This window comes from Mchenga conophoros, linkage group LG16 (assembly GCF_057382185.1).
Source record: "Mchenga conophoros isolate Kocher_MC1m ecotype Shallow Benthic linkage group LG16, M_conophoros_male_GT1.1, whole genome shotgun sequence".
NCBI classification, from domain to species: Eukaryota; Metazoa; Chordata; class Actinopteri; order Cichliformes; family Cichlidae; genus Mchenga; species Mchenga conophoros.
Window position 1 is genome coordinate 15,192,162 of NC_140541.1, and position 144,179 is coordinate 15,336,340.

The 144,179-nt window shown below is 40.8% G+C and overlaps 4 protein-coding genes and 2 pseudogenes across 7 annotated transcripts; 3 read left to right on the forward strand and 3 right to left on the reverse strand.

Moving 5' to 3' along the window:
- Positions 1-10,710: 10,710 nt before the first annotated feature.
- LOC146556457 (axonemal central pair apparatus protein HYDIN-like) lies at positions 10,711-65,767 on the reverse strand. Its single transcript, XM_085250435.1, has 92 exons — positions 65,690-65,767; positions 64,334-64,459; positions 63,519-63,638; positions 63,103-63,237; positions 62,038-62,237; positions 61,657-61,781; positions 60,915-61,116; positions 60,577-60,751; positions 59,843-59,942; positions 59,451-59,569; positions 58,883-59,106; positions 58,648-58,715; positions 58,291-58,532; positions 57,800-57,900; positions 57,012-57,147; positions 55,717-55,881; positions 55,469-55,621; positions 54,620-54,858; positions 54,207-54,504; positions 53,955-54,098; positions 53,345-53,488; positions 52,733-52,825; positions 52,254-52,468; positions 51,369-51,543; positions 50,575-50,784; positions 49,445-49,627; positions 49,120-49,294; positions 48,548-48,678; positions 48,153-48,280; positions 47,682-47,818; positions 46,954-47,081; positions 46,733-46,846; positions 42,973-43,053; positions 42,690-42,839; positions 42,306-42,545; positions 41,844-41,973; positions 41,609-41,731; positions 41,224-41,394; positions 40,914-41,087; positions 40,028-40,200; positions 39,692-39,766; positions 39,348-39,531; positions 39,096-39,237; positions 37,964-38,090; positions 37,798-37,885; positions 37,582-37,673; positions 37,155-37,274; positions 36,703-36,864; positions 36,345-36,539; positions 36,012-36,212; positions 35,614-35,846; positions 35,339-35,521; positions 35,048-35,167; positions 34,804-34,963; positions 34,553-34,725; positions 34,162-34,360; positions 33,954-34,047; positions 33,444-33,537; positions 33,187-33,352; positions 33,022-33,104; positions 32,666-32,812; positions 32,412-32,502; positions 31,705-31,909; positions 31,290-31,522; positions 31,042-31,190; positions 30,685-30,880; positions 30,428-30,524; positions 29,714-29,953; positions 29,473-29,615; positions 28,737-28,961; positions 28,482-28,642; positions 28,111-28,205; positions 27,734-27,953; positions 27,405-27,605; positions 27,200-27,326; positions 26,615-26,780; positions 25,950-26,097; positions 25,630-25,837; positions 25,312-25,533; positions 24,233-24,402; positions 22,813-23,011; positions 16,503-16,655; positions 16,251-16,421; positions 15,915-16,024; positions 15,561-15,783; positions 14,545-14,754; positions 14,261-14,424; positions 12,780-12,930; positions 12,469-12,699; positions 12,126-12,350; positions 11,633-11,914; positions 10,711-11,217 (listed from the first exon to the last, which is right to left on the reverse strand). Exons 1-92 carry the CDS (start codon positions 65,765-65,767, stop codon positions 11,008-11,010), a joined length of 14,889 nt encoding a protein of 4,962 aa, XP_085106561.1. The 3' UTR covers positions 10,711-11,007.
- Positions 65,768-66,820: 1,053 nt separating this feature from the next.
- LOC146556458 (C-type lectin domain family 4 member E-like) lies at positions 66,821-98,202 on the forward strand. Of its 4 annotated transcripts, XM_085250429.1 has the most exons (8): positions 66,821-66,867; positions 73,858-73,953; positions 74,145-74,207; positions 74,351-74,435; positions 86,402-86,506; positions 87,096-87,238; positions 97,266-97,369; positions 97,738-98,202. In XM_085250429.1, exons 3-8 carry the CDS (start codon positions 74,145-74,147, stop codon positions 97,889-97,891), a joined length of 654 nt encoding a protein of 217 aa, XP_085106555.1. In that variant the 5' UTR covers positions 66,821-66,867; positions 73,858-73,953; the 3' UTR covers positions 97,892-98,202. The 4 variants fall into 4 exon arrangements, with proteins under 4 accessions (XP_085106555.1, XP_085106557.1, XP_085106558.1 ...); XM_085250431.1 differs by lacking the exon at positions 74,145-74,207; XM_085250432.1 differs by lacking the exons at positions 66,821-66,867; positions 74,145-74,207 and adding an exon at positions 86,202-86,303 and having other exon boundaries at positions 73,908-73,953.
- Positions 67,776-70,241, forward strand: LOC146556459 (uncharacterized). Its single transcript, XM_085250416.1, has 3 exons — positions 67,776-68,223; positions 68,540-68,675; positions 68,921-70,241. The coding sequence occupies exons 2-3, from the start codon at positions 68,562-68,564 to the stop codon at positions 69,671-69,673; spliced, it is 867 nt and encodes a 288-aa protein (XP_085106542.1). The 5' UTR covers positions 67,776-68,223; positions 68,540-68,561; the 3' UTR covers positions 69,674-70,241.
- On the reverse strand, positions 70,671-72,873 carry LOC146556460 (uncharacterized; annotated as a pseudogene).
- A 3,490-nt stretch (positions 98,203-101,692) lies between the features above and the next one.
- Positions 101,693-103,120, reverse strand: LOC146556461 (general transcription factor II-I repeat domain-containing protein 2B-like; annotated as a pseudogene).
- Positions 103,121-136,610: 33,490 nt separating this feature from the next.
- Positions 136,611-138,827, forward strand: LOC146556462 (C-type lectin domain family 4 member E-like). The gene is made up of 6 exons (XM_085250526.1): positions 136,611-136,680; positions 136,782-136,868; positions 137,040-137,246; positions 137,580-137,722; positions 138,108-138,211; positions 138,695-138,827. Exons 1-6 carry the CDS (start codon positions 136,611-136,613, stop codon positions 138,825-138,827), a joined length of 744 nt encoding a protein of 247 aa, XP_085106652.1.
- The last annotated feature ends 5,352 nt before the right edge of the window (positions 138,828-144,179 follow it).

The following is a 144,179-nucleotide window of genomic DNA, read 5'->3' on the forward strand; positions in this document are numbered from 1 at the left end:
CTGTCACTGGTGCTCTAGTGAGGAACTTCTTATTTTGCCCTTTTAGTTTTGGTCTGCAGTAATTTATTGATTTTCATAATCTAAAAGCCATGACCTGCTTGGTGTTATTTGTTGTTCTGGTGTTATTCCTCAGGACTGTATAGCAGTTGACCTTTACAAATCTGTTTAATGGAGACGATTTGTCCATTTCTGATGATGAATGAACTGGTACTTGTATTGAAACTTTCTACTCAATTTACGCATTCACGGTGCTTTCTAGTACTAATCTCTACAAATAAATTAATCACACACATTTTCATACATTGTTTTACTTACACTTAAGCAAAATTATATTTTTACACAACCATGAAAAGCAGTTTGAGTTCGTATGACTATCACATGTATATACGGCTTAATTAAGAACATATCAAGTTTCAGTGGTTGCATAGCTGCACAAACCACTGAAATATGCGACTTCCTCTGAATTTAAAAGGAGAATCAACTGAAACCAGTGAGACTTTCACACTTCACTCATCCTGTGCTGCAGAGCTGAGCTCTCCAAAACAACCCAAATCCATGTATGCAATGGAGGCAATATATGCAAATGATGAATGCGTTAAACCTGACAACCCAACACCTTCAACAAATTACACAGGTAAAAGGGAAGTGATAGAGCAAGGAGGTTATAACATCTGTTATTACTACTGAACATTTGTTTGGGTAACTTGTTTTTTTTTTTTTTGTTTGTTTGTTTGTTTTTCTTTTTGTCTTCTTTTCAGGTCAGAGGAGCTCTAGCAGAAGTTTCTATTTGGGTGTTATTCTCTCCCTGAGCCTGCTCACTGTTTTATTGCTGGTTGGATGTATCACACTTGGTTTCTTCTGTGAGTTGGATTTTTCATGGATAGTTGTTCTACTGATCATCAGTCACCATGTGAATGATTAAGAGCTATTTTTTAATGTAATTTAATGTATGTAATTTTTAATAAAATTTGGAATGCAATGTGGAATTTTTGATTCTTCCATTTCAAGATCCTCTTGAAATTATCTTGAAGACGACAAGATCACAGCAACAATAACTTGTGCAAGCATAAAACTGGTTTACATAATTAATATGTTTCACAAATTACAGTCAGAATTTTAAAATATTTTTTATTTAGATCTTTTGTGCCTCAATCAATGAAAGCATCAATGTTATTTCCTTTTATTTCAGACCACAATTCAGCTGAACATGTGTCGGCACAGGCTGAGAAGAGAGACCTGCTGACTAAAAACATCTCTGCAGTCAGTAACCAACTTTCTTCCATGACTGAGGAGCGAGATCTGCTGACTAAAAACATCTCTGCAGTCAGTAACCAACTTTCTTCCATGACTGAGGAGCGAGATCTGCTGACTAAAACCATCTCTGCAGTCAGTAACCAACTTTCTTCCATGACTGAGGAGCGAGATCTGCTGACTAAAAAGACTGAAGAGCTTAAAAAGCAGAGTGAGTCCTCGTGTGAGCTGTTGTGTCTCTAAAAGGTTTTTCTCGGAAATGTAGTGATTCATTTTCCAAACAAATTATGTAATCATTTTCTTCTGACTTAACACATTTTTAAAATCAAATTTCAGTCATTAGGAAAATATCATATGAACCATTATCCGTATCACTGCTTGTCACTATAAAGCTGCAGTGCAGCAGTGTACCTTATGCTTGTCACAAATTTACATTTACAAATCTGAATGGTACTAAAATAATTTAAGGGCTGTATTTCATTGACACATATGTGAAATGTATTTAATGGTGTTTAGTGACTTATAAAATGATTGAATCCACAACAAGTATCCTTAATGTATTTTCATTAAGGAAGTTGAAAAGGAAGCTGATAGCCCTTACACTGACACTACATATTCTTATTTTTATCTCAATATCCTTTAAATCTTTTTTTAACTGTTATTTTACTTGTTTCATCTGTGGTCATGTTTGATTCAGTTGTGATGCATCTTTTCACCGAGACATCACTTTCTGATCTACAGGTTTGTTTAGAGATTCACAAATCACTGAGTCTCTAAACACAACCTTCTATCAGTTTCACCCAGTTATTAGAAGTTAGGAGCAGTTACTGTAGCTGCATTTTGCATATTGCGTAAAACTTAGGTAGATTGCAGTTTAATTTTTTTACTTTTACTCTGGGAAAGACAGCAACAATAGTGAGATGTTAACCTGCAGAAGACTGATAATAACAGACCTTCTTCACAGACCTTCATTATTATTATTATTATTATTATTATTAATAATAATAATAATAATAATCTTTTTTCTTTCAAGATATTTGTCTGACATGGAAAACTGTTTTCTTCTGCACACATCAAATTCAATATTTCACCTTCTAATTCTCAGAGAGGCATTTAAAGCACTTTTGGATTGGCCTCACTTTTCAGAGACGTCCCTTCTTTATTTACAGTTTATGGTTGTGCCAAAGTTCTAATTTGGATTTGGAATGATTGATATTGATTGATATTGATATTGACACAGTATAACATTTAACTTTTCAAAATGTGTTTTTTGTGAAACTGTATTTATTGTATTGAGTCATGGGTTGTTGTTGTTGTTTTTGTTTTGTTTTGGTTGCTGTAATACACTGATCACCCAACGTGAGAAATATAATGTAGTGATAATAAATATAAAGATATATAATAGATATATGTAATATATAATCAATATAGAAGAAAAGGAAAAAAGTATTTTTTATATATATTAATACAACTGAATTAATATCTAATTTATTTATATTTGATATTAATCTAAATATGCAAGATAATGCTTGGAAAAACTTGAAATAAATATTTTCTAGTACACCCCATGTCCCCCCCCTCCCACCTTAGATTCACCCTTAGATTAGTAGGATGATTTAAGCAATCTACCTAACCATCCTATCAGGCTAAGCTAGCAGTTCATCTGCATATTTTAACTTTATTACCTTTATTAGCCCGATGTAGCTTTATTGCAGATTTTTGCTGTGTAAACCGAATAAGTCAGATGAGAACAGCTGCAAATAATTTTTTTCATGGTGGAGTTTGTTGAACAGCTGGCTTCATTAAGGACTCCTGGCAGGTTCCCAGTAAAGTTTTAGCCACAAGTGCTGCTGTTTTGGATGCAACAAACCAAGACCAAACATGCTTTCTTCACTCTGCCTGAGCTCACCCTCTTCATTAAGGTGGGGGGAGGCTAACATAAAATCATGTATTTAGCTAACTCTGACGTGAATAGAAGATGCTTTTGTAACGTCATTTTCAGATTTAAAGTCAAATAATATAAAAAAAACTCTGTTCAATTTTTTTTCTTTTGTAGGCTAGTAAAAAAATGCACAAGGCAAATATCAGAACACTGATATGCTCTCTTTTCTTCATTGCAACTCCCACATGCTCCTCTAAAGGCTTACAACAACACATTTACTAGAAAACTAAAGCACACAGACACAGGCACAAAAACACTTACACAAAAACACCTCATCCAGGAGATAAAATACTTTTTGCTTGTTTGTTTTTTGTCTCCTAATAATGTTTAAAACCTTGGAATGATTAGTTTAGGCTGTATTATTTCATTGGGCACTACTGCACTTGACATCATATATTTATTTTTGCATCTAAGAATTTTTTTAATATGGCCTGTAAATACATGAAAGAATTGCAACAGCAATTTCTAAAATATAAACTGATGATGAGTTCATTTTAAAAGACTTGTGATTTTTTTCTTTTGAACATTTATTATTGCCCATTAATAAGAAAAAAGTACTTTTTATCTGATTACTGAATGGAATAACTGATTATTAAAATATTGGTTGCAGCCCTAAAATAGATTAAGTACAAAAACTGTCACCATAGTAAATATACACAGGCAAACAAATATAAAAGTCAGGAGGTGAATAAACTATAGATAAATCTAATTAAACAGATCAAATGAGCATTGTTGTAAGGTTCATTAAATATTTTTCATTAACCTTACTGAAATATTACTTGTTTTTAATTTCTTCTAGTTATACAATGTCCTGCAGGATGGAGTCGTTTCAGCTGTAGCTGCTATCTCCTCTCTGGAAGCTCTGGTTCCTGGGATGCAGCCAGAAGGGACTGCAGAGCCAGAGGAGCAGATCTGGTGGTTATTGATTGCGTTAAAGAACAGGTACAGTTCATATGTATGTGTTTTACTGTGTTTATACATGAATATTCATATTCATACCCCTCATTCATTACTTCTGAGTGTGATGAAACCTGCATTTTTGGAATTTGTGAGATGTCTAGTTTTAGCGGTGTGGTGGTTGTTGAAATGGTTTTGTGAGCTTCCAGCTAAGATTCTGCTGTTCTGCCGCTCAGACACTGAGCAATGGCTCTGTGCCATTCAAAGACACTTTGTATATAGATTATTTTCATTCAATACTAAATTGTAAATGTTGTTTTCAAGGAAGCTATTTTTTATTCAGTGTCCTCATAAATCCCTTATTTTTACGCATTTGCTACTACTAGATTAAACACACATGAGGTTTAAGGCGTGGACAAGTTTGAAACCTTTTGTCCTTAAAAATGGAAAATTGCTGAAAATAAAAACAGCTATCACTTCAGTCTTTTATTTTAGCTCCTAATTTGATCAATTCTGCTCTCAGCTTTGCGGTCTCCTGTATGCTGCGCGTCTCGTTTATGCTCCTTTCTTCACTTTTACTTGACAAGCTTCCATCTAGGCTTTCAGCAGGGCTGAAGATTCAGCTCCCAAATACTGACGGACCTATAATAATTGACATATGAAATTATTTTGCAGCCAGTTATAATTGATTATATAGTAAATTTAATTGTTAACTACAATTGAGCTGTTTTGGCAATACATCTTCAGATGAGAACTAGAGGGTGGGTCAAAGCAGGAGAAAAACTATGAAAAATGACATTTTACAGCAAAGCAAACAAACATACTATACATATTTTTATGTCCCAGCAATTATTAAACCCTGAAACAGCTGTTACTCCATCTCACTCTGGATACTGTGGAAGAAGTCTAGTGTGTGTGTAGTATAATGGTATAGCTTACCACAGACATTAGCGAAAAAAGATAAATATGGAGCCATACAGGCTCGGACGTGACCGGATTAACAAGGCCTGCGTCAGGTGTTGAGGTACCAGAACATTCTGATGAGAAGTGGGCTGCTCCCTGAACTTACCGTAGATGGATGATATCCATCTAAGTCCAGTACTCATCACTGTGATTTAACCATCGCAGTGATTATCACAGACCCTGAACATGGTCTAGTAATCATCACAGTGAAGAGTTAGACAGCACCAGACTTCACCATGGCCACACCTACTGGCTGAAGAGGCTGAGTATTCACTGAATCGATGAGAGACACCTTGAATGGATGACTGAAGGCCGGAGAGTCTTGATCCCCAAAAACCCCAAGAAGGGACTGGTCCTAGCCTTGGTACCAAATGGAAGCTTTTGTCAAGCATCGTAGTGGGTAAGCTATGGTTCATTACATGAGCGGGGCACAGAAAGGAGGCTACTGGTAGACCGAGCAGTTGTCTGAGACAGCAAGACTAGGCTCAGCAACCTGTGTGCTGCCTGGATAGATGCCCCACACCTGGGTTCCTGGAATGCCTAGAACTATACAAAATCAACAGGACCCTAAGAGCCGTCATCAGGAACTCAATGTGTATGTGGCGTACAACACTAGAGCCCATACATTAGAGGCCAACTTCAAGCCCATAGCACAAGTCACCATCAAGTGCAGGTTCTACCTAGGAGATGCACTGTCTCCACTGCTGTTCTGCATAGGCCTGAAACTGCTCAGTGAGATCACTGACAAGATTGGCTACGGATACTGACTACAGAATGGGCCAATCGTCAGCCACCTCCTCTACGTGGATGACATCAAGCTGTATGCCAAGAGTGAATGTGACAGAGATTCGCTGATCCACACCACCAGGATACACAGCAATGACATCGGAATGTTGTTTGGACTGGAGAAGTGTAGTTGGATGATAACGAAGAGAGGGAAAGTAGAACTGAAGGGATCAAACTACAAGAAGGCAACAACAGGTACTTGTAGCTGGGGTACTCAAGGGCAAATGGGAACCATAAGGAGAACACTAGGAAAGTTGCAACCACCAAGTACCAGGCAAGTCCCGAGGAGTCAGCTGAAAGGTAAGAATAAGATCCGGGCTGTCAACACCTACGCCCTGCCTGTGATCAGGTACCCTGCAGGGATAATAAGCTGGCCAAAGGAGGAGATGAATGGCTCACTAGAGCCGGCCAAAACAGCGAACTCCCAGCACATTGTTGTCAAACCCCCTGCGGTCTTTCGCTACTCAGGTTAAACATGATATATAAGTCACTTAGTTAACTTCAAAATGTTATTGTTTGGCTTTTTTCAGTGTTTTGTTTGTGAGTAAATTGGTTTGGCTGAGATTAAAGTTTTCACACAGCTGAATAAACGTCAAACAGATAACTGATTAAACATAAGTGTGAGATGGTAGAGATTTTACTCCAGTGTCCAGTGTTATATTTTAGGGAGCAAAGAGCAGACGGCTGAGTTTATTAAACTCCACCAAGACAATCTGCAAATTTCATTAAAATGTATGTATAAACTAAATAAACTAAATTCCCAAATGGGAATTCATGTTTTTGTTCTTTCTGAACAGGAGTACCTTACTAGGCTCACCAAAACATCGACTTGGATTGGTTTACATGATATAGAAGAAGAGGGAAAATGGAAATGGGTAGACGGAACTCCTCTTAATCTGAAGTAAGCTGTCATTTTGGCAGATTATATTAATTATATTTATAATACATGCTGCTCACAAATAAACTCACTAATAGACTTAGATGTCAATCGCTGAAAATCATAAAAATTGAGTTATTTTGATAGCCTTATGGTGGTCATACATGATATTAACTAAGCATTTTAGAATGAAGAATGTACTTTTAGCTGCTTCCTTATTTCCCATGGGGTTACCACAGCAGGTGAAAACACAGGGTTTTGATTTAGCACAGATTTTAACCTGGTTAATTGTCTCCTGGAATTAAACTGGGGATATTATTTGTGAAAGTCAAATGTGTTAACCACACAGTTAAAAATGAATAACAGAAATAAAACCACATATAGGAGACACCAGCCAACACTACCATCATCTCAGGCACGTGCAGAGGGGGGGGGCTAGAGGGCCTTGAGCACCCGCCCCTTTCCTGATGAGTGCCCAAAGTGCCCTTTTGTTGAGGCAACTTTTCAATTTTTTTTATTTATTTATTTATTTATTTATTATTTTTTTTAATGTGTGTGTGCGTGCGGAGTCCTGTCTTTGCCCCTCAACAATAATATTTAACTATTAATCACAGTTTTGCTAAATAAAAGGATCTGGCTTGCATCAGTCACATGATCACATTTAACCAATGATCGCCCTTGACGGCAGAACGCACTGGTTACGAGCCGGGAACGAGCTCACAAAGAGCACGCGCATTTTTTGCGATCCGGAGCTGTAGGAGAAACACAAGTTAACTCAGAGACACAGACTGATGCGACAAAACCAGTAAGTAGGTGTACAGTGTACACTGTAGTGTATAGCACCCAGGAGTATTAGCTTATTACGTACACGTTGGTAAGCTGTCTTGTTGCAACTGACGAACTGAAACAAACGAGCGTGCTGTGTGTGCAACAGCGCGACAAACATTACCTGTCCTTTTATTAACTGCACAGGTAGTGCTGGTCATAGCTGCTGGCTACCTGTGTAAGGCTGTCATGGGTCTGTAGCTCTGTCCACCGTTTTAGGGAACATATTTAGTTTTAAAGTATTTAGAACATATTTAGTTTTAAAGTAAGTTTCCGGGCTTTTCCTGCCTTTCTGGAGGGATTATATTTCACTAAAAAACGATCTAATATGCATGTCCACATAATAATGATTATAATTATAATATATTAAAAACACACGCTGTATTTTAAAGAACATACATTAAGAAACAGATTATATTAGATTTATATTTTAAATAAGACAAAAGTTGGATTTTACAGCAGTAAAATTATTGTATCTCTACAGTTTAAACATGTAATAAGCTTTGCCCCTGCACAGAGTGGATAGTGAAACAAATGGAATCATCATAATGACATTATTTATTACTTCCCCCTCCTCATTGCTTTATAAATAATAATGTAAGGATTCTGGATCAGCACCATGATGCCCATAGTATATACAGTATTCTGAAGAAGGTCTAAAATGTCCCTGTGTGTGCGTGCATGTGTGTGTTTTATTTAGCTGGATTTAAAAAAATATTACTCATGATATAACATTGTGCAGACATGGCTGGTAAGGACATGAGGAGGAAACAGCAGGAGCTGTATGAGGCTACTAAAGGCAGTGCTATAACATTTTTCTGTCATCATTTTATTATAGATTAAGTGCAAGAGTTGTTAGGTGTGGATAATTAGATTATAGTTTATTGCAATAGCAAGTTGTGCCTTGTTCTCAGATGGACAGCAAGTGGAGAGATATATATGAAATGATGGGAAGGAAGGAAGAAGAGAAGCAAAGAGTGATTCACAGGCAGAGCCGAGTTTATGTCACAGTTTTTTGTTGCCTTATGGTTCCAAGCGCTGTCACCAATCTTTGCATTTTGTTATTATCTCATGACACTTGTTTAATCAGCTACCATCTCTCCTGTGGACTTTTTAATGTCTACAGTCTCAGATCAACACAGCCCTGCCCTCCAGCACTATCAGCAGCAGGAGCAGCAGAAACCCCTCAACAGCAACATTGTACTGTGGCTGTAGCTCAGGTGGCAGAGCAGGTCAGCCACTAATCAGAAGGTCGGTGGTTCGATCCCAGGCTGCCTCCTGGCTGCATGCCAAATATCCTTGGGCAAGATACTAACCCCATGTTTGCCTGCTGGCGGTGGTCAGAGGGCCCGGTGGCGCCAGTGTCCGGCAGCCTCGCCTCTGTCAGTGCGCCCCAGGGTGGCTGTGGCTACAATGTAGCTTGCTATCGCCTGTGTGTGAATGGGTGAATGACTGAATGTAGTGTAAAGCGCTTAGGGGTCCTTAAGGACTAGAAAAGCGCTATACAAATGCAGGCCATTTACCATGTACCCATCAGGTAAAACATTGGCGACGTTTGCTTTGCCTTGTTGCCCATATTAGATTCTTGATGAATGTGTGTTGTTGTTATTCAGCCTGGTTCAATGTGCCCCTTTTTAACTTTGAGCACCCGCCCCTTTAAACCTCTCTGCACGTCCCTGCATCATCTCCTGACAGAGAAAAACAAACAAACAAACAAAAAACACAGAGTAGCTTATTTTTTTCACCAAGTTTTGTTTTGCATTTTGTTGCAATTTGTTCTTAACAGCTACAGAGTTTGTAGATCCATAAATTCAGTGGATTAATCAAGCCAGGAAACTGATTTTATCATCTGTAATCTTTGATGTTATAAAAATCTTTTCATCCTTTGTTGTTTCAGAACTAATTATTTTCTCAAAGATAATAATTGTGCTCACTGATCTGTCAGGTACTGGGCAGATGGCCAACCTAATAATGGCAGTGGAGACCCACAGTATGGTGAACAGGACTGTGCTCATATCAGGATATCTAACAACACTTTGTGGAATGATTATTCATGCAGGAAGTCTCTGCCGTGGGTCTGTGAAAAAATACCATAATACCCACTCCTGATCCTTTATCATTTATTATTTTCTTTTTGTTTTATTCCTCTCTGAATACCTATTTAGCTAAAGCATTGCAGTGCTGAGTTGTAGCTATAGCTATATACTGTTCACTTTTATAAATAGATTTACTTCCTGTTGTAAAAAAAGAAAACATAATTGAGCACATGAACTGAGGTCCAACTGCTGACTGCCTTTTCTGATATATCAGTTAATTTTACATTTTAAGAGAACCAGTGGCCAAAGCAGAACTACAGCAGATTCTCTGGCTCACCGCATATTAGTCATATGTTTATGGATAATCAGAAGTTGTCACAATATGTTAGTAGTTATACTGATGTCAGGACATTGTCCTCAGTCAACAGGTCCTTTTATGGCAGCAATGAAATGCAGTGGAAATGGATTTTTTGGGATTAAGTTCATTTTCATGGCAAAGAAGGACTTTTCAATTCATCTGATCACTCTTCTAAACGTTTTGCATTATAAGCAAATTGCTATCATAAAAACAAAAAGCAGCAAACTTTGTGAAAACCAATATTTGTGTCATTCTCAAAACTTTTTGCTACAACTGTACCATGTGACTTGCTGCAATGCAGGGATATTGCGTTTTTGTTTTGTGTGGGTTTTTTTTTTTCTGGCTTGTTGTTGCAAGCAGTAAAGCTGGGCTGATTGTTTATGATTAATAAATGATTAAGCACAAGTCTGTAAATTACATCTTATGTGCACTTTGGTTTAATTAATTAAGTTTGTTCTTTCCACCATGAAAAGAGGAAGAGTGGGCCACCGGAACAGTCTGACAAAGGTTGTATCAAAGTGTTTTTCCTTAAGAAGTAAAAAGAGTGAATTTTGCATATACACTGCAGCTCCTCAACATGTGTGATGTGATAGCTCTAACTTTGGATAATAAGAAAGTTACTGCTGTATAGCTAGTTTCCCCATAATGTGCCATGAGTCTAACAGCAAACAGGCCAGTTTGGATGAATTCACTTAGGTGAAAAGTTAACATATGGGTCATTATGATACAAAAAGGAAGTCAAGTGATCTAACTGGACCTATCAATGGACCACATATACTGTTCAAATGAACTCATGATTCCCCCCATGTGTGTGCAGTAACAGGCATCTCCGAGTTTTCTTTGCAGAATTTATTCAGTCAGTTGTTAAATATTTATTGACAGGTTTGTCAGCTAATTACTTGAATCACGCACTACACAAGGAGATATTCTGGATTTTGGCAATAAAATCTTAATGAAGCTTCAGATAAGTCACTTGTCAGCATATGCAACTGGACCATCGTACAATCTGGCAATCAATGTCTTTTTCATTGTACTCATGTTGGCATCTCTGTCTTTCTATATTTGCATGTTTCTATAATGACTCGGGGCGGTGGCCCTTCAGGTAATAGACCCATGAGTAGGGCTTCCTGTAGCCCTCAGAGCTCTGACTGGAGATGGTCAAGGTGCCAAACCACGGTCCTGGAGAGCCATCTGGAGGAGCCTCAAAGGACACCTGGATGTTCTGAATCTCTTTGGATTTGATGCTTCCCCCTCCTTTGACTATAAAATGGTGGTTGTCAACCTATAGGCATAAACAGGGTTCAGGTTACATAAAATCAAAATAAGCTGCACTATTAAGTGAAGCACATAAACTGAAGCATTTATCAATGCTAAAAAAAATTGCTAAAGTGAAAGTTGTATCAGAGAGAAGCAGGAGTCAAATCTGTTGAAACATAGGGTTGCACAACAGAGTTGCACAATTCTGCCATCTGTTCCAGGCTAAATTTAATGTTTCATGGTGTCACAGTGAACACAGTGTAAATACTCCGCAGTAAAACATCCCTGTTTTTAATAACATTGACTTTTTTTTGATGTGTTTGAATTAGTATGTTGGAAATCACTTAATGTTATGTCAATAAGATATTTTTAGCTTTACGCCACTGCTTGGTCTGGTTTTCTCACTGTGCCCATTTTCACAAATTCTACTTGGTCTTTACCAGAAAAGAGAAAGCTGTGGTTTGCAGGAACACATTCTTGAAGGGGATGATGATGTTCCCACCAGCTTTAATGCTGAACGGGCCCTGAGACTGGGGGGGCAAGCATAACCCATGTAAGGGAAATATGTATTCTCCACCAACTCCTGAAGACAGGCTGAGCTGGCCTTTCACTTCTCCCAGCTGAGAAGGCTCAAAACAGACGTCCACGCTGGCCTCTGAGCCCACGTGGAAACCCGGAGTTACACTCACACTCTTGTCCACGATAAAGTCTGGGTAATCAGTCTGGAGGAGAGAGACAACACGAGAAAATTTCTGTTTAAAACTGGCAGAAAGATACAGACACTGAGTTGTGTGTTGACAAATTATAAAGAACACATAAAAAGGTGTCTTAAGAAGTGATGAAGGCTGACACTGAATGCATATAAAGTCATCCTAGCATGAATGTATACAAAGACAGAAGAGGGCTATTTCTTCTTCTTTGTTTTGTTTTTACCTTACAGAAGTACGTGGTTTTGAAGCGGGCATAGTTGATAAACTTTACAGTGACGGTGTGGCTACGGCCCAGTAAAGCGTTAAAGTGCACAGTTTTCTCTGGTGCTGGAGGCAGAGCTCTGAGAAGCAGATCATAGTGGAAGTGGCCCAGCTCACTGCTGAACAAAGTTAGCCGTGCTGTAGACTCGCCTGCTTGCAGAGGCTTGTACTCGAAAGGCAAAACACCCTAAAAGGAAAGGCAGACATTCACAGACAGTGCCTATTAGAGTTTGTTTATGGAAACACAGTTAGGGGTTTTGTTTGTTTGTTTTCCAAGTATGATGGAAGACGCATTCAGTATTCACCTTGGACTGGCCTGGCACCGTGTGCTGAGGTGGGACAATGATATCACGGCTTTTACACTCAGTGGTGAGGCAGGAAGCTGTGGTCAGGGGGTTCTCTACTTGAACGGTGGCTGAGGCCGCCCGGCGAACTGGTGTCACTAACTCTATGGTGGACAGGACTCCTGGAGACGTGGCTTTGAAGGTAACGAGGTAGAACAAGTACTCACCTGTCTCATGGTGACGGAATGTCACCTGAAGAAAAAGATTAAAGGATGTCATGATGGGTAACAAATGTCAGTTCAGATCTGGAAATGTGTGATGTTTGATCAAACCTTGGTGTTAAACTGTCCCTCTGTATATGTAAAGAAAGACATTTCATAGTCCCTGTTAGCATGGGCGGGGACATCGATGAACTTGATGCCCCTGAGGGACACTGTAGCATCTGGTTTATCAGGCTTCACTATCTCTAGCTGCACAAGGAACCTGAGAACACAGATGAGAACATTCATGACATGACTGAGATCATTCCCTCCACTTTTTATTAAAGTGCTAGAATATTTAAATTTTCGATTTCCACTTTACCCAGCTACAGTTTTTATCTCTGGGTCAGCATACACATATTTAAAAAAAAAAAATAGCTGGTAAAGACAGTGGTATATTTTGCTGCTAAATATTTAATAACAGATTTTTAACAAATGATTTAAATGAGCTTCCTCCGAAGGGTGGCTGGCCTCTCCCTTAGAGATAGGGTGAGAAGTTCGGCCATCCGGGAGGGGCTCAGAGTAGAGCAGCTGCTGCTCCACATCGAAAGGAGCCAGCTGAGGTGGTTCGGGCATCTGACAAGGATGCCCCCTGGGCGCCTCCTGGGTGAGGTGTTCCAGGCATGTCCCACCGGGAGGAGACCCCGGGGCAGACCCAGGACACGCTGGAGAGATTATATCTCTCGGCTGCCTGGGAACGCCTTGGTGTTCCCCCAGATAAGCTGGAGGAGGTGGCTGGGGAGAGGGAGGTCTGCGCCTCTTTGCTTAGGCTGCTGCCCCCGCGACCCGGCCTCGGATAAAGCGGATGAAGATGGATGGATGGATTTTTAACAATGGCAACATGCAATTTAAAGTAGGAGAAAAAAAACATTATTTTTTACACTTGAATGTGTCAGTTACTGCTGCAGAGATTTAGGAGACGTTTCTGCACTCGTGTCACTTTATTTGGAAATCCAGACAAAGATGTGATAAAAACTTATACCAAGCCACCTGGGACCTCCAAACTAAAGGAGACACACAATATCAGCAGCAACAAAACTTAAATTTCAGTTTTTGGCATTAGGTTCTTTTCAACATTCTGTGGCTTCTGTGGCAGGAATTTCAACAAATATGGCTGAAGAAAAAAGATAATGCAAGGATGATGATGCTGAATTTGGACCTTATCCTGACAGTAATCATGCCTCGAGAAGTTTTAATAGCAGCCCATTTCTTATTTTGATGTTTTGTATTTGTTTGTTAGTTTGAAGCGGTTGTTTGTGGTTGTTCTGATCAATGCAATTACATTATTAACCTGCAAAAACACTTTTTTCCTTAATAAAGTTTTATTACACATAAATAAACAATATTTGGTGGTTCCATTAACAAACTTCTCCTGTTAGTAAATTAGCTGAATATCATCTCTTGACCTTGTGCTAACCTTGCTGATTCAGCATGTCATATTAAAGTGAACTGACTGTGCCTGTGCTTAGAAAACAGTGCAACTTCCCCATAAATATAACCACACCTTTCAGCGTTTTTACCCCGATTAGTAAATGTGGTCTTAAGTGTTTTACCGCTGTTGCCTAGAGAGCCAGTTGTGCACAGGGAGCAGCACAGTGTGGCTAGTTTTTGCCGGCAGCTCGTGCACAATAGTGTCCTCTGCTTTAGGAGGATCAGCAGTTCCCTGCAAGGAGTACAGCATGCCTGTCCCATCGGGAAAAGCAAAAAAGACTGATCCCTGTGCAAAAGGAAGGACAAATGTACAATTTTCAGGGATTAAATCCATTTAATCAATCAATCGTATCTACATGCATTTCATATTTAACTCAGTGCCACTAAAATGGCACTGCTCCTCTACCTGATGTTTCTTTCCAGAAGTAGTCATGGTCATAGGTCGGTAGGTGATCGTGAATGCCGTGTTCTGGTGGGGCTCGAAGTTCACAGAGAGTGCTGCACTCCAGTGCTCACCCTCAATGACAGGTGCGATGCTGTAACCCTGGTTTGTGGGGTTGAGCACAGACAGGGTCTGAGTGTGAGAGCCACGAACTGGGCAAACAAAATTCACCACCTGCACACAGAGAGAGGGCAGCAACAGTTCAGTGACAGATGGCTCAAAGGCGCTGACATTACAAAGAACAGATGACGTATGACTTTTAAACTTCTGATGTCAAAACATAATCTTCCCACATCTGAGCTACATCTGCTGATATGAGAAATTAATTCCTGTGTCATGGTAAAAAATTAGATTACCTTCAACTCAATCTCTAGATAGACTTCTTGTAGACATTAGTGTTACAGAGCTCATTGAAGCCAAGTAATATTTTTTAAAAACTCTTATATATGTTTCACATCGCCTGATGTTGACCTCTAACCATTCCTACAATCTGAAACACTCACAGTCATCTTTACTATTGTGCCATCATCTGGTTTCAAATTTATTGAATTTATTGACTGGTTACTGGAAACACTGTCCCATGTGAGTGAGCAGATTTGTATTAGAAACCTGAAACTATGCCATGCCATGTGGTTATTTAAAATAATTAAATGGAAACAGAATTCGTTAGTTTACTGAATACATAAAGCACTGCTGCTCTGCATGTGAATACTGAAAGGTAAGATCAAAGTCTCTCACTTTTAACTCAATAGCACAAATAATCACTTACACATGTAAGTCAGTGGTTTTTAAAAGTTAGATCACATACATGCATCATGTAAATATGACACATTCTCATCCTCACTGGTCTTCAAAAGCATTCAGTTAACCTGAAATAGCTCTTAACAAGTAACTATCCAATGATCAATCAGATGGTTTTTTTTGTTTGTTTACTATATTACTCAACACTGTATTTGTCTGAAAAGGTGCTTCAGTCAAACCTCTCTGCTGGTGGAGGTGGCGATGCAGGAGCCAGTGACAGTAAAGGTGATGGGTGAGGAGGAACCCTCCACAAAGCAGGACAGATTCTCATATCTTGTGTCGTTACGCAGCTCCACAGGGGCAAACGTCACTTGAAAGGAAACTTCCATCCCTGGGTTGATAAATCCTTTTAATGGCACAATGGACAACTCTGCAGGAAAATCCTCTGTTTTCCAGTTAAACCTGTAAGAAGGTGGATTGAAAAGTAAAAAGCAAATAGGAGGATATAATCCTGTGCATGTGACACCTGATTGCAATAATACAATACTGTGTGTCTGTGTGGAGATTTGTTTGCTGGTAGCGTCTAACCTTACCTGGCACTACTGTCGCCAGTATTCGTCATGACAATCTTCTTCTTGACCTGGCAGTGCTGGACCACAGCTCCAAAGGAAAGGCAGTCCTGGTCCAGCTGAACTTCAACACCCTGGTAGTTTTTTGTGAATTATGTTAACGGTAATCGTTGTTATAAGATCATGGCATTCAGTTTAATTCATATTAGTAATACAGTCTATATTCAGAACTTTTTTAAAGGAAGTCTGAAGGAAAGGTTTATTAAAAAATATTTTATGTGACAATTTACTCCTAGAAGCTGATGCTGATCAAGACACATAAAGAAACAGATTATCTGTTTCACAGTGAAATTTATGTACCTGGCAAGAGCCTTGGATGGTCAGCAGGGGTTGGATCAAGCCTAAACACTTTGCCTGCAGCTCAGCAATGAAGGGACGAATGCGCTGATGAGGTGAGAAATGGATCTGAACATTACATGATCCGCCACTAGACTTCAGCTTCAGCTCACCTTCTGGACTGAAACACAGATCCTGGGAGAGAGGGTGACATGAAGTGCTGCTCGAGTGGACTGCTGTTTATGCATATCTTGCCTGCGTTGTCTGTCTGCATACCTTCTGATCAATTGGTGTATCTGTGCTGAGCATTAGGGTGCAAGAAAGGTCGATACTGCTGCGGTTTACTAGAACCACCTGTTTTTTCATCTTCTGACCCAGTTTCAGAGGTCCCAATTTCACCTTCTTCTGCCTTGGATGCTCAACTTCCAGCTACAAAAAGTCAGGATATGATATTAAAAACATACTGATTTTGATACATTTTATGGTCAAATTATGAAGCCAGTGGACATCAGAGCATCTTCACATTGGATCCAGGTTTTTGAAAATCTAATATCAATAAAATTATTAAATATGTAGCTTGATTTTATAAATCTTACATGTGTTCAAGTTGCTTTTTTCAAACACATAATACAGTTAAATGCTATATTGATATAAGCCTATATTAGATCTAAAAGATGCCTTTTAATCCATCCATAACCACTGTGAGGTGGGTATTCAATCTATGTTCTAGGTGTAGGCTGACAAGCTGCTCCTGGAGGTCAAATCAAATCAAATCAAATCAAATCACTTTTATTGTCACATCACATGTGCAGGCACACTGGCACAGCACATGCGAGTGAAATTCTTGTGTGCGAGCCCCACAAGCAACAGAGATGTGCAAACACAACAACACAAACGAGCAAAATACAAGAATGGCCAACCTGAAACTAATAAATATATGTACAATATATAATAGTGTATGCATTTCTGGATGTGTATACTAAATATTTTCCTACGTGTGTGTGTGTGTGTGTGTGTGTGTGTGTATACACATTTTTACAAATTAAATAGTAAAAAATAAATAAATAAATAATAATAATAATAATAATAATAATAATAATAATAAAATATATAAAATATACAGAGTTGAATATGTGCAAAACAAGTGGCATTTATATACAGTGTGGAGTGCATAATGTTGAAGTTCCAGTAGTGAAGCTGAGGTGTCTATGACGTGTTCAGCAGTCTGATGGCCTGATGGAAAAAGCTCTCTCTCAGTCTGCTGGTTCGGGACCGGATGCTGCAGAACCTCCTTCCTGATGGAAGCAGTCTGAACAGTTTATGGCTGGGGTGACTGGAGTCCTTGATGATCCTCCCCGCTTTCCTCAGGCAGCGCTTCCTGTAGATGTCTTGGAGGGAGGGAAGCTCACCTCCAATTATCCGTTCAGAGCACCGCACTACTCGCTGGAGAGCTTTGCAGTTGTAGGCGGTGCTGTTGCCATACCAGGTGGTGATGCATCCAGTGAGGATGCTCTCAATGGCACAGTGATAGAAGGTCCTGAGGATGCGGGGGCTCATGCCGAATCTTTTCAGTCTCCTGAGAAAGAAGAGGCGCTGCTGCGCCTTCTTCACTGTTTTGTTTGTGTGTACTGACCACGTAAGATCCTCAGCCAGATGTACACCAAGGAACCGGAAGCTGCTCACTCTCTCCACAGCAGCGCCGTTGATGGTGATGGGGGTGTGTACTTCTCTGCACCTCCGGAAGTCCACTATCAACGCCTTTGTCTTTGCGACGTTGAGGGTGAGATGGTTGTCTTGACACCAGTGGGTCAGGGCGCTGACCTCCTCCCTGTAAGCCGTCTCATCACCGTTGGTGATAAGACCCACCACTGTAGTGTCGTCCACAAACTTCACAATGATGTTGGAGCTGTTAGTGGCTGTGCAGTCGTAGGTGTAGAGTGAGTACAGGAGGGGGCTCAGTACACACCCCTGTGGAGCACCAGTGTTCAGTGTGATGGGGGATGAGGTGATGCTGCCCAGTCTGACCACCTGGCGTCTGTCAGACAGGAAGCTAAGGATCCAGCTGCAGAGGGAGCTGCTCAGTCCTAGATCCTGCAGTTTCCTGTCCAGCTTCGAGGGAACGATGGTATTGAATGCTGAGCTGTAATCTACAAACAGCATCCTCACATACGTGTCTCTCTTCTCCAGGTGTGACAGGGCAGTGTGTAGTGTCAGGGCTATGGCATCATCAGTGGACCTGTTGTGGCGGTGTGCGAACTGTAGAGGGTCCAGTGAGTCGGGTAGTGCAGAGCAGATGAAGTCCCTGACCAGCTTCTCGAAGCATTTGCTTACGATGGGGGTCAGGGCTACAGGTCGCCAGTCGTTCAATGAGGAGATGGTGGAGGATTTGGGTACAGGGACGACGGTGGCCATTTTGAAGCAGGCTGGGACTACAGACGGAGAGAGGGAAAGGTTGAAGATGTGCGTGAACACTCCAGCCAGCTGAGCCGCGCATGACCTGAGGACGCGGCCGGGAATCCCGTCCGGACCAGTAGCTTTGCGTGCGTTCACCTTCCTGAAGCACTTCCGCACATCCTCCTCAGACACAGTGTGCGCACTGACGTCATCCGCGGTGCGCACACTGTCCGGTCTCATGGTGTTCGCTGCGTCGAATCTAGCGTAGAATACGTTTAGATCCTCACACAGAGAGGCCGTGGTCTGCGGTGTGCTGGTTTTCCCTCTAAAGTCTGTGATCGTGTTTAGTCCCTGCCACATACTCCGAGGGTTGTCAAACTGTTGCTCCACCCTGTCCCTGTACTCACGTTTGGCTGCTTTGATCGTCTTCCGGAGTTGGTAATGTGCGTGTTTGTAGTCCGATGTGTTCGCGGAGGCAAAGGCGGTGTTCCGTGCCGCGCGAACATCTCCGTTAATCCAGGGTTTTTGATTTGGGAAGGATTTGACTGTTCTGGATGGGACGACATCTTCCACGCATTTCCTGATAAATCCACAGACTGAGTCTGTGTATTCATCAATGTCTCTGGCGGCCACGTGAAACATTTCCCAGTCCGCGTGATCAAAACAGTCCCGCAGCGCAGACTCCGATTGGTCCGTCCAACAGTGCACCGCCCTCCGGGTTGGAGCTTCCTGTTTCAGCTTCTGCCTGTAGGCGGGCAGGAGCAGGATGGAGCAGTGATCTGATTGGCCGAATGGGGCGCGGGGGAGGGCTTTGTACGCATCCCGGAAAGAGGTGTAACAGTGGTCGAGTAGCCGGTTTCCACGTGTGTTAAAAAGGATGTGTTGATGGAGTTTTGGTGAGACTTTCTTCAGGTTTCCCTTATTAAAGTCTCCGGCTGTGATAAACGCTGCCTCTGGGTGTGCGGTTTCCTCGCTGCTGATCGCGCTGTACAGTTCCCTGAGTGCACGGTCAGTGTCGGCTTGTGGGGGAATGTAAACAGCCGTAATAATCACTGCTGTAAATTCCCTCGGTAGCCAGAATGGCCGGCACTTAATCATCAGGTACTCCAGGTCCGGTGAGCAGAAGGATTTGACCGGGTGCACGTTCGCATAATCACACCAGCTGTTGTTGATCATGAAACACACACCACCGCCTCTGCTTTTCCCAGTAAGATCCTGTGACCTGTCCGCGCGGTGCACAGAGAACCCCGGCAGTTGTATTGCGGAGTCCGGTACTTTGTCCGATAGCCAGGTTTCTGTGAGGCAGATCACGCAGCAGTCCCGCATCTCTCGCTGGAATGAGATCCGTGCCCGAATCTCGCACAGCTTGTTCTCCAGAGACTGCATATTAGCCAGTAATAAACTGGGTAACGGTGGTCTGTAAGTGCGCCGTCTCAGTCGAACCAGAACGCCAGATCTTCTCCCTCTGCGTCGGCGTTTGCGGCCTCCAGGGCCAGAGAACAAAGGCGTCTCAGGTGAGATGAATGGGGGGTCTGCAAACGGAGCGTCCGTGTTGCAAAACTTGAACTCCGGAAAGTTATAAGAAAGACCGTCTTTTATGTCCAGTAAGGTTTGTCGGTCGTACACAAGGAGACAGGTGCTGCTCGTGAAAAAATAAAGGAAAAGTAAAATTAAACACAGAAGAAAGCCGTTGCTTGGGGGAGCTCGCGACGAGGTACCCAGGTACAAGAGAAAGCTCAGAAGGGACAGGGCCTTCTCTATTGCTGCTCCTAATCTGTGGAACAATCTGCCCCAGCACATTGGAGAGGCCTCTTCACTGTCCACTTTTAAAACCCATTTTTACTCCTTGGCTTATGACACAGTCTGACCCTGATTTTATTGTTTTTGTCATGAATCGCTATGCGGCAGGCAGGAGTTGGACCCAAAGTGCAGGACTCACAGATAGTGATGGGACGTTCTGTATCGAGGCTTCGGAGCGTGTGTCGAGTAATGGAGGGGGCGTTTCCGCGAAGCGCGTATCGAGGCTTGCTTCATTTATGGGAGGAGCTGAAAATGATGACGTCCGAAGCCTCGCTGCCCGGCTGTACCGCTCTGCTGTACCACGTGACTGGTTCATGAAGTGGTTCGAAATTTGCCACGAGCTATGACAGCGATATAAACCCCTCAGACTTCATTCAAAATGTGGGTGTTTGATGGAGAGTTGCGGTTAGAGAGAGTTTGGAGACCGTTTGGAGGTTTATGAGAGTGAGGAGAGAAAGTCAGGAGAGAATGGAGCCAGCTAAGAAGAGGAGGATGTCCTCCCCTGTGTGGGAACATTTTGATTTTATTCCTCCCAACAAGGTATGTAAATTTCTACAGAAGATGTATTGTCATGATACTGATGGTGCAATACAATTTATGTTGAGCTGTCTTGACTTTTGTACAAGGTGAAGTGTTTGCTATGTGCCAGGGAGCTGGGATATAACAACACCTCATCCATGCTTAGGCACTACAGAGCTTTGCATGAGAATAAGAGGAACACCGATTGTGGAGCAAGACCAGGTGAGCCATCAAATGCAATGATAATATAGGATGCAGTAATGTTACTAAATGATATAACAATATTATACAACTGTTATAAGTTACGTGTGTGATATTTATATTTGTGCTGTGTCTTTATTGTCTTTCCTCAGGAGAACAATCTCAAATAGATGAAGACCTGGTCAGCATGGTGATTGAGGACTCACAGCCATTTAGCATTGTGGAGGACAAAGGATTCAAAAGATTTGTTAAATCATTAAATCCCAGCTATGTTCTCCCCACTAAAAAGGACGTAAAAGCAGTGAAAATTTAGTTTTTACAGAATAAAATGTGAACAGGCAGGAAAGCCTCAGTCTGTAGCTGTCCATACCTCAACGTTACAAAAGCACAACTACTGTCCACACCCCAACCACACCTCACCTCACAGTAAATGATCATTTCCATTTCAAGCATTTCCAAATAATCATTTCCCATACTGCCACTATAAATATACACAGTATACTGCCATCACTACAATATACATGTTTTACACACTCCTTTTGTTGTTGACATTTACAGGCTGTGTGCAAAATGCCACACTCTTCAAATTCATGCCAGCTATTATTTTTACGTCCAGTAGGTGTCCTGCTAGAGCAAATGAAGCTTCATGAAGCTTCGCGTTGGGGTGAACCAATTGGATGAAAAGCTTCAGTGCTTCATGGGGCTTCATCTGCCCATCACTACTCACAGACTCAGGGAGGTGAACTCAAAACTCAGCTTTATTTGCTGGCAGGGAAAAAACATACAAACTAATCTAACCTGGGAACTTGGAAAACTCACAGGGAGATCCACACAGCATGAGGGACGACGTCACACTGACTCAGAGAAACACAGGGTTTAAATACACTGGGGAGTAACGAGGGGAATGAGACACAGAAGGAGGGCACAGCTGGGAGAAATCAGGACTGACGAGACAAGCAAAGCAGGACACATTCACATAAGAAACGGACCTTCAAAGTAAAACAGGAAGGATCACACAGAGACACGAACTTGACAGTGGAGACGGCAACTAAGAAACACAGAGACATAACCTATAAGGCAGAGGACTCTAAGAACCGAGAGACACAGAGGGGAACACAGGTGACACTGATAATCATAACGAGACAGGGCGGGGTGAACTGAACATGACATGTACAGGCGTGAGAGTCACAAAGTAAACAGGAAGTGCACAGAGGTTCAGACAGGAGGAGAGAGAGCACGGGGAAAACACAGACATAACGGGCTGGGGAAACATGAAACAACCACAAAGGGAGACGAGGGCTCATAAATACACAGAGGGCACACAGGGGGTAAAAGCCATGAAGGGAAAACACTTAGGGAACAACACAACAGGGCAACTCAGAAAACATGGCCTAAATAAGGAATAAAATACAAACATACAAGAAAACCAAGAACACTGGGCCAACATGGCCCAGGACCATGACAGTTTTAATCTAATGTGCTGATTTTATTGTATTAAATGTAATTCTAATTATCATTTTATACTCTTTTATTATTATTGTTGCTCTTTGTGCTAATTTTATTATTTTAAATATCATTTTAATTATTATCTTTTTTTTTTACGACAAAATTGTATTTTGACGAAAAACCTAAATATAGTTGTTGAGTCCACCACATGCACAGTGGTTCTCACCTTCATCTCGATGCCCTGCCCCAGTATCTCCACCTGTTTTGTGACACAGCTGTTTAAGATGAAGGTGAGCTTCTCGTGGTACTGACATGGCTTACGAGGATAAAAGGTGAATGGTATCTCTTTTACACCAGCAGGTGACAAAATATCTGCATGGAAGTCCATCTCCAAGAAAGCAGTGTTCTTGAACTGGCACTGGATGCTGAGGAGCAGAAGACAGGAATCTAATTTTAGACTCTCAAAGTCTCATTTATTCTGATTATAGTAACAACTGAGTGGTGGAGAGAAACAGAACTGAGGCATCCTGCTGAAAGCACAAGATTTGAAGGATCAGATTCTGTGAGTCAAATTTTTGTTTATCTACACAGCAACGTGCTGTTCTCAGAGTTACCTGACACAAAAGAACAAAAATCTGAATGATACTAGAGCCTGACTGATATATTGGTGGCGTCACTATCAGCGATATTAGCGATATGCTAGTATTTGTATTTGGGACGAATGATAAACACAAATTAAAAAGTAAAGAAGAGGCAGGAGAAACATCCTTTTACGATGTTCTGAGTGTTGATTTTGCAAAGTTTGTCAAACAGAAATAAACTATGCAACATCAAAATCTGCAGTTTCCCAGTGGCAACATATAAACTGAACAAATACAACAACTGGCTGATTCGAGCAGAATGTAAATGAGTAATCCATGGTTTGCTGCAGCAGTTAAAAAAAGCGTATTTTTAAACTGCGACACTGAAAAAATGCTGAGTAAAAATTTGAAATTGAATTAAAAGCAATTTATCAATCAGGCTCTAAATGATCCTCTTGTTTCTGGACCTTCTGTGTGATGTTACTTCCTGTTGTAGGAAGCCTGGGACAAGATTATGTGACATTGAGCTGCAACCACCATGAAGGGCTGACACAGTCATTAAGTTACTGTAATCAACTGTAAAGTGTTTTGAATGTGCACATGTTTGAGTGTAACTGATATTGTCATGTTGCTGCCCTATATGAAAAGAATTAAAGATCTGCTTCAGGCAAAGTTACAGCAGTGTCTCCCTCTTCTTCCCACGCATCATGCCGAGTTGGCCAGGACAGGACCAGCCAACGAGCCAGATAAGAGTAAAACCAGTAACAGCTTTTGAATGTTTGAAGAACCTTGAATCCTAGAAAAACTGGAATTCAAACTACGACAACAACTGTTTAACATTAAGTTACCATAAATCCAGAAAACTAGTTTAGAGATAAGAAATATCAAATGTCAGTTACCTTACATTTTTAAATAAATCTGTTCTGCTTTGATGATATTTGCAGCAAAACATTATGTGTTAATATAATATTAATATTACATATTATATTATATTAATAAATATGCGAACTCTAATCCAATAGTTCGTAAAAAAATCATGCTTATGGTTCGGAGACTTAAACACACCTGATGTCCCTCTTGCCATTGTTCCTTAACACTAGGGTCTGAGTTGCCGGTTCCATACCAGGACAGTACAAGAAGCACTTCCCAAAGTTAAGCTTGGTAGAGGAGAATTCGAGACTGGGTGATACAGCCTTGCCTTTTATATCAAAGGCAAATGTTGGCCCACGTTTCACCTGATGAGATGAATCAAGAAGAAATTTACATCAGAAAGGGAAATGCCCAGAAAGCAAAACTCAATAATTATTATCTTTCACACCTAGGGCTGGGCCATATCATACCGTTCACGGTAATACCAGTATAGTGTTAGGCAATGATAAGAAAATAAAATGTCGCGATAGAATATGGGTAAAACGCACATGCGCAGTGCCTTTGTTTTCATACGCACATGGCAGAAAAAGCATGGCGGCGACGGAGAATGAGAAGGCGAAAGAGGATCGTCGAATGAAACAGATGAACCAGAATTGGTTTGTAAAAATGGTGCAACTTCAGTGGTGTGGAACTGGTTTGGCTTTCATCCGTCAGATACACACCAAAGCACATTTTTTGGTAGGGCATGCAAGCGGGCCGTCGTTATTACCGTGTTTTTCGGAAAATAAGTCGCTCTTAAAATCCTTTGATTGTCTGAAAAATGGACAGTGCTCCTTATAATCCTGTGCGCCTTATGTATTCTGGTTGTGCTCACAGACCTCAAACCAATTTTATGTAGTACACGGCGCTCGAAAATCTGTCAAAAAATGTTTTAGCACGACCTTGATAAGCTACAAAGCCACATTATACATGGTTATGCTCAGGATATGTCAGCCCATTTCCACTGGAAATGCCTTTTGGTTAAACTGTCAGCAAGGAAACAAAAAAAAACATCACACAATACTCAGATAGACAGACTTAGTTCTAAAAGATGATCTATTTTTATGGTATAACAATAACTGCTAATGAAAATGATAACTTCAGCCAAACTGCCTACATGTACATGAGCTTTTCTTAAAAGAGAACTACAAGCATGATGTTTTCCTTTAGTCTTAAAAGCCTCGATGATCCTTTAAAGCATGTTACTTCTGTAAAAATCCACACCAGCCTATTACCTTGATATTTAGTTTGACGTCTTTGAGGTTGCAAATGCACTGGGGGGAAAAACACAGTGAAGACTGCAGCTGCTTCCCAGCATCGATGGCAGCATTTTGTGTTTTTATGACTAAGTGCTGTTGCAGTGCTTTGGGACCCGTTAGTTCAAAGTTCACTTCCAGGATGAATCTTGACAGATTGGACACCAGAAAAGTAAAAGTGGATTGCTCTGAAATCCCCACCTGTACAGAAAGACACACAGGAAGCTCTAAGTTGTCATGTAAAGGAAGGTGACTGTACATATATACATATGAATATTTTTGTCTGTATCATCTCACCTCCCCAAAGTCCAGAGTTTCTTGGTGGTTGGGGGCAATCATTTTGAGGCCCCCCTCTGGCTTCTCAACTTGTACAGAAGTGCTCAGAGTGAAACAATCAGCCTTAATGATCAGTGTGAGTGGCTCTGACTTCTTCTTCACCCTCAGAACCACTTTGAAACTCACATAACCTTCACAGGAAGGTGTGAACGACACCAATAATGGCAACCTGCACAAAACAGTTTACAATTATCTGATGCAGTTTTCTCTTGGACTTTCTATGACATGCCATTGGGGAGCATATTTCATCGCTATCTCATTAAGATTATAATGTCATTAACCTGTTTTTGGGTGCCACTGTGCCAGTCATGGGCTCCAATATGAGCCTCGATTGCTGGTCTTCACAGAAAAGAGATGAAGGAACCACAGAGAAATGGAAGGGCTCTTCCTCTTCACTCACAAAATTAACTGCCTGTTCCACTTTTTGTCCTTTAAGAGTACATGGAAAAATTCAAAGTAATCTGTATCAGAATGTGATAGATTAATTTATTCTTAGAAACACCTATTGTGGCAACACATCTGCCATTAACACCAAGATATCATTAGAGACAGTATATTTACTAATCTTAAGGCATAAACTGAAAGAGGAGCTGTGTTGGAAGTGGGTTGCAAAGCAGCTTGCAGATGCACATCAACCGTAGGCAGGCTAAAGAAACTTAGGTAGCATGCCCTGTGTGAGAGCTGCCAACTGGATTTGTGGAAGGGCATTGGTAGAGCCATCAGCTGATGCAGGCAGGGACTGAGTTGGCAGAGCAGGACATCATCACACTTGCTGTAAATCTAAGCTCAATTGAATGACATGTATTCTTTGTTGCATTTCATTAGCCAAGCCAGTTAAAGACAAAAAATCATCTAATTTTACCATCAAAAGAAGCAAATACGCACAAAGTATGAGTATAAGGGATTATTTAAACGTTTGCTTTTGTATATATTAAAACTGAATTACCAAGAAGCAGTTCCCCAAAGTCAAAGTGAGGTCTGTCGAGATAGGTGATTGGTTCTCTAGCAGTGCCCACACATAGGAAGGGAACAGATAGCGAGAGAGTGTCAACAATGAAGGTCCAGAAGGACTCCACTGCATCCAGCTGCTCGGCAACATACTCAAAACACACCTACAAACAAAGCAGACAAAGCAGGTTCAGGGGTGGCCAAGACTCATTCATGAAAACATACAAGTTACTGGAGCTCAAATTGCCAAAAACGTTAATGGTGGTTCTGATAGAAAGGTATCAGAATACCCAGTGCATCACAGTTATTTGGTATTTTCATGGCAAAAGAGAGGTGGTGGTGGTGGTGGTGGTGGGGGGGCTAGATATCAGGCAGGTGGTCATAATGCTATATACTGTTAGTTCAAGAAAAACACATGGAGTGAGTGAGATGAATAAAGACAGATAAAGGTAAAAGAAGAGAACCCAAGACTGACTAATGGAGAAAATGAGATCAAGATGGGAATGAGGTAGTACACTCTGTGAGATACTTTACGACGAAAAGACCATCACTGTTATGTGGGGTGCACTCTGTCTATTCTTACTTCTGCTTTGTTCCCAGGGGGAATGACACCAGATGGAACGAGACAGTGGAAATGGCTCCTACTTTTGTCCTCACACCTCCATTTGAATGAGTAGGGCTTACTGGTTGGGTTCACCACACTAAAAGACCTAAAGAGTCAACCGAGAGCATGAAACATCCCGGGTTACACTGACAGAGATAGAAGTTCTAACCTTACTTGCTATTACCTTGTTGATGGTACAGACAAACCAATGGCATGAATCTCCAAAATTCTGGTGTTTGGGTCCAGAGGGCCACTGAATTCAGAGTTACGACGGTTCCCACTGATGTAGTCTGAATCTTCCAGGTCAAAGTGGAATTGGGGCAAAAGGCTGCGGCCACACACTGAGATACACGGGACCTGTTCCCCATCCTGCAAGTTCTGAATACTGGAAGAAAAGTGCATACTCACAAAAAGGAAAGAAAAGCATCCAAACCATTGACGCCATTTTCAAAAAACTTGAAGAAAATACCTAGTTAAACGTTTACCTGCATGGAAATGTTACACTTCCCTTACCTGCAAAACAGCTTTCCCTGAAAAGTGGACACCTGCAGGGGTAAAAAGCGAACAGTGAAGTTCTGCCTGGCACCCGGCTTCATGGTCCTTACGCTGGGTTCAATGCTGAAAGGAGGAAGCTCAGGGTTCAACATTAGAAGTGACAACAAGTTCGCCAGAGGACGGGCTTCAGTCAGCGATCCTGCTGATCTGCTGCCAGGTCGAGAAGTCGAGGTCCCCTCTGTTAAACACCACATGTAGACATTTACACAGAGTCAAGTCCAGGTTTTAAAGTATTCACGTGTAGGTACAGAAAGAAATAGCACTTATTTTCAGGATCAAATCCAACAATGACAAGTTGACCCAATAATATTGATGATATAATATTTCTGTCGTACCTTCTTGGTCACAGCTGACAATATTGCTGCTTGGATCCATGAGAACTTCCCAGGAGAATTCCACCTTCAAACTTCCCTCATTCACAACCTGCAGTCTACGTGCGTGTGTGCAGACAACAAAAAAAGTAACACTCAGAAATACTCAGAAAGAAAGACATATTTTTGAATTTACATTTATGGTGCCCACTGTTGAGCAATGTAATGTTAGATATACATCACATATAAGCCTTTAGTGGCTATCTTTTTGATCTTTAGTATTTTCATTTCTATCTGATGAATAAGAAACCCCAAATAATGTTTCACAAGAATACCATGTTATATATTATTAGGTTTGATGACTTGGAATATGTTGTACACAAAACCTGACTTACTGCTGCAGCCTGGTTTGGAAAAGCATGGTGTTCTCAAAGAGGATGATGTCTGTGCTGCAGCTTAACTTCACATAGTCGCAGACAGCACTGATGCGTAATTCAAGCTCCACCTGAGAGCCGTCGACCACAGAGCAGCAAGGCTCAGGATCTGTTCTTATCACCTGGATAAAAGAATGTGATTTATTAACTTGTCTCCTTATACAGCATTTGACACCACTTGTCTCTCTAACACAATAAGCTAGGGCCCACATGTACCTTGTCCTTTACAGCCTGTTTGGATGCATCTGAAGCTTTCTCTGAAGAACTCAGCCAGTGTACCATCTTGTGTCGGTCATCCCAGTCAGCTACCTCCTCTACAGGCTGCTGGAACTCCACCTGGCAAACTTTACATCTCATTTGCAGCTGAGACAGAGTCACTGCCTTGCTGGAGCTAAATGTGACAATCACTTCCTTAGAGCAACCAGCATGAAGGTGTCCCACCTGTAACAACAAGCAGCTAAATGTTTTCCTGAGCTGGCAGTAAAACAAGCAAGAGAAAATGTAAAATTACTACAATCAGTGTCTTAGGAAAGGAACTGCGTGTGTTCAGAAATAATGTCTATAGCTGTATTTACTATTTGTTGATGCTGGTTTGATTCAAGATTTTTTTTATTGTCATTGTCAGCACTACCTCAAATATTCAACGCAGAACGAAATTATGTTGCACAAGCTCACATAAAAACAAAAAAAACATCAATACAAAGTTTAAAAAAGAGCAAGTATAATAAATGAATGAATATAAAGTCATTGGTACATATTTAAAACCACAAATTATTTAATTATTGCACAAGAGAAATGCTGATTGCACTGAGGCATTATTTTGTTTCAAAAATAATGCCAAACTAACCAGCGACTTTTGACAATGCACATTTTATCACTCCTATGAAAAAGTATTTTTTGGCTCCACCATTTAACAGTTTTGACAGCCTCTGCCACTTTGTTGATATTTTACCTGTGGTGAAAAGCTGACATGAGGTCCACTAGGGGGCCACTCAAACCTCAGCACCTGGCTGCTGCTGTGGTTGGTCATAGTAAAACTTTCTTTGTATGGAACGTTTACATGGCAGTCACCAAAATCCAGCACCTCATAATTACCTATAAATGAGAAATTAGGTCTTTAATAAAAGACTCAAGCTTCTGTTGAACTAAATCACAAGATTAGGAGGTTTTGTAAAAAAAATCTTATGCCATACCTTCTTTTTCATCTTCATGATCTATATCCTGCAACGACCTGCTGATGTGATCTAGAGAGACGATTGGCTGGTAAGCCTCTCCTGTTACTTCTATTGTAGTGTTGCTCTGCTGGTTGTCCTTCACTTGCAGTGACATTTTTTCCTTGACATTCAAGGGTTTATCAGAGCAGAAGCCAACCTCAATCTCCACTGGTTCATTACTCTTCAGCTTTAGGTTTACTCTGTGCACCGATTTGTGCTCTGTGGAGAAGGAAAAATGTCAGAAACCATTGAGGAGTGGGAAGTGTGAATGGTTTAAAGCCTCACCCACTAGTTTTCAGTGCATTTGTTAAACTAAAACAAGATCACACTTGACCTCAAAGAAAAGACAGGGTAAAACCGAGTCATGTCGGTTAGGATCTATAAATCATAAATTGGGACATAAATTGAATGGGAAGTTCTTGCAATAAGGTCACGTTGATGCTCATGGACTATAAAGAACTGCCAGCTAATGCGATGAATAGTTACAACAATATGTAAGACAGTACCCAGCAATGTTAAGATGGCCACTTAGGAGAGAAAGTCACACTACAGCCTTAAGAACTCAGACTTAGATTAAAGAAATGTCAGCTGTATTTTCAGAGTGCCGTGGTAAAACGAGCATTAAAACATTACAGTTAAAATTACAGTGCACTTTTCTGTAGGCGTTGTTTCACAAATACAAGTTTTATTTACCTGAAGCACGCTGTGTGGAGTCCACTGAGGCGTTAATGTTGTCAGACGCAGCTTTTAGGGTGAACACACCATGCTCATCCAGCATGTCAATCTGGACCTATACACATTTTCAGAAAACACATTCATTATTCATGAAATCCTACCTAGACTGTTTGTTATGTTTCTGAATGCATTGTAAATAATAATATTTATATTTTGGTATAATTTGGTTTTACTGAATTTAAAATGGATAAACAGACGAATTTCCTTCTTCTCACCTCAGCTGGAACATTTCCATTATTTAACAGCACCAGGGGTCGGATATGTCTGCGCCCTACTGGTACCCGTCTGAAGTGCAGCACTGGGCTTCCTTTACTGCTCCTCAGACCTGGACGTACCACACAAACACTGGGCAGAGTGCCTTGTCCCAAAAGGTCAAACTCCAGCACGCTGGTCTTAATTGTGGGTGTCACTCTTAATCCAGCAGAGAGAAGAGAGCAGGGTGGGAGAAGTCAGCAGCAGAAAACAACCGGTGCTGTTATTGTTATTATATACAGTAGTAACAGGGATTAAAAAAGGGATAGAAAAACTAAAGACAACACCGCAGTGGCATACACAGTCATTTGCTTCTTTACCTTCCACTTCCCTCCACCTTGGCCTCAAACACAACACTGTAATGCTGCATTGCCTGAGGTGTGAAGGTGACAACAGCAAACGCGTGCGAGAGGCTGGGAATGCTCAGTGTTGTCACAGGCAAGTCAAAGACCTCAATGTGTCGGGATGACTGTAAAACATACATATTTTAGACTCAAACTTCTACCTACATTATGATAGACAGAAACAGTCCGATATACATTTATCCTTGTGACTTTAAACACTTCACCTTAGGCCCAGCACTTCTGATGGCCAAGCTGAGCATGCAGGGGACCTTGCTGCTGTTGGTGAGTTTGAAGCGAGCTCGGCTGGTTTGACCCACCAGGATTTTGTTGAAGATAAACTTATTTTCATCCAGCACAAAAATCCCTTTAGCATTGCAAAACTGCTCTGAAGAAAGCTGGCTACTGCTGCAGCACAGATGGTGTTCCTCAAAGATGGAGGCCATATCCAATACTATGCCTAGAAACCAAAAAAAAGAGCTAGATATAATATGATTTAAGTCAAAGAACGGCTAGCAGTAAGTTTAGAACAGAATTTGATCTTTGATCAAAAATCTTTTTAACATGCCTTTGGTAATTTCAGGACTGTAGAGCTGAGCCTGACCAGCTTTACTGATCAAAAAAGAATCATGCAGCTCTCACCTGGCTTGCAGACTTCAGCCAGCAGTGTGTAGGGTATGCCATCAGGATGGTCTGAGGGGTCACGCCCAATGATGTCAATGTGCAGACCCTGGCTCCACCTGCCCAGCTGTTCAGCTGCACAGTCCACTGTCACCAGCTGCTGAGACCCTGGCTGTAGGCTCCCAATGCAGGGAGACACTGAGAACATACCCACGCTGAGGCGATTCTGAAAGAATTCAGGAAAATCAGAAGAAGCAAGGAGAGGTGATGAGAATACTGAAAGGAGTACTTACAAAAAGAAATCAAATTTAATGTCAAAGAGCAGAATTTAGTTTATTTTGCTTTACAAACTATTAAGCATAAAAATCAAAGACACTAAATTATACACAATTTTATTTCATGACCATCATCACCGTTTTTTGTATTGCTTCCCTGTTAAAATTAAGGGGTTTTATCGTGTTTCTTATTAATTCACTTTATAGACCTTTTCAGTGTCTATGTTGTCTGTTTTACTTTTGTAAATCCATAACAACTCAAAGGAACTGAAAGAAAAAATGTCAGGACTGTTTTGTGATTATTCATGTGTAATTATTAGCTTGACTAATCTCAAAATAAACAGAAAATGTAACTCTAAGAAAATTAATGAAGAGTCCAATGACTGTAAAACCACAAACAGGACCATCTATCAGGCACTGTCACTGGTGTGAAATTCACCAGTGTTCTCTCACCTGAAGAAAACTCTGAAAGGATTCTGGTGGTATTTTGGCAGCATTGGGCCTCCCTGAAAGGGTCTCTCTTGATATAGTCTTACCTGGACCCCTGAGACCAGAATGTAAAGTGAAAAAAAATACACAATTTATTAACAATAAATGTTACAAAATTTTGTTTTGTGAAAACTAAAACTAAAAATGGTGGAGCAAATAAAATATCTTTAAAATAACATGTGCTGGATGTGTTGTTTTTGTGTGTTCTGTTGGCCTACCCTGTCCTCACGGGATCTGTGATCATGCGGCAGATGGTGAAAGAGGCCTCAAAGACCCCATTGTTTTCGATGGTGAAGCTTTGGCTTTTCTTGTTGCCATAGATCAGAGGACCAAAGTTCAAGTCGGATGAAGGTGTGATCTTGTATCTGAAGAGAGACGAACATAAAACACCAAAAACAAAAAAACAACTGCTAAGCTGCTTCATATGAGCAAAATAAGAGGCTGGAAATGAGATGAAAGAAACACAGTTTTTCAAATTCTATACTATAATACGATAATACAATAATGTTTCTGCACTATTAATAAATAATATATTAATAGTGCAGAATTAGTGAGAGCGTGAATCGGCCTTCACCTGGTGAAAACAGATCGGGCTGAAACCCTGATCGCCACGATAGCTACAGTTTCTCCTCCTGTCCCAATGCTCGGTTCAATCACCTGCAAAAGATTAGCTCACTCAGTGTCAGCTATCAATTATTTAAATCTTTTAAATAAAGTTTTTACTTTTTATGGATCGAACCTGGCAAGGCAGGATAGGTTGGTCTTTAATGAACACTTCCACATCAGGTTTGAAGAGGATGTTCACTGTTGCGGGCTTGTTGGGCATCAGACTACCACACTGAGGAGACACTTTGAAAATGGAGTTTAGGTCTGGCTGCACTGGGTCTGTCTGCTCAACATTAAACCTTGTGATAAGAGAACAATAAAATTAAATGACCGTTCCATGAAAACCTTTATATGAATAAAATATTGCAAAAACTATCAGTTTAAACTCACTTGTAAGATACTTCATATTTTCCTTGGTTTTTCAATCTGAGTGACAGTCTGACATCCTCAAAGACTCTGATGGTTCCAAAATTAAGACAGCCATCTGACATAGAAACATGAGCATGTAGTACATTATTGGTGGTTATTATATCCTGCCACCCACTCAGTCAGTCATTTTGCAGTGCTATCTGTTAATGGTCCTTAGCTGCGTTAGATGCCGGTTCTCTGTGACAAAAATATTTCCTCATGATAAAAAGGCAGCTCTACTTAATTTTCATTATTTAAGGAAATATAAATGTATATAACAATGTCTGTATGATGGATTTTCAGTTACTGTAACATCCTTGTTACATTTTTTCAACTTAAATATCATTTTTATGTGACTCCTTCTTTTGCATAAAATGTGGAGAATGGAAGTGCAGGTTCAAAATGGTCAAAATCGGATTGTTTACTGCATTTAAATCAATAAAAGGCCCACATTCACTTTCACATTTAAACGAAAAGCTGTTTCATTTGTACCTGGACTGATTTCCAGGTCCACGTCATAGGCTTCGGCAGTAACCTGAATATTTTCAGTGTATACAACACCTAGGATTTTCTCCACATCGGCTACCTGGAAAAAAACCCACATGATGTACTTCTGTGTGTATAACATGTCTATAATATATTCATTTATTTCATGTTATTTATTAACTACAGCATGAGTACTGCTCTGGTTGTACTCTACCTCCAGACGCAAGATTCTCTTAATATTGAGTGGCCTTCGGGCTCTGAAGCGCAAGCTCAAAGGGAAAGAAGAGTTAGGTGAGATGATGCCCTGATCTTGTGGCACAGTGAACTCATCACCCAACTCTTCCACACCCTGCAATCTCCAGGACACTGGCAGAGCTGTCTTATTATACATCATAATGCTGCGGCTGTCCCTCCTGGGCAGGATAAAAAAGGTTGGGTGAAGAGAGAGAAATCCCAAATTATCCACTGTGGCATATTTTATCATTGAAGCTCCTTTCTTTTGAGAAAATTCTTCATGGTTTTTTTTTTTTCAAATTCACTTTTGAATCTGTAAACTGAGCAATAGTTATCCGTGTTCCCTGAATTACTGCGGTATATGTTGGTACCTGTGCAGCAAAATCCTGTCAAAGTGCAAATGCTTGCTTTCCAACTCCAACTCTGGCCGAACGCCCCAGCACGAAAGCTCAATGACCACAAGCTCAGGATTGTCTTTGATCTGGCAAATCAAGCCGTCCTTCATTTGTCCTACTTTTGTTGGGTACGACCAAAGCGTCAACTCCTTGTAGGGTGGAAAAGTATTTAAATGTAAGTAGAGAAAGTAGAGTAAAATTATCAGACAGCATTAGTGCTATTCTACCTGTTTCTGGTTCGGTTTGAGGGTCATGGCTGGGGGGTCCAACAGATATGTGGTGGCCTGCGTATCATGCTTGAAACTGAATTGGACCTCAGCCTCCAGACATGAGTTATTGTGAATCACCAGCTTCTCTGAGTTCTCGGGGTACCTGTTTTCCTTGTATCTAGAAAACACACACGTGAATCTGTAAATACAAAGAAAGCCACAACCACATGAAACCATTTATAGCCATCGTTCTGCCTCTCACCTGTCTCTGGTCTTGCCACAGAGCAAAGGTCCAAACTCAAAGTATCCAGGTTTAATTACATAGGTCTTCAGAAGCCCCTCTTTGGTTTGAGTGACTTTCTTACTGTGGGGAAACACAGTCCTGTGGAAATCACACACAAAAAGTCAGACTATTAAAAAGCTTCAAACTTAATTCATCTGTGAAAAATAGATCTAGATTTTTACAAAGTGAGGCAGAACACAACACGCCAACTACAACCTCCCCGTTTGCAGTTATTTCACTACATTAGTTCATCACACTACGCAGACTGACATGTAATCACTGCTGATGGAAGGATAAGTAGAAACTCCTCTGCAGATGAGCTGGTTGAGTCTCCGGGTCCCGACTATCTCAAAGTTGAAGGTATGTTTAAAAGTTCCTGGTGACTCTGAGTAGAACCAGATCTTGAGTACCACCTCACCGCCAGCTGGCACAACCCAGCGAAATGCTGTCAGACTAAATGCATACAAGCACACATTCAGACAAGCAGCACCAACAACAAATTAAAAAACACTAATGAACATTAGTGATTCTGCAGTACGTCTTACATATGGCTGCGTTTTTGTTCCAAGCTTGCTTGATGTTCTTCCTGGTCAGTGTCCTCGGGGTGGAAGGAGGCATGCGAACGTGACCCGAGACGCTCTGGTCCCTGTGCTTTTGTTTTGGCGGAAGTCTGTTTCTTGCTCCTGTGAATCTCTCGGCCCGTTTTATCCTTGTCCTTCGCCACTGTGCTGTCCTTAATGGTGGCCTTGCCATGACCTTTAGAGCCTGTTGCCTCTTCCTTTACAAAAACAGCAGACAAACAGTGTTCTGACTTAAAAACCTAAAATTTCATGCTTTTAACACCAAAATAAGCTTGTGTGGGTTAAATGGACATGAGGTCCATGTTGCTTGTGTTTCAGATTTTGCCTCAAATTAAGAATGATTTTTTTTGTTTAGACATTACCGATAACTTTAAAACGGATGCTTGCAGCTCGTCCTCTTTCTTGTCCTTGTCCTTTTCATCCAGCCCTGAAGGAACCAGGAAGGTGAAACAGGTCTGTTCTAGTTTAGCTTGCTCTCGTTTTTTGGGAAAAGGAACGACAGAGAAGGTGACAGAAGGAGGGATTGGAGGGCCACTAGGACCTATCCCTAAATCATCCAACACCTAATGAGACCAAAGCAGAAAAGAAAATAGATTAGGAATTCATCTTAAACTTATGAAAGAATAATTTCATTTTCAACAGAAACATAATTAATAATTTTATAAAAATGAAAGATCTGTGAAATGATGCTATACCTCATCTAGGGCAGGCAAAGAGCTGCTTATGATGCTCATGTAGTCTTTTTCTGTTACATTTAACACAATATATGGAATGTCCAGAGGAGATGCCTTGTCGTCTGCCTTCTCTGCTTCTGACAGTCCTGCTATTTGACTGTGCAAAGGTGATATGAGCTTGTTACTGACTCTCCTGCTCTTCTTATCAGCAGAGGACTGTGTAGATGGAAAAAATATTTTGGATTCAAACAAGGATAAAGAATTATAGCACACCTTTCCAATTTTCCAAGCAGTCTTACATTTAAGTTAAAAAAAAAAAAGGAGGGATTGGAGGGCCACCTGGTGGAGGACCACCAGGTGTGTTGGCCAGCTAACACACCTGCTTCTCTGTTGTAACTTCAGCTGACCCTAAAGCATCTTCAGTGGGGAGTGGGACCAACAACAATCCCCGGCGCCGGTCCCAGTGCTGCAGGATATGCTCCACCAGGGCTTGGCTCTCCTCGTATTGACAGAACTTAGACTGCAGGTTCTCCACCCGGGACTGAATGGGGGTATGGTGAGCAATGGAGAATGAAGGAATGGTGGCACTTGAATGGTTAGTAGGCAATGATGTGAGTCTGTTAACCTCTAATGTAGAACATAATGTGCACCAGAACAGGTTAGGTTTACAGCATAAGTTACCAAGGTGAGTACGAAGCATCTGAATGAGAAGTATGGAAACCCAGGATTGGACCCAAAGTTACTTGGACTAAATCCTGCTTTGTAATACAGGCCTCAGATTTTATGTTATTGACTTAACAAAGAGCCCTTAAATGGCATATTTGTACAAACCTTCCCAGCAGGTAAGCCCTGTCTTCTTGCTCTGTCTTTTTGATTCCTCTCCCCTGCTTGTTTTCCATCTTTCAACTCTTTTTCTTCTCCTGCACTCTTCACATTTACAGTTTCTGTATTCTGGCAACAACACATGATTCATGTTGGATATAAAAGCAAAATTAAATACTTTAATGTAATTAGATCCTGTGCAGAATGCAAGACACTGGATTGCAGAGTAAATCATTAATTCTTCATTGAGTGGTTTTAAAAACTAAAGTAAGAGAAGCTGAAGATTACACAATCTTATGAAATAATGTATCCCAAACATGCAGTATAAAAACTCCAGTAAGTTACAAAGTAGGTAATTAATCTGCTATACATATCTACCATTTTAAATAATGCACTGGGGTTGAGTGTGTTGACATCGTTGCTAAGCTTAATTTACCTTGTCTATCTCCAGTGTGTCTGTGGGTTGAGGAGAACCTGTGGTTCCTTCTGTCTGCTTCTGTGGATCATCGGCCTCTTTGCTATGATGCTCTGTAGGAATAATGACCAGACGTCACTCAGTAACTGATTATGCTGCACTCTATAAACCGTTTCATTTTTTGCTCTATATTACATTTTATAAAATATTACATGTTTTTTTTACACTTGTCTGCACCTTCATTTAGATGACATTGCTCTCTTGTGTCCCCTAATTGCTCTTTGGAGTCGTTAACAGAAGACGCCCTTAGCACATTCAATGTTGACTACAGAGGAAAGGGGAGAAATTAATTCAGTGCTCTAATTTTTCTCTGTATTTGCTGGTCTTCAGACTGGATACAGACCTGCTTTACCCCCAGCAAGCTCTTCTTCCTTGATGGTTCTTTAATGTCCTTCTTTCCACCCACCTCTTTTAACCTTTGGTTCTCTTCCTGTTGCCTCTTTTCTTCCAGCTCTTTCGCCATCTGCTCCCTTACACACAAGTGAATTGTTTTTAGTTACCTTCATTTGAACTTGAATATATTCCTGGTATTTGAGTGAAACTGTGCATGCTCAGCATAAATAAAACTGTGCACAATATTCCTGGATGTAGAAGGAAGCAAGAAGTAGTTTCAAGTCTCTATATTTATGATCCCTATGAGGGCTTTTATTACATGGTAGATATAGTAAATCTAAGTCTATAACTGGTTTAAGAAGAAAATGAATGACATCAAATACCTCAAAATGTGGTTATAGTGGCTTATGCCATATTCTAAACCATTATTGATATAAATGTTAAAGCACATATTATGTATTGATTATTTATTACTGACATACTGACATGAAAGAGATTAAACAGTTGCTGCAGATTTGTCAGCTGCATATCTGATTCGGCTTTCACTCCAAAGCTGCTATATTGGATAGAGACTGTGTGACTAGCAAAGTTATTTGAGTAAAATAAAATGAATTTCATGGAGACCATCAAGAAACCAGTTTGAGACGCTCTATGATCTGTGACATGGTGTGTTATCCTGCTGGAAACAGCCCTCAGCAGATGTGGTCACTGTGGTCATAAAGGGATGGACATGGACAGCTACAGCAATCAGAAAGGCTTGTGTGTGCGTGGTGTTTAAACAATGCTCAGCTGGTACTTAGGGAACAAGAGAAAATACCCCTGATACCATTACACCACCGTCAGCCTGAACTCTTGATACAAGGCAGGACGGACCCGATTTTTCTACATACCTTGGGTTGTAATAAGTGGTTATCTGAATTATTGTTGTCTTCCTATCAGCTTGAAGCAGTTTGGACATTCTCCTCTGACCTCTGGCATCAACAAGGCATTTTCACCCAGAGAACTGAGCCTCACTAGGCATGTTGATCATACCATTGATGACTGTGTCCATTTCATCAAGCTAAAACATCAGTTTTGACTTTGTGCAGTTTGGTAAAACTAGAAATTAAAACCTCACTGAAAAAAATAAATATTGTCAATACCTGAACTTCTGCTGTCGGAATTCCTCTCTGTGTTTTTTGTTGATGCGCTCCTTCACCTCCTGTGGCAGAGCATTATACTCCTCCTCATCCATGTCCTGCAGCCATTGTTCCTCCTTGGCAGCTTTCTCCTTCTGCAGAGCCTCTGAAACACACACACACACAGTTTTGGTCATTTATCCAATTCAATACATAAACGTGACAACTATAAGTTCTGTTCACAGGTATAAGAATTTCTGTCTGTAAATATTTTACCTTCAGCTTCGCTTTGAGCTCTTTCCCGTGCCTTCAGGGCTGTATAAGAGTCAGATAAGTTGACCAAATAGATGTGTTTGCGGTTACTTAAGGCCTTGAGAACAACCTGCAGAGTGCTCGCTGGAACCCGAGTGTACGCTGAGTCCAGGCCATCAATCACTATTCCACGATAACAATCGCTTAACTGTAATCACAACGTAAGCACCAACATTAGAGAGAATTACAAAATAACTAGAGAAACATGAGAGAAAACATTCCTTATTTGTGCCAATTTATTGCACAGCACTGGCTAAGAGTTATTCAGTTTGCACTTTTCTGTATATACACACCATGTAATACCTCACCTGAAATCTTTCTGCTAGGATATCAACCAGTAAATGTTCAGGCAACAGACTCCTCAGTGTGGTCACATCTCCTCCCTGAAGCAAAATCACACTAAATAAATTGGTTTTCTATGAGTAACAATTACTCTGTATTCACAGTTTATACAATAGTTTTGTATAGAGGTGTAAAGGAAATGAAATTTAAATGAATTATTTAACTGCAAAGCAAGGACCAGACCACCAATTCATAGAGAAAAGAAATACATTAAAACAGAAAGAAAAAGTAAAAACAAACAAAATAAAGTCCTGTGAAAAGCTCAAAGACAACAGATACGGAGATACTTTGAGAAAATGTACCAGACAATGGACAATGTGTTGATTTTCAGTCATCAGGGGAGCCTTGGAGTCATTTTCACTACTGTTGTCCTCACAGTTGTTGGCTGTATTTAGTATAAAAGGCGATGAATCTGGATCGGAGGCTTCAAGAGGTGCTGTGGGTCCTGATCCAGACGTTTCCTCAATGACCAGACCTGGTAGCAGGTGGGTAATTTTTAGTTACTCTTCTGCTATGGTATCCAGCCTTACTGTAAAAGATCTGAAATATCTCTAAGGATGGGGGTAAGCTTCATTTAATTTACGGCAGAGGATACAGTAAGTGTAGGTTCTAATGGTTTAGTCCCAAGGAAATTTTCATTTTTAGACCATTTTCTAAATTCTGATGAGTTTTTATACTGCCGTGTACATTTTCTTCATCACTTTGTAGTACAACTATTAATATGTGTTTAGCTAAATGAAAAAACAAACAAAACAGTTTAATAAAAATCAACAATCACATATAGAGAAGGTTTACTCTTCTGTCCTCTTTGTGTTTGCCTGGTTGCAGATGTGAGAGTCAGGCTATAAAGAGTTGGTATTGCTGCCTGATATCAGGCTATTTTTTGTGTCTTTTGTTTTGACCTGTTCACACCAACGATAAATTCATAATTTAATTTCAGTTTTCTAACCATATTAAAACCTTTCTGATTTTAAAACATGTATCTGTGTTTTGGGACGGTTTTTAAAGATGATGCTTTTTTCAGACCATGCAATAAACTGGCAATCTGCCCAGGTCGCACCCTCTTTTCCTTTGACAGCTGAATCACGCTGCAGCCCAGCTCTTAACCGTTTACTTAAAACTGAAAATGACCAGTTAAAGGTGTTATTCATTTTTCCATCACAAGCTGCTTTCTAGCTTCCAGCTTACCAGCTTCCTTAGCATTTTTCTGAGCATGCTCTGTAGCAGCAAAGTCAAAGAGTTGTCTTGCTGTCAGGCTAACTGGTGAAGTGCCATTTAAAAGCATATCTGTAACCACATCATCAACACAGAGGCACGCTGCTCCATACCGAAGTGCCAGAGCAGCTGCTCTGCTGCTCTTATCTGAAAAAAAAAAAGAGACACACACACACATACACACACACACCTTTTATATCAAGTTAACTGACTCTAGCAGGGGATGATTGTTTTATACACTATCATTATTTAAATTCTTTCATTGCAGAATGTGTTTTTAAACCTGTCAGTGGGGCTCCATATACGATAATAGCAATGCCTCTGCAGTTGCGTCCAATCAGAGCCTCAGGTGACAGGTCAACACCCATATGTCGGGCAACTGCTCTGCAGATAGGGGTCATCTCGAACTGTCTTAGACTCTCGCTGCTCGCCAATCTGGTCAATTCTGAGAAAACTGAATTTGAATTTAAATGTTAATTTTATAAGCAAAATAATGTTTGCAAAGAAAATTACACAAGTCTGAAAATTGATGGCATTTTTTTATGAACTGCTAGATGAGAAGTGAAACATCTTAAAGGACATTACAAAGAAGTCCTGTTGCTTTCAACTCAAGGTGATCATAGCCTGGATGACTGAGAACCAACAAAGAAGAAACTTGCTGTACTTACACATTTCAGGTGGTTTCACACCTGTAGTTCTAATTTCTGGGTGGTCTTCATCTAGTTTAGGCTTATTTTTTCCTCCCTGTGTGTCTTCATTTTGATCGTCATGACCCGTACCTGCCTTCAGCTCTGGGGCACACAGATCGATTAAAAGTGACATTATGACAGACATTAAAACAAATATGTGCTGACATAACTGTGTGTATATTATCAATAGCTGCTTAGGTATCTTTAAAGATACCTTCGTCTTTCATCTTGGAGCAATACTCCTTGTAATAGTCCAGCAGTTCTGAGGGAAGCCCTTCTCCCGGGACACGTGGAGGAAGTAGTAACACACTGTTGTCTTTATAATCCTGCATCAAACGCAGAATCTGCATGTGACCATGAGAAGAGAGGGCAGTTAAAAACCCAGAAAAAAATGTCTTATTAGAGACACCACATAATGCAAAAGACAAAAACAGATCATTTAATTCAGGAAAGCTGTGTGAGATTAACTGTAGTGAAAAAATTGCATTGCACAGCATTTCTACTTTGTCTCTTTCTCTGATGCCTTTTTAATCATGCCATATTTTACCAATGAAAGGAAATCACATAATCTCTTCATATTACTACACCACTTGTAGCCTTGCCTTTAAAAATCATGCACTTCATTTTAAAGTAAATTTGCAACAATATTTCTGAGACTTTAGAAAAAAAGTGCTACCTCTTCTTCCTGGAGATACTGTGTGTCAAACTCCAGGGAGTAAAACTCAATGGGGAAAGAACAGGGGTTTTTCACTGTAACCTCAGCTTCAACATCAGTGCTGGCAGGGAGACAAGGGCCCAGCTCGAGTACCGAAGGGCAGAACTCGAGATGTGGATCCTCACCCTGACCCTGAGCTGTGATGAACACCTCCTGGGTGCTGTCAGTGACTCGCACCACTAGCCGTCTGTTGTAAGGACACTGAAAGACAAATAGAGCAAAACAGTAGGTCTTTTGTCATATTTTATATCACGTTCTCTTGCTACTTTTTCATGATTAAGCAGTATGATGTTATGCTACTAATTATATCTAACAGTTATTGTTCTAATATTAAAAGCAGTTCACCCCATCAGCAGGCTTGAACTTTATGTGGACATTGACCCGCTCACCAGGGGACAGCACACCAGAGGAGGGAAACATCTCAAACACCACTGGAGGTGGACGCTGCTCCTGCAAGGCTTTTTTACGCTTGTAGAGGGGCAGGAACTTATCGATCTGAGTGAGAACAAGAACAAATGCAGGCATCACATTTATTGTATTTCTCTCTATCTGATATCTTTCTTGGCACGACACAGATGGCCTGTGGATTCCATTTTTTATATTATCCACAAAATAACAACAGTCATACCTTTTTAAAAGGCTTAACCTCCTCAGCTATGCTCCAGTGACACGGCACAGACTCATGGTTCAGCAGCTGTATTGTCTTCATCTGTTGGGTTATAAAGAAATTCTTACATTTTGCACAACAATATGTCATTAAATATAATGACATCGCATTACTGCAAGTTAAAACTGGTTTCAATTAATGAGATTTACTCATGCCTTTAGAATACCAAAGGTTCGAATGTACAGTATAGGTCTGACAATTCACTGATTTACCGGAACTGTCTGTATGTAATTTTCAAAACGCCCCATAAACTTGAAGCAGTCAAACATATTCCTGGATGGAGTAGAGCTTGAATTAGCTCCAGAATTTAAATATCTTGGGGTCATTCTAGACCCAACATTATCCTTCAAGAGTCACATAAATAAAGAGTCCCAGGTACTTAAATTTAATAATCGAAATTTTAATCATATACGTAATAATTTAAATATGAATGTTGCAAAAACTTATTTTTACTCAATGATCATCTCTCATATCGACTATTGTTTGACGTCCTGGTCACTTGCTTGTCCAACAACACTTAAAACTATTGAAAACATTTATAAAAGAAGTTTAAAACTACTTGACAAAAAACCGACTTCCCACCACCACTGTCATGTGTTAAAAAAACATAAATTACATGAACTTCAATAACTTAGTGAAACTTAAAAGAGTGTGTTTAATATATAAAGTCTTACACTCCCTTGCTCCACCACCACTAAAGCAGTTCATTAGGCATAAAGAAAGCTCAGACAGGACCACTCGAGCTACAATCTGAGGAGACTTGTTTATACCCCACAGACGGACAGCATTTGGGCAGAACGTCCTCTCTGTTAAGGGAGGCCATCTGTGGAACAGTCTTCCTCAACCAGTTAGAGAATGCTCTACACTCAGTTTGTTTAAGGCAAAGGTTAAAAACTGGTTATGGACAAATCAAGTGTGTGATCATGTATGAGTTGTATAGTTTTAATGTTTTGTTGGGAACAGAATGGTGTGTATGTGTGAGTTTGGTGATGGAGTTTTTATTATGAATGAATGATGAATTTTTATGAATTATTATGTCTATTTTTTATGCTTAAGGATAACAGATGGAAATTAGCCCTTGGCTATAATCTGGTATGTTTACATTCATGTCATTTTTTTTTTACATTTATGTTCATTAACATGCACTGTCCTAAATTAAATAAAATTAAAAAATAAATAAATAAATACATTTCTTGGTAACATTATGTAGGAGGGCACCACAGTGAGCCCAGTTAGAGCTCTGTGCTTGACAGCTGTGCCTACCTGCTGTTCAAAACTGTTAATTGTGAGGAACAGCCAATCAGAAGAAACTTAAAGGAAGAACTGGTAAAAAAAAAAAGATGCTCAAGTCCAAGAAAAGAAATATAGAGATGAGAAATTTGCAAATGTGGTTAGCTTTGAATAATAGATTTTACTGTAATTGCATTTTTTTTTTCATCTCAGTGGAACACACTGCAATTCTTTTTTTTTTTTTTTTTTTTTGTGTGTCCCATTTGGATCTTTAGCATCAGAATTGTTGTCTTAAGGCCACAATGTAATTCAAACATGTTTGAACCCATTAATGTTTTCAAAACAAACACTAACAAAAGTAGCAGACCCAGTATATTTGTTAAATACATAAAAATAACCACTTTCATTAACTGTTAATAACTGTTTTATACACACATCATCTACTTACTGTATTTTAGTATCTGTTCTAACTCAGTCAGGATCTATTATCTCTTAGTCAATGTTTTGGAGAAAAATATGCCTTCCTTCGCATTCTTAAGTCAGTCATGCATGTTGTAAATGTTTTCAGGTTTTTCTGTCTGTTTCAGCCAGCCTGAGGATTAAGCACCTGTACCTGGCGGAACCATTTCTGATTTTCACTGATCATTGAAACAAAAAGATTCTTGTCTCGACTGATTTTTTAAGTTGCACATCAGCTCAATTTATGTTCACCTGGTTAAAATGAATTAAGTATTGTTTTTCAAAATGCAATAATTTTAAGCCTAGAAAACTTAAATTACACAAAGATGTTTTTATCACTTAAGAAATATTTCTAGGTTAAGTACCATTGTATCATGCTCTAAACTGGAAATTGTTATCCATGCATTTATTAGTTCTATGTTTGAACCCTATGTTTCTCTATTTAGTTCTTGTCTATTTAGGTTCCTCCCATGTCTGTGTGTCCCCACTACATTGTCCATAGTGTCATGTCTTCGGTGTATGAGTCTGTCGTGTACCCTGTGTTTAGGTCTTCCTCATCCTTTGTGTCTGAGTTATGTTCCTCCTCCCTCTCTCTCGTGTTCCCTCACTCCCTCTCTCTGGCTCTCATGTCTGCCTTACCTCGACCCTTGTGTCAAGCTCGCGTGTCCCAGTCTACGTCTCCCTATGTTTCCTTTTTTGTTTTGACAGTCTCATGTTCCCTGTTCAGTGTGTTTAGTTTTGTTTGTGGGGTCATGTTCATTTCAGCTGTGTTCCCCATGTGTTTCCACTCTCCTCGTCACCTCTCTGTGTATTTAGTGAGTTTTCTGTCATTTGTTGTCAGGTCACCTGCTTTCCATGTTTCATGTTCCAGGTATTCATGTTCCTCGTGTCCAGATTTTTCCATGGCCGTGTTCAGGGTTTTTCCATGTTTAATTCTAGTTTACTCAGTTTAGGTTATTGTTTAGTTTCATACCTTGCCCTTTGTTTAGTATTTTTTCCATCAGCTATATTAAACAGCTCGGTTTTTGTTAAAACCAAATTACGTTCCACGCTTCGTTTTGTCTGCGTTTGGGTCCACTATTCACACTCCACACAGTCAGCAAGCACAGACTGTGACATCTGGTTATGACTTTTAGAGCTCTTAATGGTCAAGCACCAGCTTAAATCATTAAACTTTTGCAGCAATACGTCCCCAAGAGGTCCCTGAGGTCTTCTGATAAGGACACAGTTACTGTACATCATACAAGCTGAAAACTAAAGAACACAGCGCTTTTGCCAGAATGGGCCACAGATGCTGGAGGTCTCTCCCTTTAAGTTTAAGTGTGGACTCAGTGGTCTCTTATAATAAAAAAAAACATCTTTCTGATTTGCATTTAGTTACCTCGTTCTTTATTCTGTTTTTGTTTTTAAATTTTTATTGTTTTTTTGTGAAGCACTTTGTGATCTTTGTCTTGAAAGGTGCTATATTTGAATGAAAGTACCCACTGGTTCTCTGTATCATCTGACTGTGGATGGTTATATGATTCTACCTACATCTTTTAGTCCAATCACAAATGAAGAAAATAAATTCAATTTATACACAAAGTATATAAAAGATGGATTAAAAAGATGAAACATGAGTTAAAGTTGTGAATTTGGTTTTTGTATGCAATGGAATAACAGTAGAGCTTAAAAACAAAAAAAAAACGCAGACAGAGAGTTAATATAAATATTTGAGCCTTATTTATACACTTAGATGGTGAAACTGAATCGCTATTATCGTTTGCTTGATTTTTGTAATAATTTTGTATACACTACAAATATTGTTTGTACTCTTTTTTTTGTATTGTTTTAATAAGCCTAATAAGCCTTTTTGCTTATTATGGTGGAATTAGAAGAAAGAATGGGGGAAATGTGCTGTGCCTTGGAAAATATTTTCAAGGCACAGCAATTTTTGACTTACTAAGTATTTCAAATTAAATATTAGACGAGAAAGGAATAGGAAGAGAAAAGAACTTTCACAGAGTCATCATCCATTGTTATCATGGTGTACCTGACACATGCCACACTGCAGAGTGTCAAATTGAATCGTATCACTGGAAACTGTGACAGCTGGCATGGTTACCACTGCACACAGTCGCACTTGCACCGTTGGACCACCTGCGACCTGTAACAGCAAAGAAAATCCTCTTAGATCCAAAATGACTTATAGAGGGAGAGTGAAAAGACACAAATTTAGTTTGTGGACATGTACAGGTGTAAGCCTGTGTATACCTGGATTGGGAGAATAGCACTCGTATAACCCAAATCCAGGTTGACTCCTTGTGGGTCAAATTTAATTGTGAAACTCTTCGTCTCATCACGGGGTTGGTTCTTCATGCTTTCAAAGTCTACTGTGAAACCTGTGAGGAACCAAAAAGAGTCATAAATTATTTTAAAATCATTTAAATTAAAGAGAAATTTTAAAAAAATGATACTTGAGGTGAATACTTAAATTCACCACTGTGTACAAAAGCTTTAGACATGAAGATGGTTTCAAAACTGCTACAAATCTACATTTTCTATTATCTTCTTTCAGAACATGCTAAGCTAGAAAAAAACAACTATAAGAAATCAATACTTGATGCTGCTTTAAAGCAGCGCCAGTTGTCTTAAATACACTTCCAAACATATCCTTATTCCATCCATCCATCCATCCATCCAACCATCCATCCATACATTCATTCTCTTCTGCTTATCCTTGTCAAGGTTGCAGGGGGGCTGGAGAGCCTATCCCAGCTACCACAGGATGAGAGGCAGGGTACACCCTGGACAGGTTCCCAGCCTGATGCAGGGCTAATGCAGAGAGACAGACAACCATTCACACTCACATTCACACCTACAGACAATTTCGATTCACCAATGAACCTGACCCCACTAATCCTTATTTCAAGCATTTTAAAAAACACAGGTTGTCTTTGCCTGCGATGATGACCTAAAAAAGTAGGAGGACATTATATTACCTGTGTCCCCAAGATGTTTGTTAGTGGGATGGAAAGACACAGGTATTGATCCATTATTGCTGACCTTCACAGCACGACTCACGACTTTGCCAGGAATGACAAAACCAAAATCCAGAATGTACTCTGGGAGTTGGAACCTGGGAAAAAGATTTAAATAATAAGAATAAAACACTGGGCACAAACAAGCATGTTAGCAATATAACTTATTGTTATAGACTAAAGTCTGTAAAAATGTTTAGAATATATGTATTATAATTTTACTAAATATAATTTTGCTTTGTATACTGAACTGAAGTATCTTATACATTATATTATAGATTTGTGGACTTTCAATGAGATATAATGACATCGTATCAAGAGTGCACAAAGTAAAAAAAGCTAAACAGTCACAAATTCCCCAGCACAGTTTGACAAAGTTCTCACTTCAAAACAGAGTCACCAAAATGCATGTGTGTAGTTGTGTTTACATACTTTATTAGCTTGTTCCACTTTCTGAAGGACTCTTGTGGTTCTTCAGTCTCCAGCAAGTTATTAGCCACAGCAAGAGCATTTTTTTTGACCAACAATCGTTCAATTTCCATGTGAAGCAGATCTTCATACTAGAGGTCAAAGAGAGAACAGAGAATAGCAGGGGAGGCAAGAAGTGGTAATAACACTCAAACCTCAACAGAGGAAACACACAAACCTTACCAATCTACAACTGTAAATACCTCTGCAATAAGGGATTTTATTTGTGCTTAATTTTCCCTACAAATCCTCATAAATTCCCTACATGTCCACAATATCAAGTCAGCATACATATTAATAGGTATTTTTTGAACAAAAGTATAGAAAATGTGAGGTGTCACTAATATGAAGTTACTGACTGTGAGTGTGCGCGTCGCCTCTGTTGCTGCTCCTCCCCGAACAGTAAATTCATATATAAGCTTCTCTTTGACTCCATCTTTCTCCACAGCTGTTCTGGCCTGCTGTAACACGTCACTATAACACTCCTCCGCTGTAAGAGAAATCACAGTGCAGAAATAAGAAGTTGAATTTGTGTCTCAAGAACTGTCATCACAATAGAGGTCTATTATGGACCGTTTGAGCTTGATGCTTTTCAACAAAACTGGTTTAAAGAGAAAAAGAGGGAAATATGAGTTCACAAGGATAATTGACAACATCCTTATATAGTTCTATAAGATGGTAACACACTGATGTAATCATATGTATTTATAAGTCCTACTTTCAGCCCTTTTGTCTGATGCAGAATCATTTATTTATTTTGAGCAAAAGCACTATTTTAAAGTAAATTTAAATGAGCGAAATATTCATCTTTTAGCTCATTGATTTTGGATTGAACACATCTCTGTGCGTGTGTGTGCGTGTGTGTGTGTGTGTGTGTGTGTGTGTGTGTGTGTGTGTGTGTGCGTGTGTGTGTGTGTGTGTGTGTGCATACACATGATTCGTGGTAAATTCAGCCTGATCCTGGGGAACACTCCCACACCAGTCAGAGTGATCTCCTCCAGTGGTAGGAAAGCCACCTGCATCTGAAGCTTCTTCTTAAACACTTCAGGAATGCCCGGAAGGTAGAGTACACGGAGAACCTGTACCATGCCTGCATCAAGGTAACCCTGTCTCAAACACACGCACACACACACACACACACACACACACACACGCACACACACACACACCACACATACACACATAGGAAAGCCATCCTTTTCGTGATAAAATAGCTTTGAACATCCACAATTGAAATGGCAAACTCATAAGCTCACCTGAGCAGGAATGACTGTAGGCCAACCAGGTCTGACCTCATGTTCAAAGACCTTCATCTGCCGTGCTTCCTTCTCACCAACCCCTTCATCCTCCTCCTCTCTATGAGGGTGTATACTGTATTTGAAGCCCACCTTGCCCGTATTTGTCAGGGTTACATCAACTTCACCTACACAATGAAAAAGCTAGAAGCAAAGGACAAAGACTAAGAGGAGAGAGGAAACACTGTTTTGCCTTTTAAAGTTAACTGTACCTTTACTTTTATTAATGATCATGTCAAGCCGCTTACTGCAAACAGACAAAGTACTCCACCTAGTGACCGAGTATACTGAATTTGGTAGAGAAAACAATTTGTTTTTCAAAAAAAAAGCATTGACCGTAATGGACATTTTATTTTAATCTCAAGGTTTATGAAAATATGAGAAAGGATAGTTTTACACATAAGGGCCCAAGCAGGGCAAGCAAAAACATGTTACTCTGAATCAAATCCAATCTACTAACAGATGCCATGATGTAAAAAATTTAAAGTGTTATTCATTTCACTTGACAGTGGTCATAATGTTAGGCCTGATTGGTGTATAGAAATATGGTAAATGTAAGTGTTTAACTTTCTAAGTGTTCAAAACTAAGCTGAGAGATGCACATGGTGTCATTTCGAATGTTTCAGCGAATATCATTTGACCCTTCCTCCCTTTCTTAGGCATTCACACAGGTCAACCCAACTCACTTCTTGAAGGGTCTAACAGCAATTTGCAAAGCAATATGCTTTGGATCTGAGCAGTTTTGAATTGTATTCTCATTATTACCTTTAGAAATTTGTACTCTTTGCACCTCAGTTTAAATGTAAACTATTGTGAATTATAAGGCTCTGAGTCAAATGGGAGCACTTTTATCGTTATCTTCATGTTAAAACTGCTCCACACAGTTCTTTCTATATTAATATAAAGGTACTAAAATTAAATCTGAGATTTGGTAACTTAATGTAGATTTCATTATTTTATTTTAAATTGAATGTGTTTAAGCTGAGAGTCCAAGTACTTACACTTTGAACTTTAACCACTGGAGAGATGGAGCTGGCTGGAATAAAGATACCCGTAAGAAACGTAATAATTAAGGTGCCTTGTATACGCACCTGCTGGCCAAAGTCCAAATGGGTGGTGTCAAGGGTGTAGCTGATTTCTGATGCGTGTCCTCTGAGAATGATTTCATATGTAGGCCCGTCCTCTACATGGCACTGCGCGACCACCTGTCTGCTGATATTTTCGTGGCCGTAGAAAGAGAACGTGACTGCCTGCTGATCCCCAGGTTGCAGATGACCATGTGTCGGCAAAATATCAAATACCTACACACACAACGAGAAAACCAGATGTTATTTAGGTTTTACTCTCAGCAATGTTCTGAATCTCAGTTTTGAAAGATGGTGGACAATAAATTTAAAATATTTATAATGTATAGACAAGAATCTAATGAAATTTGATTATAAAAAAATTACTCTATGATTGAATCAGTGAAGAACATAATCGTAGCTGCAACTAGAGTCCAAATGATTTATTCTTTTTTTCAGCTGCTTGCTTTAAGCGTCATCACAGCGGACCATCTCACCAACCCTCTGCATGCCTTCTTTCACTACATCCATGAATCTACTATGAAAATTCATGGATGAACAAAAAGAAGAAAACAGGAGAAATGCCCTTCAACCATTATTCATGTTGCATGGGTTGTCCACCAGAGGGCACTGTTGGTAATCTGCTTGGAACGCCACAACACAACACAACTGGCTTTAAGGGCATTGTTGTATTATTTTAGCAAAGACTCATAAGTAACTGGACATAAATGTTATGTCTAGTTTCTTTTGATAACAAATTGCTTATGTTTCGTGCGCCTGAAAGAAAAGAAGAAATTTCCTACATGGAAATATTTGCTTACCTCCTCCACACGAACAGAAGCTTGTGTGCTGCTCTGTTGATCTGCAGCTAGCAGGGGGGTTTGAGGAGCTGAAAAGGCAGGTGAAAGAGTTGCAGAGGAGAGCCTCCATTCTTCCTGTTGACTTTCTGAAAGTTTCTGCTTCTTTTTCTTTTTTCCTTTCAGCATCTCTGTTTTTCTATAAGAGCAAAATAGTCAAATAAAGCATCCCTAAACTTAAAAATATATTTTTCATAATCACTGCATTGAAATCTTACAATAAATGGAACATATGAAAAATTCTCTGCAAAGAAGGAAAAATATGATACTATCTTTTAGCATCTTGGTGGAAAAAACCCCAAACAAATTCAAGATCTTCTTGAAGTGGACCTGTTATTTCATTTTTTAAAATCAGAATCAGTTGATCGTGCAGTTGTATTTCCTCTCTCTTTAAGAGAACTTTACTCAGATCTGAAGTTAAAATATTTAGGATATTTCCTCACTTTGGCATCTTACAGATCCAAGATTTCTTTTTTTAAAAACAAGTACAGATATTAGAAATTAGTTAACTCACTGAAATGTTTTGATCATGTTTATACAAACACACGATTCTGTTGTGGATTTTCTTTAGCTGTCAGATACTTGATCTCAAACTTGACACTAGACTACTTGGTCAAAATAAATATCCAAATAGGTTCTGTATTAACACAGTAATAGCACTATAATCTCTTTCTTAAGTGATGTGGCTGGCTGTTTCTGACCCACATAACATCTAAAACAGAACAAATCTGGGTTTAAAAGACTTATCACACAATCACTTTACAATTATACAACAGGATACTGCAGTGTCTGGTTTATAAATGTGATACATGTTCTAATACTGTTTGGCCAGATTCTGTGTGACTATACCTGCTGTTAATGTGGTCATCCAGAAAGGTCCAGTAATAGGACACAGGAAGCAGGGAACAGTTTGTGACGGTCATGACTTTGTGAGTCTCGGTGCAGTTTAACACACAGTCAAAATCTACAGTGGTGGAGGGAAAGTCGAGGTTGGGGTAGTGGACCTCTGCATGCAGGTCCACTACATCCTGCTGTGGGTGTCCCAAGTAATTTACCTCAAGATACTGAAAACCATTTCAAGAAAGAGGGAAAAAATTATGTTAGTAAGTGAACATTTATTCAAAGCCAAGGATTATCTGATAGCTTAATTAAGACATTAGTTTTAGATCATTAAATGAGTAAAAAAATAAATAAACAAAAGTAAATGTTACTTCTATCCGGCCTATTTAATTTCAATGTAAATCCAGGTGAATAAGCCACTGCTCAAAAATGCACAACTGAAAGAAGATAACAGCATGATATATCAAAAGAGGCTGTATCGTAGTTACCTCATCCACATTGTGTGACACTCGATCCTTATAGAAAGCTGGATTAAAGCATACCCACAACTCAGCCTCACACTTGTCGCCTAAAACCACAGACTGGAAAAAATACACAAGACTATTATTGGAGTTATAGCACTTCAGTATATTGGGCAAATCAGTGTAAGAGCACTTCTTTCACAGAGCATGGTCTTGCACCTGGAAGAAAGAAATCATTTAATAAAATATTTATTATAATTCTGCCACGGGACCCAAGTTTATCAGAATTATCCTTCTAATCAGGATCATTCAATCACCACTACAGAAAAGTGCAATTCCTCAAATTCAAATTCGAATTGCATATTATGGATGCCCTAATTTGAACTACTATATCTGTATAGTGCACATACAGTGAAGTCCCACTACCACATACAGATATCCATGACACACAATAACAAAAACAAAATAACAACATTAATCTGGAGAAAAGCTCATCTACAAGACAGTAAGAACACAACATGTTTCCACAAAAATGTTCACAAACATTGGTGCATGGCTATATCACAGAACAGTGAGAATCCAGGAAATCTGCTTTCCTGGAACTTAAAACGAAAACAACTAGCAAACAACAATGTGCACCTTAGTGGTGGCTGTACTGTGCTCCCCTGGGGCCTCACACAGAGAGAAAGGTTCTATGAGCGACAACTTCATGGATACAGGCAGAGAGGACACGTTCTTCAAGATCAGCTTCTCATACAGGGGCCGCACACGCTCCCCTTTGACCTGTAACACATATACAAATCCTTAATTAAATGAACCACAATAAAGGACAGGAATGAAGCTGCTGCAGTTTAATCGACAACTAGCTGTTAACTGTGAGCTAATGATGTCTTTAACAAGGTTAAACTATTGTAATTTTCAAAAATTCTGAATGTTAAAATAATCTAAATGCTTTCACTAAACTATACAGAGTTTGGAATATGCTAGACATCCTGTCACAATATCCCTAAACTAAACAACATCTATGTGGCATTTGGTTGTGAATCTCGAAATGCATTAAGGATACCTGTAAGACTGACATAGCTATCTATCAAAGTTGTAGCTTATGGATATTTAACTTTAGCCTTTAACTAGGCTTTAGATAATATTTAAAAATACATGCAACTTACAGAGCATTACAATAGAGAGCATTCAGTATATGCATTTATTCTAGACAAGGCACTGTTTCTAATTTTTGCTCAAGACTAACCTTCTTTATGTAGAAGTTCAGCTGCTTTGAGGAAATGCTGAGCAGCGGAGCCACAAAGCGACAAGCAATGTCTACAGACATGATTTTCTCCTGATACCCTTGCTGGCCAACTATAGCGTAGCACACCAGACGTTCACGTACAACCTGCGTTGTCGAAAAGAAGCATTATTTACATGTTCTATGCTGCTTACTATGCTACATCATGTCATTTAGTGCATGCGCAAACCTTTAACTTGCAACAAACCATTTCACCTTTGAGGAGTCTGCAGAGACTGTCAGCACCATGTCAGCAGAGCCACCTGGAAAAAGTTCCAGACGAGACGGTCTGAGGCTAACCATCGACTTCTCCCTGCTGGAAGGGAGTGAAGATCCACGTCTTGCATCATCTCTCTGTTTAGGAGTGAAGATAGGGGGTAGGAAGCTTTGGTCGGGCAAGGTGCCACCTTTGCAGAGTTTTGCAGTGGGCTGTGAGGTATCGACCTTCCAGTACATCCGGTGTACTCGCTTGCCATGGTTGCAGAGCTTGAAGTGGTACTGGTATGCTTCATGACTTACAAAGTAGAATAAAGACGAAGGATAGTGTCAGTGTCGTATTATCCACATCTACATCGTGAATTAATAACTAGGAAACGCTCCATTTTAGTCTATGAAAATGGGATTTCTACCTGAAGTGGGTGCCCAGGTCAAGGCTGGGACCAAAAGGCCTGTCACTGACAATTGTAGTGCCAGTGCCAGTGGCAGACAGGAGGACAGTGAGTGGCTGACTGTCCTGTATGGAAACCTCTAACTTGCCCTCAAACGGAACTGTATCCTTCAGATGCACCACGACCTTGAGCTCCACCTGGCTCCATGGTGGCACCTCCCCCTCACTGGGCTCAATACGCCAAAAGGGCTTTCTGATGGTCTAAGGAAGCAGAAACAAAAATCTGAGTCTATTCATAGTGTGAACATCATGAGCTGAGGAAAAAACACAAAGCAGCGTAGAAGCTCCAATAGGTCGTTCCAGCACTAAATGTGATGCATGAAAATATCAAGTGGGAGCATTTTCTATAACTGTGCTGCAAAGGTTTGCTATGAATGAACTCTGAGAGATAAGAGATTAAGAGAGAGCAAGAGATGAAAGTTGAAGTCTAGTCAACAGTAAAGGTTAACAGCATTTTTTGTGCATAAATGTTACACCAAACAGTGAGACTACATAATTTTATCATTAGTCTATCTAAATTGGTAAAATGTCACAATTTGGTTTAAAATGACTAGTGCAAAGGAAGCCCCTTATTCTCATTCTCAAATTTAAGCAGCAACTAATTATTTCAAGAGTTACCATAGCAGTAAAATCATTAGCTCATAAATTACATATCCAATTAGACTGATAATTGATCAATCACAGCAATTAAGAAAGTCGGACTGCTAATACGTGAACAGATCTATGGTTGGACAGATATGAAGTAAATAGTATGCGCCTGCCTGTCTAAGTCACAAATGGTATTTTTATTTTCTTGGGTGAGTGTTTGTACCATTGGAGTGGTAAAGTGAGCTGGAATAGGCGAGTGGTTTGACAGGAGCAGGGTTTTGCCAATGTCCATCAGAACTGGGATTTTGCCAAAGTGTAGCTGTGTGGTTTGAATGTGAACTAGTGGCCCGTGCCCAATACATGATAAGGCCACTTCCTGAAACAGAACAGAAGTAGGATTAGAGAATAAGCACCATGCCGGTATTCAGACCTACACACAACTTGCACTCCCACACATGCACTTCCACTGACCAGGGGTGGCTGGGAGCTCCCAAATACAGCAATACGTATCGTGTGATGTAGCATTCCAGGGGCCTTAGCTAGGAGACGCACAGGAAGCTCCTCGGAGCTGCCCGGATGAATCACTCCTCTGGGTGCAGAACTGCCTAAAAGCAGCGAAGAATTATCCTCATATTCCTGAAAACAGGGAAAGCAAAAAGAAAAACTAAATTATAAGTTTTAATGTCAGCATACAGATCTGGTACAAAATGTGTTTAGGTAAGTTGCTTCAGTGCATGTGTAATAACAGATTGCATTTATATAGCGCTTTTCTAGGCACCCAAAGCGCCCCCCTGAACCACGGTCGCCCACAAGTTGCCTCAGTGCATGTGTACACAAAGAATCTATCTCTGCTATATATATATATATATATATATGAAGCACAGTCACTGATTATATAAGGAAAGCTTTTGTTGCCCTTTGTCTCAAAAATCCAAATCAATTCAAAGCAAAATAACACAAATAAAACTTAAACGCTTTCTTAGCAGTTACATGACACAGTTTTGTGGAACCACCTGACATAACTTTCTAAACTTAATCCCAAATAAAAAAATTTTGAGTGAAATACAAGAAACACACGCAGAGTTCCAAAATAAGAAGAGTGAGCTGTTTATTAGGCTGAGAAAACGAAATCAAATCAGACACAATGTTGTTTGTGGGTGATTGTGGCTCAAGAGTTGGGAGGTCGCCTTGTAATCGGAAGGTTGCCGGTCAAGACACTTCACCTGTTGCCTATTGGTGGTGGTCAGAGGTCTTGGTGGCTACAATGTAGCTTGCCATCACCAGTGTGTAAATTGGTGGATGACTGTATGTAGTGTAAAGCGCTTTGGGGTCCTTAGGGACTAGTAAAGTGCTATACAAATACAGGCCTTTTACCATTTGATTATATTTAGACAAAGCCAGTTCTTTTGTTTGCTCATTTCCAATCTTTATGCTCATGGCTCCACAGTGTAACTGTTTACATATTTGCCTAACAAGTGAAAGATCCCAGTTTGTTCTAAGGAAGAGACACAAATCCCTTAGCAGTTGCATCAGGAACAACATCTGATATAGAAATCTGCCAAATCAAATTTGTGCAGCTACCTGTGGTGACCCCTTGTGGCAAGCGACGAACTAAAAGTGGGTATTTCTAATTTTTACGCTAAGCTAACTTTCTCCTGGCTCCAACTTCATATTGATTGAAAAGGAAAGGTACAGTGTAAAACACTTTAGTGGCTGCCAAAACATGTAAACTCTATAATTGTTGTTGCTCCGGTGATCCATCCAACCTGATCAAGCATGCCGTAGCAGGCAGGCAAATTGCTGGGGTTGGTCAACCGCACTTTCTGTTCGAAGGGTTGATTGAGGAAACACCTTTCAAAGTGTAGCACAGGAGTATCCACCAAAATCTGAGGCACAACACACCTATCAACAAAGGGGAAAAAAGCAAGTCAGACAATCAGGAGAAAAACAAGGAAAAGATGAGGAGAATAAAAGATGTGTAATTGCACTTCATCATGCCTAAACTCTATTAATCCTCCAAGTTCAAGTTCAATGGATGCAAACAAACAAAAGTGCAACAGAGACTACCGGAAGAAAAAAAGCTACATTGCTTTAGGAAAAAAGATGACAGAAGAGATTACTTAACACTCACCCTACTAATTGGGATCCTTAAGGGATGCTTGACTTGGTAATGAACATAATATGTTCCATTTAATCTCTAATGACAAATACAGCGTAAAAACTACTATACTTATAGTAAAAAGTAAATGAGAAAAATTATAGTAATGTATGTCATTTCATGGATTTTATGGGTCTCATCCACCAACCAAGACACCACAACAAAGACATTTTATTCTATTTTCCTATATCAGATGGATGGCCATTCATTCTCATTCATCATTTTTTATTACGTTTCCCTTTTCAAAGGGAAAAAGATTTTCAGTCTTAGGCTAATAGAGAATAAAGATCTGTGTAAATGGGCCCAGTATGACATTTAGATTCATTTTGCTGTGACAGAAATGACTTCAATAACTGTTTATTTGAGTACGTCTGGACATTAAGCATGTTTATGTACCTAGCATTTATAGGCAGAGTCAGAATTTCCTCCCCAACACCTTCAACATCCACCACCAGTGACAGCTGGTATGTCCTGACTGTGTTGGAGCACAGTGTGACCTGTACAAACATCGCACAGACATACAACAAGACCACAAATACGCCAATACACAGACAGGACAACAAGTGTCTAAGGTTAAAAAGAAAGGAAAGTTCATTAATGTCACCTTCAGCTTTAAAGACCCCAGTATCGACAGGGTAACCACCATGATGATGACTGCTGGCTAGAGATCTGATTATTTTCTAAACCAGCAAAATATGTCAATGAGATTTACTAATCCTTCAAGATTCCCCAGATATTTTTTATATTATCTAAATAATCTACATAATTTACATGTATATAAAAATAAAAACAGAATATTTGAGGTTTTTTCCTACTATTTCATAACATGAAAACACTGACTGCTGGAATATTTTGTCAGTGGCGGGGATGGTGTTAATAAACTGTACCTTAATGTCAACATCGGACACGCTACGCACTGAGCCTGCTGCCGGGCTGACCGTGAACTCCACAGGGCATGGATGAAGATCTCTAGCAGTATAACCTTGCCAATCTTTCAGTGACTCATCCGAAATCTGTTTGAATGAGCTAACACTAGGAGAGCCCAGCCCGTCCCCCAAGACACGCAGGATGAAGTTCACAGGTACAAAGGAAGGGTTGAAGAGCGTACAACCAACTGTTACTGGAAAACCTATGCAGGGAGATTAAAAGAAGCAAATATGAGAAAATGTGAATATATTAAGATGATGTCTGTCATTATTCTCTGGATATATGTTATAAAAACTAGAAGAGCAAAAGTGATGTACCAAAGGCTACATCCCCAAAATTAAGTTCTGAAACACTGAAGTGGATTGTGGGACAAATGACGGAACCCCTGCAAAGAAGAGACAAAGAAACCTTGAAACCTCGGGAACAATAAGATTTGAAAATATGCAGTGAGAGTGTAATAGACCCACTACTACAGCTGGGTCAGCTTTTATTTGTGCTGTGTTACATGTAAATGTCCTGGCAGAGAACTGGCTTGCTGCTTGCTAACTTTACCCAACAGTGAAGGTCAGTGGTTGAGGTTGTCCTGCTACACTTAGCAGCAACTCCTCAAAGAATGAACCCAGAATGGGACTGCAGAACGATACTTCCACTATCTGGCAGGTGCCAGAGGGAACAACACCTTCCTCGGGATTGAAGGAGAAACAGCGGCCAAAAGTGGTGTCAGGACTTGACCACCTGAAAGGGGCATCAATTGGCCCTTTGTTTGACAACTGCACCTGAAGAATGAATTCTTGTATGAGAACAAATACCCAATATTGATCATCTAAATACAAAATGTGTTTCATGGAGTAGATGAATTGATATAAGGTGGTAGAGTCTTTCAGCATTACATTTGTGCATTAAAACTGTCAAAAGAAAAACTTTGGATTTTGTTTTTATTTTATTTTACAGCTTTGTTAACAATATATGCTGTTTTGTTATCTTGTGGATAAGAACTATAACCTTGCAGTGCATCCACCAAGGCTGAATTCAACTCACACAAAGTTGTAGCTCAAGCATTCTACATTAGAGCCATACTGGCAATAACATAACGTGTTCACACTGGCTTGGTTTTTCTTACCTCTTGACGAAATCTTTCACCTATGAATAAATCTTTTAAGTTCATCCCATCATAGTTAAGCACAAGTTGAGGGCCCGTGCCTTTGCCCTTGACTGTGAGGGGTAACGGTGATTCACATCCTAAGATGACAAACAGCCATGATGAAAGAGTTACAATAGAACTAAAGACAGAGAAAGGAAAATTGTAGGGCCACAGGAAAGAAAACATCACACAGATTTTATGCATGTGACGGTGAAGTTTAAAAGTTGCCTCTGTGTTTCTGTGATTTTGCTCTATTTTTTAACAATGTAAACATGACTAAAATGGACAAAAAGTACTGATTAAACTGATAACATTATGAATTATTATCTTTTGCTGCTGTATGTGTGTGTGTTTGAGAAACCGGAATAAACCTGTGACATCGCAGTATATGGTTTGTTGATAAAGTCTGGCCTCCTCAGGCTTGAAGATGATGGTGAACTTCGCTGTGGTGCTGGGCCATATTTCCCCCTCCTGAAACACATAAAGACAACAATAATTATTTTAGTGAAGCAAAATGCAAACATTACAAAAACGTAAGAAGAAGAAAACAACTGATTTTTTGGTCAGGCTTTACTCTACACATACACACACACACACACGCAGGTGACCTCCCTAACTCTGTGTTGTCTATCTCTTTGTCCAGGGAATGGGGCTGAGTTGGGGACAGAAGACAGAGCAGCTCATACTTTCTAAAGGTCTCTGGACAGAAAGGCCCTAATCTGTGGTTCTAATGTCACAGAAGAATCAGACAGACGTTATATGCAAACAGTCTTGATCACAAAGTCTGTGTGACAGTTTTAACATCAGATCTGATCAACCTTTTCAGAATTCTGTTCTCACAGCAATAATACAGCTCTGAGGGTAGAGCATGCTGCAAGAAATGATTCACGGAAACATCAACAAATTTCAAGTGCTGTTGCTCCTGTTTCTTCTCCCCACTTAAAACTATTACATTATGCAGACATACTATAGGAGGCATTGTTGCCTCTAGAGTTGATGGAAAAGAAACAATGGGCAATGTAATGACATTTAAGTATTCAACTAATCAGTCTGGCAAGAGGAAAATCATGTGAACACACGACAAGACAATGAAACACAAACACACCGGAGGCTCCACAGTTATACAGTGTGAAAGGGCCAAGAGGTAGTCGTTTGCATCCTGACTTCTGTGTTCCTGTGGGGCTCTGGACTGCAGCGGGAGGTAATGGATCCCTGCAGGGTCAGACTTAAGCAACTGTCCTAGCTCGACTTCTTCCTTCTGCTGGAGCACTGAGCCCTCCCTAGAGACAAGTGGGGAGAGACAGTGAATGAGGAGGGTCAGAGAGAAAAAGAGGCCAGTAGAAGGACAAAGATCTACACGACAGAAAGAATGTGATGGGTACCTGAGCTCATTTCTGGCAACACATGCTCTAATAAATACATTTTGTGCTCATGCATAAATACCTCAGTAAGCTCAGGTCCTCTTCTTGTTGGCTGGGCCACACAGTCCAGCAGTACTGAAGAGGGATGCTACTGTGGTTGGTGAGGGACACTGTGCGTGTACTGATCAGGGAGACATAAGTATTCTCCATCCAGATGGAGTCAGGTTCAAGGTGGATGTTCAGTTCCTCACAAGACCCATGCAGGCTAATGTACACATCTTCACCTGAGTAGAAGATATCATGGTGCTTATGACCAAGTAACTGGTTACCACAGGGTAACATAAGTGGTGGAGAATAGGTATCAAGAGACCTTTTTTGTCTATTTTTGTTTTCATTAGTCATTTGCAAAAATATGGAGGAATACTGTCGGGATTTAAGTGAAATTTAACAGGGTTACTCTTGTCTAATTGAAAGACAACAGGAGATTCCTAAATACCAGATTCTGGCAGTATACCAAAGTCACTAAGATGTAATATGTACTATGAGAGGAAATCAGGGAGAAGAGAAAACAACCCCTCTGATCTAGCCATACCAAGCAGGAAATGTGATATAATACAGCCATTATGAGCTGAATTTTCATTCCCTAAAGACTGGCTATATTCTCTTTCATCACCTACAGTATGTCACCTTTACTTCACTGGCCCCCTAACCAACAAACACATACGCACCGCTCTCGCAAGCCCCTTATCAGTGTGTATTTATCTGTTACATCTTGAAGAGTCTTCAACACAAGTCTCATTGGTGTCACAGTTTTGTTTTCTCACCAGTATGGTAGTGCAGCAACAGATCCTGCCTGTGGTTTCCTGTGTTCATTGGGTGGAAAACCACAGTCACCTGCATACTCTCGCCAACATCAAGTGCCCCAAACTCAGGTGTCACTGAAAAAGGCCTGCAATAATAGGTTACTGTTTTAGAAACTGACAGAGGAAAAGCAAACTTTTAACTAGACCCAACAATAAGTACTGTAAAGTCTAGTTAAAGGTATACCCAAGACTCCATTGTGTAATTTTTGATAAGTAGGTAAAAAATGTTTTCTGTTCACTTATGATTCTGAATTTTTTTCTTAAATGTATTTAACAGTTTTCACAAGCTGAACTTTAAAAATAACTATTCACTGGGTACAAGAATGACTGTTTTACTCTCACCTCTCTGTGTGGAGCCTGAATTTGGCTTTGCTGTTTCCTACATTACAAACAAGTTGAGTCTTCTCAGTTGAAGCTTTCACAGGACACACGGGCAAGTCAAGCTTGTCTCGAAAGTCAAGAATGGCACGTGGCCCAATGGCCCGGATTGGAATCTCAAACTTTTCCCTCTCTGTCACACAAACCAGTCTATGGTGGTAGTCCTGTGTAGACAAGGAGAAAAGCCTGTTGCAACCACACAAACTCTATAAACTCAATATACTTTATTATATCAGTTGTTAAATAATTTTGTGCCACTGAATTTGGGCATACAAGCAGTTCAATTTTATCCAGTTTGATTCTTACACTGAATTTTTATAGCATCAATTCACAACAACAGTCACCTCAAGGCAGCAAAGACCCTACAGTAATATAGAGAAATCCCCATCAGCAAGCACTTTGTGACAGTGGGGAGGAAAAATTCCCTTCTAACAGGAAGAAACCACAGACATAATGAAGCTCAGGAAGTGGCAGCCATCTGACGCTGCAGGTTTGGGGTGAGCGAAACAAGCTGTTTATTCCATGAGCTGCTCAGTTATTCAAATGTAAATAACAAACTAACCAAAAATATCATACTTGAGTCCTAACCCTTAAAACAATAAAAAAAAAAAGATTCTTTCCTTAATAAACATGAACCAATAATTAAAAAACATTTTTTAAATTATATATGTGACAAAATCAGAAGGTTATTTGTTGAAATAATTAAACATTAAGGAAAATGTATACAAATCAAGTATATTCTCTTGATTGATTTCATATTGTATTTACGTACCAAAATTACACAGAAAATTTACGTGTAATTAATTTAGTTAAATTCAACATTTAGGACAATTTTTTTTTAGTGGATTCTGATTCTAACTGAGACTTCATGAAACATTTATGCAGAAAGTTTTGTAAAGGCTATACAAGATCATATGAGGTTATCCTCATCCTATATGTGGTTATTGTGACTTTGTGTTTTGTTCTCTCAGTCTAGGCTTCTTTGTTTTTGTGCTGCAAAGTCCAATCAAATGCAAACGTCTCTTGTACCTTGTTTTCGTGTGGGGTGAAGAAGACTGTGAAAGTGGCAGACATTCCTGGTGCAACATTGCTGCGTGCATCACTTGAAGGCAAAACACTGAAATACACGGAGTTCTGCTGCTCCAGCTTCACTTGCCGTGAAACCTGAACAAAAAAATAAACATAAACTGTAGATAAGTGCATAAACCCAGCACAGCAAGAAGGACAAGGGTAGTGATTATTAATCATTGCTTGAAAATGGTATCTTATTCAGATTTCCTCCAGTCAGCAATGACCTTTTCTTCACACTCCCCACATTTTCTCTTTTTCAAATAGTCATGCTGCGGCGGTGTTGTTTCACAAATATTTCTGATTCAAATATAGGCTTGACAGTCATGCTGATTTCAAAATTATTTGATCTTCATTACTCTTATTGATTAATATACCTTGTCATTGTTGAGAAGCAGCAATGGTAACTTGTAGGTCTGTCCAGGAGAGAAATTCTGGAAGACCAACTCAGAAGGGTAGGGCTGAAAAAGCGGCTGATCTATATCTGGAAAAGAACCCTAGCCAAACACACATACAGAGACAATGCTTTAGATTTCAAATTCACCTCATACTTTGCACTAAATACGTATTGAACAGTGCATTTGCTTTGCTGGTTTGTGAGCACAAACACATGATAATATTTGTAAATATTTAAACAAGCTTTTTATTCATATTGATGTAATGATCAGCAGTAAAAAGAAAACATGTTTTTCCTAATTAACAGTGAAAAGATGGACACACAGTATGATGCCAATAATATTAATCATCTCTTTTTTATGCAGTCCTAGCTTTTGTGCAGATGCAATTTTAAAATATACAATCAATTATGGGGAGAAAATATAATGTGGCGACAACTCTACAAATGATGAGCGTGAAAAATCACCAGACTGGTGATCAGGCAAATGTGCTGTGATTGAGTCAAATTCCTGATTATTTCAACCGCGGCCTTTCTACAGTTCTTCACCTGAAGGGTCTGAGCTGTTTCTGCAGCACAAGAGTCTCTACATATTGCTAGGCAATAGGCTAGGCAGGAGTAAGTGATATCAAAGAAAATATTTAAAAATAAGAACTCCCTTTCAATTTGCACCTTTTACGGTAGACTGTTGCCACTGTTATTGTTGGTTCCCAGTTAATGTTATACTGTATCACTGTGTGTAATAGGAAGAAAGTTTTTAAACTAGTGTGATATCACAGAATTATAGCTGGCATTTACTTTGTGATGTGGAGCGGCGCTCAGGTCAAGCAACTCCAGGATGCGAGGTGGGTGCACCTCAGCTGTGTTACTCAGGCGCTCCTCTGTGGACTGCAACATCTCCTGGGAGAAAACTGATGGAGTCACCTGCAAACACAGAGCAACACAGGCCTATTTACGGTCTCCTAATCAGCAGTAATGAGGCGTTGAGCTGTAGGCTATTGCTCTTGAAACAGCTCAGCTTACAGCTCTAATGCTTGCATATACATAAACTCAAACAATGTTAATTTTGTGCATCATTTTTTGGGTATTGTATTTTCTACATAATCCTCTGTCATTGGTGCACCTAAAGCAAAAAAAACAACTAATTGCACTTAGTCTCTCTGAAGGAAAATGATTTTAGCTTAATTCTAAATCTAAATGAATAACATAACTGCAAAACTGCATATGCAATATTTATGCTTTTATCATTAATAATTATAATTATTATTATTCATTTTATTATGCAGTTAGAGAGATAAATGCCACAAGATTGTAAAAACGAGCATCTGCAGCAGATAGAATATTTTTTACAATTTGATTTGATTATCTGTCATTACCTATCTTATATTTCTGAACATGTTATTTTCCATATCTAATGAGGGAGCTTTTATTTTGGAAATCTGACTATTTAAAATCTTGATGGATTCCAATATCTAAACGGAAACAAAGCAAACTGGTGGCTTCTCGTAACAAACTAAGTCTTTTAGTTTCAAAATATCACAGATTGAAGTCTTTATAAAATCTAAAGACTATCTGGATGCACTTATTTTGAAAATATTAAATATTTTAGAGCATGAGATGAAATGACAACTAATGCAGAGTAGAAAATGTTAATCCCTCCACTGCATCCCTGAACATTGTACCTAGTTTCTGTCAAGTGTGTAACAGCGCAGCTCACACTGATGATGAGCCTAATTTTTTCTTTTTAACAATCTTACCAAATAAGTAAGCAAGTATGGACTTCAATATTCCACATTCTGACCTGAGAAAATTTTAAGTGAAGTGGAAGAGAGCTAAAATGGTTAGGCTGAGGTCAATGCAACAAAACACTGTAGTGTAATTCATTTTGTTCCCTATGAGAAGCCAAAGTGATTATTAGGACAACGTGTCATTTTAAGCATTATTTAAAAAAGAATGGGACAGTGTGCAAGAAGTAGGTCACAAGAAAATAGAATGCTGTTTATTTGTCAGAAAATCCCACTTCTGACATCTGCTGTAACATCTTCATTTCCTTGTCACCTGAAAGCTGTCATATGGCTATATTTCACAACATAACTTGCAAGCAGCTTCAAAATTACAGAGATAAAAGGAAAAAAATGCAAGTTAGAACCTCACCCTCCTTGTTTTCCCCTCCTTCACACGCTTATTGTTGCATAGCAGGGACGCCTTTTTTTTCACCTGAGTGACGCTCATTCTGAATATGTTGTATGGCAAAATCACCTGCAAGAATGGAAACAGAAGAACACAAGAGAACACATGGAGTCATAAACTAGACGTAGTTTCAGAAGTAGCATTAGGGTGTGTCTTTAACAACTGAAATCTATATGCTGTATTATCATTATTATTATTATTAATCCTTTATTTATCCAGGTAAAAAATCTCATTGAGATTAAAAATCTCATTTCCAAGAGAGACCTGGCAAACAGTGGACATGGTATACCATGTCCACTTCAGTTTATGTCATACATACTTATGGTACAGTAATTTGAAGATTTAGATTCAATTTCAGAAATCAAGTGCTTTCTCAGCATGGCCGCATGACTGTTTAATGAAATATGGGTTTTTTGAATCAGTAAAAGGAAATTTGTCATTGATGTGACCGTAGAAACATTTGATTAACCAAAAAGAAGAAAAAAATGAGGTATATATATATATATATATATATATATATATATATATATATAGAGAGAGAGAGAGAGAGAGAGAGAGAGAGAGAGAGCGAGACCACGACATCACATTTATTCAGAAGTCGTTGTGTTAGCTGGTAAGTTTAAGAAACCCCTAGACGGAGTGCAGTGCTCCGTGTGAATAAGAACATTTTGGAGCACTGACGAAGAAGAGGAGCATAAACAGTCTCTAAAGCCTAGCTGTTTTATTCGTGTTTGCATTGTTTTTATGCTAACAGTTGTACTGTTCGCTGAGTTTTGCACTTCATTATATTCTCACTCTCTTAAGCACTTCACAATACTTAAACCGTGGATCCCGTAGTTGTACATACAGTATAGGCTGTAAGAACTCTATGCGTTCACTTTAACGTTAATAATGGATCGTTTAACAGACTGCACAAACAAACATCTTAATAAGAACTCACCGTTGTGTCGAAGAACTTTTTACCTTACATGAAGCCCTCTGTCAGCCAGTTACCAGCGCGCAAGTCAGTGTTGTCTTGGTTCGTTGTCGTGGCAACACACTTACCAACGTCTCAGTATAGGGTCTGCTGATTGGCTCGAGCTGTGACAGACAAAAAGCAGGCTTTCTCATACATGGTTGTTTTTGAATACAACAACTATCACGTAAGTTTGTAAAAGCAAGTAAAATGACTAATTGATTAAAAAGTGATTATATTTAATTGTTGTTATTCAGCATTATTATGAGCTTTATTTTTATGTTACTCAAAGTCTCCATAGCTGTAAAGTTTTTGAATCAGTCACAGTGCATATATATGTTTTCACTTTTCTCTTTCCAGGAAGGGAGAAAAGCATATAACTAAGAAAAAACTGACAAAAATGATCAAACACCAGAGTTTTGCAAGTACCTCACAACTAATATTCCAACTTTGTTTGTTGGTTCTGATAGTTGGATTTGCTTAAAAGTACTAAGATGGTAAAAAGTCCGTTTTTACAGCAAACAAAACAGTTGTAAGTAAATGTAAGTAGTTTGTAAGTAATAGTTCCTAAATTATTACGATTATTACTTAATGCTTACTCCCACTCTCCAAAGACATGCAGTTAGTGGGGATAGGACAGGCACGTGCAGGGGGGGCGGAAGGGGCTTGAGCACCCGCCCCTTTCCTGATGGGTGCCCAAAGTACCCTTTCGTTGAGGCAATTGTTTTTTTAATTTTTAATTATTTTTTTATATGTGTGTGTGCGTGCGGAGTCCTGTCTTTGCCCCTCAACAATAATATTTAACTATTAATCACAGTTTTGCTAAATGAAAGGATCTGGCTTGTATAGACTACTTGCACTAGGGCATGTGACGTATTTCCGTTTCCAAATAGTACCGCTTGTGCGTTTCCGGTACGTTTGCGTATCTATCGGTAGCTATGCTAATGTCGCTTCAGAATGAGTATAAAAAGGAAAGTATTTAAAACAGAACATTTTCAAAAACAGGAGAAGAAATACTCCGAGCATTGCTGTGTCCCACTTTGTTCAGCTTCAGCCAAATTTAACGGCATACTAAGTTTTCATGCCTTTCCGACTTGAGAAGACAATGGCTGGTAAATATACGCCGGGATCATTTCACGATTACCTCTCACACCAGGGTCTGCTGCAGACACTTTGCCAGTGATCAACTCATAGAGCCAACAACCCTCGATGGTCGAAGGCGGCTTATTAAAGGTGCTGTACCAACACTTTTTGAGTGGAATGGCTATAAAGTTGAACCACCGCGGCGTAGTGTTTGGGAGAGAACGGAGCGACGCCCTGAACTAGTTCCTCCTGACGATCAAGAAGAGCACAGTCTTACAAGAGATCATGACTACTGCTCAGTCCCTGAGCCATCTGCATTGGACATATCTGCATCAGCTGCAGAAGACCTGTCCAAAGACGTGGAGACTCTGAGGAAGGAAATACAGGAGTTACGTGTCCAGCGAGAATTTGGGTTACAGCGTTTTGCTGGCTCCGACACTGACATCCGATTCTATACCAGGTACATCTAAGTTCTATTCAAGCTAACTGTTTAAAATATACCAAGGTCACCATCAGTTAAATTTCGAAAGTTTTTCCAGTCTTAATGAAAACAAAATAGATATTTACTTTTTCTCTGCTGATTGTATGTTTTATGTAGATGCTTTAGTATTTAAACGATATCCTAATGCTACAGGTAAAATACAACACCAAATACTCTTAATCAGACTATTTTATACAGCATACCATTAGCATATTTGTCACAGTTTATATTATTTTTATGTCAGTGTGTAATGTTAATTAATGATTGACATGATGTATGTCTCTCTCGTGAATAGATTTCCAAGCTATGATCATTTGATGGCATTCTGGGTTTTGATTGAGCCTTGCATCTATAAAATGATCCGGGTTTCAAGAGCCAAGTCAGCTGCCAATCGGAACGAAGAAGCGTTGACACCTGCACGCACATCAACAGTAGGTTATGGGTTTGTTGGTAGTTAGAACTAGAGGTGTAATGTTATTGTATTTATGTACAATAACATTACTTTATGTACAGTATCCTTTACATACATACACCTGTGCACTACAGCACCTCATTGTTTACCCCATGGTACAGTATGGTATGCCTAACCATTACAAAACATTTAGCCAAGAAAAGAATAATTTTACTAGTTCATAGCTTAAGGAGTAACATTTTCCCTTTTGTTTTCACCTTCCAGAGGCAGCTGCTACAGCCAATTGATGAGTTTTTTCTTTTCCTGGTTTTCCTGTCAGTTGGTTTGAAGGAGAGGGACCTGGCACACCGATTTAACATACACCAGTCCACAGTGAGCCGCATTATTGCAACATGGACAAATTTTCTTGCCACTGCACTGGGGTCTCAGTGCATCTGGCTTACACGTGAAGAAGTGCAAGCTTACCTCCCTGAGGAATTCAAAGATTTCTCAGACACCCAGATGATCCTTGACTGTACAGAGCTGAGGTGTCAGACACCATCCTCACCACTTCTCCAAAGTGAAATGTACTCTTCGTACAAATCCCACTGTACGATGAAAGCCCTGGTTGGCATAGCTCCACATGGTCCAGTGACATTCATCTCTAATCTGTATGCTGGTTCGGTTAGTGACAAGGAACTATTCAAACAATCAGGCATTGCTGAGAAGTTGACTGAAGACATGTCAGTGATGGTAGATAAGGGCTTCCTAATCACTGATTGTTGTAAATGCAAAGTGTACTGCCCACCTTTTCTATCTAAGCAGAAGCAGATGCCAGCATACCAGGTTAAGGAGACGCAGGCCATAGCCAGACTCAGGGTACATGTGGAGCGAGTCATTAGGAGGATCAAACAGAACAAACTTTTTGATAGCATCATTACCATGTCACATGTTTATAATATCAACCAACTGTTTGCAGTGGCATGTATGCTGTCAAATTACCAGAACACAGCATTAGTTAAAAAATGGGTTAAGTGAGACAAGATGGATTTTTCCCAAGACACCAGTGCCAGTACAAGTAACTTATGGAAAATGACCTGCAGCTGAGGCCACTACAGTTGAATTTCTTCCTTCTCAGCTGACAATACTTGATTACAGAACTGGTACTTGAGTGCCGATAGTTGAGTTTCAGTTATTGATAATTCAAATTCATTGCAAATGTTTAATGTTAATAATACTGTTTAATTATACTACTATTATTACTATTCAGATTCAACAAAACTATTTATCAAAATTATAAAGTAAATCACTAAATCGTTTTAAAACCATAAGTGACATTGAACTTTTGTAACATCAAAAATACCATTTGTCATTTTCTACAGTTCAGTTATTGTCTAAATGTATATCAGTATGCTAGGCATGGAGTTTTAAATACTTACCATGTAAATAAGTTCTGCACAAATTCAACGTTTTAATGTGTGTTTTTAAAAATTAAATTGATGCCATTGCTTAAATAACAGTTTATTGATGTCACATAAAAGTAACATGTAACAACAAAAGAATTCATGAAATATATTGAAAATAAAACATCAGTTATTTTGTTCCAGCCAGCCTGAAGGATCTGTTTTTCTTTTTGCTGTTTTCACTGTTCATTTTTTCAAACACAGGTATCTTGGCATATATATGTAAAAAAAGAAATAGTCTGCCTTTTCTCTGATTGCATTGTGCACATCTATATCCATGTATATTCTTTGCACTAGGTAGTCCTCTTGTGCCCACACAACAAAGTCACACCACTGCATCCCACTGATGAGCAGTTGTCCTTGCACTTGCCAGTAATATGCGTGGCTCTTTTTTAGTTTAGGGGTACCACATTCCATCTGCACATATTTGCAGTCAATAAAGTTTTGTACATTGGGACATTTGAATTCGACGAAGCCAAACTGGGGGTATTCATTGGGGTCAAAAACAACACCATCAGGAGATGCAGCAAGCCAGGGGGCAATGGGGTGAATGACCAGACCACATGGTGAGTAGTTAACATTCATTAGCCTACTATACTCTGCTGCTATTGCAGGCTCCATCTCAGTTCCTCTCCTCATGTCTGCTGTCTGCCTTGTTCCCTTCAATATACGCTCTGCTAGTGACTCGGCCGAGCTCTGGCCTCTGACGTGACACACCTCCCGAAACCTAGAGGCAGTCACTCTGGGCCTGCGGAGCTGATGCCACTCAGACGAAGAGCTTTGCTCACGTGTAGCTTCCTCTATTTTGTGAGCCATTTCCAGAGTTACAGACAAGCTTTTCAGATGCAGAAGCTCTTCTTCTGAGCACACAAACACACAATCTGATGGCAAGATGTCATACCCCTCCAGAGGCAAGTGCGGTGTTGGTGGTGCATCGCGGTGTAGTGTGATGTACCGGGTTGTCAAAACCGGCTGCTGATATGACAGAACACTGCCCTCCTGCACCAGCCCAAAGGCACTTTCCACAAGGGGCTTGTCAGGTCTCATGTTCATTGTGGTCACAAGTGGCCTGTCCTCAATATTAAATTTTGCATATGCCTCCGTTATTCTGAACAAGCAGGGATCTGGTAACGGACCCACCATGCCTCTGTAGAAGCCACTCCTAAAGAAAACATCAATGACAATAATGTAAGGAAGAAGGTTGTTATACTGAACAACAACTAAACTAAAAACTAAAAGGTGTAAAACAGTGGTGCATAAGTTAGAGACTGGGATGTATATGTACATGACTGAGTTAGCCGTCTTCAGAAAGTGTAATGTTGTATGTAAATTAATACCTATTCTGACACATGTATGTATGTATGAAAAAAATAGCAACATACATTTGTAACACATGAAACCAAATTTTACAAATGTAATTACCGTACTCCAGTCTGGGCCATCCTATTTGGTACTGGCTTAGTGAAGATCATGGAGTTGATGGGTCCTGGCCTCACACCCTAACAGAAGACACATTTACTATGGATGGTGTTGCTGTTCATATGTAAACATGGACTAATTCAAAAACTTTAACCTCATTTAAATTACCACTGTCCGTGGCTTGTGCCATTGCTGTTCAGATTCCGTGCAGCTATGCACAGGGGGGACAACCGGCACTCTGAGTTGTGAGTAGTGTGCTGTTTGGAAGAGCAGTGCCACTGTGTGATTGCACATAACAGCGCCTGCCACACAGGAGCACTGGCTATGTGTCAGTATCACCGGCGATGAATCCAGAAGCTTAATCTAAGAAGAAAGAACGAAAATTAAAAATGTAACATCTTCATGGAAGAGCCGAACAGGAACATAGTTCAGTGTTATGGTTACGTACCCTCCTGAATGCTTAGTGTTTCCTTCTCTCCCTATTAAAACAACTTAACCATCCTTGATAACTGTAATAACTTAGATTGTGTATATTTGCAGTATTAACTTGTTGTCAAATGTTTCTGATCACCCAAACACACGTTGATTTAACTATCTGACTAGTCAAATTAGGAGTGATAAAGCAGGGAGACAAGGAAAACATTCAAGTTGATGGGCCTTTAGGAATGAACTTAACTAATGCTTAAATGAACTGAACCCCACAGAACGGGGATTAACAACTTTACACAGCTTCCTGCCTACACTTAGTCTGTGTGGTGCCTCACTCTTCCTCATCGACCTGTAGCACAGGGCTCTCACACCGACCTCCCCTGACAACCTGTCTTTATTGGACACTGAATAAAGATACAAGTACCATTAGCATTATTTCTGTATTACTCATTTCAGCATGTCTTAAACATATATATTTTACACTTAGCAAGAGTAGCATTAGGTAAATAACTACCTCCATAGTTAGCCAACTACCTAACGCTAATATAACAGTGTCTAACAACAAAAGTGACATTAGTTAAGAAAACCTCAACTATAGTTTAGGACGACATAAAACACCGTTTAAGAAAACATGTAATGTAGAGAACTGACATCAAATGAAGGACATAGCGGAGTAACGTAGTGTTTGCATTTGACGTTAGCTAGCGTTTCTTTGTCGGTTAATTTACGTTTTCTTACCTTCGTAGTTGTGTATATAAGATGCAGCATATAACTTAAATCCTTTATCTAATTTGCTGGCGGGGGTAGTCGTCACTCTGCAAATCCGATGAACATCGGTGATGTTCAATTTTGGGAGCTCTTGTAGGCATCGAGTGTAGAACGTCGCCATGGTTTAACCGCACCGGAAGCACTGGAGCAGGACTACATAGAACGCGGAAGTGTTATTGCAAGTAGTCCATTAGTCACATGATCACATTTAACCAATGATTGCCCTTGACGGCAGAACGCGCTGGTTACGAGCCGGGAACGAGCTCACAAAGAACACGCGCATTTTTTGCGGTCCGGAGCTGTAGGAGAAACACAAGTTAACTCAGAGACACCGACTGATGCGACAAAACCAGTAAGTAGGTGTACAGCGTACACTATAGTGTATAGCACCCAGGAGTATTAGCTTATTACGTACACGTTGGTAAGCTGTCTTGTTGCAACTGACGAACTGAAACAAACGAGCGTGCTGTGTGTGCAACAGCGTGACAAACATTACCTGTCCTTTTATTAACTGCACAAGTAGTGTTGGTCATAGCTGCTGGCTACCTGTGTAAGGCTGTCATGGGTCTGTAGCTCTGTCACCGTTTTAGGGAACATATTTAGTTTTAAAGTATTTAGAACATATTTAGTTTTAAAGTAAGTTTCCGGGCTTTTCCTGCCTTTCTGGAGGGATTATATTTCACTAAAAAACGATCTAATATGCATGTCCACATAATAATGATTATAATTATAATATTTAAAAAAACACGCTGTATTTTAAAGAACATACATTAAGAAACAGATTATATTAGATTTATATTTTAAATAAGACAAAATGCTGATTTTTACAGCAGCAAAATTATTGTATCTCTACAGTTTAAAAATGTAATAAGCTTTCTCCCTGCACAGAGTGGATAGTGAAACAAATGGAATCATCATAAATACATTATTTCATATTTATTACTTTTCCCCCCTCATTGCTTTATTATTGTAGCTCTAGTAATAAATAATAAGGGAAGGATTCTGGATCAGCACCATGATGGAAACTTGTGCCCACAGTATATACAGTATTCTGAAGAAGGTCTAAAATGTCACTGTGTGTGCATGTGTGTGTTTTATGTATATGGATTTTTAAATTATTACTCATGATATATCATTGTCCAGACATGGCTGGTAAGGACATGAGGAGGAAACAGTAGGAGCTGTGTGAGGCTACTAAAGGTAGTGGATCCCTCAGCAGCTGGATTACAAAGAGCACAGGTAACATTAACACATGTACCAGTTGTTGGAGAGGTATTCCAGTATAAACAAAAATAATAAGCACAACTGAAATGTTTTGCTTCTATAACATTTTTCTGTCATCATTTTATTATAGATTAAGTGTAAGAGTTGTTAAGTGTGGATAATTAAATAATAGTTTATTGCAATAGCAAGTTGTGCCTTGTTCTCAGATGGACAGCAAGTGGAGAGTGATATATGAAATGATGGGATGGAAGGAAGAAGAGAAGCAAAGAGTGATTCACAGTCTAGTTTATTTCTCAGTTTTTTGTTGCCTTATGGTTCCAAGTGCTGTCACCAATCTTTGCATTTTGTTATTATCTCATGACACTTGTTTAATCAGCTACCATCTCTCCTATGGACTTTTTAATGTCTACAGTCTCAGATCAGCACAGCCCTGCCCTCCAGCACTATCAGCAGCAGGAGCAGCAGCAACACCTTAACAGCAACATTGTACCCATCAGGTAAAACATAGGCTACGTTTGCTTTGCCTTGTTGCCCATATTAGATTCTTGATGAATGTGTGTTGTTGTTATTCAGCCTGGTTCAATGTGCCCCTTTTTAGCTTTGAGCACTCGCCCCTTTAAACGTCTCTGCATGGCCCTGATAATTGATTAATCTAAATTGCTCATAGGTGTGAATGTGGGAGTGAATGTGAGAGCAATTGGTTGTCTATGGCTGTGTCCCTCCGTGTTAGCCCTGCGACAGACTGGCCACCTGTCCAGGGTGTACCCCGCCTCTCACTCTAAGACAGCTGGGATAGGCTCCAGCACCTGCATCCTCCAGCATCCTGAAAAGGATAAGCAGAAACAAATGGATGGGTGGATGGATTACTTATGGGGCGATCGTGGCTCAAGAGTTGGGAGTTCGCCTTGTAATTGGAAGGTTGCCGGTTCGAGCCCCGGCTTGGACAGTCTTGGTCGTTGTGTCCTTGGGCAAGACACTTCACCCGTTGCCTACTGGTGGTGGTCAGAGGGCCCGGTGGCGCCAGTGTCCGGCAGCCTCGCCTCTGTCAGTGCGCCCCAGGGTGGCTGTGGCTACATTGTAGCTTGCCATCACCAGTGTGTGAATGGGTGGATGACAGGTTGTGTAAAGCGCTTTGGGGTCCTTAGGGACTAGAAAAGCGCTATACAAATACAGGCCATTTACTTAATAATGTAAATATTAAGATGAGATTATGCCCTTTGTAGGAGGCCCCAAGGATGCCCAAATTAGTTTTCTGAGCCATATTGCTTCTTGCCATCCAAGGAGTTAATATACTTTGTGAATTCAGTTTGTTAAAGTTTCCTATTAATTGTTTATCTACAGTACATTTATTGACAGTGTGTTGAAGCACAGAACCAAACAGAATAAATTATGTTTAATTCCTTTTTTTCCCAATCTTGGACATATTTGTTTAAAGAAGAAAAAGTGAGTACAAGTCAAATGAAAGAGTCGATATTTAATTAGAATTTTTTTTTAAATTGATCTGAATCAGTTTATATCTTTTATCTGTTGTAAATTCTTTTTAATTGGTACAATTACCTTTGCAATGGCAGCACAAGGACAGAGAGAGAAAAAACATTCTTAATGAATACAGTATGTTTGTGTAATTGTCAGTGCAAAGAAAGAAGAATGAGGAAGGAGAGGGATAGAGAGAAAGTGTCCAAGACCAGGAAGAACCGGGTGTGAAACAATAACCATTTAGCCAAAACAAAAAAAGAAAAAGAAAAGCTTTTCTTTTTTTCATTTTTAAAGAATACATAAATTCTGGGTATTCTACAGGAAAGGAAACACAACTTGTGGCATAAATAATTTCAAGTACCTCCTTATTGGGAGCCGTGGTTTGTTTGTTTTTTCTCTCACTCTCTCTCTCTCTCTCTTTTCCGCTTTTCGCTGCACATAAGCCTTCTGTTTGCGCTGAGCAGATGGGGAGGGGCAGTAGTTACACTCGCAGTAGCACAGGAACAGAGCAGGAGGGAGAGGGAGAGTGAGAGCCAGGGACAACAATAAGAGACAACATCGTCACATTAGAAAGGTACAGTAAAGAAAATGAGTGACACCATGAAAAGAAGCAAAATGTGGAACCGTTTCAATTTTGTTGACAATACATAGGCAGCGTGTAGAGTCTGCTAGAAAAGGATATCATACAGAGCCGGCTCCATAAACAACCTGCACAGGCACCTGAGAACTCTCCAACCATCAGTGCAATGGGAAGATAAAACACAGTCAGTAGAGTGTGATATTAATGGTGCTAGTGTGTCTACTACAACTGTTGCTGTTGCTGCATCTACAGCATCTTGCAGTATACCACCACAACCACCTAAACCGACCCAGAGCTCTATTAGACAGTTTTTGCAGAAGTCTGTGATGCCAGCAAAACAGAACCCAATTGATAAAGACCTGGCAAAAATGATTGCACTTGATTTCCAACTATTTTCAGTTGTGGATGATAAAGGATTCAGAAAGTTTATTCACTGAATCCTATGTATGCAATTCTAGGCAGGAAAACACTGTCCCAAAAAATCATCCCAGGCCTACATGAAAATATGTTTTGCATATTTTAATTTATATTTTATTGTGTTGTGGTTTGCCGTGTTTTGTTTTGTTTCACTTTAAATTTGTGTAAAAGGAAAACATTTAAAATTTAAATAGTTAAAAGTTGAATTATAAATAGTTGTTTTTTGTATTTTATAATTTATTTTTTACATTAGTAAAATTAGTATTAGTATTACTAATACATTAGTATTAGTAATACTAATACTAATACCTAGAGCTGGGCGATAGAACGATAACGATATGTATCGCGATATAACTTTTTCTCGATAGAAAAATTAAACTATCGCGATAGACCTCGCCGCTCTTGTCCTCTTAAAAAAACAAACAAAAAAAAACAACCAGCCAATCCAAATTAAGTAGCGCAGAGCCGAACCAATCACAGCCGCAGCGTCACGTCACGTGACTTGTTACATACAGCACAAGTGCCAAGCCGCACATGTGTATTTGTTTGGGAAGCAGCCAGCCACCTTACCTCCCGGGTAATGGAGGAAATGAGTGTGCCGACTAGAAAAATCAACCGAGCGTGACCGAAGGTTACCGAAGAGAAAACAGATGATGGTTCCAACGCCGGAGAGATTGTCGAACGGAAGAGCCATAGAAGTTCCGTAGTGTGAAGGTAATTCGGCTATTTCAAGTCTGACAAAAAACAGAGTAGTAATAGTAAATTTTGTAGTAAATTGTGCCGAAAGCAAGTCTGGAAATACAATAAACTGGTGCGTGCGCTACGTCCACAGGTACCCGGGTATTTTTGAAAACGCAGATTTTTCTATGCGTTTGCACCTTTCGTCCACACGTAAACGGCGTTTTTGGTCACTGAAAACAAAGATTTTTAAAAACTCCGGCCAGGGTGGATATTTTTGAAAACTCAGTTTTTGCATTTACGTGTGGACTAGAAAAACTGAGAAAACGCAGTGTCAAATGTGTGCGCATTTTTTGACGTCACACTGTGCGCCACGTTATTGTTTCGGTGAAATGAATTTCTACAATACTGTTAATTCTACTCTCTGCAGTGTTTAAATGCTTACATATACACACAGTTACTGTCCCTCCACACATATGACTCGGTTCTGCTTCTATGCCCCAGCTTTGTTTACTTTTTCCCACCGAGGCTTCTAGACTTCTGATTGGCCAACATTTCTGCACGGTTAGGAATCTAGCGCCACCTGCTGCTTTGGCATGTTCATAGCAGCGTTTTCCTTCATTTCTGCCTTTATGTGTGGACGGGATTATTTTTTAAAACGAAAACAGAAATCTCCGTTTTCAAAAATACCCGTGTACGTGTGGACGTAGCCTCAGTCTCTGACTGGAAGCGCTAATTCGTCATTCGGCTTTTGTCAGACTAAAGTAACTGTTAAAACTGTTTGAAAAGCTAAGCTATACAACAAGGAGAGATTGAGAATTTCCTTTTAGTTCTCAGTTTATTTGATATTGACAAAAGTTAGTCAGTTTTGTCTGTTCTTCTGTAAAACAAACTAAGATTTATTTTTAGAATTAATATTTTGTTTCTAAGTGGAATTGACAATTTAGTCGTCTGTTTCGTTTGTTCTATTTTGAAACTTAAACGCTTTAGCGGCTGCCTTTTGTGTATTTTGCAATATTTGCCTTTATTTATCTGAAAAAGTCTCATGTTCCTTAAGTACATCTACCCTGTTGAACTTATTATGGGAAATAAATATTTAAATAAAAACAAGCTGCTGATTATTTCACATTTCACTTGTGAGCAACGGCACATTTAAATCTTACAAATATAGTTATTTGGCTTATATCGTGATAGATATCGTTATCGCCTGAAATGAAAAAAACATATCGTGATATGAAAAAATCTTATATTGCCCAGCTCTACTAATACCCCCCCCCCCCCCCCCCCGCCCCCCCAACACCACCACCACCTTTTCAGGGTGGGGGGGAAGTGGAATGGATGGATGGATGGATAATAATAATAATAATAATAATAATAACTCTATTTATAAAGCGCTTTCAAACAAAGTGCTGTACAACTAAAGAGATAAATCAAATAAAAGCGATACATAGCAATACAGGTAAAAGACTCAATACAAGTTAAAAACAACAATAAAAATTTAAATGGTTATGTTTCACAGAATTTGTTTTAAAACAATGTAAATAATTTACTTAAACCCTGTGAACCCAAATACAACTGATGAGCAATAAAAATAAAACAAGATAACAAATTAAAACAAGCATATACCAAAACAGGAATGAGGTTAATCAACGACTGAAATGACAGCATGGTTTACAAGGCAGAGACAGAGCATGTCATAAATAGCATTCTACCAATACAAGTCACCACACATCAAAACCACACATTGGCCTATATGTAAGGCATGCAAAACAACATTTTGTGGGCAAAACTGCCTCCTTCAATTAGTAAATTTTAATTTATTTAAATTTATTAACCTTGCCGGTGTAAGGCTTTCAAACAATCAAATCAAAAACAACCCTTAAGGTGAACACGTGTTAAAACCCAACAGTGTTAAGTGCAGAAGATAGGGTAAATAGCTGAAGTTCAGGTCACCTGACACTCGGACCGGCGGCCGGCAGATGTATTTTTATACATCTGCCAGCATCTGGCCAATCGACCACCTTTCATTGTTTATACCGTTACAAAAAATAAAAAATTATTCGCCCATAAAAATGAAAAATCATTTGCCCGGTGGGCTGATGGCCAGTCCAGCTATTGTCGTGCCATGAGTTAACCCTTCACGTGCCAACTGTGGCACGTGTGCCTAGGGTTGCCGACCCCTGGTCTAGACGCTGGTGGTGGCGAAGACAAAGACTGAGGTTTGGAAGTTCTGACTAAGGTGTCTGTGAGGTGAAGATTCGGAAGAGGTGGGCTGCATGAATGAGATTCTGAAAGAGAGAATGATGGAGAGCGCAAATTTAAACTATGAAAATTGGCGGCTGATTAATTCAAAAAAGGCAGGCAAGAAGGTGATTGGGCTAGAAAAATTATGACATTAATGAGATTGCAAATGTTGAAACAAGGTTGTGATGTGGAGAATAGAAACACCCAGGAAAGCCGGAAGATGACATTTACAACTCTTTCTTATTGAACTTGGGCATATGCTTCATTTAAACCCCTGAAAGTGGCAGTGTCCAAGCATTTCACTACATATCGTACTGTGTATGACTGTGTACGTGACAAATAAAATTTGAATTTGAAAGTGGCAGTGTCTCTCCCAGAGCTCCAGTTTGGTGACATCTATGTGTATCTTGTAAAGAACTACTGCCAGAATGGAAGATTTCAAAGTATGGACAGCTACATGTATTTTCTATCTGGATTTGTAAATAATGCTGTCATGTCAGAGATGGAGAACGAGAAACTGTTCACCATTAAAGCAAAGGCAAGTACTACATAACGTCATGTCGCAATGGTAACGTTGACTGAGGTTTTTTTTTTTTTTTTTCCAGTGTCAGGTAAATCATTTCTATAGTGTAAATTAGCATCAAGTTGGCCGGAAGTAAGGGTTAGCAGAGATGTTCACATGTTGGTGCTATACTATATGCCCTTTTGGCAGCTGTAAATAAATGTAAATTACACTGGAGGAGAAAGGACTGCAGTACTGTTTTTTGCATGTCCCAGGAGCTGTGACATCAAATGAAAACTATGAATTGCCATCCCTACTCATTAGGGGTGCAACGATACACAAAATTCACAGTTCGGTTCGATACTTTGGTGTCACGGTTCGATATTTTTTCGATACAAAAAAATGTTTATGCATTTTAATTTGTCATTTATTAAAATTATAAATATATATTTTAACTCAAAAGTACAGTTTTTAAATTTAATGTTGCTGAAACAACAAAATAATAATAAAAAATCTATCTGATCGAGAAATCACTCATCTTTGGGAAAGAGAGTTTATTACAGAGAAATGGCTCTTTCCAAAATAAGAGCTATACTATACGCTTCTTCTGGGCTATATTCTCAGCAGCATATTAAACATATTAGGTCCTCATAAGGAGAATCATGTGCTAACGGTTGTCTAAATGACTCAGGTAAAGTTTGTAGCATGCGTGCTTGTTGTTTTTTTCTGCTTCCACTTGTCTTTGCACGAGGATGATGTCGGCGTAAATGTGCAGTCATATTCGTTGTGTTCCCACTAGTGCTGTCAGCGTTAATCTCGTTAAAATGACATTAACGCCATAACGCAGCAAATCTCTGTTAACGAGTTACCGCGGATCGCCCCGCGCATGGGGCTGGACGGCGTCAACACGTTAACAAGCTAACTGCGCTAACGCACTAGTTCCCACCAATTAAGCATTGCGTGGCACATCCGACATACTGTTTTAATTTTGTCCTTGATGCGCTTACCTTCAGGGTCATACTTCACATGAAAACCAAGATAGTTCCAAACGCCAGATCTGAATGAGGGTGGGGGAGGTTCAATTTCGGGTAGCGTTGAGGCATTTGCCATGTTGCAACGAGCTTAGCTTCTGTCTTGCTAGCTTGCACTGTGCTCAGTGGATCTGCAGTCGACAGTGCAGCCTAGGCGGAGTAGTCGAACGCAGATCCACTGAGCGCTCAACACAGACAGCATCGTCAGAAGAAAAGTTGATAAAATAAATAAAAGATTTTGTATTGTTCGATACATATGCGTACCGAACCAAAAGCACTGTATCGAACGGTTCAATATCGATATGAGTATTGTTGCACCCCTACTACTCATAATGCAGCTTTCAAAAAAGTTAGGGCATTTCTCATGACATAACTAAGAATCACCTGTGCAATAGATGCTAAAACAAAGCAAAGTCTTTTTCACATGTCAAAACATAAACTCAGTCTGTGACCAAAGAATTAAAACCCTTTCACCACCACTTTAAGACACCAAATGGCTTTATAATAATACTGCAAAAAATGTAGAGAAAAAAAACTGTAAGGCACAATAATGAAATGTGAAGGATTTATTTTTAATTTTACAGAATATGATTTCTGAAACAAAGAAAAGAGAAATGATACATAATAAAACATGATTCCAAAAAATGTACAGACTATAGTGAAGTCATACTACATACGCTTGTGTGTAATTATAGCATGCACGACTTGCACCTGTGATACAAGACCAAAAGCATGTCAAAATAAAATAAAGGATCACCATGACATATCTTTGTGGTAGGAACCCCCTTGAAGAATAGCTGTGCTGAGGGAAATTTTGGAGCACTGACAAAGAAAAGAGGAAGTAACTACCAAAAATACTCTGTAAAGCTTTATTTCCTTGTACATGTACATTCACAATAAAGGGCTATTCTATTCTATTCTATTCTGGGCATTAATAACTTAAAATCTTTTTACTGTTATTTTAGTAGTTGTACTATTAATGGGGTTTCTTTCTGAAGTGTGGATTTTGACCAGGCACCCCTAGTACAGGAAGGTCTGGAACCAGCTCTCCTTTTTAAAGCAATTTAGCAGGAGCAGAACTGCAAATAAAATCATAAGAAACCTAATATGTTGTGTAATACTCCTATTCTGAACTAAGTGATTTCTAATGGAATACATAGCATAGAATAACCCTTTATCTGGTCTTTAAGTCTGACGTCATTAGTCTGGGCCCAAACTCTGCTGCAGGTCCACAAGTCAAACGATTACTGTGGCATCACTGAGTTGAAAAACTGTCTAAATTCTTTTATCTGTAATAAAATGATCAGCGTGGCTGCTCTACCAGGTGTAACAATTAAGTTTAACATCCAGGCATCCATGAAAATGGAATTTATGACATTTAACGGAGTTAGAAGTTAGCAGGGTGTTAGCTTGCTAGCGTCCATCTAAATACAATATAGCATGTCCTGACTAAGGGAATTCTGAAACAAATTAAAACCTGCAGCTCTGCTATCACTTCCGACCTAAATGAAGACAGAATACTAAACAGCAGGGACGTTTTGTGGGGTTACTAAAGTTTGGCTAGCTGATATATAACAATATACGTGATCGCTAGCGACACAGCTTTGTTAGCAGCATAATATAAACAGTGAAGCTGGAGGGTGAATGCTAACTTTTTCTCACTCGATAAAAGTTAACGTGAGGATTCTCGATGGTCAGGGACAAATGCAATCGCTTGGCAGGGTGCTGTAAACAGACCAAACTTCAGTCAGAAGAACAACGGAGATAATCCATCCGCAATGCAAGGTTAGTCATTTATATACCGTATTTATGGGACCATAAGGCGCACTGTCGACAAACGGGTCTGTGTTCATACATAAGGAGCACCGCATTATAAAGCGCATTAAACAAAACAAATCAGTCAGAAAAGTCAAACTTTACTCAACTCATTCTTCTTGCTTCCTCCACTTCCATACCATTAATTCATTAATGTTGAATTCTCTGGTAGCTGCTTTATAAACACTGGAACATATGTTATTCCAGTGTTTTTATAATTTTTGCTATGTAACTTTGCACTGTCCACTTTCTGCTGTAACAAATTTCCCACGTGTGAGACTAATAAAGGTTATCTTATCTTACATTAATGACTAACCTCATATTGTGGCTGGACTATCTCAGTTGTTCTCTCCTACTGAAGTTTGGTCCGTTTACAGCAATTTTCCATGCGATTGCATTTGTCAATAAAGTGGAAAAAGGTTATCGTTCATTCTCCAGGTTCACAGTGTTATGCTTTGGTATGCTAACATAGCGGTGTCGATAGCGATCACTAGCACAGCATTATATACTAGGGCTGGGTATCTTCACTGATTTCTAGAATCGATTCATTCCGATTCACAAGGTCCTGAATCAATTCGATCCACGATTCAATTCGATTCAATTCGATTTGAATTTGGGAAATTTTGCCTCAGACAGTCAGAAATATTATAATTCAGATCAGTACATTTACATATTTTTGTATCTATAAAAAGGAAGCTGACACTCGCAAGACTTTATCAAAGGTGTGAGCATCACAGCAGATGCCTTTGTGTCAAAGTAGCTGAAGATAAAACACAAAAACATGAAGGTGATTTTCCTGGCATCGGATTTTATAAAAATATTCTGCAGTACATCAAAAACGAAAGAAAACCATTAATAAACATATGAACATTACCTCTGGTTTTATTAGAGACACAGCTAAACGTTTTGCATTTTGTATAATTTTAAAAAGTTTCAATTTGTTCAGAATCCTATTGAATGGCAGAAATTAGGTTTTTTAAAAGGAAAAAAAAACAGCGGCCGACAGCCTTTAAATAATAGTAGTCTTGTGTGTAACAAGCAAGCACAGATTTCGGGGATAGACTGGAAACTGTTCTTGAAGTACACTGAGAAAGAGTGAGACACAGAGAGAGAGAGCTGTGCATGAAGTGTGGTGGAAGCAAAACAGCAAAAGTCAGAGTGAATTCATGACGATGTTTATGGTTCAGTCAATATTGTTTGGAGAGAGATAAAACCTGCAGCTTCAGAATCAGCGAAAAAAGGGCGTAAACACAAAGCGCGGACCCGCGGATCAGAATCAGCGAGCTGTCAGCTTTCAGCCCCGACCGTGTCCGTGCCATCGGTGAGAAAGGCGACATCTCACTGATTCTGATGCGTTTTGTGTTTACGTCCTTGTGCAGAAGCCGTGTACCTGCTCCCATTTACTGTTTTAAATGTTTGGTGGTTGTCAAAATTTTGTGACGTTTCACCTGAGATTCTGGAATTTTGGGCAAAATACATTTATATTTAAAAAAAAAATCGATTCAGGATTTTAATGAATCAATATCACTTTATTCAAGCCAGAATCGATTTTAATCGATGAATCGATTATTAAAACCCACCCCTATTATGTACAATCTAGCCCAACTTCAGTAATCCTACAAACGTCACTATTGTGTAGTTTTCTCTCTCATTCATGTTGGAAGTGATAGCACAGCTGTACATTTTATTTTTTCTCCAGAAATCTCTCAGTCAGAACATGATATATCATGTTAAGGTAACTAGCGAAACCAGCGATCTAACTATCGACTAACTTCCTGCTAACTTCTAAATTCTGTTTTCATGGATGCCTGGATGTTAAACTTAATTGATACACCTGGTAAAGCAGCAACACTGATCATTTTATTAAAGATGAAAGAATTTACACAGTGTTTGTTTCGGACCTGACGCGGACGGAGTTTTGGACCCAGATTACTATGAGCCGCGAGGCTCCTGACTACAGTAGCCATAACGCTCAGACAATTCATCAAGCGGTGCAGCTTCGTAGCTTAGCAAAGTCCTACTAAAACATTTTTTGACAGATTTTTGAGCGCCGTGTACCACATAAAATCAGCTCTAGGTCAGTAAACAGCCAGAATTCATAGATAAGGCTCACTGCCGATTTTTGAGAAAATTAAAGGATGTTAAGTGCGCCTTATAATGCGGAAAATACGGTACTGCTGCATGGGCTGGGCTCTAGTTACATCGTAAGGGTTTAAAAACTGAGCTTTAAAATGAATAGCGGTAATGAAAACCGAGAGAGGCCGACAGTGATCACTGACTATTTGTAGGGGCTTTTGGAGATTAAATATAACAAGATACAAAGCATTAAAATATGTTAAAAACACAAAAGCCGGATTTGTCACGTCATCACTTAAAGACCGGTGTTGTGCCAAAAAGAGATTTTCTGCCAAAAATTGATTTCCGGTATTTGCCAAAAACTGATTGCTTGTATTTACACTGCTATAAATAACTTGTTGGTCTATAATATGTGAAACATATGTCACATGTATCCTTCATGAATGATATCACGTCATCTTGAGCAACAAACAACATTCCTGTAACAAGGTAGAAGCCGCAATCAGTTTTTGGCAGTGACTTTTGTGTATCCTTTATTTATGCAGTTAAAAAAAATTATTGTTGACTTTAAAAAATGTCTCTTTTAAGAGTAATCTGGCCAAGAGTACAGCTTAAATTGCAACAAATGCAAAAATAGTTCTGTAAACATATTTTAAGTGGACAATAGGGAGCTGATTGATTATAATGTAAGTACAATAACACAGTTACAAAGATACTTGAGAAACAGGTAATTTTTTAAAATTTTATATATAACACCTTTGTAATACCTGTTCACCAAAGTATATTTAGCAGCATACGTAACGATATTACACATAAAAAACACACGAAAACATTGGAAATCACTTTTTGCCAGGCAATCACTTTTTGGCACAACACCGGATTGCCAATGTACATGTACAACAAAATTGTGGGTGCTCCACACCAGCTGGGCTGGAATAAAGTATAAATAGTAAGACAACAGGAATAAATAACAAACATATACAATCAAGAGGGATATAGTATACAAAAAAATAAAAATAGAAAAGGCACACATTGCAGAACAGGTTGGGGTACGCAGGGGCCCCTAGTGAGAACAGGAAGGCTACACGGAAGGTAACTAACAGTGCCCAAAAAATATTTGGCCATCACAAGTTCCAGTGGTAGCATAGCTGCAAAACCACATATTCAATAGGTTACTTCCTCTGATACTAAAAAAAAAAGTATAACTGAAACCTTTGAGGTTTTTTACATTTTACATGTTCTGCACTGCAGAGCTCTCATAAATGATCAACATCCTTTCATGCAATGGAGGAAATTTATGTCAATCTGAAACATGACAACCCAACACATGCAACAAATCGCACAGGTAAGAAAGAAGTGGCAGAAACTGGAAAAAGCAGAGGTGTTTTAACTGTTGCACATTTTATTAGGTTCTCTATTTTGTTTATTTTTCCTTTCTTTTCAGGTCAAAGGAGCTCTAAGAGCAGTTTGTATTTGGTTATTATTCTGTCTCTAAGCCTGCTGAGTGTTTTCCTGTTGGCTGGACTTATTACTCTTGGTTTCCTCTGTGAGTTGTGTTGGTCATTGATATCAGTTCTAATGATCACAAGCTTCTCTTTTTCTTAATGAGTGAGGAGAGAGACCTAAATGCAAATGTTTCTGCAGTGAGTCACAGGCTTTCTTCCATGACTGATGAGAGAGACCTGCTTCAAGCCAATCTCACTGAAAAGACTAAAGAATTGGAGGGACTGCATTTTTTGTTCTACCAAAGTGAGTCATTGTATGAGGTGTTGTGTGTTTTTAAAAAAAACTTACAAACACACATAAACCTTTTTTTTTTTTTTTTTTTAAAGAAAGAAAACAAGAAAAAAGAATCCACAACAAGTAGATCTAGTCTTATATTTTGTTTTGCTTCCCCATTATTTAGATTTAGTTCAGGTGTATTTTCGGTGTTGCTTTTCATATTTTGGCTGCAGTAACATATTGATCTCCCACTTTGCTTTAGACAAGAAGAAAAATTATTTCCGATCAAATATACATAAACGTGTCACTTTAAAGACATTAGTTTGCCTTTATTAGACAGCCTTTTGGTGTGCTTCAGCACTTAAACAGCACTACAAAGAGGCAGGAGAATATGCATCCAAGTATGCAGGCATTATATTTGTGGGAAGTCTCATTTGGCTAATGAAAAAGCACATCAGTGATCAACTATATCTGGTCCAGCTTTCATCAACAAAGTGATCACACAAACAAACAAAGTACAGTGTGTTAAACAGAGATCAAATAAGCATTGTTATAAAGTTCCTAAAAGATAATTCACTAACTTGCTGAAAAATTACTTGTTGGTAATTTCTTCCAGATAAAAAATGTCCTGCGGGATGGACCAGGTTCAACCATAGCTGCTATCTCCTGTCTGAAAGCTCTGGTTCCTGGGATGCAGCCGTAAAGGACTGCAGAGACAGAGGAACATATCTGGTGGTTATTGACTTCCCTGAAGAACAGGTACAGTTTTTATGTATGTGTGAGTTATTGTTTTGTAAATGAATATTGAAGTTAATATTCCTATTATTTTATGTAGATAGCTTTGCCCAGTATTCAATAGAAATTAAGCATTTCTATCAACCTTTCAGTCTTCAACTTAGCACATATCTACACAGGAAACCCTGACACAACTATAATTGTATCTTAGTGTAAAAAAAAATACTTACACTATCATGACACTTACATATAGGTCCTTGGGGGTGGGCACTAGGGCTGGGCCATATCATACCGTTCACGGTAATACCGGTATAATTTTGGGCAACGATAAGAAAATGAAATGGTGCTGGTGCCCACCTCTCAATTTTATCACTGGTGCTGGTGCCCACCTCTCAATTTTACCACTGATGCTAGTGCCCAACTCTCAATTTTACATGTAGACATTGAGGGTTCTCATGCTGACACCAGCTGTAATCTGGCAGAGGATGCCATATTGATGCCATGCCCCTCCCCTGTTTTAAATGTACTTTAGAAAAACACATATCAACACTGGTGCATTGGTGGTTCTCTGTGTCTGGTTGCTTGGGTGTTTACTGGTTCACTCCCGGTGGCTGATTGGCAGGTCCTGGCTCCCCTGGCTTTGTCGGGCTGTGCTGGGTGTGGGGTCTGTTCTGCCATAGCTGGCTGTAGTAAGCTGTTTGTAACACTATCTTCATCCATCAGCGCGAACTATCGCATGTCCGCCATGACCTGCCCGAAACTGGAAGTGACGTCATTTGCGGAAATGTAGTTTTTTATCATCAGGGCCTTATGAGCCTATACACATATTATTAAATTTTGGGTTATAATGGTTGTAGCGAACCCCCCCGAATGAAGGATGACACTTTACTGATGACGTTTTGAAGGTTTAATGACAGTAAACCATCAATCTCACCGTAAGAGCTGGGGATGTATACATAGAAACAGCGTGTAAGCAAAATAATCCACACTCTTACAATCGTAAACCTTATAACATGAAGTTCGTTTCAACGTAACATTTAACAAATGTAGCAACTGTCACAAAAACATCTAAACGTGTCCTCATTTATATCATAACCATACCTTGTGCCTCTATCAAGGGGGCTGCTAATGACAAAAGAAATCTCCATAGGCTCCGTTAAGCCATCACATTTCAAAACTCCCGCGACTGCCGCTGAAAACTGCACCAAAAACAGTTTTACAGGAAATCGTCCCACCAAAGCAAAAGCTTCTACACACGAACAGGAAGTTGGTAGTAGAAAACAGCAATGAGTGCCAAAATAAGGTGCAAGGAAACGCATTCAGGGTTATTTACACTCCCACCAAAATTACGAATAATTGGTTTACATAAGAACCAAAATGAATAATTTTCCCAAACAAAATAACCCATGTAGGAGTTACCTTAGGAACTTTCTAACAACAATACAAGTTTTTGTACTGGACGCTCAACAACTGATAGTTTAGTAGAGCGTTGACCTTTATTATTGAGTCTCTTTTCTCCAAGTGAGATCTTTACCCTTCGCACAAGTCCATCTTTTCCACTGACAGTCTCTACAACTCTTGCAAGTCTCCATTCCCCTCTGGGTGCCAGTTCATCCATTTCCAACACAACATCACCTACTTTTAGATTCCTCTTTGGTGAGTGCCACTTTTGCCTTGAAATGATGTTGTGAATGTATTCTCGTTTCCAGCGGCTCCAGAACTGCTCTGCAAGGAACTTGCTGTACAGGTCCTCATTTGAAAAGGCACCAGGTGGGGGCAACGGTGCATTGGATTTCATGTGCAGCAGATGATTGGGCGTGAGCGGTTCTAGGCTGTTGGGGCTGTTCAAGTTATCTATAGTCAGGGGTCTGCTATTGACTATAGCCATGGCTTCGTAGAATAACGTCCGTAATGAAGCATCATTGAGTCTGTCATGAGCCAGTGACAGAGTGGTATTCAGCACACTTCTGACAGTCTTTATCTGACGTTCCCACACTCCCCCTGCATGACTAGCATGGGGTGCGTTCATCACAAAGTCACATTATTTTTCAGTCAAGTATGTATTTAGTCTCTGAGTGTCTAGCTCATTTAAAGCTGCTTTAAACTCATTCTGAGCACCAACAAAGTTTGTTTCCTGGTCACATTGGATGTGTCGAACTGCACCTCTGATTGAAATGAAACATTTTAATGCATTAATAAATGCATCAGTAGACAAGTCCTCTAAGAACTCAATGTGAATGGCACGAGAACAAAAGCAAGTAAGTAGGAGTCCGTACTATTTGTGTTGTTTTCTTCCCTCTGTTGTCACAAATGGACCAAAACAGTCCATGCCGCAGTGTGTGAAGGGAGGAGAGGGCTCTAAGCGATGTGGAGGTAGGTCACTCATCCTCTGACCCTCTGGAGCTTTGCGGAGTCTGTGGCAGATCACACATTGTCGGATGAATGAGGCAACTGTTTTACTCATTCCAGGAATCCAGTAGCCACTGGATCTGATTTCATTTATGGTGAATCCCTTTCATTGGTGTTTTACTTTGTCATGACAGTGAGATATTATGAGTTTGGCTGCACAATGTTCTTTTGGGATCACGATCGGGTGTTTGAAGGTGTCACTCGTTGCATGCTGGAGTCTCCCTCCCAACTTGAGGAGACCATCTGTATCCATGAAAATGTCCAGTTTAAACAGTTTGTTATGATGTGGGAGCTGTTCTCCTTTCTTCAGCTGTTTTATTTCCTGTTCATACGCTTGACTTTGTACATGTCGAATGGTCACAAGTTCAGCATTTTTCTGCTCACTCACTGTAGCTGATGCATTTGACTTGATGTGTCTAGCCCTTCTTATGAGACGTGCTACAGCCTTAATTGCTTTGGACCAGGAGGAGAACTTACTTAGACATTCAGCAAGACTTACAGTGTCTGTGACTTTAGTTAACATTGGCTGTACTTTTCTGACTTCTGGATCTCCTATGGTCAGATCCAGCTCGACAGGTTGTGCTGTGGGCAGTTCATTTTTGTAGTTCTCATTCTTGTTCAACCTTCTCCTTAAGTGTTCCAGTCTGATCTCTGCAAGCCTTTTGTTGTCTGGTAAGTTTGGCCTTTGCTTGAATGGAAGAGGCATCTCACAGTGTCCTTGTTCGTTTTTCTTTATCCCTTCCTTAAGTTTTTCCAGAAAAACGAGATCCTCTTGTGAGACCGTTTTGTCACGTGCCTTTGTGTCCTTGAAATCCGATTGAAGAACATTGATCATGTCCATTGGTGTTACAACAGGCATTTCCTTTACCATGACCCTACGGCACAGACTTGTTTCAGTTTCATTTGACTCTGATGAGCCACCAACAATGCTCCACCCTAGGTCTGTCTGTATGGCAAATGGCTCATTGTCTTTTCCGAGTAGAACCTGTTTTGGAGCTAGAGTTCTGGGACAGTTAAATCCAATGAGTAGTCCAACATCACAACTCAGGAGAGGGGGTATCTGATCAGCGATCTCTGACAGATGGGGGCATTGCCTTGCAGTTTCATTTGTGGGTATGTTGTCATAGTTAAATGGGCTGTAGTCCTTTGTGTAGGAGGGTGGAAGGTCAATGTGAACATCTGAATTATAACCTCTCACACGTAACCCTGCTACTCTCTGACTTTTGACTGTCATGTGAACTCCCAGCATCGTGGTTAGTTTTAGCTTAACTGGATGGGATGCTGCTTGTAACTGGTTAGTTACCTCCTCACTGACAAATGTGTTGTCACTTTGTGTGTCTAATAAAGCGTACACAAGCTGCTCTTTAGATGGACTCTGAGTAGTGGAAACCCACACAGGAACAATCATGGAGGTACTACCTGATTGACCCACCTTAGTAACATTCAGAGCTGTGGCTGCCATGGTGTCATTTTCTGTGGTTGAAGCGACGTCTGTAGAGCTCTGAGGCCTTTCATTTGCCATGTGACTCTCATTGTGCAAACAGGTGGGGTGTCGTCCTTTGCAAGTGTCACATTTGTGGCAATGACGACAGTCTCTGGCATTGTGGCCCACCTTTAAGCACCCGTAGCACAGTTTATTTTCCTTCACAAATGTCCGTTTGTGGTCTAGTGACTTCTCTGAGAAGCTTGGGCACTTTGACAACTGATGACTTTCATCTTTGCAGAACATGCAGGCCACCTTTAACCGTGTGTCATTTGACTTAGTTTTTTCTCCTTGTACTGTGGCTTGTGTAGTGAAGACTTGAGTCACAGATCTGTTTGGTTTGGTCTCCCTTATGTACCTTTTCTCCAAGGATGAGCTGCATGAATAGAGTGCATATGAAGAAGTCACAGGATTACATGCAATTTCTGCCTCGAGTGCTACAAACTCTGCAAAATCCTTGAAAGAGGGAAAATCTTTGCCTTTCATGAGAGCAACTGTGACTTGACGGTTCCAACGTGTGGCAAGCCATTCTGGAATCTTATGCAATAACTTTTGGTTTTCCTCACAGTCACTTAGTATCTCTAAGCCCTTTACATGTGGTGTTGCTTGCAGACAGGTTGTGAGAAAATCAGAAAAGGTCCGTAGACCTTCTGCATCTTTTGAGTGGATTTTAGGCCACTTTGACAGTTTGTCTCTGAATGCCTTTTGAACAACAAATGGCTCACCGTAGCGTTGGTCAAGTCTTTTCCATGCATCTTTGTATGCCTCTTCATCACTGCGGTAGAACATGCCCTCAAGACACTTAAGAGCAGGACCAGTGATATACCTTTTTAACAAATGCAGTTTTTCAGCTGGAGATATACCTTTGTGGCCCACCAGTGAGATGAAGGAAGCCTTCCATTCTGTACTGTACTAAACTGGTTCAAAACATACGTAGAAAACAGGAAATACTTTGTATCATTAGGTAACTTCACATCTGAGCAGACAAGTATCACATGTGGAGTTCCCCAAGGTTCCATCTTGGGACCCCTTCTGTTTAACATCTACATGCTCCCACTGGCACAGATTATAAACAACAACAAAATAAACTATCACAGCTATGCAGATGACACACAAATATATATCACAATGTCACCAGGAGACCGAGGCCCTGTACAGGCTCTTGGTAAATGCATTGAGGAAATCAATGACTGGTTGTGCCACAATTTTCTCCAGCTAAACAAAAACAAAACTGAGGTAATAGTCTTTGGCGCCAAAGAAAAACGATTACAGGTCACCAGAGAACTTCAATCTATATATCTAAAAACCACAAACCAGGCGAGAAATTTGGGTGTAGTGATGGATGCAGACCTAAACTTAGAAAAACACATTAAGACAATAACAAAGTCAGCTTACTATCACCTCAAGAATATATCAAGGATAAAAGATCTGATGTCTCAACAGGACCTGGAAAAACTAGTCCATGCATTCATCTTTAGTAGGCTTGATTACTGTAACAGCATCTTTACAGGTCTACCTAAAAAATCAGTCAGACAACTACAGCTCATTCAGAACTCTGCTGCTCGAGTCCTCACTAAGACCAAAAAAGTGGACCACATCAGTCCAGCTCTGAGGTCTTTACACTGGCTGCCTGTCCGTCAGAGGATAGACTTTAAAGTTCTAATGCTGGCCTATAAAGCTCTGAATGGTTTAGGACCAAAATACATCAATGACCTCCTGACCCAGTATGAACCATCCAGATCCCTCAGGTCATCTGGATCCGGTCTTTTATCAGTTCCCAGAGTCAGAACCAGACACGGAGAAGCTGCATTCAGCTTTTATGCTCCTTATATCTGGAACAAACTCCCAGAAAGCCTCAGATCAGCTGAAACACTCAGTTTATTTAAATCCAGGTTGAAGACTCACCTGTTCTCAGCTGCATTTGAATAAAGCACCAAATCCACACTTTAAGCTTAAATTTCAAAACTTACATTTACTGATTTTATCTACTGTTCTGATTTTATCTGTTTTGATTTTATATACTGTTTTTTGTTTGTTTGTTTGTTTGTTAATTAGTTAGTTAGTTTATTTGCTTGTTTTAATCGATTTTAAATCATGCTTTTTATTTGTTCTTGTTTCTAATGTCTCTGTAAAGCACTTTGAATCACCTTGTTGTTGAATTGTTTTTTGTTTGTCTTTTTCCCCGATATTTTTATTAAAGTTTTTGCATCGACTTTTACAAAAGACAAATTGAACAATATGCCGTTTTCTTTTTAAAGAACATAAAGCAATATAAGACATACACTCCCACCTCATAATTATAGCAGTACCAGTGGGTGTACAAGCAGAAAAAGGAAAAAATCCAATCTAATAATACTAGTAACAAACCCTAGGGTACAAGACAACAGTTCCTGAGTGTACAAGGGAGATGTGGAGAGTATCCAAAACCCCCACCTCCACACAGACACATAAAAACCAAAACACACACACAAACAAAAAAAAAAACAAAAAAAAACCCACACATGATAAATGGTCAGCTTTGAACAGCTCTCATTGAAATTTGGCCTTCCAAAAAGTCAATTTTTTCGCTATTTACAAATCCGGAGTTTTGTTAAGGAGAAATCCTCTCAGTTCCCATCTAGACCTTCTTATCATGACTTTGATAACCTTCTATTGCCTCCGCCCTCATTACAGGGCCTGATCTCCTGTTTGTATGGGAGAATATGTTCCTTTGGCAACTCTTCAATCTCGGCTATTAAATTGGCATGGGAGCAGGATCTGGGGTGTGTGATTCAGGATGACTCTTGGGATAAAATTCTTTACCGGGTCCATGGCTCCTCATTCTGTGCCAAACATGGGCTGATTCAATGTAAGATTCTGCACCGTGTACATTGGACTAAGGCCAGACTAGCTCAAATATACCCCAATCTTAGCCCTGACTGCGACCGTTGTCATCAAACACCTGCCTCTTTAATGCATATGTTTTGGTCATGTTCATCCCTCAAACAATACTGGATTAATATTTTCTTGATTTTATCTAAGATCATCCAGCTAACCCTCCAACCTGTGCCCTTAACTGCTTTGTTTGGGGTTCTTCCTGATTCAGTTGCCTTGCCGACGCCTCAAGCGGATCTGGTCGCATTTCTCACCTTATTGGCAAGACGCAGAATATTGCTATGTTGGAAGTCCCCTTCTGCCCCATCCTGGGAAATCTGGATCAGAGACGTTCTGCATTTTAGCAAACTCGAAAAGATTAAATTCACCCTGCGCGGGTCTACGGCCAAATTTTTTAAGACCTGGCAACCCTTTTTTGATCATGTTCAGACTTTGCGGTCTCGCAATGCTCCCAATTAGCCAGCTCAGACTCTATCATATTTTATTTTTTCTTATCTTATGTTCAAGTAAGAGGCCTAAGTTTAAGTATATGGATTCTATTGTGCCTGCGTTCTATGATGGTATTTATTTAACTACTTTATACATATTTCTTTTCTCTAACAGAATTGAATTGTGCTATACAAATAAACTTGCCTTGCCTTGCCTTCCATTCGATGTAGGTGATGGGATCTCCGCTGAACACGACAGGCACTGGCACTGGAATTCTGCTTACTGCTATGCTGTCTTGAATAGCTTTAGCCAGCTGCAATACATCTGTGGGAGGCGATGGAGTGACAATTTGTGATTGCAGTTGTTGTAGAGGATTATTGACAGGGATGGATGCATATTGTTCCACATGCGGGTGATATGAACCTGTAGAGAGCTCTGAGGCTGGTTGTTCAAAGCTTTGGTTGATAACAGACATCCCATTGCTCTGTAACATTAACTGACTGTCCATATCAACTTTAAACTCTTTGTCATAAATCTCTAATTTTGCACGTGCTGCTTGCCTTTCCTTTTCTGCTTGTAAACGCTCTAGTTCAGACCTTTGTGCATCCAATTCCCTCCTGTGTTTCTCTTCCATTTCTCTTATTTTTTGTTTTTGTTTTATTTCCTCTTGTGTGATTTTATACTGAGCTTCTTTTGCAGCTAATTCTGCAGCAGCATCGATTCTTTTGGCTGCAATGCTTGCTTCAGATTGGTAACTTGACTGTGATGCAGTACCAAATATGGACTTAGCATGTTCATAAGCTAAGAGCTGATGGAGGCGCTGCCTTTCTCTATCTGCATCATACTCATCTAGAGCTGCTAAACGCTCAGATATGATTTTCATAATGTCCTTTGTCACTGATTCACAAGAGTCCATTTTGCGCCTTATGACATGGGATGGTTCATTACGCTCTCTATATTCACTGTATGCTTTTGTCATATCATTTACTGTCCTTTCAATATCATCAGCCATTTCTGCTAACCGTGAATCTGATAAATCATTTTTCAGGTCTTCTCTGTATACTCTGACCTGGCCTTTCCAATGTTCATAAATGGTTAGCAGTTTCTTCTGTCTTTTATTCTGTTCATCCCTTTGATATAAGAGCATTTTCTCCGTGGGCACACTGGGCCGTTCTGATGGCCTTGGGAATGTTTCATTAGCTGTTTCATCAGCTTCGCATGTTAATTCCTTTCGTTGTTCCTTTTCGTTTTACTGACCTCCCTCTATATTTTCCATTTTGAGAGCAATTGCTTGTTACCGGACCGTTGCTGTAGCTTGCTGCTCCGTGCCGTGCCGTTACCGTTCCGATCGCAGGAAGCTCTCTCTCTCGTTGCTCCCGGAAGCAAGCTCTTACTGCTCCCGGAGGTAAGCTCTTACTGTAGCGAACCCCCCCGAATGAAGGATGACACTTTACTGATGACGTTTTGAAGGTTTAATGGCAGTAAACCATCAATCTCACCGTAAGAGCTGGGGATGTATACATAGAAACAGCGTGTAAGCAAAATAATCCACACTCTTACAATCGTAAACCTTATAACATGAAGTTCGTTTCAACGTAACATTTAACAAATGTAGCGACTGTCACAAAAACATCTAAACGTGTCCTCATTTATATCATAACCATACCTTGTGCCTCTATCAAGGGGGCTGCTAATGACAAAAGAAATCTCCATAGGCTCTGTTAAGCCATCACATTTCAAAACTCCCGCGACTGCCGCTGAAAACTGCGCCAAAAACAGTTTTACAGGAAATCGTCCCATCAAACTAAAAGCTTCTACACACGAACAGGAAGTTGGTAGTAGAAAACAGCAATGAGTGCCAAAATAAGGTGCAAGGAAAGGCATTCAGGGTTATTTACAATGGTTGTATTGCTGTATAACAACTTGAAATGCTCCCAACAATGGCACTACATGTAAAAATATAATATAAGCTCTGGCCCACTTGGTTCTATGGTAGGTCTTAAAGGGTTAAACCCAGCATTTTGTGATTAATATTGGTGTCATCTTATGTTTCGGGTTAATTCTTGTTTTCTTAGTTCCTAGGATTTTGGTTTTTGTGTTTAGTGTTCTGTTATTCGTACCTGTGTCCTCCCCCGGTGTTCTGTTCGTATCTCTGAGTTTGTGTTTGTAAAACAGTCTATGAATTTCCTGTTTTACTTTGAAGGTAAAACAGGAAATCTCGTTATGCCCATTAGTTTTAGCTGTGTCCACCCTGCGTGTCATTTCCTCATTACCTGATGTGTATTTATAGTGTGTTTGCCTCGGCTCGACGTCGCTCCGTCTGTGTTATTCTGTGTATCTCTGCCCTACATTCTCCGTGCTGTTTTCCTGTATTTTGCATGATTTCAGGTTTGTTCACTAGTTTTAGTTTTTTAGTTTTATCCTCACTTCAGTTCATTATCGTTCACCGTAAATAAACTCACTCGCATCACCGCCGTTGTCTGCAACTTGGGTCCTCCTTCACTACATCACACGACTGCTGCCCCAGCCGTGACAATTACATTTTATTTATATAGCACCAAATCACAACAACAGTTGCCTCAAAGAGCTTTATATTGTACTACAATAATACAGATGAAACAGAGATAACCCCAACAGTTATAACTAATATTTTCTTAATATATGAGCTTTTAAGAAAATTGATATTTAGAGCTGAGGAAGAATGTTGCAAGAAACATGTAGCGAGAAAACTCAAAGTTTTAATTATTGCTGGTTTGGCATTTTTAAAAGAGATGCCTGATAAAATTGGAATAAACTACATAGGCTAAAATTGTGGTTCAAGACTAAAATAGCATGTTTTTTCTTCATGTTAAACAGAACTTCCTCTCTACAATCACCATAGAAGAAGCTTGGATTGGTTTGAATGACAAAGAACAGGAGGGAACATGGAAATGGGTAGATGGAACTCCACTAAGTTTGACGTAAGTCTTCACTTTGGTTAAGTTATTACTTTCAGTAAATTTAATCTATTTGATAACCTACACATCAATGCCTCATTGGTGAGTCAACATATTAGTGGGTTGAGCCAAACTACAAGGCCAAATGCTTAAAGCTAAATGATGACTTGTTTTGGCAACCTTAGTCAAAACAAGATATTATATCACACCTGATGTCCTGCTGGGTTTGTCTGCCTGTATACTTTGTAAAGACCTGTTTAACAAATGCTATGTCTTTAAAAGAAAATGGTTGTCATATGAAATTTTCCTATGAAACCCTCCATACCCACACCAAACATCTGAATTTAAACTTGATAAAAAATAAGCTGATGTTATTGTTACTGGTTTGGTAGGTACTGGGCAGAAGCTCAACCTGATGATGGTGGTGGAAAAGAAGACTGTGTACATGTCAGAAAAGAAAAGAAAAAGTCCTGGAATGATCTTTCCTGTTCAACTTCTCTGAAGTGGATATGTGAAAAAACACCAAACCACTGTACAGTTTCTTAAAGATCATCTATTCATAAATGTTTTTGTGTTTAAGCTTTGATTATAAATCTATATTTTAATTTCGGTTAGTTGTATTCTGTAATGATGAGTTGTAGCTGTATGTATTTTGTTGTAGCTGATGTGCATTTTTCCTTTCAGTGGAGACTGTCAGAGGAATATCATTATACAAAACAAGCAGAGCTAAATATAGGTGGTTATGTTTTCTGTTTATTTTTGTATTTTTATTCCAGCTTTGCAGTTCTGAGTTTTGTATTTATTAAAAGAAATCCTGTTTTGATTTCATTGTTATGTCAATAAATTGTTTTATTTTGACACTATTATTGAGTCTTTAAAAAATTTATTTTACTTTATTCTTTCAGTTGTGTCACATTTGTTTCAAATATTGATTTTTATTAGGTAGTTTGAGAGGTAGCTTTATTTCCTGCAGTTTTTCTCTGTTCCTTTCTCCATTTGATTTCTGTGTTATTGAGTGTTTATATTCATGCCTGTGTTACTTCTCGTTTGCATGTTTCCTCTTTTCCATTTGCGTCCGGTATTAGTTTTACTTCTTGATTCTGTTTTCACCTGTTTTTGCGGCTGTTCTCATCTGTGTTACTTTCACCAGTGTCTTGTTTCCCTCCTGTTTGTCACTCCCCAGATCAGCCATCAGTGCATACATAGTTCTGGCAGTCTTGGTTGAATATTCCAAAAAGTTAACTCGTGCCTCCTTTTTAAAAAATTATTGTTCCTTGACATTAGTGGAAACTGTTATGTGGTCAAGGAAAGATGCAAAGGAGTATGTCTCACATATAGATATCTTATATCTGGCCCTTCCATTGATCTATCTACTATCTACTGTTTGTAGTTAAAATATGTGGTGGTATGTATAGTAGAGTGATGAAACCAAATTTAATTCAGGGGAGAGCTACAACAGTGAATGTCTACAGCTATCTGTAAAACATGGTGGAGGCTTTGTCATGAATTGGGGCTACATTTCAGCCAGTGGTGTTGAGGAATTTGTCAACACTGAGGGAAGTGTAAACATGGTAAAGTACCGTCAGATTTCTGTCCACCAGGTAATGCCATTTGGAAAGCATTTGACTGGCAACAAGTTGTTTTTTTGACAGTGACCCCAAACACACTGTTATTGTAGTAACAGCATGCCATATCAGTCACGATTAGCCTCAGAGCACAATACAGTGTGGGATCATCGTTACAGGCAATAGGAAAATCCTTCAAGTAATCTAAACTATTCCTGAAGACTACTTAAATAAATTACATGAAAGTTTAAGAGAGTTTAGGCTGTTTAAAGAGCAGTCATTGCCATACCAAATGTTACTTTTCAACATCATTATAATCAGTCAGATTCTAGTTTTGCTTTACATGGTGTATTACTATGTATGTTTGGACTTGTTTCAGTAAATTAACAGATTTTCCATTTTCCTTTCAAAATATAAAGAAATGTGAGGTCACCCAAGATTTTTGCACAATACTATATGTATGTGTTTATAGTTTAGAATACTTTGATAATGAATCATTTTTTAAAATTTCGGAAAATATTTTAGCATTATCTTGCATCACTTCCTGGAACCTTAATGTCATTTCACACACGCATTAGACCAACACAGCGCACTTCTTAAGTTGAAAGACAAACAAAGAATCCGCAGCAAACCTTTGCTCTTGTAAGGTCTTTACTTTACAATATAAAGTGCCTTGAGGAGATTGTTACTGTGATTTGGCAGTGTATAATTAGAACTGAATTAATCTGATGTTTAGCTCTTACAAAGTTTGAAAAACCACTGGTATAACCAGTATAATAAAATTGATTTAATTAATGGATTTTCTTCCATTTTCTTTTGTTTGTGTGTAAGAATTACAATGAAAAACTGCCAAATGGCAACAGCAATAGACCGCCTGCTCCAAAATGCATGTCTCTCTATTGGAAACAATTAATTGTCATGAATCAAGAAGCAATATATAACTTTCATTTTTGGCATAATATTTAGATATTAAAAAATTTTACTGCAAAAATATTTTTCTGCAAAATATGCTAAAAAAATACCATAACATCACAACCTAGTAATTACTGCAAAATCGTGGTTTTTGTCTAAATAATCTATTTTGCTCGTTTGTACCATCATACCTTAATTTTTACAAGATAGCACACATACTGTTTAATAATTTCGATTTCAAGGTAAACCATATCTGGTTTACCACTGCGCAAAGTAAGGAAGTAAAAGTTTATTTATATAGCACTTTTCACAGACAGATGTCACAAAGTGCTTAACAAGAGAGGCAACAAAAAAAACAATACAATCATAAATACATCATAAAATCCCTGATCTAATTAAAAGCTTTTTGAAATAAAATTGTCTTTAGCTGCTTTTTGAAGGTCTCTACCGAGTCCAGGTGCTGTAGAAATAGAGGAAGTGCATTCCACAGTCTGGGTGCAACAGCTTGGAAAGATCGGTCCCCTCGAGTTCTAAAATGAGTGTGGGGGACAGCTAAAAGATTTTGATTTGATGACTTCAGGCTACTAGAAGGGGTATGTATACAAGTCAGATAAGCAATATAGGGAGTAGCCTGCCCCTGTAGTGCTCTAAAGGTTAAAACTAGAATTTTAAAATGGAACCTAAATCTGATTGGTAGCCAGTGTAGCGACTTTAAAACGGGACTTAAATATGAGCTCCTTTGTTTGAGCGAGTCAGTAGTCTCGCTGCAGAGTTTTGAACAACCAGTAGACAAGCTAGCCTTTTCTTGTTTAGACAGAAACAGACTATTACAATAGTGGAGTCTTGTAGAGACAAAAACATGGATTATCACCTCAAGTTCAGTTGTTGACACCATAGATCTAAGTTTTGAGATGTTCCTCGAATGAAAAAAGCAGGTTCTTACTATCTGATTTAAGTTTCACTCCAGAGAAAAAGCTTCATCAAAAATAACACCTAGATTTGTGAGGTTACACTTCTGTGAGGAACCTAAATCACCCAGTCGCTGTTTAATATTGGACATTGCACTGTGTGGTGGCAGATTTCTTTTCTGATGTATTAATCACATATTTTAATCATATCACTTTAATAATAGTAATACCACTTTTTCAACTTAGTATATCAAGATCACTCCTGACACTAGTTGTATGCATACATGTAGAATCTTATCACAAGTGGGCCTCTGCTATTTTCACTGCTAAATGAACAAATGGGATGAAAACCATAAAATAACAAAAGCTCCTTCTGATGCGAAAAAGGATGTGGTGCTACCTGTGTTATTTTAATTCTTTTATTCATAAAGTAATCTAATTTACTTGTTATAGCGGACGCCCTGGACCACTATCTCTGAAACGTGATTCGGTACTGTTCCCTGGTAATAACGTCCGGTCAGAGACGGGGAATGATGTCAGAGTGGAAGAACTTTATTTGCCACGAGCCCATATCAAACACACTCTCGCTGGCAAGTAAGGATGTGGTTCTGTAATTAATACAAATAAGAAATAACATAAACATCTCTCTTGCTTGTTTAGCATTTCTCATACTTCAGTATTACAGAGAACACCATACCAGATTACAAAAGGACAGAGCTTAGAGCAGGAGTGGGCAAACTTTTTGGCTCAGGGGCCACACTGAATTTTAAAATTTACAAAACGGGCCAGGACAGCACCAGATGCATACATATCAAAGAAAAACATTAAGAAGGCATTATAGTGTTAATACTTACATTCACTTTTAGTGGGAACAGTGTTGTTGATCACCCTTTTTTGTCAGTGCGTCGAAATCTGGTGTTAGATTTGTTGTGGCAATTCTCAGAACAGATCTGAGGTGTTCATCACTCAACTGGGATCTGTGGGGGTGCTTTGTTGTTGTTCATCACACTGAAAGTCTGTTCACATACATACGTGGAGCCAAACAACACCAGCATCCTCTGTGACATCTTCTGGATCTTTGGAAATTTGGCTGCGTTTAATGATGCATAAAACTTATCCAGTTTAAGAGAGTTGAACTTCTCCTTTAAGACAGTGTCACATTGCAGATCAATCAGTTCCAACTGCAACTCCTGTGGCGCTGTTTCAGGGTCTTGTGTGAAGGAACATGACAACAGGTGAAGTGGCTTTCCAATTTTCCCAAAATCAGAGAACCAACGGCAGAATTCCTCATGGAGGTCATCCAGTGATTTCCTGTATTTTTTCACATGTTGAGGTGCCTCTTTCAGCATAGCCAGTGTGGGAAAATGAGCGAACGACTTATGTGACATTTGTTTTGAGAATAAAACCAGCTTGGTTTTAAAGGCCCTGATGTTTGTGTACATTTCATGTACAAACTGGTCTTTCCCTTGCAGCTTCACGTTCAGCTCATTCATGTGTGCCAGTATGTCCACAGCAAAAGCTAAATCACAAAGCCAATCTGTGTCACTCAGCTCAGGAAAAACACCATCTTTCTCAAGTAGCTCCAAAAATTAGACAATCTCCTTTTTGAGCTCCCACACTCGTTGACATGCTTTCCCCAAACTTAACCAACGGACATTGGAGTGGTAAAGCAAGTCCTGGTGATCAGCGTCAATTTCTTCAAGAAACTTAATAAACTGACGATGCTGAAGTCCCCTTGCTCTAATAAAGTTAATGCATCTTACAACTGGCTTCACTATGTGATCAAGGTGCAATACAGATTTGCACAGTGCTTCCTGGTGGATTATGCAGTGTAAAAAAATTACCTCCTGCACAGGGTTGTCCTCTTTTACCCTGTCCTGGATTCTTTTGAGCAACCCAACTTTTTTTCCAGTCAGATTTGGCGATCCATCTGTGGTGACGTTGGCGAGTGTACTCCAAGGTAGGCTGTGCCTCTTGGTGGCCTCCGACACGCTGTGATACAAGTCCTCTCACCTCGTTTTCCCCATTAGGGATTCCATGGCCAAAAACTCCTCCGTTATCTCAAAATTACCATTAATCCCTCTGATAAAAATTAAAAGCTGAGCAGTGTCTTTTATGTCATTACTTTCATCCAGTGCCAAGGAATATAATGTAAATGACTCCGCTTTTTTGTTTAGCTTGCTAGTTAAGTCTTTGTCAATTAGCTCAACACAGCGAGTCACTGTCCTGCGTGATAAGCTAATTTTTTCAAATTTGTTCTTGCTCTCAGGACACAAGACACCTGCTGTCTCTACCATGCACCAGACCAGCTTCACCCCCACCAGAGGCTGGTGCACATCTACCCAGCCGCCTGTGAACTGGGGCTCACGACCGTGCCAGCCGTGGCACATCTACCTGCCACACAGCCGACCTCCAGACAAGCTTCACCGGCGCCGCTGAATTCGGGGACGGCCAAATGAACTCACATCTCCCCGTCGCTTGACCAGGGCCCAGTGGCCGCCAACAGTCCGGGCTGATTCCCTCTCCTCTCCCGCTCGCGGGGGGAGGGGGGGGGGATGGAGTAAGTTCTGCCAGATGGCTCCCAGCCTCAGTCGGGCGATAGGGGTATGTGGTGGGGCTTGGAAGCTGCAGCTCTGTGTGTCCAAATAAATAGATGCTTAAAAGCATGAATGTGTCATCGGGTCTGCCATGGTCACAGAGTACATAATTAGAGTAACTTCACACTGCGTGCCCTGCCCCTCGACTTCATGGCTTGAGACATGGATGAGACACACCAATCGGAATAAAAAGCCCAACGGGCCGTAGTTTGCCCACCCCTGGCTTAGAGTAATAACAAACAGGATTGCATAAAGAATCATAATCAGTTTAGGCCAATTCCCTCATTTGAGGCAACACCACCCTCTAGTTGACACAATCGCTCACTCAAAGGCTGCCATGTGTACGCAGGCTTTATAAACAAGAACTGATTCGTATGCTAACTTAGTAACTCCATCAGGTAAAATCTTTGGGAACATTAACTCTCCACAATAACTGAAACAACTTAGAAATGAGGAATATCCTGTGGAACCAGGCTACTACTTACTTATTCCTACAGCATAGCTGCTAACAGAAGGCAATAGTAACAGATGTCTACATTGGTACATTAACAGTAACAGAAATAAAATACGTTCCCAATGTGACTTACTGGTTCTATGAACGCACACTTGCCTGCCTTAGTCCGATTCAACTCAAGTGCATGACTTGCCTGCAGCAGCGTTACTCTCCGACTACACTTTTAATTGCCACAGCAAGGAGAGAACGGGTGAGCACACTGATTGGCTGTTGGCCCCTGGGAGAATCATGCTCCTCCCATGTAGGTAACACATGCCCTGGCTGGAGGACTTTTTACTTTACTTTTTCTCTTTTTTAAAAGTAACACGTTTTCACTGAAACACATCTTTCTCCACAGGTGTATGACAGACCTCTGCAGTCATTAAAAAAATGGTTTTCTGGTGTCTGTATTTCTGCCTGTGACACGTATATATTTTCCCTTTTCTCCTTAGTCTCAGATTCCTCATCTGTGTGTCAGCCAGTGTCTCAGTGCTTTCTTGTGGCTTTTTAAAAAAATTCTGGCCTGCTAACTCTCTCAGTCAGATTTGGATTACAGTACTTAGCGTTAACTTTAGTTTTGATAACCCCAGTTGGGTCGACTAAACGAAAGCGAATGAACATCCTTTGTTTTGTAGGATTTCCACTTTGTTGATGTTTTTAAGCTCCAGGACAGTCACAATAGTCCTGTGACGGGGTGTGGTTGGCAGCTCAGCTGCAGGGGAGGGGTGGAGTAGCAGGTTCAGGGCATGGTGTTGGAGAGGCTGGTTTGGCACAGCCGTGGAACCTCTTCTAATCATACTGATGGGTCTGTCTGTCACAGACTTCTATTCTTCTACAACAGCAAAAGCATTAAACACCAAGCAGAGCTCTTTGATCTCGTGCACAAGGGAGAGAACTATGACGAGCGCCGTTCCTTCGCTTGACCCCAGTCGCTCTCGTCTGCTCCCTCGTAACACTGCTCTTTATTGCGGTTACATGACTATGCATAAGTTCATTAACATATGACGTCTTACATAGGCATACATGTATACAAAGAATACCTTGTCTGTGTGTCGTGAAGGTATGTGTGTGTGTGTGTGTGTGTGTGTGTGTGTGTGTGTGTGTGTGTGTGTGTGTGTGTGTGTGTAGTGGGTCAAGATGTGACCCTGTGAAGACTCCCCAAAGCTGGTGCCAGGAGTCCAGCGGTCCATCTAAACAAAGGGCTCTTATACTTAGACATATACAGAGTAGGTGTCCTCCCATAGTATAAATCAGTAAAAGAAGGTATGACCTCATGACTCCAAGATGTGTGTGTGCATGCCAGAACTCTGGAAGGCACACAGTCTTTACAGACTGCTAAGGATCAGACATCCTATCAATATGCAATTGATTATAAAACTCTAAGCATATATGAGTAAATATTTCTAAGTATAAATGTATTAACCTTACACATACCTTCCCTATTTCAGTAGCGGCCGCGGTCGGAGAGGGGAGACTGCTACCGAAGGAACACAGAAGCCAGGGCAGCAAGCACTGGAAATTACCATAACAAAGAGTGTGTGTGTGTGTGTGAAAAATAAAAATAAGAAGTAGGGTACAACCTGGACAGGTCACCAGTTTATCACAGGGAGAACACTGAGAGAGTGACACTTTTGAATCAACAGGACCAGAGCGTGGCATGTTTTTAATTCAACGGTGCATTATTTTTAGCGTTGCAGATCTTTTCCTGTCTTTTCTTACATGTCAAAAACTTTCAAACATAAATTTTCACATTTCAAAAAACACTAAAATGCCTCAGTTTAAACAGTTGCTATTGTCACGGTTCTGGGTCCGTTGGACCCAGTATTTTGAGTTTTATTATGTTTTGGTTTTAGTTTGCATCAGGGATTGTTTTCTTGTTCTCTTGTTGTGTTTATGATGATGATCATGATGTTTATTATTTGAGTTTCATGTTTCGGTGGTGTTTAGGATTTGTTCTTCGGTTGTGTCTGCTTAGTATTTGTCTAGTTCCATGTGCCATTTTCTGTCTGTCTCTCTATGTCGAGTCTGCGTCTTAGTGTGATGGTTTCTTGTTCCTGTTTTATTGTGAAGGTCTGCGTCTCATGTGAGTGTGTTCAGTTTTACCTTTGTCTCGTCTTGTTGATTATTCCCAGCTGTGTCCACCACCTGTGTGTAATTCCCCTGTGGTTCTCTGTGTATTTAAGTCATGTCTTCCGTCATTGTAGTTGCTGGTCCGTCTGTGTATCTACCATGTCTCACCCGTGTGTTCTCCCTGCTGTCCATCGTCATTCTCCTCTGCTCGTTCTCATTCAGGTTTGTGCTTTGTAGTTTTAGTTGTTCTCCAGTCTAGTTTAGTTCGAGCTCCGTTTGCTGTTTGTCCCTATTTATTTTCATGTTCAATAAACCACCTTCACACCCGCACGACTGCCTGCGCTTGGATCCTCCTCCATTTCTTCCACACGGCTCATCTCATTCGCCGTGACAGTACGGACCAGCCAGATATGGATCCAGCGGCAGTCACCCCACCCAGGGAGCTTCAGGAGGCCGTTATCCGCTCCGCTTCTAAGTGGATTTACCAGTTGTTAGAGCATGAGGGAGAAGCGTCTCCTCACACTGTGGAAGCTGACCTACAACACCTCATTACCTGTTATCCCTGGCTTTTGGACTCTCTGCATCCGCTCGTGCAGAATTACGTTCTCCACGAGCTTCACCTACACCCCCCTGCTGCTACCACTTGCTTGCTCGCTTCAACGGAGGACATGCCGTCCGAACCGCCGGACGAGGGATTACCCGGCCTGTCGGAGCAGTCTCCGAGAAGAAAGCGTCGTTTGCGCCGCCGCCGTGGCGCCCCACAGCCGGATGTCGGGACATGTAAACAATCGGCTGTGGTGAGTGAGAGGGACACTGTTTCTGCTTTGTCGGATACAAGGCCTATTTTTTCTGGAGCTATTTTTTTGTGTATTTTTCTGTCTCACCCATGGCCACTGCTTCAAAGACTGTTTCTCCTAAGCCCACGCTCTGTGTCAATGACTGTTTCCATTCTGTTCCCAAGCCTGGTATTATGACTCTTGACAATGAAAATGTTTGGGACCCTTTTTCACCTGTACTGGTTCATTCAGGGGAAGTTGTAAACCTCACCGAAACAGTTTTTCCTGATAATGTTCTCCCATCCACACTTTCACCACAGTTTAACGTCGGGTCTGCAGTACAGTTATCAGTTCAGCCAGTAGCCCAGCTGCCCTCAGTTCAATCAGCCACTCCACCACTTATTAGGACTCCACTACAAACCTCTCCGCTACCTGTAGGTCAGTCTGCAGCCGCTTCACTGCCTAGAACTCAGTTGCCACCAGTTCAGCAGCCTACCCACTCGTTCATTCAGCCACCATCCTCACTGTCTCATTCTAAGCAGGGAACACACTCCACCACAACATCTGCTGGATCTCTTACGCTGGCCATGTCTGAGACAGTTGCTCCCTCTAGGGCCTCCCCAGAGGCTGGGTGTCAGTCACCAGCACACTCTGGACCCCTAGAGGTCAAGACGCCAGTGCCAGCAGCCTCACCGGAGAACTCACCTGAACAGTCTCAGCTCTCAGCACCCCCTGAGAGTTCAAGTGAGTTCACCCGTCCGCCTCAGTCCTCTGCTGAGTGTATTGGGGAACACTTTCAGCCCTCTGAGGACTGCTTCCCACTGTTGCTGCCTGAGTCTAGCCACTGTGCTGCTCAGTCCCAGCCAGTGTCCACACTGGCAGAGGTCTCCGTACCTGCTGCTTCAGTGTCTGTTTCCGCTGGAGGGCCCGAGTCGCCCGTCCGGCCTCAAGCCAAGTCAGCTGGAGGGCCCGAGTCGCCCGTCCGGCCTCATGCCACGTCCGCTGGAGGGCCCGAGTCGCCCGTCCGGCCTCATGCCACGTCCGCTGGAGGGCCCGAGTCGCCCGTCCGGCCTCATGCCACGTCCGCTGGAGGGCCCGAGTCGCCCGTCCGGCCTCATGCCACGTCCGCTGGAGGGCCCGAGTCGCCCGTCCGGCCTCATGCCACGTCTGCTGAAGGGTCCGAGGATCCCACCCAGCACCACACCTCGTTAGCTGGGGGTCCTGGAGGACCCAGCCAGCACATCCTCACATCTGCTGGCGGTCCGGGGAAGTTTGTTCAGCTACCATCTGCTGAATCATCCCCTGTGACTCCTACACCGTTGCCTGCATTCACGCCACCGCCTGCAGCATTCACGCCACCGCCTGCAGCATTCACGCCACCGCCTGCAGCATTCACGCCACCGCCTGCAGCATTCACATCATCACCATTCGCATCACCGCCTGCAGCGTCGCTGCCGTCAGGTTCCGCAGCCGTCCCGCTGCCGTCAGGTTCCGCAGCCGTCCGGCCTCCGTGTCTTCATCCACGCCTGGTCCGGCCTCCGTGTCTTCATCCACGCCTGGTCCGGCCTCCGTGTCTTCATCCACGCCTGGTCCGGCCTCCGTGTCTTCATCCACGCCTGGTCCAGCTTCAGCTCCGCCCACGCCGTCGCCTGGTCCAGCCTCTGCATCCTCATCGTCTTCGCCTGGTCCAGCCTCCGCCTCAGCTTTTGCCTCGCCTGGTGCCGCAGGGATCACGCACCCTTCAGGTCCCAAACTACCGCCTCAACATCATCGAGCATTTGTCAGACCGCTTATTGGGCGTCATCACCACCGTGGCCGCCCTCCGGACTTCTGTTGCCACCCCCGCCTTCTGCGTGGACGACCTCCTACGCGCCGCCACTGCCTTCCGCATTGCCGGCCTCCAGAACTGCATTCGCGTTGCCGTCCGCACGGTCGGCCCCCGGACCTGCTTCCTCGCCGCCGTTTCCGCGCGTACGGCCGGCCCCCGGAACTGTTTGCCCGTCGCCGCCGTTGCCGTGTGCACGGTCGGCCTCCGGATGTCATGATCCTGGGTCCTTTTGACCCAGCGTTTTGTGTTTTCTCTTCGCGATTTTGGTTCTGTTCTTCCTCTGGTTAGTGTTTACTCTGTTCTGCCCGTGTGTTCCTGTATCTAGTCCGCGTTTCTTAGTTTGTGTCCTTTCATGTGTAAGTTCCTGTTTTATTGTGAAGGTCTGTGTCTTATGTGAGTGTTTTCAGTTTGCCTCCCTAGTCTCGTCATGTTAATTACTCCCAGCTGTGTCCCCACCTGTATGTAATCCCCCTGTGGTCTCTGAGTGTATTTAAGTTGTGTCTTCTGTCATAGTAGTTGCTGGTTCGTCTGTGTTGTTTCCCCTCGGTCTCCCTGTATGTATTTCCCCGGACCTCCCTGCACCGTCATTCTTGGTTTGTGTTGTTAGTTTACCCAGTTTAGGTTTCAGTTTCATGTTCCTAGCGCCTTTGTTGTTTGCATTTTTGTTGTTAATAAACACTCACCTGCACCAGAGCTGCCGCCTTTTGGTCCTATATATATTCCACACGGCTTGCCCCCGCAAACCGTGACACCGGAACTGTTTGCCCGTCGCCGCCGTTGCCGTGTGCACGGTCGGCCTCCGGAACTGTTTGCCCGTTGCCGCCGTTGCTGTGTGCATGGTTGACCCCCGTGCTTTGCTGTGGACTCGTGACTAGTCTTGTTTTGTGTTGACCTGTTTTTGGTTTGTTCTGGTCTCTTGTGCTCCTTGTTTTTTGTTTCGGACCCTCCTTCCTGGACCCCCTCCGCCCGCCCTGGCTTGGTGCTTCATGCTTTTTTTGTTTGGGGCTGTCGGGAGCCAGCCCTTGGGGGGGGGGGGGGGGGTACTGTCACGGTTCTGGGTCCGTTGGACCCAGTATTTTGAGTTTTATTATGTTTTGGTTTTAGTTTGCATCAGGGATTGTTTTCTTGTTCTCTTGTTGTGTTTATGATGATGATCATGATGTTTATTATTTGAGTTTCATGTTTCGGTGGTGTTTAGGATTTGTTCTTCGGTTGTGTCTGCTTAGTATTTGTCTAGTTCCATGTGCCATTTTCTGTCTGTCTCTCTATGTCGAGTCTGCGTCTTAGTGTGATGGTTTCTTGTTCCTGTTTTATTGTGAAGGTCTGCGTCTCATGTGAGTGTGTTCAGTTTTACCTTTGTCTCATCTTGTTGATTATTCCCAGTTGTGTCCACCACCTGTGTGTAATTCCCCTGTGGTTCTCTGTGTATTTAAGTCATGTCTTCCGTCATTGTAGTTGCTGGTCCGTCTGTGTATCTACCATGTCTCACCCGTGTGTTCTCCCTGCTGTCCATCGTCATTCTCCTCTGCTCGTTCTCATTCAGGTTTGTGCTTTGTAGTTTTAGTTGTTCTCCAGTCTAGTTCGAGCTCCGTTTGCTGTTTGTCCTTATTTATTTTCATGTTCAATAAACCACCTTCACACCCGCACGACTGCCTGCGCTTGGATCCTCCTTCATTTCTTCCACACGGCGAATGAGATGAGCCGTGACAGCTATGTTGTCATATTTGTACTATTTCAGATTTTAAAATGCTTCATTAATTTTAATCATTATTTGTTTTGACATTTTCAGTCCCTCATCTCGGAAATGTTTCTGAAATGTTTCTGTATATTCTTATAGAGACTATTTAAGAAAATAAAGTTGTTTACCAGCAGCCAACAGCTTTCATGAATGAGACGAATAGAATGAATTGAATATGGTTTCTTTCCCCTTGCCTTTCACTACATGGGTTTCCAAAAAATAAAAATAAATGCTATTTTAGTTTCCAGGAAACAGATTTAACTAAGAGCTTTGAGTTTGTTTACCCTGAGATGAGTGAAACTCCAGGCTTTCTGTTAATTAAAGAGATTTAATCAGATTTAAACCTGAGTCAGTTACTGGGCTAACAGATTCTGTGACCTTTTCCTGCTTACCAAATGGTTTTCTTCAATAGACTAGGTGTTTCACTGACTCCTTGAGCATTCCTTTTTGCAAACATTGTTTGCCAGTTACATGTTTGTTATATATATTTTTTAACTTAACAGGAGCATTTTTATAATGGAAACAATTTTTAGTCAAGTATCAATGCACGAGGTCTCGGAAACATTCATAGATTCATTTCAGATCGGGACACATTTTTGTTGTGGTTGTTTTCTTCTGTTAAATATATATATAACAACATGTTTCATGCCATAATGGCAAAATTCAAAAGTAATTTTGCTTAGCTGGAAAATAAATCAGCAACAGTGTTCTTTTGGCTCTCAAAAACATCTTTACTTATTTATCTGTATTTCAGACAAAAACTCCTTACAAGATTCAGCTGAATAGCTCTCAATGAGCAACCAACTTTCCTCAATACCTGAGGAGAGAGACCTTCTAGATGCAAATCTCTCTGAGATGAGTAACAAACTTGCTTCCATGACTGAGGACAGAGACCTGCTGCAAGCCAATCTCACTGAAAAGACCAAAGAGTTCGAGAGGCTGCAGAGTTTGTTCAACCAGAGTGAGTATGAGCTGTTGTGTTTCTCTGTAAAAGGTTTTATTCAGTGATTCCATTACTTGTAACTTCACATTTACAAGACAAATATGACTGTCACAAAAAACATTGCATGTGCTCCTTAAATTGTATTTTGTATGTGTCTAAAAAAAAAAAAGAAAGTTGAGAGGTCAGCCACAGTCAAATCTTCCTGAAGGCTGGATTTCAATTTTTAAAAAATGCAAAAAAACAACAACAAAAAAAACATAAAAATAGCTTAAATAAATTAATTAATTAATAAATCACTGTTAAACTCTGTTTCATCCTTGCAACAACAATATTTAGTCATGCATAATTAATGTTAAGAACCTTAATATAACATAAAGAACCTTTGTTATCAAAACATTGACAGCACCTCCACTTATTGTAAAGGGTGCAACTTTAAATTTAAGTTTCCTGGGGTTTTTTATGAGCTTCCTGATTTAAAAAAAAAAAAACTATTTCTCTGAGCACCAACTAGCACCACAGTGGTGCTAGTTTCAGTCATTATGCAAATGTTTTATAGTGAAACTAGCACCACAGTGGTGCTAGTTATGTCCAGGTGAATAGAATCAACTTTTGGAGAAAAATATAACTTGTGCATAATTATTCACAGCCTTTGCTCAATACAATTACAGCCATCTTTCTATGATGACAGAAGCTTGGCACACCTATCTTTGGGCAGTTTCTCTAATTCTTTTCTTTTACAGAACGTCTCAAGCGTCATCAGCTTGGATGAAAGTGTGGGTGCATGGCCATTTTCAGATCTTATCCCAGATGTTTAATTGGGCTCAAATCTGGACTCTGGGTAGGCAACTTAGCATCAAGCATCAAGCATGTCTCTGTACATGAGTGGTCTCCCAGTTCCTGCTGCCAAAAAACATCCCTACAGCATGATGCTGCCACCACCACTGTTCCCTCTAAGCTGAGCGCGTGAGCAATCGTGCACTGCTGACACAGTCTCCACGGACAGAAAATCAGCAAAATAAAATAAACGCATGTATTTACTTTAATTCCAATTCAGACTGGATTTCTTTTTTGTGCGCAGCGCAGATTTTCTGTGTGGGGAGACCATGTGAGCAGTGCGCGATTGCTCACTCGCTCAGCTTAAAGGGAACATTGGCCACCACCATGCTTCACTGTAGGGATGGTATATCGACCAGGTAATGAGCAGGGAAATGTTTCCTCCAGACATGACACATGCCATTCAGACCGAAAAGTTAAATATCTTTTTCATCAAATTTTTCTCCTCATAGTCTGAGAGTCCTTTAGAAAAACTAGAGGGTGATGTGTGCCTTTTACTGAGGAGTGGCTTCTAGAGAATCTGGAGAAAATCTCTTAGGGTGGCAAAATCAAAGCCTTTAAAAACAACAACAACAAAAAACCACACATGCAGGTGTTACATATGGTTAAAATGATTCAAGCGCAGGAAGTATAAACATGTTTCATATGAATATCTATATCTATAGCTTAATTATTTTCTGTAGGCGACATAGTTAAACAGTCAGTATAGCCTGTATGATAAATAAATAAATATGTAGCCCAATAAGTATAAAATCCAGAAAGCAACACAAAATGAGGCGGTTCATTTACAAACACAAGTCTAACTTGAGTTTCACTTTTTGTTAGAAAAAAAAATCAGATTGTTACATGCTTAAATTTACACAAATTTACACTGTCATGAACAAAAATTAAAGACCTAATATATTAATATACTTTGTCTAAGGTCCAAAATATAACTGGCTATTTTTGACTACCGTATTTCCCACACTATAAGGCAACCTTAAAATCCTTCAATTTTCTGAAAAATCGACAGCGCACCTTATGTATGAATTCTGGTTGTGCTTACTGACCTCAAACTGATTTTATGTGATACACAGCACTCAAAAATCTGTCAAAAGAGTTAGTACGAATTTGATAAGCTACGAAACCGCACCGCTTGATGGATTATCAGAGCATTATGGCTACCATAGACAGGAGCCTCACGGAGTAATCTTTGTCCTAAACTCCGTATATTCATGTCCCAAAGTCAAACGAACACTGCGGCATCTCTGAGAGTTAAAAACTGTCTAAATTCTTTCTGAACTGAAGTATTACTTTTCCTTCCAGAAAAAACATGTCCTGTAGGATGGAGTAATTTCAGCCATAGCTGCTATCTCCTCTCTGAAAGCTCTGCTTCCTGGGATGCAGCCAGAAAGGACTGCAGAGACAGAGGAGCAGATCTGGTGGTTATTGACTGCGGTAAAGAACAGGTACAGTTTTTATGTATCTGTGAGTTATTGAGCTTGTAAACAAAAATTGGAATCGGTACCAAATAAGTTTTTAAAGTTTTGAACAAAAATATAACAAAAAACAAATTTTTCTTATGATCCTTTCTGCATTTAACAAGAATAAGGAAAACAGAATATATGAAGCTGCCAAAGAATGCATTGAAGCCAGCATACAAAGGCTCTTCCTCTGTTACATTGCAATAGAGAGTATTTGCTATGAGGTGACGTCGATGGGAGCAACAGGAAGTCCAGTAATTTGAAGCACTGCTACTATAACTGCTATTACTGTACAACACTATGTTTTGTATTTTTCCAAGTTTGTTCATTGCAGACAAAAACACCTTTCTTAACTCATTATTTCTTTTACTAGAATTTAAAACCTTCTGCACTCAAAATCAGCATGTGAATATTAACATGAAGACAAAAACACGCAAAAAATAAATACCCTTGGAAAATTAAATGTGGTTCAGCAGTTGTTTAGTGAAATGTGTAGAACAATTATGAAATTATTAGACACCTCTAAGAGTCCAGTGACAGAAAACATTAATTTTGATCTCTCTTGCTTAGACACTATCAGGAGAATTTGGTGACAGTGACTTATTGGTTGTTTGGGGGAGTTACAACATGTTGCAGGTTAACTAGAGTGTTTTGCTGTATGAGCTGTTGGGAAATTTTTCTTCAGTGTTGAGGAAAAATCTTGAAATAAATGTGTAAAAGCAACTGAGTAAATGTTTTAATTTGTGCTGTTTGGAGATATTTAAAGTAGGTTTTTAGATCAAATGAACTACATAGACTAAAATTGTGGTTCAAAACTATTTTTTTTCTTCATGTTAAACAGACCTTCCTCTCTGCGATCACCAATGAAAACACTTGGATTGGTTTAAATGACAAAGAACAGGAGGGAACATGGAAATGGGTAGATGGGACTCCACTAAGTCTGACGTAAGTCTTCACTTTGGTTAAGTTATTACTTTCAGTAAATTTAATCTATTTGATAACCATTTGATAACAGTGATTTTCACGTAAGTCTTTACTTTGGTTCAGACATTTCTACATATAGAATCACACTGGTCAGTGAGCTGAACCAAACTACAAGTCCAGAGGCTTAAAGATTGTATACTAATGACTTAGTTGACTTAGTTTTCCTCTTCATCATTACCTGAAATTTGTTGATCCTAGTGTGTTAATCAACCTTCTCAGTAATTTAATCCCAGCTGTTGATGAAAAATCCCCCACACCCACACCAAACATCTGAATTTTTCCTCAATAATAATAAGATAGTGTTGTTTTTACTCACCAGGTACTGGGCAGAACATCAACCTGATGATGGTGGTGGAAAAGAAGACTGCTCATTTCAGAAATGATGAGAAAAAGTCCTGGAATGATATTCCATGTTCGACTTCTCTTAAGTGGATCTGCGAAAAAGCACCAAACAACTTTATGTTTTTTTAACAATGATATAATCACAAGTTTTACAGTTTTAGCCTTAACCCTCTCAGGCTCAAATTAAGTTTTAGTTACAGGAAAAATATGATATTTGGGGAAAATTATCATATGGGGTAGTACAATAGAATCCTGACTTTTTTTTTAGTGAGACCTTCACATGCAAGGAGTTCTGGGATGTTGCGGATTTACAACATTGGCCCGGTGTGGTAAATTGACACTGAAGACTGAATATGATATGAACATTAACTTTATTTGTATACAACTTTTCAAAACAATGTAACAAAGTGCTTTTCAGTAACAGAACAACAACAAAAACAATATGGGATCCAAATCCAAAATCTCAAATCCTCATTGAGTAGGCCAGGCTGACATATCACTTTGTGGTGTGGTACTCCAAGAAACTGTTTTTGTCTTTCGTAAAGCACAGAAGTACAGGGTGGGCCATTTATATGGATACACCATAATAACATGGGAATGGTTGGTGATATTAAAGTCCTGTTTGTGGCACATTAGTATATGTGAGGGGGCAAACTCCTCAAGATGGGTGGTGACCATGGTGGCCATTTAGAAGTCGGCCATCTTGGATACTGACAACTTAAATATTTATGTATTTCCAATTGTAATTAATTAATAATGACATTTTAATCATTTAATGATTTATTATTTATTTGCTCATTTATTTCATTTTGGCACTTTTGGTCCTCCACAATTAGGAAGCAGACAAGGATTATAGATTTTCCCAAAGGAAGCTACCGTGCTTTGCTGTAGTCCGTGCACTCTTACTGAAGTGGTGTTTCTCAATAGAGGAACAAAATGAAGCAAACAGCACAGCTATAGAGAATCCATTAAGGCATGAACTCTCACTGAGATTGTCACATGCAATGCCGGCCACTAAAGGGCACGATTATGTTAAATTTTGATCTTCAGCATTTAAAGCAGCTGTGTGTTGAGAGTGAAGTGCTATTAAACACTTTAAATGACATATTCCCAGGTCAGGAAGCTGTGTGTTAGTTTATGTGACCGGAACTGATGAAAAGTTTGTTCACCATAGAGCTCTGATCCGTCGAGGTGTGCTTCCTAGATGGAAAGTATTATTGTATGTTATTTTCTTTTATTTTTTTATGTGTTTTTATGTGTCTTGTTCTGATTTCCCATAAGTGGTTGTTATGATCATTACAGGTTAAGATTAGCTTTTAGTAATGACTCGCAGAATTAATAGATTTGTGTATGTCAGAAACCTGATTGTGTATTTGTCATTGAAGGCCATATGGCAGGCAAGGGTTGGACTGAAATGCAAGACTCAGAGGCAAGAGAAATAAACATAGAGGTTGCTTTATTTGCTGTGAAGCTCAACTAAAAATGAATATAAAGAAACAAATAAAGATGGCCCGCTTGAAGCTGACGCTCTGGTGCATGTGTCAAAAAATACAACACACTGTTTCAGAAGCACAGAGTCGAGGCTTGATTAGTTTGGTCAGAGTCATGTGACCAATGACGTCCGAAACTTCATTTAGAACCTTACTGCTTCGGTACTTGATTCAGTGATTTATAAGGTATTATAAATATAATGTATTTTTCATCTATTGTATTTACCAACATCAAGAAGTCACAAGCAGATAGATCACACCATGACACATGTTTAAACAAGGAAGGAGTTTATTGATGAGAATTATTTGGTAAATGGCCTGTATTTATATAGCGCTTTACTAGTCCCTAAGGACCCCAAAGCGCTTTACACATTCAGTCATCCACCCATTCACACACACATTCACACACTGGTGATCGCAAGCTACATTGTAGCCACAGCCACCCTGGGGCGCACTGACAGAGGCGAGGCTGCCGGACACTGGCGCCACCGGGCCCTCTGACCACCACCAGTAGGCAACGGGTGAAGTGTCTTGCCCAAGGACACAATGACCGAGACTGTCCAAGCTGGGGCTCGAACCGGCAACCTTCCGATTACGAGGCGAACTCCTAACTCTTGAGCCACGATCTAGTGGCTCAATTGTTATGTTTATTAAACAAATAAACATAACAATTTTTTTACTCAAGCAACACAAATATCAGACAGAATTGTGAACTCCACTCTGTAGAGTAGGCAGTCATAATGAAGCAGTTCATTTTATTTTGTAGATTCAAGCTGCTCTTTATATTTTTGGCCACCAGATGTCACAGAGAGGACTCTTGCGTTGAAAAAAGGTTAATTACTCGAAGCTTTTCAACACAAGCTGCAGTGCTTCAGAAAGCTTCACTGGGACATCACTAGAAACAAACAAAAGATAAACTAGAAACTAAGATGAAGGAACTCATGACTTGGCATAAATGAAAGAACATGGAACACACAAGATGGATGATGCAACGACAAGAAGACAGAGCACTTAAATGTACAGAGGTTAATGAAGGAATGGGAAACCGGAGGGAAACACAGATGGAACTAATCAAACATAACAAGACTGGGTGAAAGCAAAACTGAACACACTAAAAACAGGACTAGGGACTATCAAAATAAAACAGGAAACCTGAGAAGCACATAAAGACGTGGACAGACTGAATACAGGGAACAGAGCTCACGTAGTGGCAGCTGTTAGTTATTCCAATCACTCAGTCCAAACTTAGCAGCAAGAGTTTCAAGTTTATTTAGCTTTTGCTAGGTAGCACACCTAACTGAACACTCATACAAATGTTTTCACTTATTACTAAATCAACCAGCACATCCACAAGATTATTAGACCTCTCTATACACTGTTCCAAAAAATAGTCATGTCAAAGTATCTTACTGTATATTTTACAGTTTTGTACTGTCTTTCTAGAATATCATTGAATTTAGACTGTGATGTTACGCCCCTAGTCTAGGCGGGTAGGGACGCACATAAGGTTGGAGGAGAGAGAGACAAATCCCCGCCCTGGTTCCCAAGCCAAACATCCAAACCAGTTGTGAGTAAAAAAAAGTGATTTTATTTAAGGACAAGAAGCATAGCTCCAGGGTGAGCCCAGGCCAAAATAATAAACAAAACCAACTAAGTCCCACCAGAAAAGACTAACTAAACCCTAGGAAAGAAAAAAGAACAAACAAATGACAGAGCTATCCCTCGCTCCCTGACCAAGAAAACAGGAGAAAACGATTCCAAAAGAAAAGGCAGCTCACCCCTTCCGCTTCAGCCCACGAGTGCCTAAGCTCTCAGCTTAATGCACTAGGAGCGGCTTTTACAATTCACACTCCCACAAATACACAAGATAAACACAGGCTGGGAAAACCAGGGTCAGGACTGCGACGGCTGTCAGGCTACTCGCTCGTTCCACACACTCTCTCTCTCTCTCTCTCTGGAGCTGTCAGAGCGGCTTTTTGAATGTGGTCACCTGTTCCATGGTCCAATCAGCTGCTCACTACTCTTCATTAGGGGAGGGACCTGTAAAGAGTCTTAAACACAGTAAAGAGACAGAACAAACAGCCCACACAGTGTTCTTATGGCCTCAGCCGTAACACCCCCCTTCCCAAAATCAAAGACATCTCCTTTGTAGATGTTTTGGACAGTCATGTTTAAGGGAAAACACGGGATAGGGCATCCGCTAACACATTCTCTGTGCCCTTTTTATGACGGATTTCCAAATTGAAGTCCTGCACCAGGAGGGACCACCTCATCAGCCTTTGGTTCGAGTTCCGCATCCGCATTAGGAATACCAAGGGATTGTGGTCGGTATAAACAATCACAGGCGAGGGACTGCCACCGACATACACCTCGAAATGCTGCAATGCAAACAGCAGAGAGAGGGCCTCTTTCTCAATCGTGCTGTACCCTCGCTGATGGACATTGAATTTCTTTGAAAAATAGCCGATTGGGTGATCCACACCATGATGGTCTTCCTGCAGCAATACGGCACCTGCCCCGTTTGCACTGGCGTCCACTTCCAACTTAAAAGGGCGTGCAAAATCAGGGGCGGCCAGCACTGGCGCACTGCACAGGAGAGTCTTAACAGCCCGGAACGCACTCTGACACGCAGAGGTCCACACAAAAGGTCTCAACACACTAGTGAGGCTAGTGAGAGGTGCGACCACGTCCGCGAAGTTTTGACAGAAACTCCGGTAGTAGCCCACCATGCCGAGGAAACGGCGAAGCTCACGCCTAGTCTGAGGGGCAGGAAAATCCAGTATGGCCTGGATTTTGGCCGAGATAGGGCGCACTTGCCCCTGACCCACCTGCTTTCCTAAGTATGTTACCATGGCTTTACCAAAATCACACTTGGCGAGGTTGAGGGTGAGGGATGCCCTTTCCAAGCGATGGAACACATCAGTGAGTGTCTCCATATGCTCTGACCAGGTGTCTGAATAGACGACAATGTCATCCAAATACACTTCACACTTGCAGACGCCGCCCAGCACGATATTCATGAGCCGTTGAAATGTGGCGGGAGCGTTGCGCAACCCGAAAGGCATGACAGTGTACTGGAGAAAATGGTCAGGAGTAACAAAAGCAGAGATTTCGGCCGCACGTGATGTTAGGGGAACTTGCCAATAGCCCTTTAACAAGTCCAGCTTGGTAACGAAGGTCGCAGAACCGACCCTATCAACACAATCCTCCATTCTGGGCAGAGGATAGGAGTCAGGCTTGGTCACACTGTTCACCTTCCGAAAATCTGTACAAAACCGTGGGGTCTTATCCGCTTTAGGCACTAGGAGACATGGGGAACTCCACGCACTAGAGCTAGGGACAGCAAGACAATTCTCCAACAGATAAGAGACTTCTGTCTGGAAAAGAGCACGCTTAGTGGGATTCACCCGGTAGGCATGCTGTTTGATTGGAGGATGGTCCCCCACATCGATATCATGCTCCAACACGGTGGTACAGGATGGAGTGTCCGAGAAAAGATTAGGATGATTTTCAATCAACCGACACACGTCATTTCGGACATCATCGTCTACCCCAGTTAAATGTGACCTTAAATCACGTAGGATTTCAGAATTCCTAAGTCGTGCGCAGCCCACAGCACAACCGAAAACCAAATCGTCACCTACTGGGTCATACCGAGTTTCGGAAACCGGCACCCCCACAGTCGCAACTGTTGACACACCACCAGCAAAGTAGGGCTTCATCATATTAATATGACACACACGGCACTTTTTCCTTCGCTCTGGGGTGTCGATGACATAATCCGTGTCACTCAATTTCGCCTGCACTGTATACGGACCACTGAACTTGGCCTGGAGGGAAGATCCAGGGACCGGTAAAAGTGTTAAAACTTTATCACCAACCTCAAATTTTCGCTGCACAGCCTTCACATCAAACTTCCTCTTCATCCTACCTTGTGTTGCACTGAGAGCATCCCGTGCAATTGCGCACGCTTTATGCAAACGCTCTCTGAAAGAGCTCACATAGTCTAACACATTTTCCTTAGGCGCAACAGTGTCGGACAGGAAGTTCTCCTTAAGCAATCGCAAGGGGCCACGCACTGTGTGACCGAACACCAGCTCAGCAGGGCTAAATCCTAACGACTCCTGCACACTTTCTCTCACTGCTAAAAGAAGCAGCGGCAACCCCTCATCCCACTCCTTTTGAGACTCAAGGCAAAATTTCCGCATCATCGATTTCAATGTCTGATGAAACCGCTCGAGCGCACCTTGCGACTCCGGATGATAGGCACTAGATTTCCGATGTTTAATGCCAAGGGACTGCAAAACCTGAGCAAAAATCCTAGACATGAAATTAGAGCCTTGGTCAGTTTGAACAGCTTTTGGTAAACCAAAAATAGAGAAAAAGTTCACCAATGCCTTAACAACTGGTTTAACCTTAAGGGTGCGCAACGGAATTGCCTCGGGAAAACGGGTAGCAACACACATCAGAGTCAAGAGGTACTGGTGACCCGATTTTGTTTTAGGGAGCGGACCAACGCAGTCGATGAGGATGTGTTCAAAAGGTTCCCCTAAAACTGGAATAGGGTGTAATGGAGCGGGTGGAATGACTTGGTTAGGCTTACCACTAATCTGACAGGTGTGACAAGAACGACAATACTGAGCAACGTCATTCTTCAATCCTGGCCAAAAGAAATGACGCAGAATGCGGTGATAGGTTTTCCTAATACCTAAATGTCCAGAAAAACTGTCATGGGCAAGACCAAGAACTTTGGGTCGGTACTGTTGAGGCACCAGAACCTGTTTAAACACATTCCAACCCAAATCACCAGCTGTAGGCGGATACCAAGTACGCATCAACACGTCATCCTCGACACTATAAACACGAGGGTACTGGTCGCTAGAGTTGGCAGCGGAAAAACAACTCACAAGAGTTGGGTCACTCTGCTGTGCCGAAACCAACTCCTTTTTGTTGATTTCCAAAGACAGTTGAGGTGTCACTGATGGGCTAATAGGCAGCATCGCCTCAGAGTCGCCCGTCAGTGGAACACGGGTTTCAGATTCAGACTCCGGCCCACCACCAGCACAGAGAAAAGAATCAGATAAATCCACGTCACCGTACTTGCGCCTATGCGCACGAGTTACCGCGCAAGCAGGAAAAACAGAGGAGGAATGCTCCTCAGCGACAGGGTTAGGTAATGAAATATCAGGCACCGGTATCTCAACCACTCTCGGGGTAGAAAACACTTTTCCGTTAGCCAAATCATTCCCCAGAATCATCGCAACTCCGGGCACTGGCAACTGGTCGCGCACGCCAACCGGTACCGAACCCGAAACGAGCGGCGATTGAAGAAACACATTGTGCAGTGGCACACGCAGTACATCCATTTTTACACCCCAGACAAGAGCATCCGAACCACAAAAAGAGTCATCAGAAAAAGGTAGAATACCCTTCAAAATAAGAGTCTGCGCGGCCCCAGTGTCACGCAGAATCATGATCGGCACCCGATCCTCCTCTTTTTCATTCAACGAAACAAACCCCTCCGACACAAAAGGGCGGTAGCTCTCATCAAAGCCTTCACTTCCCACTCCATTGCTAGGTGAAGTGGAAGCTGACATAGAACGAACGAAACCCACACTTTTCGGCTTCCTCACCGTGTTGGCCTGCTCCCTGCGCTGTAGTGATGGGCAAGCAGCAACGAGGTGCCCGATTTCATGACAATAAAAACATTTGCGATCTGACATAGGAATAGCAGCAGAACGTATCTGGCGCTTAGGGGAAACCCTATAACTTCTGACAGGACGAGGTGAGGAAGTGTACTCACGGCGCTCTGTCGAAAGTGCAGCACGATGAGTTAACACAAACTCGTCGGCAAGGACCGCGGCTTTAGACAGTAACCCCACCTTCTGCTCATTAAGATACACGACAATGTTTTCAGGGAGACATGTCTTGAACTCTTCCAGCAGGATCAACTCCTTTAGCTGAGTAAAGTCCTCCGCGTGACTGGCAGCCACCCACTTGTCAAATAAGACAGTTTTCTCACGTGCAAATTCTACAAACGTTTGACTATCAAACTTGCGACAGGCACGAAACTTCTGTCGATACGCCTCTGGGACAAGTTCATAAGCCCGCAAAATAGTGGATTTGACAACCTCATAATCCAAGCTATCCGCAATAGAAAGACTCGCACAGACCTCCTGCGCTCTTCCTATTAATTTGCATTGCAGCAACAGACTCCAGACGTCCTTTGGCCATTTTAAAGTGGTTGCGATGCGCTCAAAAGCAGTGAAATATGAGTCAACCTCTCCTTCCCTAAAAGGAGGTACCAAAACAATCTGTTTGCTAGCGTTAAACTGGTCTATGGTGGGAGTGTCGGGGAGTGTACTTACAGGAACGGGAGCAGCGTCACTCGCTCGAGAACGATCAAGCTCCATAGCTCGAATGCGGAGATGCATGAGCTCGACTTCCTTAGCCTTAGCCGCCAACTCCACCTCCTTCAAGCGAAGGGCAAGCCTGAGATCCTCCGTCACCAAACCCGCCCCAACCTGGCCAGCCGGGTCAAATACAGGAGACTGAATGGCGACAGGAGCTTCCGCCCCCGACGGCATCCGCCCCTTGGAAGGCTTCGGGACGGCCCCAGCAGCTTCCGCCCCCACTGCCGTCTCCAAACTCCCAGACCCACTCGGCGAGGTTTTCTGCCCCCCAAACACTCCCCTGTCCACCAGTCTCTCCACCAAACAGTGTTTAATTTCCGCCTTCTTAGCATTCAACGGAACATCCACCCTGAATAAGTTAGCCACTACCAACAAATCTGCTTTTGTGCACCGCTCCAACTTTTCAATGGAGGGACGTTGCGCAAAATCATCCATGTCAAACGACATCACGAGCAAAACGAAAAAGGAAAACACAACTCCGCAGACACCCAACCGCATCCGCGCACTCCAGAGCCGCAAAACTCGCGCACGACGTTTCCCCCCCACCACAAACGCAAAAAGGAAACGAACCAATCACACGAACGAAAAGGGACGAGCCCCCATTTATGTTACGCCCCTAGTCTAGGCGGGTAGGGACGCACATAAGGTTGGAGGAGAGAGAGACAAATCCCCGCCCTGGTTCCCAAGCCAAACATCCAAACCAGTTGTGAGTAAAAAAAGTGATTTTATTTAAGGACAAGAAGCATAGCTCCAGGGTGAGCCCAGGCCAAAATAATAAACAAAACCAACTAAGTCCCACCAGAAAAGACTAACTAAACCCTAAGAAAGAAAAAAGAACAAACAAATGACAGAGCTATCCCTCGCTCCCTGACCAAGAAAACAGGAGAAAACGATTCCAAAAGAAAAGGCAGCTCACCCCTTCCGCTTCAGCCCACGAGTGCCTAAGCTCTCAGCTTAATGCACTAGGAGCGGCTTTTACAATTCACACTCCCACAAATACACAAGATAAACACAGGCTGGGAAAACCAGGGTCAGGACTGCGACGGCTGTCAGGCTACTCGCTCGTTCCACACACTCTCTCTCTCTCTCTCTCTGAAGCTGTCAGAGCGGCTTTTTGAATGTGGTCACCTGTTCCATGGTCCAATCAGCTGCTCACTACTCTTCATTAGGGGAGGGACCTGTAAAGAGTCTTAAACACAGTAAAGAGACAGAACAAACAGCCCACACAGTGTTCTTATGGCCTCAGCCGTAACAGTGATTTTACATGTCAAAGGTAAAATAACATAACATCACTGTAAATATAGTAAAACACAATTTACTTGGTTTTTTTAATATATTTTTTTGTACATATGCATATTTAGATTGTAAAAATACATTCAGAAATTATCATAATTTCACAAATATTTGTCTGTTATGTGAGAGAATGATCTGTTAAATCCAAATGTAATACAATGGAAAAATATAAAAAATGATCAAAAATTAATGAGAATAATCAATAATTAAAGGAGTATTTGAATTATAATTGTGCTGAAAATTTCATGTCATCTAGGTCTGATTCAATAATTCAGAGGTAACAAGTGAAAATATAATTAATAGGAATAAAAACTAAAGAAAACATATAAAACATTGCAAGGCCACGCTGTGCTAATTATATATTTAAAAAAATAAATGTAGAGGTAGGAATTGCAATTAATATAAATCTCAAAGTATTCACAACATTCCTGAACAGAAATAGGCCTCTGCACCTGGGGTGAGGGTGTGGCCATGAAAACAATGTGACATGCCATTGGATGTTGGGACACATAATAACATGACTCTAAGCATCGGCCAATGAATGTGAACTAACAACCACAAGGTCGCGGGTATGGCAGCACTGTAGGAAAAAATCCTAATATAAAACTATTTTACTGTGCATTTTACAGTTTTGTTCTGTCCTTCTAGATTATCATTAAAGTTACATAAATAGACTGTGAGTTCACATTTCAAATGTAAATTAACGTTATATCACTGTAATGTAATAAAACATAATTTTCATGATTATTAAATGTATCTGTCTGTACATATGCATATGTATATTGCAATTTGGGGCGATTGTGGCTCAAGAGTTGGCAGTTTGCCTTATGATCAGAAGGTTGCCGGTTCGAGCCCCGGCTCGGACGCGCTCGGTATTGTGTCCGTGGTCAAGACTCTTCGCCTACTGGTGATGGCCAGAGGGGTCGATGGTGCGATATGGCAGCCTCGCCTCTGTCAGTCTGTCCCAGGGCATGCAATCCAATATTATTTAAACCAACTGTTAACTGTATATTTCTGTACATTTACGTATTATGATTCATATTGCCACATTCATTGACCTTGTTTATAGGTAATTTCGTTGTTTGATCACGTTAAAATGTTCCTAATTTAATGTTTAAAATCACTTGAAAGGGCAAGATCCCATGTAAAATTAGCGCAACAAACTGTATTGTCATTATTGGAAATAACCGTATTTTTATGAGGAAGTTATTTTCTGTTATTTTACGGTAGTATTTTGGTGCCCCAGCTGCCGGAATATTACATATGGAATATATGCTGTATAATCCTAACTTAATCTACTACATTTTAACATACTGCTGTTACCCGTATTCAACCAAGATACTGTAACTGTAGCGGTTATGTCATACGTTTTCACAATTATCAAGATAATCTTGTGTCTTAGAGATCTGTCTGTGTAACGGATAGTGAGGAAGAAGTGAGTGAGGATGATGAAGGTGAAGAGAGCAAAGAAAATAAACATTCCCTTGAGAGTGATGGGAAAGATGGGAGGAGGATTTCTCATATTGCAGTTATTTGCATTTTTTGGCCTTTGTGCTTTTGAACTATTACAGTGTAGGCGAGAAAAACATTAATTTCTTATAAAACACATCTCTGTTGATGTCTTGCTGCCCTGCTTTTTTTTTTTTAAATGATGCATTGCAGTAAACATTTGTCAATGTAATTGTTAGAAAACTAAGACTTCATTTTTTACGTTTTTTATTAAAGGTGAATCATAACTTTTCAGCTCCACTATAAAGTTCTGTGGTTATTTTACTTCTAGTGCTGTCAAAATTATCGCGTTAATTGTTAAGATCAACGCGAAATGTTTAACGCGTTAAAAAAATTTAACGCTGATTTTTTTTTTATTAATTTCCTGTAATCTAAGACCTTTAAACTCATGAGCACCTCTGGAGGAGGGGGCAACAGTGTGCTATGCTGGCGTTTGGCCTGACAGAAATGATTAGAAGAAGAAGAAGTGACACCATGCTACTATCTAGCTAACACTAGCTAACACACGCAAGCATGGACGAGGGCGGACTTTTGGGTGGAAAGTTTCTCTTTAAGAAGTTGCCTGATGGCTTATTGGACAAAACGAGAGTAAGATGCACAATTTGCAAAGCTGAATTCAAGTACCACAGAAGCAGTTCATCACTGGCGTATCACCTGAGAGCAAAACACCCAACTGAATCCACCTCTACGGGACCTCGCCAGTCTAAGCTTCAGGAGTATGGTGCTCGTGGACGAATAACAAAAAATGTGAGAGAAAAATTAACCAATTCCTTGGTTGTTTGGATAGCTAAAAACTGCCGACCAGTTAGCATAGTAGAAGATGATGGACTGAGAGAAGTCATTCGCGCTGCATCAGGAGATGAGTGTTACAATCTGCCCTCGAGAGGAACCATTGTGCCGAGACTGCACACTTTGTATGGGGACCAGAGGGCTCAGCAGTGCAGCAAGCTTGTGCAAGTAAGGAACGTCGCTCTCACCGGAGACCACTGGACTTCGGTGAACAACGATAATTACTTGGGGGTCATGGCGCATTTGTTTGATAACGACTGGACTATGCAATCGTTTGCACTAACAGTGAGTAAAACTGAAGAGCGACTGAAGGAAACGGTTTCCAGGGCCTAATCCGTGGATCGACTTCCTTCGAGGCGTGGACGTCTATCAGCAGAGAATGTACCTTCACCTATCAGCAGAGAATGTCCCTTAGTCTGTAACACAGTCAAATATATTCTCAAGCAATATTCAAGCATGCCATTCAGCGTGTTAGTACGAGCTCGGGAGCAGCTTGGGAGAACAAGAAAACAGAGACTGCTTCAGATTGTCTTCCCAAAGTGACTCAACTTTATTCACAAGTACAACAGTTTATATAGAGGGTAAAATTCATGAGACAGCAGATTATCAGTTTAAACCAGTACAGACCAAGATAAGGGAGCGTCTTCCTGCCCTTGGGTGAAGAAGCATCCTTTGTGTAGTTTATCAGTTCAGCTACAATTGTGATTATCTCAGCGACATATTTTCAAGGCACAAAACGAAGAGTTCTTTCATTAGTGAAATCTGAAACAAACCATTTGGCCTTCAACAGGCGTCTAAAAGATTAAGAAACTAATGTAGCTGAGGGAGTGATCTCTGTGGTATTTCAACCTTGTACCAGCCTGTGATTCTCACACATCAATTCTTGGGTCAAAGAGAAAAATAACTAAAACAAAGGGGCCTTATTGAATGACAGAGTTTTCCTGCATAATGTCACTATAAAACAATATCCAGTAAATGCTAACCGTGGTACTAAAATTCACAACAGCGACACTATGCTGAGGCGTGTGCTGACCATTTTCTGAATGTTGCAAACGAATGGAAAATCAAGGACAAGGTAACCACGCTTGGCACTGACAGTGCTCGTAACATGGTTGCAGCCGCCAGACTACTTCCATTTGAACACAGCCCTGCATGGCCCACATTCTGCAAAAGAATGGTCACAGTTTCTCTTAATGACAGCACATTTGAAAGGGCTCTGGCCAAATGTCGCAGATTGATCCGGATTGCTGGACATTTTAAGCATAGTCCAGCAAACGCTCAGGAATTAAAGGCACAGCAAGCTGCACATGGACATCAAACAGAACCGCTTGTTCAGGACATTGCAACAAGATGGAACTTCACCCTATACATGATCAAGCGGATCCAGAGAAACAAATCTGTGCTGACCACCGTCCTGGCTCAGCAAAACAGCAAGGTGACCATGTTGACTGACCAGGAGCTTCACAGACTGCAAAAGCTGGAAGAACTACTTGAACCTTGCCAGCATGTGTGCTGGGTTCTTCTGATTCAGATACAGAGGAAGACGCTAATGACCGCTATCTGAATCTGTACAAAGCAGAGCCCAAAATTGACGTAGGAGAGTGTCCACTACAGTGGTGGTTAAAGAGAGAAGGAGCACATTCCAGGCTGGCACCTTTCGCACGCAAGTACCTGTCAACCCCTGCAACCACAGTGCCTTGTGAGAGCTTATTCTCACTCTCAGGTCACATCATTCAAAAGAAGCGTGCTTCTTTGTCATCAGACAATGTAAACAGAATAGTCTGCCTCAGTAACTGGCTGAGTGCAAAGAAGGACTAAGCCAGATCTCTCCTTTGAATTGAAAAATGTTCAACATTCTGGGTTTTCAGCCGTGTCTTTTTGTGTTTTAAATACTGAGTTTTGTGCACCCTTTATTGTTATGATATTCATTTTAACCTGTAGGCCTGGGTTCGGTCACTGTTGATGGCCTTAAAGGTTTTTTGTAAGTTTTCACTGTGTTAAAGATTGATGAAAACTATTAAAATTCTCTTTGAATTTCAGCATACATTCTTTGTTTATTCTGCATTTACTTCATTGTGTTGCATAAATGTCTGTTACAATCTTAAAATATAAAGAATAAAAAAATGTAATTGGAGCCAGGCTATTAATCAAGTAATTGCGATTAATCGCAATTAATAACAGAAAATTGTGAGATTAGTTAGTTAATTTTTTTTAATCTATTGACAGCACCATTTACTTCACATTTGTAGCGTCTGTGACAACCTTTGTTAACTGATGGTGACTTTGTTGATCTTAGGACATGCAGTGATTTCACACCAGAATTATTGTTTTTAAAATTGCATTGGTTCCTGGGTGACCCAAAGATTAGTATGTTTTTTGTTTGTTTGTTTGTTTGTTTTCAAGCTTGTAATGGATTTTCAAATAGTAACATTAACAGTTGATGAAGGTGATGAAGGTCCTGTGTCAGGTTTTTACTGGATTTTTTCAGGATATGACTAAAATACACAATTCATTAGCTGTAGATTTTTTAGGCCTGCCACTTCTTTTGTTCTCCACTCATGCAGTTTCCTTAGATTTCTTTAAGGACACACTGCACACCATCCAGTGACATATAACTCACCCTGAGAATCACCTTGATGGTGCCATACATGTTACTCTCCTAGAATCACTCCCCTGTCAGATTCCACAAAAACATAATATGTCAGAGACATGGTTAGGTTTCAAAGAAAGCCTCAATTTGTTTTAAAAATGAAATAAATAAATCACCAGTAAAACTAAGTCTTACTTCTGTAATGAAAAATTGGTATTTCACCTCATCTAACCACTGTGTGTACTATTGATATGTATTTCTTAATTTTCCTGTACAAAGAAAGAGTGTATAAAAACAGGAAAACAACTGACCTTAAGCCACGATGCACTTCATTATCAAGCTGGTGCCTATATGATGGTGAGAATTTCACTCCCAACCACTGAATAGACAAAGATTGTGTCCACATGATGGCTATAAAGGAGCTTTTGGTTTGGTTTCAATGCTCAAATTATTTTTCCAAAACTGCTGGGTAATAAAAAATAAACAAAAAAAGTGTATGAACAAAAACAAAATAATAACTTAAACACAACAAATACTAAAACAAAGATGAGGCTAAATCCTCATTGACATGACACAGTATAGCTTGTAAGGCAACCACACAGCATGTCAAAAATAGCATCCTACCAATACATAAAACCACACTTTGGCCTACATGCAAGACATGCAAAGCACAACACATTGAACACATTTTATAAGTGGTCAGAAACTTGTAAATAACTCATGAAAGAATAAAGTTACGTTGAAACCAAGCACACCATTATTTTTCTTGTGACATTACCAATAAGTTTGATGTGTCACATGGCCCTCTTCCTATTGAAAAAACAAAGTTGTGTCCAAGATGGCCGACTTCTAAATGGCCACCATGGTCACCACCCATCTTGAGGAGTTTGCCCCCTCACATATACTAATGTGCCACAAACAGGACTTTAATATCACCAACCATTCCCTTGTTATTACGGTGTATCCATATAAATGGCCCACCCTGTAGATCAATGAAGATTATAACCTAGTGTGCATTTCCTCTTCCCACTACTCAGCGCTCTAACCATTGGCAGGTATGACTATACTATTGGCATATCAATCTGTTCGGGGCTCGGCTCTAATCATGCCTGTGAAGTTTGGGAGAGATTGGATAAAGTGTCCTAGAGTTACAGCAGTTTTGTGCTAGTTGACGAATGACTAAAACTCTACGTGTCACTGTGAGTATGCTGTTACACAAAACCCCAAAACCTTTGCAATTTAACTACACCAAGTCTTTAGTTTCCACTGACTGAATATCATGTTGATCTGATTAAAACCTTAGGAGGAGTTTGTTAAAGTACGAGGCCTGAAAACGATGAAAAATGTCCCTAAAATTACATATTAAATTCAAAGTGGCCAACTTCCTGGGTTTAGCATATGGCTCTATTGTGGTGGACCACTAGAGAGCTCCACTCACACCCAGTGTAAAGGAAGTGTGTTCCTGTGTTTTGTGGCGCGATATGCTCAGTTGTTGTTGAGAGACGAATAAAGAAGGAGTGAGAACTGAGAGCTCTGTGTCGTTGATGCTTACCTCCACATTGGTGACCCCTGACTCGAGCATGCAACGGGCCGCAGATAACACAGACCCCGCTATGGATATATCAGCGGCCGCCGGACCTCCGCCTCCTGTTTCAGCTACGTTCGCTGTGGCGCTGAAACTGCCGGACTTTTGGCTCCATGACTCCCCGTCATGGTTTGTACACGTGGAGGCTCAGTTCGCCCTTCGCGGCATCTCGGCTGACGACACGAAGTATCACCATGTGGTGGCCTCGCTCGACCCGCTGGCCACCCGCCGCGCGATGGCGCTCCTCCGGGACCCACCCGCCCAAGGGAAATACGCCGCCCTCAAAGAGCTGCTTCTTCGGCGCTATGCCCTCTCTGACGCTGAACGAGCCGACAAGCTCCTCAACCTGTCAGGCTTAGGTGGCGGTACTGCGCTCGAGCTCATGGAGAACATGCTATCATTGCTCGGGCCAGATGACGGTGGTTTCCTCTTCGCCCACCTCTTCCTCTGCCAACTACCGGCCGCCGTGAGAGCTGTCCTCGCGAACTCTCCACTTCTGCCTGCGAAGGATTATCGCTCCCTGGCTGAAGAAGCGGATCGCATTCTCCTGGCTAGCCGCACTTTTGACGTTCACGCCCTGGCTACGGACACGCCGGCGGCACCTTCCACGCCTCCACCTGCCTCCCCCGGAGCATCCGCCCCCTTGCTGACGGCAGGGATTGCTACACGCCGTCGCCGCGGAAAGAGCATCTGTTTCTACCATCAGCGTTTTGGCGACAGAGCGCGTCGCTGCCTGCCGCCTTGCGCTTTCACGGCCCAGGGAAACGGACCCGCCAGCGCGCCGTAGCGGCCGCGACCGCTGGCAATACAGAAAGGCTGCTCTTCATAGAGGACTCGCGCTCCGGGAGACGTTTTCTCGTGGACTCCGGCTCCCAGAAGAGCCTCCTTCCCCCTACCGCTGCCGACGGACTAGCAGCGAACTGTGGGCCGCAGCTCATTGCAGCTAATGGCTCTCCCATCAAAACGTTTGGGGAAAGGTTGGTGACTGTTTGTTTTCATGGCCGGGATTTCCGGTGGAACTTTGTTGTTGCCGCTAGCTCTGTACCTATTTTGGGAGCTGATTTCCTGTGTGCTAATGGACTGCTTGTCGATGTTGCTAACAGACGTTTAATCGATGCTGTTTCGTTTTCTTCGCTACCCTGTTTTACTCGGGCCGCCGAGCCCCTGATTCGGGCTAATGTAGTGACCTCCGGGGATGCTTTTCAGCGTTTGCTTTTACAGTTTCCATCGCTGTCTGTCCCTAATTTCTCTAACACGGTAACGAAGCATGGGGTTGAGCATTATATTCCCACGGTCGGGTCCCCGGTGTTCGCACGCGCGCGCCGCCTCGACCCCGCGAAACTGTCCGTCGCTCGGGAAGAGTTTGCAGCCATGGAGCGCCTTGGCATTGTACAGCGTTTGAACAGTGCATGGGCCTCTCCGCTTCACATGGTGCCCAAATCGGACGGTCGGTGGCGGCCATGCGGAGATTTCCGCCGTTTAAATAATGCCACGGACAATGACCGTTACCCCATCCCCCACATTCAGGATTTTTCTGCCAATCTCGCCGGAACATCGATTTTTTCTAAAATTGACTTGGTGCGGGGGTATCACCAGGTTCCCGTGCGCGCCGAAGACGTTCCTAAAACCGCTGTCATTACCCCCTTCGGCTTGTTCGAGTTTTTGCGCATGCCGTTTGGCCTGAAAGGTGCCGCCCAGACCTTTCAGCGGCTGATGGACTCCGTTTTGCGTGGGCTGCCGTTCGTTTTTGTTTATCTGGACGATATATTGGTGGCCAGCTGCTCAGCGAGCCAGCACGAGTCCCATCTGCGCCAGGTTTTCCAGCGTTTGGCAGCGCACGGCCTGATCATCAACCCTTCCAAGTGCCAGTTTGGGTTGCCTGTTCTGGATTTCCTCGGGCACCGCATTTCCGCTGAAGGTGTGGTTCCGTTGCCCGACAGAGTCCAGGCCGTTTCGGTTTTTCCGCGTCCCACGTCAGTTAAAGCGTTGCAGGAGTTCTTGGGGATGATAAATTTTTACAACCGCTTTCTCCCCAGAGCTGCCCACCTGCTACAGCCACTCTATGCTGCCTTAAAGGGTAAAACAGCCAAAGATCCGGTTGACTGGCTGCCAGAACGCGTCCGTGCGTTTTCCGCAGCTAAGTCTGCGCTGGCTGACGCCGCCCTGCTGGCCCACCCGCTTCCGTCGGCAGAGATCGCGTTGACCACCGACGCCTCTGACGTGGCAGTGGGTGGGGTGTTGGAACAGCGGGTTTCAGGTCTCTGGCAACCGCTCGCCTTTTTCAGTCGTACGCTCCGGGATGCTGAACGCAAGTACAGTGTTTTTGACAGGGAGTTGCTGGCCCTGCACCTCGCGACACGACATTTTCGTTTTTTCCTCGAGGGTCGCAACTTTACTGCGTACGTTGACCACAAACCTTTGACGTTTGCGATGTCCAAGGTCTCTGACCCATGGAGCGCACGCCAGCAGCGCCAGTTGGCGGCCATTTCAGAGTTTACTACAGACATTCAGCATGTGGCTGGTAAGTCCAATCACGTCGCTGACTGTCTCTCACGTGTGTTGGTTTCTCCGGTGTATGTTGGCATCGACTACGCTGCCATGGCCGCCGAGCAACGTGCTGACCCGGACGTCCTTGCCCTTCAGTCAACGAAAACGGGCCTCGTGCTGGAGGACACCCCGGTGTGGGACGGCGGTCCGCACCTTCTTTGCGACATTTCCACCGGCCGCCCCCGCCCGGTGGTTCCCCGTTCGTGGCGTCGTCGTGTTTTTGACTTGGTGCATGCCCTCTCTCATCCCGGCGTACGGGCCTCGGTCAAGCTGGTCAGCGCCAGGTTTGTTTGGCCGGGCCTTCGCAAGACGGTGAAAGAATGGGCGGCGGTTTGTATCCCATGCCAACGCTCGAAAATCCACCGGCACACACAGGCACCCCTCGAACCTTTCCGTGTCCCGGGTAGGCGTTTCGATCACGTTCATGTGGACTTGGTTGGTCCCTTGCCGCAGTCACAGGGTTTCACGCACCTTTTGACTGTGGTGGACCGCACAACCAGGTGGCCGGAGGCGGTACCCCTGGCGTCCACGACAGCGGCGACGGTGGCCAGGGCATTTTTGTCAATGTGGGTTTCACGTTTCGGCCCCCCTGCTGACATTACCTCGGACAGGGGCCCCCAGTTTGTTTCCGAGCTTTGGTCTGCTATGGCTGACGGCCTGGGAGTCAAGGTCCACCGCACCACAGCATACCACCCGCAAGCTAATGGGATGTGCGAACGGTTTCACCGGTCACTTAAGGCCGCGCTCCGGGCTTCCTTAACAAGTGGCGACTGGGTCGACCGTCTTCCGTGGGTTTTGCTGGGATTGCGTAGCGCGGTTAAAGAAGACCTCGGGGTTTCCCCGGCTGAACTGGTCCTCGGCCAGCCTCTCCGGGTCCCTGGGGAATTCTTACCTGAGAGCCCTCCCCCATGTTTCGATACCTCTTTGTTGCCTTTTCGCCCCCCAAGAGACTCATTTCCTGTTCCTGGTCCTGTGCACCACTGCCTGCCTGACACTTTTGTTCCGAGTTCGTTGGACTCTGCTCGTTTCGTTTTCGTCAGGCACGATGCCCATAGGACTCCGCTGCGTCCACCATATGACGGGCCATACAGGGTTCTTAAACCAGGCAACAAACATTTCATTTTGGACTTTGGTGGTCGGCAGGAAGTTGTCTCTGTTGACAGGCTTAAGCCTGCTTATGTTATGCAAGAGGATCAGGTGGTCCCGGCCCAGGCCCCTCGCCGCGGCCGCCCACCTGCCGCCGGGCTGATGGATTCTGTTTTTCCCCCAGGAGCGACCCAAAATCAACGGAGTCGTCTGCAGCTTTTTCTGACCGCCAGTGCCAGCCTCGCTCCCAGGCTGGGTTGCCCTCTGTCGTTTCCCCACCCCCCCAGTTCAGCCGTTCCAGCCGTTTGCTTAAGCCCCGGGTCCTGGACTAGTTCTGCTCGGTGTTCGGGGGGGGCATGTGTGGTGGACCACTAGAGGGCTCCACTCACACCCAGTGTAAAGGAAGTGTGTTCCTATGTTTTGTGGCGCGATATGCTCAGTTGTTGTTGAGAGACGAATAAAGAAGGAGTGAGAACTGAGAGCTCTGTGTCGTTGATGCTTACCTCCACACTATCAGACTTTTTTGTACATCTTAATATCTTACATCAGGCTGCCAAATTTCAGACTCATAGATTAAACATAGTTTTATAGGAGGTACTGTGGATCATTCCGTCCGCGCTACTGAGCCATTTTGCCCTGTCCATGTCTGAAACCATTGAAATAAGTAATTTTTCTCCAGACCTGATGCATGTGCAAAATTTCATGAGTATTTGAGCATGTCTAGGCCGAGGAACGAGGCATGAGTTTCTAAAAATGGGCTCATTGAGTGCAGCACGGAGAAGATCTTGGAGAACGCACGGCTGCCGTGAATACTCAGAACAAGACCTCTGAGTGAAAAACTGGATTACATCTGGAGGGGCTAGCTCGAACAACACCTTTGAGCGCAAATTCGATCACATCTTGGGGAAGTGCACTGCGGTCGTGAGTTCTCAGAACCTGCTCTTTGAGCAAAAAGAATGACAACATCACGGAACGTAAGTTTGGATAACATCATAGAAAGCTCACGGCTCTCCAACGGGAGATTGAGAGACCAGTGTTGGACTGTTAGAACAGCTTTGAAATTCACATGAGTTGTTCGCACTAAAGTAAAAACCATCATCACTTCATGCGGAGACCCCTTTGGCGCCAGCTGCGGCCTCAAGGCTGGAGCTGAACAAAACACCCTGATAACAACTGTGTTTAGACTGTTCCCCCCATTCCATGCAAGGCCACCTGGGTTGGCTGGAAGACTGTTTACTTAGCCTGGCAGGGCGAAGGACACTGTCTCAGCTGAACTCTGGACACACACACACACACATACACTGATATGCACACACTGATCCCCCCTCCTTTTCCAAACGCCTTCGATGCTTGTGCCCTACCGGGGAAGATGGCAGTCAACTGGACCAGCGCAGACATGCTGCAGGACCGGATGCGCTGTCTACACCGGTTCTCTCTTACCCTTTACCCGCCCCTGTTGCTTGTCTTGTGTTTCTTTGGTGTATTGACAGTCATGTGCTTTTTTTGCTGAGGTGTTTTTTCTGTTATCAAATTGTTCTCCCACTAGGAGCTCAGTCTGAGTGGAGTTTTTTTTCTCCTCCTCTTACCTCATGTTAGGTATTTTCGTTGTTTTTTTCCTATCAGCCTACCTTTCTGACATGTCTCCCCAGTGTGATGTTTGTGTAAAGTTGGTCAGAAGGTTCCTTTGTAAGTGCGCATGCGCCATTAGCATGCTGCCTGCTGTAACCCTAATTTCCTTCGGGATTAATAAAGTATTCTGATTCTGATTCTGAAAACCTCTTGGAGTCTGCAAAAGACTTGAGACTGGGGCGGAGGTTCACCTTCCAGCAGGACAACGACCCTAAACATAAAGCCAGGGCAACAATGGAATGGTTCAAAACAAAACATATCCATGTGTTAGAATGGCCCAGTCAAAGTCCAGATCTAAATCCAATCGAGAATCTGTGGCAAGATCTGAAAACTGCTGTTCACAAACGCTGTCCATCTAATCTGACTGAGCTGGAGCTGTTTTACAAAGAAGAATGGGCAAGGAGTTCAGTCACTAGATGTGCAAAGCTGGTAGAGACATACCCTAAAAGACTGGCAGCTTGGTTATACAAAGTATTGACTCAGGGGGCTGAATAATTACCCACAACCCAATTTTCAGTTATTTATTTGTAAAAAATGTTTGGAATCATGTATGATTTTCGTTCCACTCCTCACGTGTACACCACTTTGTATTTGTCTTTCATGTGGAATTCCAATGAAATTGATTCATGTCTGTGGCTGTAATGTGACAAAATGTGGAAAAGTTCAAGGGGGTTGAATACTTTTGCAAGCCACTGTATATATACACAGTCCAAGAACAGGTCTAGTTTCAGTGGTAGCATAGCTGCACAAACCACATATTGACTAGGGGACTTCCTCTGAACTTCAAACTTTAGAATCAATTGAAACCAGTGAGATTCTCACACTTCACATGTCCTGTGCCACAGAGCTGAGCTCAGAAATAATCCACATCCTTTCATGCAATGGAGGAAATTTATGTCAATGAACGCTATGTCAAACCTGCCAACAAGCCATCTATAAAAAAAGCCACAGGTAAGAAAGAAATTACAAAGATTTAAAGTTTACATTGTTCAATCTGTTATTACTATTATCACCCCCCTTCACCACAACCACTTTTTTTTTTTACTTTTCAGGTCCAAGGAGCTACAAGAGAAGCTTTTATTTAGTTGTTATTCTCTCGTTGGGGCTGCTGGCTGGACTTCTCACTCTTGCTTTTTACTGTGAGTTGTGTTGTGTTGCTTTGTTGTTGTTGTTTTCTTCTGTTATATATATAACATGTTTCATTACGTACTGGCAAAATTCAAAAATATTTTTGCTTAGCTCAAAAATAAATCAGCAACAGTGTTCTTTTGTCTCTCAAAAACATCTTTACTTATTTATCTGTATTTCAGACAAAAACTCCTCACAAGATTCAGCTGAATATCTCTCAATGAGTAACAAACTTTCCTCAATAACCGAGGAGAGAGACCTTCTAAATGCAACTGTCTCTGTAGTGAGTAACCAACTTTCTTCTATGACTGAGGAGAGAGACCTGCTGAAGGCCAACCTCGCTGAAATGACCAAAGAGCTGGAGAGACTGCAGAGTTTGTTCAACCAGAGTGAGTCCTTGTCTGAGCTGTTGTGTGTCTTTGTAAAAGATTTTACACTGAAATTCAGTGATTCCGTTTTTCAGTGATAGATGGAAATATTTTCTCATTATATCTGAACTGACAGAAATTTAAGAAAGCAAACTTTAATCTTCATGGATATGTTTCACATGAATCATTGTCATCATTGTTACATCTCCACTGCATAGCAGTGTCAGTGCCACAAGATGTTTTATATATCGATAGTATAAAATATAGATTTCAGTTAATTAACAGAGACCAAATAAAGTATTGCTGAATGTTCCATGTTGATCTTTAATATTTCTTATTTGATGTTTCTTCCAGAGAAAACATGTCCTGCAGGATGGAGAAAGTTCAGTTGTAGCTGTTATCTCCTGTCTGAAAGCTCTGGTTCCTGGCATTCAGCTAGAAAACACTGCACAGACCAAGGAGCAGATCTGGTGGTGATAGACAGCCCTGAAGAACAGGTACAAAGTGCATGTATATTGTGTTTGTTAATGAATATTAAAATTCAAACCCCACGTTATTATGAACACGACTTTCCCCAGTTCGAAAAACAAAATGTTTCCATAAAACTTTCCACTACTTTAACAAGGAACTATAAAAATAACATGAACATGAGACAGACTGAGATGTGGACTTGACACTGGAACCACTGAAGAAGAGACATGAAAACATAACTTGACACAAGGAACACAGGGGAGGCAGAGAGACTAGAACCAAGAGACTAGAAACTATAAATAACAATGAAATCTATGACTATTAATAATTCAAAACACCTGTAGCCAAAGGGACAGAAATAAAAAGAGTCTAGTGATTCATAACACCAATGTTTGTGTGCTCGTTGAACAGAACTTCATCACTTCATTCACCCAGAAAGAGACTTGGATTGGTTTAAATGACATAGAACAAGAGGGCACGTGGAAATGGGTAGACGGAACGCCTCCGACTCTGCAGTAAGTCTTCGAGTTCAGCCAATATATTAAATATATTTGTAATAAATATATAATTTTATAAATAATATTTATTTACTAAGTAAATGTTATGTTTTATAAATAAAGAAGTAATGTTTTTCAATTTATTTATTTCATTGGTGAAGTTATTTAATCAAGAAAATAACTTCATTGACAAACCTAGACACCAGGAACTGAAAATCTTAGAGACTGTTTTGGCCTTACCCGGATATGACTTGTTATTAACCAAACATTTTTTGATGAATAATAAAGAAAAAAAAACAGACCCAGGAGACAACAGCCAATGCTATCATTCATCCATCCATCCATTTTCTTACCCACTTAACAATTTATTATTAGAGACAGAGGGTTGTCAGTGTATCCATAATTCACAATGGGTTAAACATGCTATCAGTAGTAATTTTTCCCATGTTGTTTTATATCTAATTAAAATATATTGATATTGTTTTTTTATTGACTCACCAGATACTGGGCATCTGGCCAGCCTGACAACTACTACCGTAGAGAGGACTGTGCTCATATCAGCTATACAGGAACTTCCTGGAATGATGAAGGATGTGACAGTTCTTACCAGTGGGTCTGTGAAAAAGTACTGTAATGGCTGAATTTGTTTGAAAATTCAGCCGTTACAGTACTTATGTAATTTTACATATTTTACATTTTACATATTTTTCAAATTATTTCTTGTTATTTCATTAGCATTTTTATATATCCTTTTCTGAATAAGTATTAAGCTTTAGTAAAACACAAGCCTTGAAATATAACTATGCCTATGATAACAATAATAGTGATCAGTAACTGACCCATTTCATTTGGATAGCACTTCTAAAAACATACAGTCACAACATGCTTCACATTTTGGGTAAAACATAAAATACAGTCTTCTATGCACTTATACATACATACTCCCAGAGACACATTAGATGTGTAGAAAAAAAATATTATTTTTCTTCTTCTTCTTCTTCTTCTTATTATTATTGATTAGTTTGCCTTCTGGCAGGGAAAAAAATCACTGTAATAAGTAAATTCAGCAAACATAAACTCAAGTCCTATTGCATACTACCTTTTTGGAAATTATCTAAAGAACACTTCTTTAGTGTTCTTTAGATACACACTAAAGAAGACTGTGGTCTGCTTTAGTGTGTACTCAGTGTGGTTTCAGTCAATAATTACCGTCACTGGGGAAATGGTGTCAACATTTTTTCAATAATTTTGTGGTATTTTTATTGATAATGTTGGTTTATTGCTTGAATTTTGTTTAGATTCTTTCAGCAGTTGTAACAGTGTTTTTGCATCTCAAAGATTTGACCTAAGACCTTCATCTAGAATGGACTGTTAAAATTTTTACATTTCAGTCTGCAACATTTGGGCATTATCGAGTAATTTGCCATACAATATTATAGTGTTTTTAGTTTGAAACATAGCTAAAATGTTCTCAGGTGTGCAGACATGAAACAGCACAACAGTAGCTAGTGCTAATTGAAATCTGCACTGGTTAAACATTTGCATTTTATACTGCTTAATGTGTGCTCGCTTGTTATTGTGACTGCTGAAAGCATTTAAACTATGTTATCTTCACTTTATTGTTACTATTCTAGTTAATTGGAACAGATTATTTTCTCTTGCTGTGTATGCATTTGTGTGTGTGTGTGTGTGTGTGTGTGTGTATATATATATATATATATATATATATATATATATATATATATATATATAGTGTTTTACTGTATTTATGTGTTTTTCTTATTTTTTTTAAACTACTGTTACAGATTACAGAAAAAATACACAAATACAGCATGTATCATGCATTCTACATGCTAAAAATCTGATGCAGAAAATGATAAGATCATTAAATAAATTTTAATGATCCATTCTTATTGAAATACAGTTTCCTCTGTCTTCTATAGCCACCAGGGGGCGCAAAGATAATGAGAGTTCATTCACTTCCTACACATATATAAAAGCATGTTTTTGTTTTGATTTGGGGTTTATATGAATTGTTGTGGAGGGTTGTGCACACTAAACAAGCAGGATACAGTAGAAAACAAAAAGTGATGTTTGCATTCTATTTTTATTGCTGAATAATGTTTCTGAACATGAAAGCATGGGACTGCAATGTTTTTTCTTTTTAATTCAAAAATGAAAATAAAAATATAAATGCAAATTGATTATTGGTTGGTCCTGTCAGAGAAGAGTGTATTTTAGAAATGATACAAAAGGACGTCAGAAAGAGGGGACCATGATAGCAATAACAATGTATATGTTTAACAGTTGACAATTATTTTATACATTTTTGTTTTCATTTCTTGGGATTGTGCTATCAAAGCTTGTGTTACGTAGACATCTTAACAGTAGTTTTACTTATCATGTCTGGGTTGGATCATTAAAATGCAGTAAACTGCCTGCTGTGAACGACCTGTATTTTTTTTCTCTCCTTCCATGCTCTCCCATCTCTGATGTATTACTGCACTAATTTTAAGGCCAACTTTTACAGACAGGTGAGAGAGTGCAGACTATCATTAGCATTACAGCTGATTCTTTTCTCACATATTAGGTAATTGTTCAAAATTAAGTTCCACCACAGTCTCAGAAATAACCCTCACATCTGGTTTGGGATCTATGAGGAAGCTTGTATGCAAGAACATTATTTTTCCGTATTTAATTTTCTTTAGAATTGTATGTATTTATTAGATTAGATTGAAATGAATGAATAAAGAACCTTCCATGGCATGCATTTTTAATTTCTCTTTGCTATTTGGGCTGATTGGGACTTGATGAATGTAAAAACAAAGAATTATGTGAGGAGGGATATTAGGCCCCTTATTTCAAACGGAGTAATTTATGACCCCAATAAAATGATTTAAAGGAAGTAATAAAACTATGATATTCATAAAAAATATTATATTCATAAAAAGTATGATTTTCATAAAATTATGATATTCATCCAACATATGCTAGTTCATAGCTCATTGCTTTTTCCCCCCCAAAAAAAGAACTAATTGATTATTTAAAAAAAAAAGTTTTTATATCTAATAGCATTCTTTTATTTTTAAGCCATTAAAGTTTTTACTTTTTATGCTTAAAAAACGCCATCTGGTGGTGGGTCAGCACGTGTGTGTGTGTGTGTGTGTGTGTGTGTCTGTGCGCGCTCGTGGGCGCACCTGTCTTGGGCCGTGCTTGTGTCTCGGGGTCCGTGTTTATGTGTGAAAATGTGTTAAACCAAAGTAAAAGTTCTTAGTTAAACTTGTGCTTTTGTAACATTCAGTATGGGTAGACATACAGGTTGCATGTCTCGGGGAAAACTTTATTTCAATTTATATGTATTTGTTTAATCCAAACAAGGAGATTTAGAATCAAAGTCAGAGTCGCAAAACACTCTCGCGATCCCCCCGAGCATAAACGCACCGCGGCTCCCAACGTAAAAAACTTCCTGAAAAAAACTCTTTTTTTCTCCAAAAACAAACAACAAAAAACCCTAGAATAACTTTAGGCAACCCTCCTACACCCAAAACCTTATATTCGAAAACAGGGGAAAATTCCTGAAAAAATCCTTCTTTTTTTTTTCTTCAAACCAGCCCTCTTACTAGCTCCGTCTAGTCCGTCTGACCCGCAACCGCTGCCAGCGCACAATTTTTCCTTCTTGTTCACTCAGCTCCCGAAATGCTGCTTAGCTGTTCGAAATTTGTGCCCGAGACCAACTCCGCCTCCGAGGCGTGCCTAACTTCGCCCCACTGCCAATCACATAACAAAGGGGCGGCTTCCCTCGCACCCCGGTTAGCCAATCGGATACAGGTCTGATTTTCATGATCTCCCGCAGAGGTTATGACTGGGACAGCTCTCCCACAACACACCTTCTGAAGCATCTACAAACTGGCGCCGCTCAGACTGTTTGTGAGTTTGCATAAGACCCCTGTCTCCAGACCGCTTCAACAACTGGCGTCTCTTTCCTTATGTGCATATCAATCGGTAAGTGTTAATCATCCTTTTCTAACTACATTTTGCACTTTCATTTTAACCATTTCTGTCAAAAAGCTTTTCATCTTCAAAAACCATGCAAATAGGGTTTGTAACACTTGGAATACACTTTTTAAAATATATATAAGCTCGAGTTTAACACTCGGAGCTAAAAGTGTTTTAGTACACTATACTATAACAGCAATCATGGCCTCATCAGGTACCTCATTTCGTACTCTTTCTTCATATAATGCTTATATTTTTACTGTTTTTCCATGTTTTTAATTACTCGTTATTTCCTTTTTAGACTCTGAAATAAGCGTGCTCAACTCTACTCTCTGTGATTCTCTCGATCGAATTGGTAGGTTTGTTTCATTGTTGTTCCCCTCTTAAAAGCTAATTGTACAAGAAAAAACAACATTAACCCTCTTTTAACTTATCAAACTTTTTTAGACATCTCAGATTTGGACAACTTTTTTTTTCGAGCTCACTGAGTTCTTCTCCACCAGTGCTCCAGCGAGCCACAGGCAAGAACATCCGTCTCTCTGCCAGGGAGAGGCAAGACCTGCTCTCTACGCTAGGTCGCCCGGCTTCTTCTTCTTCTTCTTCTTCTTCTTCTTCTTCCGGCCACAGTTCCCTCCCGAGAGCTTCGGGGGAAAAAAATATCCGTCTGTCCGATCGGGAGAGGCAAGATTTGCGCTCAGCGGTCGGTCCTCGTGCTCCGGGCGCTTCTTCTCCCCCATCAGGCAAACGAAATGCACCGCGCCTGCTTTTGAGAACCAAACACGGTCAGTCTCTCTAGGTTCTCACTTTTTTCTCATTTTATAAAAACTATCTCTTTGTATTTAACATGACTAACTGTTTTGTATATTACCCTCAAATTCTTAGGGCTACTTAAGCATCTCAGGAGGAACAGGACAAGCGGCAGAACCACAAGGATAAGAAGGACAAGGCCAAAGCGCAGGCGAGACCAGCTGGCTTCTATAGCTCTTCGTGCAGTATGTCTCATAGCTGAATTAATTCCACTCGTCATATAAAAAAAAAAAAAATAAAATTCTTTGCTTTTCTTTGCTTTTTCAAACAACTGTGTTTGTATATATTCTTGTTACACAATAAAAAATGGATAACCAGGAACATGATATTACAGACCCATTTCTTGCTTTAGAAATAGCGTTAGCTAAGTTAAATGAAAATACTCATCATTCACAGAATACACCTCCACAAAACAATGAGCAACCTGATGTGATCAGTAATAATGACCCTTTAGAAATGCTTAATTTAGCTCTTGCCCGATTAGCCTCTAGTGAAAGTGCCCTGCAAAATAACTCTCAGAGTTTAGGAGTGGAGCATGTTGAAGCCCAAACAGAGTCAGAACCGACTCATTCTCATTCATCAGATCCGTTTTTCGAGCTTAATCGGGATTTATCAGCCTTGGCGCAAATACAGGATGAGGTTCAAATACCGCCAGAGTTATTGAGTCAAATAAACAGGTTAAACGAAAATCGTTTCAATGATTCCCATAGCCAGCATTCGCTCAGCTCTTCCCCAAACATAGTCTCTGCTAACGAGCCACTTAACCCCGCAAACAATGATCCCGATCATTCCTTTCAACAGCAAGGCGGTAATCCAGACCAGAGTTGCGCCAGCAATTCAGCACAACCGTCTATAGTTGTCAGAAATAAATTTAATAACGTTGAAATTAGAGAAATTTTGAATTTCCCGCCTCCACACGATATACCCAATTACGCCCAATATTATCAAGGTATAATGGGCAGTGCCCGTGAAATAACAAACAGGGTTTTCTCGCATGCAAGTCCAGGCGATCTTATACAATTAGAGTTGATAGGGCAACAGTTACAAAATAATGTTTCAGTTATTTTACGTGATTATGATTTGTCTGAATTTGAAGATTTATTCTTGAGAACTGTGCAATCAAATTGGTCGGTTATGTGTGAAGGCTCACTTGAGCTCATAGCTCAGATCGTTAGACCCCCTT

What these genes read in the sequence shown, in the direction of transcription:
- LOC146556457 (XM_085250435.1), bottom strand. Translation starts at nt 65,767, where the DNA reads ATGAGCGTCACTCAGGTGAAAAAAAAGGCGTCCCTGCTATGCAACAAT. An exon ending in GAAAAATGCTAAGGAAGCTG is followed by an intron (nt 40,201 to 40,913) that starts GTAAGCTGGAAG and finishes ACCTGCTACCAG; the next exon opens with GTCTGGTCATTGAGGAAACG. An exon ending in CTTTGCCTGCCCTAGATGAG is followed by an intron (nt 36,213 to 36,344) that starts GTATAGCATCAT and finishes TGGTCTCATTAG; the next exon opens with GTGTTGGATGATTTAGGGAT.
- LOC146556459 (XM_085250416.1), top strand. Translation starts at nt 68,562, where the DNA reads ATGGCATTCTGGGTTTTGATTGAGCCTTGCATCTATAAAATGATCCGG. An exon ending in CACCTGCACGCACATCAACA is followed by an intron (nt 68,676 to 68,920) that starts GTAGGTTATGGG and finishes TTCACCTTCCAG; the next exon opens with AGGCAGCTGCTACAGCCAAT.
- LOC146556458 (XM_085250429.1), top strand. Translation starts at nt 74,145, where the DNA reads ATGGACAGCAAGTGGAGAGTGATATATGAAATGATGGGATGGAAGGAA. An exon ending in AGGAAGAAGAGAAGCAAAGA is followed by an intron (nt 74,208 to 74,350) that starts GTGATTCACAGT and finishes TAATGTCTACAG; the next exon opens with TCTCAGATCAGCACAGCCCT. An exon ending in GGAACTCCACTAAGTTTGAC is followed by an intron (nt 97,370 to 97,737) that starts GTAAGTCTTCAC and finishes CTGGTTTGGTAG; the next exon opens with GTACTGGGCAGAAGCTCAAC.
- LOC146556462 (XM_085250526.1), top strand. Translation starts at nt 136,611, where the DNA reads ATGGAGGAAATTTATGTCAATGAACGCTATGTCAAACCTGCCAACAAG. An exon ending in GCAGAGTTTGTTCAACCAGA is followed by an intron (nt 137,247 to 137,579) that starts GTGAGTCCTTGT and finishes TGTTTCTTCCAG; the next exon opens with AGAAAACATGTCCTGCAGGA. An exon ending in TAGACAGCCCTGAAGAACAG is followed by an intron (nt 137,723 to 138,107) that starts GTACAAAGTGCA and finishes CTCGTTGAACAG; the next exon opens with AACTTCATCACTTCATTCAC.